The sequence below is a fragment of the Phyllobates terribilis genome, unplaced genomic scaffold (assembly GCF_046119375.1).
Source record: "Phyllobates terribilis strain yellow unplaced genomic scaffold, ASM4611937v1 Scaffold_5__5_contigs__length_657084704, whole genome shotgun sequence".
NCBI classification, from domain to species: Eukaryota; Metazoa; Chordata; class Amphibia; order Anura; family Dendrobatidae; genus Phyllobates; species Phyllobates terribilis.
This window is the reverse complement of record NW_027362765.1, coordinates 175,976,488-176,120,666: the sequence shown is the minus strand read 5'-3', so window position 1 is coordinate 176,120,666 and position 144,179 is coordinate 175,976,488. Positions and strand designations below refer to the sequence as shown.

The 144,179-nt window shown below is 44.2% G+C and overlaps 2 protein-coding genes across 3 annotated transcripts in view; both read right to left on the bottom strand.

Annotated features, from left to right (window-relative positions):
* The window catches only part of UBE2Z (ubiquitin conjugating enzyme E2 Z), a 19,070-nt gene extending 3,814 nt beyond the window's left edge, over positions 1–15,256 (bottom strand). Inside the window, exons 1-5 of the mRNA XM_073683526.1 lie at positions 14,961–15,256; positions 8,946–9,018; positions 3,506–3,693; positions 3,224–3,335; positions 3,030–3,142 (exon numbers count right to left, since the gene is read on the bottom strand). Coding sequence (XP_073539627.1) covers positions 3,030–3,142; positions 3,224–3,335; positions 3,506–3,693; positions 8,946–9,018; positions 14,961–15,151 — 677 coding nt within the window. The 5' untranslated portion in view covers positions 15,152–15,256. The remainder of the gene's footprint in view (positions 1–3,029; positions 3,143–3,223; positions 3,336–3,505; positions 3,694–8,945; positions 9,019–14,960) is intronic.
* A 15,974-nt stretch (positions 15,257–31,230) lies between these two features.
* CALCOCO2 (calcium binding and coiled-coil domain 2) lies at positions 31,231–131,359 on the bottom strand. Of its 2 annotated transcripts, none has more exons than XM_073683524.1 (18): positions 131,205–131,359; positions 130,893–131,109; positions 85,671–85,749; positions 84,530–84,666; positions 80,014–80,172; positions 77,984–78,069; positions 77,705–77,795; positions 74,788–74,852; positions 72,529–72,619; positions 71,306–71,401; positions 67,981–68,049; positions 52,980–53,087; positions 51,006–51,101; positions 48,437–48,532; positions 43,172–43,267; positions 38,896–39,001; positions 37,663–37,679; positions 31,231–35,335 (listed from the first exon to the last, which is right to left on the bottom strand). In XM_073683524.1, exons 2-18 carry the CDS (start codon positions 131,067–131,069, stop codon positions 35,228–35,230), a joined length of 1,677 nt encoding a protein of 558 aa, XP_073539625.1. In that variant the 5' UTR covers positions 131,070–131,109; positions 131,205–131,359; the 3' UTR covers positions 31,231–35,227. The 2 variants fall into 2 exon arrangements, with proteins under 2 accessions (XP_073539625.1, XP_073539626.1); XM_073683525.1 differs by having other exon boundaries at positions 52,980–53,078.
* Positions 131,360–144,179: the final 12,820 nt, after the last annotated feature.

Here is a 144,179-nt window from a genome sequence, read left to right as displayed (position 1 = left end):
GAGGCCAAATTTCATTTAGTTGCTATCATTTTTTTTTCCTCCCCTTCTTGCAAGAGCCATAAGCTTTTTTTTTATTTCTTCATTGACAGAGGTATGAGGGTTTATTTTTGTGAGAGGATTTGTAGTTATAAATGACACCATTCATTTTACCATTTACTGTACTGGAAAATCCAGATGCAGCTAATTAGTGAAAAAAAATGCCAATCTGCCATTGTTTTTATAGTGTTCATTGTGCAGTAAAAGTGATCTGGGAACACGATTTTCCAGGCATGTACAATATCGGCAATACCAAACTTATAGGGTATTATTTTTTCTGATTTTAAGAACTGAAAAAAAAATATATATATATTTTTTTAAATATATAAAATAACAAACGTTGTGTCGCCATTTTTGACACCGGTAATGTTTTTCATTTTTCCATCAATGGAGCAGAATGAGGGCTTGTTTTTTATTACCATTCTGGTAATATACGACGTTTTGACTGCTTTTTCGCATTTTTTAGCCCCTTTAGGATACTTAAACTTGCGATCAACTGATTGTTCTATATACAGCAATACTACTGTATTGCTGTATATACACTGTGTTCCAAATTATTATGCAAAAAGTGTTTAGGAGTGATAAGGTAAGAATTTGTTTGTCAGTTAAACTCATTGATTGTGATGTGTGTCAGGGCTCTTTATATCACTGTAAGCAATTGCAGACACCTGTGCTAATTAGTTAGGCAGGTGTGTCCAATGAAAGGCAAGACTACTTAAGAAGGCTGTCCCACATTATTAAGCAGCCTACATTTTCTGCCAAAATGGGAAAGAAAAAGGATGTGTCGGCTGCTGAGAAGCAACAAATTGTGGAGTGTTTAGGTCAAAGCATGACTACAATCAACATTGCCAAGACACTTCATCCTGATCATCGCACAATCAAGAAGTATGTAGCTGATTCACAGTACAAACGTGTGCGTGCTGACAAGGGAAAATTGAGGACTCTTTCCTACAGGCAATTACGTCAGGTTAAAAGAGCAGCGGCAAAAAAGCCTGGTCATAGCAGCAGACAAGTTTTTGAAGCTGCTGGTGCCTCCAACGTCCCCTGAACAACAAGATGCAGGGTCCTCCAGAGGTTTGCAGCTGTGCTTAAGCCATCCTGTCGACCTCCTCTATCCACTGCACACAAGCAGAAACGGCTCCAGTGGGCCAAACAATACATGAAGACTGACTTCAAAACGGTTTTGTTCACCGATGAGTGCCGTGCAACGCTTGATGGTCCAGATGGATGGAGTGGAGGATGGCTGGTTGATGGACACCCCATGCAAACACAGCTACGGCGCCAACAAGGAGGAGGTGGAGTAATGTTTTGGGCTGGAATCATGGGGAGAGAGATTGTCGGCCCCTTTAGGATCCCTGAAGGGGTAAAGATGAACTCCATAATGTATGTGGAGTTTCTCAAACAGCACTTCCTGCCATGGTTCAAGAAGAACCGTGCATTCCGTAGCAAGATCATTTTCATGCATGATAATGCCCCGTCTCATGCTGCACATAACACATCTGCATCTCTGGCTGCTATGGGCATAAAAGGGGACAAACTTATGGTGTGGCACCCATGCTCCCCTGACCTCAACCCCATTGAGAACCTCTGGAGCATCATCAAAAGGAGTGTCTATGATGGCGGGAGGCAGTTCACATCTAAGCAACAGCTCTGGGAGGGTATTCTGTCCTCATGCAAAACAATTGAAGCAGAAACCATCCAAAACCTGACAAATTTAATGGACGAGAGAGTTCAGAAGCTCCTTTCAAACAAGGGGTCCTATGTGCAAATGTAACATCACATAGAATAAAGTTTTGAGTTGAAAACTGTTTGATTTCAGTTTGTAATAACCTGCTAACGCTTATTTAAAAAATGACCATTTTTTTGTTCTTTATTAAAATGAAAAGGTTGAAAACTCTGCTGTGCATAATAATTTGGAACATGCATTTTGAGTGCAGTTTGAGTTTTTTATTTTTTAAAAAATATACTGTTATCATAGGCAATTTGTACAAAAACCTTTCAATTGTACTCTAATAGTTATTTGACTGGAAAATTACAATGACTGCAATTCATATAGGTAATTTGGGAAAATCTGAGAAAATATTATTTGCATAATAATTTGGTACACAGTGTAGACAAAATTAGTTTCGCCTCACAGGAGGACAAAGATGGCAGCCATGAGGGCCGCCCACAATCACGTCAAGGGGGGCAGATGAGAGCCGGTGCCATTTAAATGCCACCATCAGTGATTGACTGTGAGTGGAGCAATCTGCAGTCACTATATTTACAGGCAGGTGCCAGCTATGTAACACAGCCAGCATTTGCTAGGTATGATGTGGGCCCTGCTCCCAAGTCCACACCATACATAGGGACCCGACATAGGACATAGCATGTAGTATGCCAGGATGAGGCTAAATATTCCTGTACAGACAGGCCTTTACCATAGTCTTCCCAAGAGCAGTATCAAATTGATTCACTTAAATGGGAAAACTGGGTAGCAATGATTTTGGCTGCCAATTACACAGGTTCTCACCCAGGCTTTCACAGCATCAGATTTTGCTGGTTATGCAGGGATATGGAGAGAGATTATGTATCCTAGCTGAGCAACATTTTCCATTTACCAGTCTATGAAAAGTTCAAACGAAAACAAAGATATAAATTCCAGTATAATTATCAAACCGCTTAAAAAAAATATATCACATAAAATGAAAACTATGATATGCAATTCAAATCCCCAAAAACTACCATTCCACCCCCAATAGAAACAAATGTAAAGCGTACATGTTGTTTCAGGTAACATACTCCAAAAAGGAGCCACTAAAAATACATCTCATCCAGTAAAAACTCCCTAATACCGATCAACGATAAAATGAAAATCAAATCAGTTACACAAACACCACTTGATACACAACCTTTATTGCGTCTCCCTACACTAAGGTATTGCTGATAGCAGCAGTGAATGCATGTACTTTACACTGTAGTGTTATAGGCGTCACTGGAATACTATGACGCACCGTAAGGCCTCGGGACACTGGCACTTTCCCTCCAGCATTTCACATACTGCCACTCTTATGGTCTCATGACGAATGCACTCATTGTAGTTCTTGCTGTCTCCAGAGTGTCGTTCCTAAAGTTGAGCAGAAAGTAAACGTTACAAGCACAGACATTAGTCCTAGAGTTAAGAAACAGATCCAGGGGTTTGCAGTACCTGCTCAAATCCAGGCTCATTGTGATAAGGGTTTTCTGTCATTAGGGACTGGATAGAGATGAGCACTGAAGACAAGCTCTGAGCTGGACTCCACGCAGGTCCTGTCCAAGTACTGGCGGAAGAAAACTGCAGTATTGGTAAAGACATTTATCATAGGCTAATGATGGGCGATCGGTGAGACTTCTGCTTCTGGAGGCTCTACTTATTCACTACTAGACTTATGTACAACCCCTGGGAATCTGAGGAAAGCCACAGTACAGTTACTCACAAGCAGTTCCTTACCCAAGAATACTCAGACAGACTTTGCCGTTACGATAGAAATTGGGGTTAAACCTCACAGTATTGTTGCCAGTTGTCATCAGTTTAACTCTAGGGGGGTGAATGGGATAATCGGGGGGACAGCGGAACAAGAACAAGAAGAAGCCGCCTTCATAAGGTGTATCAAACGGACCTGTAATAAGTGCATGGATCTGCAAGACAAAAGGGTTTACACTATTACTGAGGATGAAGCAGAACTGTGATGGGACGTAAAGAAGACTAGGTCTATCCCCACCAGCAATCTAGTGACTATGGGGTGGCTCTGCTGGCCCCAAAGTCTGCTTTAGGGAAAAATACAAAGCTCATGATTGTAGCTTTTAACATTCAAATCCTTAACCCCTTCACATCCGGGCCATTTTCTGGCTTCGTTTTTGCCTCCCCATCTTTCAAGAGCCATAACTTTTTTATTTTTCGGTCAATATAGCAGTATGAAGGCTTGTTTCTTTGTGGGACGAGTTGTACTTTTGAATGACAATACTCATCCTACCACATAGTGTACTGGAAAATAGGAAAAGCATTCCAAGTGCGTTGAAATTGCAAAATAAGTGCAATTCCACAATTGTGTTTTACCGTATATTCCGGCGTATAAGACGACCTGGTGTATAAGACGACCCCCCTACTTTCCTGTTAAAATATCGAGTTTAGGATATATTCACCGTATAAGACTACCCCTTTTCCAACGCATACCAAACACCGGTAAAAATTAAAAAAAAAACAGATTTGAATTGAACATGGTCCTTTTTTAATTTAAATTCTTATGACATGCAGGTATATAGCAGGAAAACTGTCACTCAAACATATTAAAATAGGGGGGACCCCACGTCATCTTTTGGGGGGGTCCCCCATTCTAATAGCTAGTAAAGGCTAGGTATTCAGCTGGGGGCTGATATTAGTAGCCTGGGAAGCTCCGTGGGTATTACCCTCTTCCCAGACTTCAAACATCTGCCCCAGCCGTCTGCTTAACCTCCGCTAGAGACTATAATGATGGTGGATCCCACGCCAATTTTCTTTTTAAAAAATCCTTTATTTTAACACTAAATGACAATTGAGGGGTTAATAAAGATGCAGTCCCTAAATTATTAATTTTGTAATTAATTTTTCCCAAAAATGTTGACGTGGGGCTTCGCCATATTTTTGTGTCCAGCCAGGTACAGCAGGCAGGAACGGGCTGCACCCAACCACCAGCTGCCTATTTGTACCTGGCCGGACACAACAATATAGGGAAGCCCTTTTTTTTTTTTTTTTTTTTTTTTTTTTTAATTATTTCATGAAATAATTTAAAAAAAAAAATACGTGGGGCTTCGCCCTATTTTTGTGTCCAGCCAGGTACAACTAGGCAGCTGGGGGCTGGAATCCGCAGCGCAGGGAGGCCCAAGCTTTCTGGGCCCCCCCCGCTGCAAATTGCAGTCCGCAGCCACCCCGGAAAATGGCGCGTTCATAGAAGCGCCATCTTCTGGCGCTGTACCCAACTCATCCAGGGCCCTGGTGCGGTGGCTCACTGGGTAATAAAGGGGTTAGGGCCAGCTTGGCATTATCAGCTGGCCCTAAGCCCGAAATTCATGGGGTCACGCCAATATTAGACATGACCACCATGAATTTCTAGTAAAGTAATTAAAAAAAACACAACACCCAGAATAAAGTCCTTTAATTGAAATAAAGACACAATTTTTTAATGTTCTAAATTAAACCATACTTACCATCACACCCATTCCAGCTGAAGCCAACGATCTCCTGCAATAAAAGAAAAATAATAAAGCAACCTCATCCTTACCTCTCCATGGTTCCCACGACAGCTTCAGCTCTGCTACATTCACATGACAGGCTGCACCGCAGCAGAACGCTGCCGTTCAGCTTGCCATGCGGCAGACACTGAGAAGCGCAGGCATGCTTGTGCTCCTCAGTGTCTGACTGTGACGGCATCCAGATGAGCCGAGATCATGTCCAATGAACTCAGCTCACCTCATGCACGTCACTGACAGCGTGGGAAAATTCTCCTGCTCCCCGCATGCGCAGTAGAAGTTTCCCACGCTGTCAGTGACGGACGTCCAGGAGGTGAGCTGAGTTCATTGTCGGCTCATCTGGATGCCGTCACAGTCAGACACTGAGGAGCGCAAGCATGCCTGCGCTTCTCAGTGTCTGCGGGATGACACGCTGGATGGCGGCGTTCTGCTGCGGTCCAGCCTGTCATCTCGATGTAGCAGAGCTGGACCCGTCCTGGGAACCATGGAAAGGTAAGGATGAGGTTGCTTTATTATTTTATTTTTATTACAGGAGATCGTTGGCTTCAGCTGGAATGGGCGTGATGGTAAGTATGGTTTAATTTAGAACAATAAAGATTTGTGTCTTTATTTCAATTAAAGGACTTTATTCTGGGTGTTTGTGTTTTTTTTAACTTTGACTATGGGGTTAGTAATGGGGGTGTCTTATAGACGCCTCTCCATTACTAACCTGGGCTTGATGTCAGCTGGCATTATAAGCTGACATCAACCCCAGCCCTATTACCCCACTGCCACCACTACAGGGCAGTGGGAAGAGCGAGGCTAAGTGCCAGAATTGGCGCATCCTATGAATGCGCCATTTCTGGGGCGGCTGACGGCTGGTGTTTCTAGCCTGGGAGGGGGCCAATATTCATGGCTCCCTTCCTGGGCTATTAATATCAGCCTCCAGCTGTTTGCCTAGCCTTTGCTAGCTATTAAAATAGGGGGGACCCCACGTCATTTTTTTGGGATCCCCCATTTTAATAGCTAGTAAAGGCTAGGTATTCAGCTGGGGGCTGATATTAGTAGCCTGGGAAGCTCCGTGGGTATTACCCCCTTCCCAGGCTTCAAACATCTGCCCCAGCCGTCTGCTTAACCTCCGCTAGAGACTAAAATTAAGGGGAACCCCACGCCAATTTTTTTTTTAATAAATCCGTTATTTTAACACTAGATGACAAGTACAGTAACCAGCACTGTCCCTGTACTTCATATATATGTGACTGACATGTTTCTATCTATCTAATCTATGTGTGAAGCTCTATTCTGTCTGTTATAAATTGTCCGGTACAGATGCTGAATTGCCGGCCGGCTTTTTTAAAGAGATGGTGCATGAAAACACTAATATTTGTTTTAATAAATCCTTTACACTAAATGACAAGTACAGTAACCAACACTGTCACTGTACTTCTTATATATGTGACTGCCATGTTTCTATCTATCTAATCTATGTGTGAAGCTCTATTCTTTCTATTCTAAATTGTCGGGTGCCGGCTTATGCCGCTGCTGAATTGCCGGCTTTTTATATATTGTCACAGAAGCGATGCGAACTTCCCTGCTCCGGACACAGCGCAGCGCTTCTGTGACAAGTGAAAGCTGTCGGCACAGAAGCCCTGCGCTGTGTCCGGAGCTGGGAATACGCAGCGATGTGTCAGTTTCAGCAAAGAAGCGCTGACTGTCTGGACCTACCGCCGCCGTATTTTAACTCCCTCCACCTTATATTAACTCCGACATGGCAGGGATACGGCCACGGCAGCTTATTAACACCCCCAGAGTATCCCCGCATGTCAATTTCTGAAAGTTCAAAAGCATTACCGGCGTATAAGACGACCCCAGACTAGACAGAAGATTTTTCAGTCTTCAAAAGTCGTCTTATACGCCGGAATATACGGTAATTTTTTATATTTACCATGTTCACAATATGTAAAGCTGACCTGGCAGTAGGATTCCCCCAGGTCAGTTTGAGTTTGCAGATACCAAACATGTATAGTTTTGTTGTTTTTATTTTATTTAAGTGGTAAAAAAATAATTCGGAAATCTGTAAGAAAAATTTTTTTTTGCTTTTGTCTCCATGTTCCGGGACCCGTAATGTTTTAATTTTTCGGGACATGGGCTGTGTGAGGACTTATTTTTTTGTGCGCTGAGCTGACATTTTGACAGTACCTACCCCCAAATGGTATCCATGTTCCGATCGCCTCTTATTGAACTTGTGTTGTCTTTTTCAGATTTTTAAAAACTATTTTTCTTCACTTTTTACTGGGTTTAATAGTTCTATTAGGGGATTAGAAGCTGCGATCATCTGATCGCTTGTGCTACACATATCAGTGCTTGTACAGAGAAAAATCACGGTCTCCTATGAACACCAGTCAATGGCTGGCTTTCACAGGAAGATCGTAATGACAGTCAAGGGGGTCTTCAGCAGACCCTCGGCTGTCATGACAACCCATCAATGCCCCTGATCACGTCACGGGTGCGCCAATGGGAGTGTGGAACAACGCGCGCCCCTGTCGACACGTTAAATGCCACTGTCAGACATTGACAGTGGAATTTAACAGGTTAACAGTCGCGTCGGAGCGGCTGTTGGAGACAAATGATGACTGATTAATTCAGCTGTCAGGTGCGGGGAAAGATGCGGGCTCAGCGTGCGAGCCTGCATATGACGCAGATTTATGATATATGTCGTGGAGGGGTTAAAGGGATATTCCCATCTCGAAGATCCTATCCCAATATGTAGTAGATATAATATTAGTAAATACCTCCAATTAGAAATGTCCAGCCTAAAGAAAGGGAGGCCACACCCTTACCTGCAGTGAGTGCAGAAACCTGAAACTTAACCCCAAAAAATTAACTGGAGTATAAGTTGGTATGCATGCAAAATAGGAGCATGTTAACACTGGCCATTAAATAGACAAAACCTAAAATAGAAACAAAAAGGAACATATACCTCGCTTTAAGTAAAAGCAACAGTGCATATAAATAACATAGGGTACTTAATAAGCACAAATTAGAAATGCAGTATAATTCTTCTGATTCGCCATGTCACTTACCCCTTGTGCAGGGCAATGCAGTAGCTTAGGTATCCATGGTTACAACCACTAAGAGCCACTATATGAGTGGTCGTAACTATGGATACCAAAGCTACTGCAATTCCCTGCACATGGGGTAAGTGACACTACTAATCAAAGGAACCATACTACATGTCTAATTGGAGGTGTTTTCTAATATTATTACACCTACTACATATTGGGATAGGCTATTGGATATGGGAATACCCCTTTAAGTTTCCTCCAGAGAGAAACATCAACAGGTGCCTAAAAAACATTAGAAGATAGTGCTTACCTATCATCCTCTAATCTGTAGGCACCAGACTGTTGGTACCACCAGGGATTGGAAGGATAATAATGGCGCACAACTATTTCAGTGCCACATCTTTTGCACAGAGGGTCTCCTGGCCACCTGCTATGCATGGCATTACAACACAGCACTACTTCCTTCAATGGGACGGTACTGCAGTTCATTATACAGCGGGTGAACACATGAAGCCACAGAACAGACATCCCCAATACTGAAGCACAACACATGGAATGATTTATCATGAGCTGTAACCCATCTAGTTTGGAAATGACAAGCACAGAAGAGGTCATGTGTACCTTTGTCATGTCATGTGGATCTGGCACCACAAACATCCCTGGAGGAGGCTCTTTATAAATTGACATAATATCCCTAAAGGGAAATAGGAAGAAATATCAGACCACTGAATAACAAAATGCACAGACATTAAAAGGCTTTTTCTTTTTTTGCATAACCAAAGAGCTATATTTTATCCTTAAAGTGTTGTTCCCATTATTGCATCATCTTATCTTTCTAAATAATAGTTGATAACGTGGTGATCTGGTCTCTTGGACCCACACAGATCCTGAGAATAGTGCTCAGAAATGCTACATTGGAGAGGAACATCATTGTCTACAATAGTGCCTGAACATACTAGTCGGTGATCTCTGGTAGTCCTATAGACAAGTAACTGTAGGTACCAGAGGCGAGCATGTACAGCCATAGCTCCATTCGAATACAGCACTAGTGTCAGACAAGTTATCAGCTTTCTTCGGATTAGATTCTAATGTGAAATGATCAGAATAAGACTTTAACCGCCCCTTGGTTCTGCAGATAGATATGGCAAACTCTTCTTACAGAACGTGGGTCAGAGGCCAGCAATAGCAAGATAAAAGAAGGTCCCAGAGAGGATATCCCCACCTAAGAGACATTTGTGGGACCGGAGTGGATATGCTTTAAAGTGAGTGTCACCCAAACTGACAGTATAAACTAAGCACATAGCGTGCAGGGTAAACTGTCTCTATAAAAATGCACCTTTTATTTTTATTTTCTCCCTTTGTTCAGCCAAAACCGAGTTAATCAATCATGCTAATTAGAGCGCTTGGTGCCCGCTTGGAGTGGTTAGTAGGTCCAGTGCACCAATCCGAACACTGGTTTTGCATGACCCACCTCCATCGCTAGTGATTGGAGGGAGCACTGTCTCCAGTGAAAGCTCAGGCAAGGCAGTGCTGTCAATCACCAGTTATGGCGGTGGGGCACGCAAAACCAGTGGGCTGAACGGTGCAGTGAGCCTCTTGGCCATATAAGGGGGCACCTAGCACCTCAATTAACATTTCTGATTAAACGTCAGATTCAGTGACTAGAACACTAAGGCATGAATCACACGATAAATGAAAAAAATTAATAATCGCTCTAATATTGATCCAGAAAAGTAGGAAAAGTGACAGGCGCCGGGTAGTGACGACAATGCTCATGAGCGTCGCTGGCTCACGCTGCAGTCAACGAGACTCGGCGGCTATAATGAGCATTGTTGTCAGTATCCAGCACCTGTGAATAGTGGTCGCTATACTGCTAATCACAGTAGCCAAAGCCAGATTCGGGGAATGTGGACTACGTCAGAGCTTTGGGCGATCACTTTTGGTTATAAATTGGTGAACGATGGTCTGTCTCGTGTTTATTTCTGTGTTTTTATGTTTTTCAGGTATCCATTTCTGGACTACTTCCAATTCGTTGAATTACAGCGGACCTGCATGGGATATTTTTTTTTTTGCAATAAAATTGGAGAACGACAGATAGTGTGGAGGAAGCCTTTATTCCAATAAAGTTTCTGTGTTTTTATTTTCGATTACTGGGTTAGTAATGGGGGGGGGGGGTGTCTGATAGACTCCTCTCCATTACTAAATCCAGGGGTTGATGGCAGCTGCGATTTTTGACAAATCAAAGCAGTCAGCAACCGCAACTACAATTACCCCGATTGCAACCGCACCAGGGCAATAGGGAAGAGCCGGGCAAAGTGCCAGAATCATCTAACGGATGCGCCAATTCTGAGGTGGTTGTATTTTTACGCTGGGAAGGGCCCAATAACAAGGGACCTTCCCAGTCTGATAATATAAGCCCGCAGCAGTCTTTGCTGGTCATTAAAAATAAGGAGGACCCCATGTCATTTTTTTTAATTATTTACTTGGTTAAATAAGGCAATTTACCCTTTAGTGCCACATGAAAGGCATTAAAGGGTGCAAATTTATTATATGTAAGGGGCTTGTGACATAGATATATACATTTCCTGTAGATATTTTATCAATCATTTATCTATTCTAAGGGTTCGGGATGTGAATTTCCTGTACTTAGCTGATGAAATGTCAGGTTTCCTTTGAGAAGTGTGGGTAAAAATGGGCAGCATACGCATGGTCCGTGTGCCATCTGATTTTTTTCTTGCACCCATTGACTTGCATCGGCGAGTGCGATCCGCTTCTCGCATCCAGTCGCAGCATGCTACGATTTTTTTCCCTCAGTCCAATTAGAGCCGAGGAAACACTCGCAGATGAGCACTGCCTCATTTACTAACATTGGTCAGAGTGCAATGCGATGTTTTCTCGCACTGCACTCGTCCAATTTATACGCTCGTGTGAGCGAATCCTAAGGCTGAGTTCACACGATGCGTTTTTAATGCGTTTCTGCGGCGTTTTTGCAGCTGCGGAAACGCAGCGGAAAAGCATGGTAGAAGGGCAGCAATGTTCCCCAATTGAAATCCGCATGTGCTGAGCCCATGATGCAGATTTTTCTGCAGCGTAAACGCTGAGCTCAAAAATCCGCAGCATGTCAATTAAATTTGCGTAAACGCGGCGTTTTCGCCGCCATTGACTTGCATTACAACACGCCAATTCCACAAGACTGCATTTGTACTTGTGTTATTGGCGCGTTCTAATATGCGGATGGTACCCGAGTGTGGAGAAGATGAGACTCTACTCCACACCCAGGTACCATAAAAAAAGCTGTAAAAAAAAAATATATATATATACTTACCTTCTGTTGGCCCGCGCACCGCTCCTGCTTGGTTCCCAGCACTTTGCAGTGAGTTGAAGGACCTGCGCTGACGTCAGAGTCATGTGATGGGTCACGTGACGCTGACGTCGGCAGGTCTTTCAATTCAATGTTGCCGGCAAGGGAGAACGGAGTGTAAAGCAGGACACCGGGGGCCATCAGAGGGTAAAGTATACATTTATTTTTTATTTTTACCATTCTCTCGGGTCACACTATATAACTCCATGCTGTATGCATGGATTTATATAGTGTGACCTAGTTGTCACAAGCATTTTCCAAGTGATGCTAAAATCGCCTGGAAAGCGCTTGTCAATCCGCATGCGGAAACGCATGTGAATCCGCATGTATTCCGCAGGAAAAACGCATGTACAATCCGCATGCGTTTTTTCTGCCAGGGAGATGCAGAAATTATGCAGAAATTTTCTGCTTCATTTCTGCATCGTGTGCACATACCCTAAGAGTTAGATTTCTATATGGACTATTTCCCCTACAAGGCTATTTTCTTAGTTTATAGTGTCAGTTCAGGCTGGTAGTCTCCCTTTAAATGTAACCTGAAAGTGTAACTATTACAGCAGGGCAGAACATTTCCTGCAGTTTGCAGCAAACAGAAAAGTAACAAGAAAATAATGAAAACCACAATAACAAGTGGGAATAGGAGGGGAATTCAGCAACATGAAGTAACTGGTGTCGGAGCCTGGGAAAACACACAACATAACTTATCAATCTGAGTCACTTATTGAAGCAGCTCACAGAGGTTTTCAGGAAGGGGTCAACAGGTATAAAATAAACTTTTCATCCAGCTGTGATTTCATTTATACCAACACAGTACCACATTCGCTGTAGGCCAAAACCCACAATGACTTATAAAGTGGTCTGCCTGGGTTCTGTTGATTCAACAGGAAAAGTAGAGCAATATACATCGTCCATGTCCAATCTGACAGAGAGTGAATGCTGCCCTCGGCCTGTAGGACTGCAAGTCTCATCAGAGCAGCACGGCTCAGGTGACACGTGGGACTAGCTGGCAGTATATTGCGTGTGCACTATTATCACGTCATGCCAAAATGCACAGATTACATGAGGATTTGTTGAGAAAGCCCTGTACTATAACACCATGGTAATGCTTTATGGTAAGAAATCAGGTGACCGATACCCTTTAATCACAGAGGAAATGAAAGTTTCTCACTATTCTAAGTTACAGGTAGCTTCAGTTATAAAACAGAAAGCGAAAAAAACAAGAAACAGAAGTCATTGTATAAACCGAGCATCTTCGGCAGAGGCAACACCAAGATCCCACGATAAGTAGTTGGTATTTTCATGCACAAAAACACAGGTTCTTACAGATCCAGCAAAATGGATAGGATTTAATAAATATCACGCCCACTGTGCTGTTGTATGCTGCGGAAACTGAGCTGGGATGAGACTTTGGAATCTGTAACATCAATTTCTCCTGTGGTAAATATGGGTTTTATTTATGGATTTTCCCCATAAACTTGAATGAAATGGGGAATATCAGAAGATAAAAATAAGATGCATGTAATTCGCATATGACTTCATCAAAGCCAATTAACAGAAAGTATCCAAAAATAAAGAAGCTTTATATATAACATGACGTACCAAAGGAGACAAAAACCGCAGCTGAAAACCAGGGCTGTGGAGTCGGAGTCCATTTTGGTGGAGTTGGAGTTGGTATAAAATGGACAGACTCCAACTCCTAAGATATATAATAAATTGGGTACAGTAGTTCAATGCAGTTTGTGGGGAATATTTTTTCATAAGAATTTGGGAAAGTTATGAAATGTCCTATAAATGTCTGTCCTATCCCTGATCTAAGGGTCTAGACTTTTAGCTGAGATGAATCTGTGCGTTTATCACTTAATCATGGAAATTGAGGAGTCGGAGGTTTGGCTTACCGACTCCACAGCCCTGCTGAAAACACACGATTACAACACGTATAAAACGCACTCAAAACTGCAGTGAAACAACGAAAGTAACTTAAAGAAGTGGTCCACTACTTGGACAACTCCTTCTCATACCCCTCGCTTGGCCCCAATAAAGTAAAAAAAAAGCTTAATCACATCCTGTGCTGGCGACGTTCCTGCAGTGTCGGCACTCGCGGTCCTGGGGCTCCCGTGCGGTTGTTATGACACGTGAACCCTGCGCCCAATCAGTGCTCGCGTCACTGTCCCCGCCTCCCGTCGAATTGAGCATGAAGAGGAAGTCAGAGATCAGCTGCAGCCTGGACTTCCTCATGTTCAATTCGACAGGAGGTGGGGACAGTGACGCCAGAGCTGATTTGGCGCAGGGGTCACAACAACAGGAGCCCCAGGACCGCGAGTGCCGACACCGTGATAACAGAGCCGGCCAGGGTAGGCGATTATAAGCTTTTTTATTTTATCGGGGACAAACATTTAGATCAAGAAGGGGTTGTCCTAGTAGTGGATAACCCATTTAAAGAGATTGTCCACTACTTTAAACAGCCTATCCTTAAGATAGGTCATCAATGTCTGATCAGTGGGGGTGCGACACCCGGCACCTCCCGCCAATCAGCTGTTCCCGGTGTCTGGAACTGATCCGTTACAGAGTTGCACAGCACAGCTCTATCAACTCTATAGTGATGTGCAGCTCCGTAACTAAGCAGCTCTGGACGCCACAGACACTGGGAACAGCCGATTGGTGGAGGAGCATGTGTCGCTCCCCCTCTGATCAAACATTGATGACCTATCCTAAAAATAGGCATCAATGTTAAAGTAGTAGACACCTCTTTAACTTAACTACCAGGTGCAGAAACGCGGCAGAAGTTCTGCAACATCAAAACTAGCCAGATTCTCATGGTGGGAACATGGCCTTAGCGTCAGTCATATTACAGCAGCAAAAAGCCATAATTTGCCATGTCGTGGGGGGAAGGGAGGTGATGCATTTCAGCTTCTTTTTTTTTTTTTAAAAATATGGAAAATATCAAATCTATAAATCACCGGCCCCCAATCTGGATTAGCTGAGGGTGGAAGAAAAGTCTACATGTAATAATGCAGAAAGTGACGGATATCTGCACTATTAAATAATTCCAGTATGTTCAGCAGCAGACGCCCGCGGGTGACACCATGGGCACCAGCACTGGTGGCACTACCTCCATTAATGAGGAGAGCATGCAGTGATCAGCCGGTGACAGCAGTGGATGATGGGGGTGGTTGTACCAAGGAAGCCCCTTTAGTAGCTCTCATTGGTAACGTCATGTCCAGCCTATGCTCCGCCCACTGGGGGGCGCCACACACAGGCGGGGTCACCCGGTCTCTCACCGCTTAATCCGCAGCACACACTGCGCGGACGCCCTCTCGTTGTCCCAGTCAGCACTGGCTGTCGGGTCCCACACGGATGAAGTTGCCAGGTGCGAGGTCCCGGGGGGCTGCAGCCCGCTGAGATGGGGGACCAACCCTCCCCCAACCGCCCCCTGGAGAATTATCGCCTCAGCCGCCGGACTCTCCGCCATTCCTCTTCACTCTCGCTTCCGGGACTCCGGAGCAGCGAGATGACAGGACAGAGAGACTTTCACTGTCATAGAAACGCCGACCAGACAATCTATGTACTTCCGCCGGAAACTGCGCCATAGAGTCTGGAGGAAAGGGTAGAGCGGCCGCTGCGTGCTCGAGAAGGGCAGCTGGTGACTTCCGGCGGAACAAGCTGCGCTAGTGGGGCATTTATGTCGCTTCTGTACGGTAAGTGGCCATCTTGTTGGTTGCCTTTTTGTCAGTGATTCGTCCTTTTCCCTACATATTTGCTCGTCACAGAGGGAAACTTCATTCTCCTCTTTACTGTTTGTCAGTGGTTCTTCGCAGATATTAGATTGTGTTCACATCTGCATGGTAGAAAGGACCACATAGGGCCACAGTCCCTCAACCCGCATGGTGCCAGACTGCATAGTGCCGAGACCCCCACCGGGCCGCATAGTGCCAGACTGCATAGTTCCAAGACCCCCACTGGGCTGCATAGTGCCAGACTGCATAGTTCCAAGACCCCACCGGGCCGCATAGTGTCAAACTGCATAGTGCCAAGACTCCCACTGGGCCGCATAGTGCCAGACTGCATAGTGCCAAGACCCCCCCCCCCAGGCCGCATAGTGCCGGGCCGCATAGTGCCAAGACCCCCACCGGGCCGCATAGTGCCAAGACCCCCACCGGGCCGCATAGTGCCAAGACCCCCCACCGGGTCGCATAGTGCCAAGACCCCCCACCGGGTCGCATAGTGCCAAGACCCCCCACCGGGTCGCATAGTGCCAAGACCCCCCACCGGGTCGCATAGTGCCAAGACCCCCCACCGGGTCGCATAGTGCCAAGACCCCCACCGGGCCGCATAGTGCCAGACTGCATAGTGCCAAGACTCCCACTGGGCCGCATAGTGCCAAGACCTCACCAGGCCGCATAGTGCCAAGACCCCCACCGGGCCGCATAGTGCCAGACTGCATAGTGCCAAGACTCCCACTGGGCCGCATAGTGCCAAGACTCCCACTGGGCCGCATAGTGCCAAGACTCCCACTGGGCCGCATAGTGCCAAGACTCCCACTGGGCCGCATAGTGCCAAGACCCCCACCGGGCCGCATAGTGCCAGACTGCATAGTGCCGAGACTCCCACCGGGCCGCATAGTGCCAAGACCCCCACCGGGCCGCATAGTGCCAAGACCCCCACCGGGCCGCATAGTGCCAGACCGCATAGTGCCAAGACCTCACCAGGCCGCATAGTGCCAAGACCCCCACCGGGCCGCATAGTGCCAGACTGCATAGTGCCGAGACTCCCACCGGGCCGCATAGTGCCAAGACTCCCACCGGGCCGCATAGTGCCAAGACCCCCACCGGGCCGCATAGTGCCAGACTGCATAGTGCAAGACTCCCACTGGGCCGCATAGTTCCAAGACCCCACCGGGCTGCATAGTGCTAGGCCGCATAGTGCCAAGACACCCCCGGGCCGCATAGTGCCAGACTGCATAGTTCCAAGACCCCACCGGGCCGCATAGTGCCAGGCTGCATAGTGCCAAGACCCCACCGGGCCGCATAGTGCCAGGCTGCATAGTGCCAAGACGCCCACCGGGCCGCATAGTGCCAGACTGCATAGTGCCAAGACCCCCACCGGGCCGCATAGTGCCAGACTGCATAGTTCCAAGACCCCCACCGGGCCGCATAGTGCCAAGACCCCCACCGGGCCGCATATTGCCAGGCCGCATAGTGCCAAGACCCCCACCTGGCCGCATAGTGCAAGACTGCATAGTTCCAAGACCCCACCGGGCCACATAGTGCCAGACTGCATAGTGCCAAGACCCCCACCAGGCCGCATAGTGCCAAGACCCCACCAGGCCGCATAGTGCCAAGACCCCCACCGGGCTGCATAGTGCCAGGCCACATAGTGCCAAGACCCCCACCGGGCCGCATAGTGCCAGACTGCATAGTGCTAAGACCCCACCGGGCCATATAGTGCCAGACTGCATAGTGACAAGACTCCCACTGGGCCGCATAGTGCTAAGACCCCACCAGGCCGTATAGTGCCTGGCGGCATAGTGCCAAGACTCCCACTGGGCCGCATAGTGCCAAGACCCCCACCGGGCCACATAGTGCCAGACTGCATAGTGCTAAGACCCCACTGGGCTGCATAGTGCTAAGACCCCACCGGGCCTCATAGTACAAGACTGTATAGTGCTAAGACCCCACCGGGCCGCTTTTTTTTTTTTTTTTTTTTTTTTTTTTGGTTGAAGAAAGAAATTGTTTTGTGTCACTGGATTCTGAGACATAATTTTTTTCAGAGAGTTTGTTGTTTGCAGGATGACTTGTAGGTTTTATTTGTGACACTTATGCAACTTTTTAATCATTTTTTATTGCATTTTTGGAAGGCGGTGACTAAAACGTCATTAATATGAATAAAATGGCAGCATTTTTGAAGTGTGAGATGAATAATGTAATAATTTATTAGTTTGGACTTTTATGGATTCTGCAAAGCTAATTATGTGTTTTTGGGGTTTTATTTAGATTTTGTTTCATTTAGATTATATATATATATATATATATATATATATATATATATATATAATATATACAGTACAGACCAAAAGTTTGGACACACCTTCTCACTTAAAGATTTTTCTGTATTTTCATGACTATGAAAATTGTACATTTACACTGAAGGCATCAAAACTATGAATTAACACATGTGGAATTATATACTTGACAAAAAAGTGTGAAACAACTGAAAATATGTCTTTTATTCTAGGTTCTTCAAAGTAGCCACCTTTTGCTTTGATGACTGCTTTGCACACTCTTGGCATTCTCTTGATGAGCTTCAAGAGGTAGTCACCGGAAATGGTCTTCCAACAATCTTGAAGGAGTTCCCAGAGATGCTTAGCACTTGTTGGCCCTTTTGCCTTCACTCTGCGGTCCAGCTCACCCCAAACCATCTCAATTGGGGTGAGTTTGGGGTCATTGTCCTGTTGAAAAATAAATGATGGTCCAACTAAACGCAAACCGGATGGAATAGCATGCCGCTGCAAGATGTTGTGGTAGCAATGCTGGTTCAGTATGCCTTCAATTTTGAATAAATCCCCAACAGTGTCAGTAGCAAAGCACCCCCACACCATCACACCTCCTCCTCCATGCTTCTCGCTGGGAACCAGGCATGTAGAGTCCATCCGTTCACCTTTTCTGCGTCACACAAAGACACGGTGGTTGGAACCAAAGATCTCAAATTTGGACTCATCAGACCAAAGAACAGATTTCCACTGGTTTAATGTCCATTCCTTGTGTTCTTTAGCCCAAAAAAATCTCTTCTGCTTGTTGCCTGTCGTTAGCAGTGGTTTCCTAGCAGCTATTTTACCATGAAGGCCTGCTGCACAAAGTCTCCTCTTAACAGTTGTTGTAGAGATGTGTCTGCTGCTAGAACTCTGTGTGGCATTGACCTGGTCTCTAATCTGAGCTACTGTTAACCTGCGAGTTCTGAGGCTGGTGACTCGGATAAACTTATCCTCAGAAGCAGAGGTGACTCTTGGTCTTCCTTTCCTGGGGCGGTCCTCATGTGAGCCAGTTTCTTTGTAGCGTTTGATGGTTTTTACAACTGCACTTGGGGACACTTTCAAAGTTTGCACAATTTTTCGCACTGACTGACCTTCATTTCTTAAAGTAATGATGGCCACTCGTTTTTCTTTACTTAGCTGCTTTTTTCTTGCCATAATACAAATTCTAACAGTCTATTCAGTAGGACTATCAGCTGTGTATACACCTGGCTTCTGCACAACACAACTGATGGTCCCAACCCCATTTATAAGGCAAGAAATCCCACTTATTAAACCTGACAGGGCACAACTGTGAAGTGAAAACCATTTCCGGTGACTACCTCTTGAAGCTCATCAAGAGAATGCCAAGAGTGTGCAAAGCAGTCATCAAAGCAAAAGGTGGCTACTTTGAAGAACCTAGAATATAAGACATATTTTCAGCTGTTTCACACTTTTTTGTTAAGTATATAATTCCACATGTGTTGATTCATAGTTTTGATGCCTTCAGTGTGAATGTACAATTTTCATAGTCATGAAAATACAGAAAAATCTTTAAATGAGAAGGTGTGTCCAAACTTTTGGTCTGTATTGTGTATGTATATATATATATATATAATAATAATTTGTTAAATAAAAAAACATATATCCTGCCAGCGCTTAAGACATTATCATCGCTGTCCTCATTAAGCCTCACATTCTAAAGCCCCTATTGGTATGTCTTTGGATAAGAAAGGTCATTAATTAGAGATCAGTGGGGGTCCTACACCCAGCACACCCACCAGTTAGCTAAAACCTGCTTCGGCAGCAGCTATATCTAAGCGATGTACAGAGCGAAACCCCCCAGGTCCATACACTGTTTAGTGGTTACTGCCGAGTACTAAACATATGCCAGAGCAGTGGTTTTCCGCTCCTGCACTTTTCTTAGTACATGCCGATGCTCGAGCAGACAGTACATCAAAATGTTAGTCCTTAGAAAACCATTTAAACTGGTATATGTGGATTTTTTTTATACTCTTGAAAAAAGAATTAAATTGCTTTTATTTTTATTTTTTTTAGTCCCACTAAGGAATTTGAACCTGTGATTATGGTCCTGTCATTAGTCTCCTATTAGCCCCTAGAACGTATTACTCGTTAGAGTGCTGTGCTGATCAGCAGGGGTCCTGAATGTCAACAATCGGACATTTATAGCTTATACTTCCAATGGGCATCAATATTAGAGAACCCCTCGAAATTGCTATTTCTTCAGTTTCCAACCAATGGGAGCTGTATTTTGAAAATCTTACTTACCAATGTAAGCGGCAGTTGTAATATCCGTCTTTTCTAGTGATCCATCCTATATAATTTCCTCAAGTTAACATCAAGAAGATCAGTGTGCAGACCCCTTTCTGGATCTTCATCCTTCCACATTGTTGGTCACCTCAGCACAGCCTGGATGACGTCAGGACCATTCTGCAGAGAGAATGGCCAGCAATCCTTTGGAGGATCAGGAGTCCCAAGGCCAGAGCAAGGACCGTAGTGTGGACAGTGATAAACCCGATGAGCACGTGGACCATACGTATTCAGTGACCTGTAACATCATAGACAGTGATATCCCTTACTCCGCTCTGAGCCCAGATACCATCGTGCTTAGGAAGAAAATCCGACGTTTACATCGACTGGCACAAAGGCAGAAGCATAAGATTAAATGTATGAAACAACTGATTAAACAACTAAGGGCCTCCACTTAAAGGGCCATGCATGTACTGATTTGTAAGATATAAGTGTTCATGGAGGCAGAGAGTTTCTGAACTTCTGGCTTGTAATCCCATTGGAAAACATTACACTCAGCCTCTTCATATTCTCACTGGGTGTTTGCAGGGAATAACATTATAATAAACTACACGGTTTATTAAGATAAAATAGGGTCTGTGTCCCTTTAAATCTACCTTTCTAGTAGAAGACTGTGAATGACGATGTAGTTGTTTGATTTTTGTTTTACCTTTTTACATTTATCAATAAATATTAGACCTAAAGCTTGTAATTATTTACTTTTTGATCTTTGCTGACCCGAATCTCCATGAATATGAATGCTGCCATCAGCCTGTTGGGCTTACTTTACTGTCTGGGGGAGAGATTAATACACCAGCGCCAGACTTATCTCCTGTGAGGATCAAGAGTAAAGGTGCATTCACACTGCAAGATTATCATGAATGAGTTTTTCTAGGAACGCTATTTTCACGATAATCTTGCAGTCTAAACAGGTTCCCAATCACCTGATGAATGAGCTCTGGTTTATCGGGTGGAATGATCTTATGGTTCTGTTACAGATCGCTCAGTGTGCATTATAGTAACCGATAGGGAAATATCTACTGATTGGCGGTTGGTTAACGCTACCAAATCGGGTGATGTAAACCTAACTTCAGATCTGTTCATATTCAATATGTCCCCCAACATCTGCCTTCTTGGCTGCCATTACACAATTCATATTCTCCGTTTGCCTTTACAAACATTTGTGTAAGATAGTCTCGTTATAACGGCTCGATCACACTGCCCTATAACACAGCCATGTGCTACCCTATGTCTTATCAGATTGCTCTCGGACTTGTGGCATTCTATGGGTCAGTGCAGATCTGCGATTTTTCTCATGCTGATTCGGCATGCTTCGAGTGCATCCACAAATAGGATTACACTCAGCCATACAAGTCTATGGGTGCATGTGAAACATTGAACTGCACTCAGATGTCATCTGAGTCCAGTGCAATTACTGCAGACGCCGGCAATGGAGGAGATAGAGAAAATACTTTCTCCATCTCTTCCGCACCTGTTCTCTCATGCGAGAAGATCAGAGCACTGACACTCGACTGCCACTCGCAGCAGAGCTGGAGCCGAATGTCGTTTGTATAATCGGCCTGATTCCCTCACATGAGAGAATACACCCTCATGTGACCCCGGCCTAAGGAGCTCACTGAGTTTAAGCATGCAGCACCTCTGTACATGCGACTGTAGTTACGGTTCCATTGCACTCCTTCTGAAACGTACCCATCCGTGGCAATCTGTTGCTTTCTGATGAAAGTCGGAAATCTAGGACCGAAACGTCTAATGTATATTGCAATTGGATTGCTTAAATAAAATTGTCACAATTCTACTGCTCAACCCCTGGGTGCAGAGTTTTTCTCTTTATATTTACGGACTGGATCCATACTCTGGCACCACTACCCTTACAGAGTGATGTATCGTACTATAATTTAAGCATGGTACTCAGCCATAAAGCGGAAAACACGTACAGTTACAGAGCGGGGCCCCCAAGTGCTGAGGAACGTCTTGCATAAAAGTCACTAACGCTCTGCTGACTCCATAACTGGCCGAGCAGCTGCCTGACAGCCTTACATCACTAACCACAATGCCAGTCATTGGATGCAGTGGTGTAAAGCTGTCCCTGAACTCTGGAGCAATGGGAACTTGTTCTGTGGAGTGATGATTCGTCTGCCAGTCTGATGGACCAGTCTGGGTTTGGTGAATGTTACCTGCCTGACTGCATTGTGCCAGCCGTGAAGTTTGGTGGAGGAGGGATAATGCTGTGAGGTTGTTTTCAGGGGTTGTCCAAGGCCCCTTATTTCCAGTGAAGGGAAACTAATGATTTGGCATACCAAGACATTTTGGATAATTATAGCTTCCAATTTTGTGAAAACAGCTTAAGAAGGCCCTTTTCTGTTCTAGAATGACTGTGCCCCAATGCATAAAGACATGGGTTACCACTCAACATCTTGTAGAAAGACCAACTCCATATTAATGCCTACGGGTTTAGAATGGGATGTCATAAAAGCTCCTGTAGCTGTAATGTGGAGGGGGCCCAATTTTTTTTCTATATAGTGTATATATGACCAACTTAATTCGCTGTATCATAATTTCAAGGAATCTCTAAATTTGTGTAGGTGAAATGTATCTTTGTACTGTGTTAGCCAGTAGATAGAAAAAAAATCCCTTACAATTAGCTATTGTCATAACCTTTTCAGTTAGACATTAAAAAGGTATTGATCATTGAGGACTCTAAATATTTATTTTTAAAGCTGCATATACACGAGACAACCAGCAGGGGTCACACACATACAGAGGATTGCTCTTGCAGACCTCCACATCTGTGCGCTGATGAACTGTCACATGATGTTACAGCATTGGTGAAAGGATAATTGAAATGTCTTCTCTGAAAAAAGTGTAACTCTAGGAAAGCCTGATTAAGTCATGGCTCTCCGCCTTTCCAGAGGTCCTCCTGCTTTTTCTTTTCAGCACACTTCATTATTGGGTTCCAGAATTGCTCCAGAGTGGAGTTCTTACTGTATAGATGAATGCTTGCTTTATGTTTTTACCAGCAGAGCTCTTCCTGATCGTAAAATGAAAATGCTTGAACCTGTCAAACTAGAGTTATACCGGCGAGACCCCCTCAAAGTGTCAAACTGGGGGCTTAGAAGAAAACCCATCCTGCGGAGTCGCAAGATCCCTCTCAGCTAGTGAGCAGTTCTGGTTGTCACAGGGTTAAAATCAGTGTTTGTTCCGGAGAACTCCTTTAAATGATTCCCAGTGTTTGCTCATTTCTACCATTAAATAAGCTCACATCAATAAATGTCTTTTGTACGGGTAGCAAAATTGTCTAACCCTAAAATCTAACTTTTATTATGGCATCCTGCTGATGATAGTGTTTATTTTCACCTTTTAGCTGCCACTTGTGTCATCGCTATGGGCTATTCGACTATCTGTATACACAGAGAAAGTGATCGTTGTACATTAGTCATTTGCTGTTCGGAGCATATTTTCTAGTGGATAATTTCTTTAACCTATCTAGTGAATATGATGTGATTATCTATCTATGATTCTCTCATATACACTCTGGTTATATTCATTACCTTGTATAAGTGTGTTTATATCTGTGCCCTGTCTATTGGGTTATATGGCCAGGATCATATAAGGCACAGATTAACTCTTCGTGGCCATTTGCTGCTTGCAGTGCACCATCATATGATGGCAATATTCTAATTGGGTACTATATGCTGCCATGCACATTGCCACTTTCGCACTGCACTTTATCTAGTATTGTGTCGAGCACTTTGTCTTTTTGATTTTATGAATTATTAACAAAAATTAGATTTTTGGGTGTCATTTCTGTTAGACATCATTTCTAGCATTACAATAACTCACAGTGCAAAAACTGAAAAACGTTTCAGCTCTTTGGATATGCAGATTGTCTCCAGAGAAAAAGAGGACTTGAACTCTATAGCGCCACCTATTGGAAGCTGCAATCCTACAAGTCAATATCGACCCTTTAAGGAGCCTTGCAATATGACTTAGGATAAAAGCTAAAGCAGAATCTTTAATTACCCTGTGGAGAATGCAAGGCGTTTAAGTCTATGTTCACACATTGCGATTTTTTATTTTTTTTTTATGCAAATTTTCAGCTGCGTTTTACAGTACCCGCAAAGTCTATGAGATTCCAGAAATCTCATGCACACAGCTTGGTTTTTAGTTGATCAGTATTTTGTGCTTTGCATGTTTTTTTGCAGAATAGAGCATGTCACTTCTTTCAGCGTTTTTTCACCCATTGGAAGTAATGGGTGGAGAAAAAAAAGCTGAAAAAAAAAACGCACCAAAAATGCAGGTGTCAGGTTTTTCAGCGGTTTTTTTTTGTGCCAAAACCAGAATGAGATTTTTTTTTTTTCACTAAACTTTATGTGCATGCATAAAGAGACAAAAGGACAGTGAAAAAAAACGCACCAAAAAAAAGCAAGAAAAATCCTGAACAAACCTCCTGGCAAGAGATCAGGTTTTGCTGCAGAAAAAAATGCTGAAAAAGCGCAATGTGTGAACATAGCCTCATACTGGCGTGCCAGACCTGGCATGTCACTCTCCACAAGAAGAAACCTTACCTTTCAGATTCCAGTCTTAGCCTGTCACTTAGCCAAATCAGATCTACGTTGCACTGACGAGGGGCATTTTATAGACGGGTAACTTGGTTGATTCGTTCATAACATAAGTTGCCAAGGTATACAAAGATAACTATTTACATATTTGGAAGTACACAAGAAATGTTTCAGGAAAACAAGGGGGAAGGGAAAATCGGATGGTGATATTAAGACACCATATGCCCGCTATGACTATCCTGTAAGTTAGATACAATTAGATGAATGAGGATGATGAGTCGAGTTAGATTGAGAAGACTAATATACCGTATATTCCGGCGTATAAGACGACTTTTGAAGACTGAAAAATCTTCTGTCTAGTCTGGGGTCGTCTTGTACGCCGGTAATGCTTTTGAACTTTCAGAAATTGACATGCGGGGATACTCTGGGGGTGTTAATAAGCTGCCGTGGCCGTATCCCTGCCATGTCGGAGTTAATATAAGGTGGAGGGAGTTAAAATACGGCGGCGGTAGGTCCAGACAGTCAGCGCTTCTGTGCTGAAACGGACACATCGCTGCGTATTCCCAGCTCCGGACACAGCGCAGGACTTCTGTGCCGACAGCTTTCACTTGTCACAGAAGCGCTGCGCTGTGTCCGGAGCAGGGAAGTTCGCATCGCTTCTGTGACAATATATGAAAAGCCGGCAATTCAGCAGCGGCATAAGCCGGCAACCGACAATTTAGAATAGAAAGAATAGAGCATCACACATAGATTAGATAGATAGAAACATGTCAGTCACATATATATGAAGTACAGTGACAGTATTGCTTACTGTACTTGTCATTTAGTGTAAAGGATTTATTAAAACAAATATTAGTGTTTTCATGCACCGTCTCTTTAAAAAAGCCGGCCGGCAATTCAGCAGCGGTACCCGACAATTTAGAATAGAAAGAATAGAGCTTCACACATAGATTAGATAGATAGAAACATGTCAGTCACATATATATGAAGTACAGTGACAGTGCTGGTTACTGTACTTGTCATCTAGTGTTAAAATAACGGATTTATTTTAAAAAAAAATTGGCGTGGGGTTCCCCTTAATTTTAGTCTCTAGCGGAGGTTAAGCAGACGGCTGGGGCAGATGTTTGAAGCCTGGGAAGGGGGTAATACCCACGGAGCTTCCCAGGCTACTAATATCAGCCCCCAGCTGAATACCTAGCCTTTACTAGCTATTAAAATGGGGGATCCCAAAAAATGACGTGGGGTCCCCCCTATTTTAATAGCTAGCAAAGGCTAGGCAGACAGCTGGAGGCTGATATTAATAGCCCAGGAAGGGTGCCATGAATATTGGCCCCCTCCCAGGCTAGAAACACCAGCCGTCAGCCGCCCCAGAAATGGCGCATCCATAGGATGCGCCAATTCTGGCACTTAGCCTCGCTCTTCCCACTGCCCTGTAGCGGTGGCAGTGGGGTAATAGGGTTGGGGTTGATGTCAGCTTATAATGCCAGCTGACATCAAGCCCAGGTTAGTAATGGAGAGGCGTCTATAAGACGCCCCCATTACTAACCCCATAGTCAAAGTTAAAAGAAAACACAAACACCCAGAATAAAGTCCTTTAATTGAAATAAACACACAATTCTTTATTGTTCTAAATTAAACCATACTTACCATCACGCCCATTCCAGCTGAAGCCAACGATCTCCTGCAATAAAAGTAAAATAATAAAGCAACCTCATCCTTACCTCTCCATGGTTCCCAGGACGGGTCCAGCTCTGCTACATCGAGATGACAAGCGGGACCGCAGCAGAACGCTGCCGTCCAGCTTGCCATGCCGCAGAGACTGAGAAGCGCAGGCATGCTTGCGCTCCTCAGTGTCTCGCTGTGACGGCATCCAGATGAGCCGACAATGAACTCAGCTCACCTCCTGGACGTCCGTCATTGACAGCGTGGGAAACTTCTACTGCGCATGCGGTCAGCAGGAGAATTCTCCCACGCTGTCAGTGACGTGCATGAGGTGAGCTGAGTTCATTGGACATGATCTCGGCTCATCTGGATGCCGTCACAGTCAGACACTGAGGAGCACAAGCATGCCTGCGCTTCTCAGTGTCTGCGGCATGGCAAGCTGAACGGCAGCGTTCTGCTGCGGTGCAGCCTGTCATGTGAATGTAGCAGAGCTGGACCGGTCCTGGGAACCATGGAGAGGTAAGGATGAGGTTGCTTTATTATTTTACTTTTATTGCAGGAGATCGTTGGCTTCAGCTGGAATGGGCGTGACTGTAAGTATGGTTTAATTTAGAACATTAAAAAATTGTGTGTTTATTTCAATTAAAGGACTTTATTCTGGGTGTTGTGTTTTTTTTAAATACTTTACTAGAAATTCATGGTGGTCATGTCTAATATTGGCGTGACCCCATGAATTTCGGGCTTAGGGCCAGCTGATAATGCCAAGCTGGCCCTAACCCCTTTATTACCCAGTGAGCCACCGCACCAGGGCCCTGGATGAGTTGGGTACAGCGCCAGAAGATGGCGCTTCTATGAACGCGCCATTTTCTGGGGTGGCTGCGGACTGCAATTTGCAGCGGGGGGGGGGGCAGAAAGCTTGGGCCTCCCTGCGCTGCAGATTCCAGCCCCCAGCTGCCTAGTTGTACCTGGCTGGACACAAAAATAGGGCGAAGCCCCACGTCTTTTTTTTTTTAATTATTTCATGAAATAATTAAAAAAAAAAAGGGCTTCCCTATATTGTTGTGTCCGGCCAGGTACAAATAGGCAGCTGGTGGTTGGGGGCAGCCCGTTCCTGCCTGCTGTACCTGGCTGGACACAAAAATATGGCGAAGCCCACGTCAACATTTTTGGGAAAAATTAATTACAAAATTAATAATAATTTAGGGACTGCATCTTTATTAACCCCTCAATTGTCATTTAGTGTTAAAATAAAGGATTTTTTAAAAAGAAAATTGGCGTGGGATCCCCCATCATTATAGTCTCTAGCGGAGGTTAAGCAGACGGCTGGGGCAGATGTTTGAAGTCTGGGAAGGGGGTAATACCCACGGAGCTTCCCAGGCTACTAATATCAGCCCCCAGCTGAATACCTAGCCTTTACTAGCTATTAGAATGGGGGACCCCCCCAAAAAATGACGTGGGGTCCCCCCTATTTTAATATGTTTATGAGTGACAGTTTTCCTGCTATATACCTGCATGTCATAAGAATTTAAATTAAAAAAGGACCATGTTCAATTCAAATCTGTTTTTTTTTTAATTTTTACCGGTGTTTGGTATGCGTTGGAAAAGGGGTAGTCTTATACGGTGAATATATCCTAAACTCTATATTTTAACAGGAAAGTAGGGGGGTCGTCTTATACACCAGGTCGTCTTATACGCCGGAATATACGGTAGTCTTAAACAACGCTAAGGTCTCTACGGTGAATGTTTTGGAATCATAATAGAGTTCCAATCCTCACATTTTCTGAAGTACCTTTTTAAAAGATTGTTTCTAATGGCGTATGTATATTCATACGTGTTGTGGCATGCTAATTTTTCTATAGTTTTTTCCACAGTTGGGGGAAGAGGGTCTTTCCAAAGGGCGGCAATATTGCTTTTTGCTGTAAGGAGTATATGAGTGATGATAGGTCTATATCTGCATGGGAGGGTTTCAAGGCCCAAAAGGAGGAGCACCAGTTCTGGTGAAAGATGTATGTTTAAACCTGTGATATTGTTAATTAAGTATTCAATTCCAGACCAGTATGATTTGAGAGCTTTACAGCTCCAAAAGATGTGAGTCAGTCTGCCAGTAGCATTACAATTCCTCCAGCAAAGGGGGCAGTTAGTGTTCTAAATTTTATGAAGTTTAAGCGGAGTAAAATACCAGCGTGTGTAGATATTGTAGTGGGTTTCTACAAGGGAATGTCAGTATAGATAGATTTGAAGACTTTGTGCAGAAGATCGGTCGTAATTTCTATACTTAATTCTTTTTTCCATGCTTCTATATTTGTTGTATGTGGAAAGTGAGTGTCTTGGTTGAAGTTCTGATATATGTGACCAGTTTTCCAGAAAAGGGGAGTTTGTGGGTATTTGAACATCTGAGCTAGATTTTGAGGGAGAAAAGTTTAGGTTGTGAGAGTTGAGGATGTTTTGAATCTTCTTCCATGTCTTTTCTTCTAGAATGTTGAGTTTGAATTTATCTCTAAGAGATTGAAAAGGTATGAGTTGTTTCTTGTCATCCATTATATCTGAGATAAATTTAATGCCTAACGTCTTCCATGAATCTAGTTTGATTCTTGAGGATAACAGTTCAAGAATATCTACACCTATCCAGGTTGGAGAAACCATGGGGTAGCTTTTGTGAGATAGTTTTAGTAGTAATCTCCAAGAGAGAATTGCAGATTTAACTGTGATTTCTTCTGGAAGTCTTAGTTTTGTCGCATAAGTAGGAGAGGGTGATTAGGCTAAGTCTGCCACTGGGTTTCAAAGGTTCTTCTAAGGCTATCCAGGTCGGCTTTTCTTTTTCTGCCCACCAGTTCTGGCTAAGTTTGACTAAGGTAGCGTGGTAGTAGGCAGTTAAGTTGGGCAAGGCGAGTCCACCTCTTTTTTTTGTTCTTTTCTAGGACAGAGCTAGCTACCCTAGGTTTCTTTTTAGCCCAGGTAAAGGTGACCAGCTGTGTAGAGAGAAATGGGTTAAGTGCTTAGGTGTGATATGAAGCTTCATGTATTAGATATATGGAGATCCTTAAGAGTTTTTAATCCCGCTGCTGTCTCGTCAATTGTAATCATCTTTTGTTTAAAGGAGAAGATGACATTAGTGGTTGGTCGTCCCCATCTGTACGGAATTTTTCTCTCTTGGAGGATATCAGTGATCGGTTTCAGTGCCTCGCGTCTAGTCATAGTCTCTTTTGATATGTCTGTGAAGACTTTAATTTTCTCGAATGGAGAGGGCAATGTTTTATTGATCCTTAAGAAGTTGGTGATCTGGTCCCTCGTCTGATAAAATGAAAATTTTACTATGACCTCTCTAGGGATATCATTGGGTAGATGGGATGGCTTGGGTAGTCTATGTGCTCTTTCTAATGAATATTGGATATCCGATAAGGTGGGAATTGTTGTTTTAATCAGGTCTTTCATGAAGGACATGAGTTTGGGGTTTATGACCTTTTCCGGAATTCCTCTAAATTTGAGGTTGTTGCGGCGGTCTCGATCCTCTCTATCCGCTAGTTTATCTTTCAGAAACTTTATTTCTTCTCTCATCTGGTCTTGTCCTTTTTTGAATTCTTTACTTTCCTTCTTCAGGTCAAGTACTGCTCTCTCGTTGTTTTCTGTTCTGGAGACAACTGTCGCTAGTGAGTATCTCATGTCATCAAACTGTTCTGTGAGGTCTTCCTTTAGAGACTGTTTTATAAGCAGAGAAGAGTTTGTGAAAAAAAGTCTCTATCCATAGGTTGACCCACGTTGAAGCTCAGTAAAGGGTCGTCTTCAGAGTTATCCTTTCTTGATCTTCGTCGAACTGGACTTTTGAATTTAGTGTCATCTTCAGAGTCAGTATCGTCTGGAAGACTGTAATTTAGGTGAGGTTTGGTCTGTATTTCTCTTTCTTTACGTTTAGTGATGAGTTGTGAATTTTTGTATCAGCCTATATAATATGTAGTGTCATGACTTGATATGCTGGGAAATGCCGACAAGGAAGGCGGAAGTCCAGCCCAAAGGTCACATCATTAGCGTTATGGACCAATTAAGCTATTGAGCTTCAAAAAAAGATGAAGAAATGAATTGTATATGTAGACAACAAAAATCAACACACCAGTATTAATATATACTTATATTTATTAAGCTATATAATTACATTATTAAGTAGAATACAACAATATAAATATAATGTAGAATCATTATTTCCACATATTCGCAGTGGATCTGTATCTAGTCTAAAATAACCAGCTGGACATTATTATTGAATGTCAGTCACACTGGAGCATCTTTTCTACATTCCGGGAAAGGAGAAATGTGCATGAGGCCTTAGAAAGTATGTTGAAGACAAGGTCTTAAAGAGGACCTGTCAGCACTATTGATGTTTGTTTTAGTAAATACTTGTATTCCTTAGGAAATGCGCTGTTCCTCTGTTATTCCTCCTGAAAATGTATAACAAAAATCTGGTGTTGGCATTCTGCTTATCTAAGGGATGTGTCCCTATTCAGTGCAGCACGGTCAGCACTGATTGGCCTTTGCCAATGTGTACAGGGACACACCCCCAACTGGTAACACCTACTTGCCTATTTAAAGCAGTGCTGGAGTGGTGCTACTACACTAAGTTCCCTGTCCCCACACCACTCAACCCCTGGTCTTATACCTACCAGTTTTTCCTGGCGCAGCTCCAGTCTCACACCGCCATCTTGTGACAGCTCTGATTTCCGGTCAATCAGAGCTAACAGTCACAAGCTCTCAATGTAAGTCTATGAGAGCTTCGTTCTGGCTCTCAGACTTACATTGAGTTGTGACTTCCAGATTGCGCTAGCAAATTCTGGAGCGATCCGGCATGTAAAAAAACTGCTGGAGACTGTCAGGAGCAGCACCGCGAACAGATGAAGAGCGCGGCTGGTGAGTATGAGACCGGGAGCAGGGAACTTAGGTTGGTAGCAGCACTGCAATAAAGAAAACACTGGAGTGATGCTTTAATCATAGATTTCTGGGAGGAATAACACAGGAAGAGAATAATGAAGCATTATCAGAAAAGGTGCTCCAGAATACTTATTTTATAGGAAATACAAAAATTTACTAAGGCTAGGGCTACTATGTCGCAACACAAGTTACACAGCCAAAGATTGCAGTATGCTGTTCCTATTGCAGGGGTGGGCAACTTTCAGCCCTCGGGCCATTTGCAGCTCACAATTACTTTTTCTCTGACCCCCTGGCACATTCCTGGGGACCAAAGTGCTCAGGCCGGCAGGTGCTTCTTGCTGGCCCTTTAAACCCTTCTTGCACTATGAGCATGCGCATGCACTACAGAACGCTGCGACATGTACAATGTAGGATTACGTCCTGACGCTGACCAGAATGTACTCTGCGGATGGAGATAGTGCACAATGCACTCCTGTTGCACAGATGAAGACAGCAGTAGCAGCCCCTGTGACTTATATGCTGCAGCCTCCAGCTCCAAGGTCTCCTGTGTGATGTATATGCATCAGTGTCACCTACAGGTGCATCTCACTAAATTGGAATATCACCAAAAGGTTAATTTATTTCAGTTCTTCATTACAAAAAGTGAAACTCAGATCACTCTGTTTGTAATGACTCTATATAATATATTTCAAGTGTTTATTTCTGTTAATGTTGATGATGGCTTACAGCCAGTGAAAACACAAAAGTCATTATCTCAGTAAATTAAAATAATTAATAAAAAAACACCCACACAGGCTTCCTAAGCATTTAAAAAGGTCCCTTAGTCTGTTTCAGTAGGCTCCACAATCATGCGGAAGTTCCTAGAGTTCCAATTTTCATTTGGAAATCAAAGTCCCAGAGACTGGAGGAAGAGTGGAGAGGCACACAATCCAAGCTGCTTGAGGTCTAGTGTGAAGTTTCCACAATCAGTGATGGTTTGGGGAGCCATGTCATCTGCTGGTGTAATTCCACTGTATTTTATCAAGACCAAAGTCAGCGCTGCAGTCTACCAGGAAATTTTAGAGCACTTCATGCTTCCCTCTGCCGACAAGCTTTTTGGAGATGGAAATTTCATTCTCCAGCAGGACTTGGCACCTGTCCACACTGCCAAAAGTACCAATACCTGGTTTAAAAACAACAGTATCACTGTGCTTGATTGGCCAGAAAACTCACCTGACCATAACCCCATAGAGAATCTATGGGGTATTGTGAAGAGGAAGATGAGAGACACCAGACCCAACAATGTGGACGAGCTGAAGGCGGCTATCAAAGCAACCTGGGCTTCCATAACACCTCAGCAGTGCCACAGGCTGATCACCTCCATGCCACGCCGCATTGATGCAGTAATTGATGCAAAAGGAGCACCGACCAAGTATTAAGTGCATTTACTGAACATACATTTCAGTAGGTCAACATTTCGGATTTTAAAAACATTTTTCAAGCTGTTGTTATAAAGTATTCTAATTTACTGAGATAATGACTTTTGTGTTTTCATTGGCTGTAAGCCATAATCATCAACATTAACAGAAATAAACACTTGAAATAGATCACGCTGTTTGTAATGGCTCTATATAATATATGAGCTTCACTTTTTGTATTGAAGAACTGAAATTAACTTTTTGATGATATTCTAATTTAGTGAGATGCACCTGTATATGACGTATAGGCTTCAACCCCAGTGTTTACTTTGTGATGTCTATGCTCCTGCCCCAATGTCTCCTATGTGAGGTATATTCGATAGTCTTGGCGTCTCCTATGTTTTGTATAAAGCAGTCTCCCATTGCTTAAGTTCTACAAAAGTAATATGAGCATTGATGAATTGCTCCAACGTGCAGAGACCTGCAGTGTACTATATATATATCTGGGTTCTGAACAACTAACTGTTGCAAATTCTTTACAAAGCTTATCACAAAGAGTTCGCTGGGCTCCAGACTGACACAAACCTGGAAAAGCAGTTGCGAATAGCATCATCATCATCAGTACCACCTAACATTACAGCCGCACCAAAGAGAAGCAGTGCCAGCCATCACATTAGGGATGAGTTAACTAATTGTTGGATCAAAGATAGCAGAGTAATTTTCAAATTGATATTTTTGTGCTGCTCTTGAATGATGGTGCAAATAACCGAATGGCCCTTGGCAGGAAGAAAAAAAAAATCTTCCTCACACCTGGTATATAGCAACATGATATAAGTGATAAGCTAGTTAGTGCAATAGTGATACGCAAATCACAAAGAAATTAAATCAATGCTTGCATGCTTTATTACCATAAAGACGTGTTCAGTGACTACAGGGAGTCTGGTGGTCTGAAAATGGCCTCCTGTCTCATTAATGGCTGTTATTCTGCCTGTTCAGATTGAGTATGGTGTATAAGAACACCACAAGCTCACTCATGTCAGTACAAGGAAAGATTTACCTTAGAGAACTATAGAATATATAAACTGTAAGCAACTAAAAACAATAGTCCCGCGCACGTAGCGAGCCAAGGTAGCCAAAGAAAACAGTCTGGTGATCCCCTTTAAAGTGTTGTCCCCTTTCAGAAAACATTGGGCTTTAAAGAGTAACTAAACTCTGTGATTTTTCATGTTTAGCAGGTATTTGCATTGCTCCAGATCAGTCCTGAGACCCCCACAAGCGTGCAGCACAGCAGATAGGAGTGCACACACTGAGCGGGGTACAGACTCAATAGAAAGCATAGACTATGAAGCCAATGCTTTGTATTGAATCCAAACTTTGGAGTCTGTGCACGCTCAGACAGGAGCTGTGTGCTCCTGTCTGCTGAGCTGGGCATTTCTCTTGGGGTTCATTGTATAATCGGCAAAATTCTCAGGACTTTGACCCCTCCCCCACTGATCAGTAGGCAATTTAGGCGTCTGCTAAATATGAAAAATCACCAAGAAAGTTTATCTACTCTTTAAGCTGTGGTAGTTCTAATAAGAAAAATAGATTACTTATTCGCACCAGGTCCAGTCCTGGCTCTCCACCACTGCTCCAGCCTCTGTTTGTCCGCAGCGCTGACATTGTCGACAGCTCTGCAGCCAATCACAGAGCTCAGCACAGCAGCGTTGGCTGTATAGACGACACAGGCTGCTGATCTCACTGATTGGCTGCAGTGCTGTCGACGTAACGAGGCAGAGAGCTAATGCTGCACCAGATGAGGAAAAGAAATGCCTTTTTTGTTTTTTTTTCATACCTACCGCAGCTTATAACACAGTTTTTCTGCATGGGGACAGCTTCATTAAGGAAAACTTTGCAGAAAATATATAGGCCTCACAACTTTGTGTCCTGTGAACTAGCTAACTGACAAGCTATTAGGACTTTGTAAGCATGTGCAGAAATTAATGTTTTGCATACAAACTGTTACATCACGCAGAGGTTAAAACAGAAGGGTGGAAACTTCCTTTAATTAACATGTCATGATGCAGCCACTGACTAGCTGCAGCGGTCATACACCGGCAAGTCCAGAAGAAAAGAAACCTGTGGGGAATCCATCCAACTGGACAGATGAGCTCTGGTGAATCCATGGGAAAGGTTTGTGCAGTTATTTTTTTTTAATATAATATTTGGGCCATACAGAAATTAAAAGAAAAGGGGGGAAAAAGGCGCACCATTTCTGCAACAAAATCCTCAGCAGTATTTACAACTGAGGAGGATTTTTCTGTGTATTTTCCACAGTCACCGGTGGAAGGACATGTGTGTACATAATCTTACCATAAAACACAGCAGGTTTGCAATGCGTATTTTGGCTGCACTGATTTTAAAGGTAAACCTTCATGTGAGACAACCGTCAGCTTCCTGTGATACAGCCAAAGAAAAAAAACTGTACTATACTTCATACAGGAGTAAATATTACAAGCTTTTAAAGGTGAACATGAGTGAGGACACATATGTATAGAAAGGATAACCTCACATCTTGCAGATTTCATTTTCCATTTTTTTTTTTTTTTACCTAAAATCAGAATACTTCTATAATTAAACCTACTCTATCGATAAGTGCACAGCCAGAGAGGAGTATGATTATGGTCTGGCTCCACCTAATCAAAGTGACAGAGTACATGATCTTGTAATATTTGAGGACTTGAAAACGTTTGATCACACAGAGGACATTTCGTTTGCTGTCCTCTTCTAGAGCTCGCTCCATGCTGTCAATGAGAAGACATGATGTGTTAGTGAAATATACCATCTACCACATTCCTGTGCAGAAGAGGCGATTGTGCACCCATGGCGTTAATTACAACTGGCAATTTTGTAAATGAATCAACATTTAAGAAACGAATCCCATGTGGATATTATTTTAACCACTTATGGCATGGATTTATTTTTTGTAATTGTGTCAGAAGATCGTACGATTTGCAAGCCAAAATGATCTAATTTCAGAATGTATGCAAAATGCATGCCAACATTTTTTGATCCCTTTCGTCCTACAGTATACATCAGTGCAGCCCTTTCATATGGAATAACACAGTAGATACAGACTATGTTGTTCCATACAGAGGTTTCCAGAAAACATACATGACTGTGGGCAACATACGTCTCACGAATGCCACTACATAGTCAGTCGAAGGGGCATCCGGGGTAGATATTGGAAATAATTAACAACATTTTCACTGTGCCTTGCAAACGTACATGCCAAAAATGCCCAAGCATTGGCTTAGCTGTGTCAGAATAGTTTGAAAGCAATTGTATAATACATTTTCATTGTGTGAATTATGGAAAAATCAGTGAGACTACTTAAGAATGCATAATGCACTGAGAACAGCACGATATAGACAGAGACCCCATTTTCCATCAATGTGGCACTGGGCTGCTTTCTGTAGTTTTGATATAATCTGCTGATAAAATGGTGATTCTAACTAGAGTACTAGAAATCCTGCTGCCAGATAGTTCAACCCTGCCCTCACCACTGATTGGCAGCCTTCTGTGTAAACTGTGCATAGGCAGAAAGCTGCCAATCAGTGGTGTGGGCGGGGTTATACACAGCTCAGCATTTAGAGAACTGCTAGATCTGTAGCTGAGAAAACAGTGATTTTATCAAACCACCCAGTAAAGTATGTGATACATTGATGGAATCAGGATCTCTGTCCCTACATCATGTCACTGTCAGATTGGGTAGCAAAATCCTGGTGACCAAATCCTCTTTAAGGGTAATTCCCATGTTATAAAGTGATGGCACATCAGGATACTAATTGTTTATCGCCTTATGAAATGGGGATAGCCAGTTATATGTCACCAGGTTTATGCTGTCACAGCTGAAAGCAGCGTAAAGTAGAAGTAGAGACCCTGATTTCTGTGGTGTTATTCACTAGGCTTCTTGCTGTAGTTTTCATCAAACAATATTTTATCTGCTGCAGCTCTGCTAGTCCTCTCAGTGATGAGCTTCTACTAGATGGTGCTCCATATTCATGAGCTCCAGCTATCCTGGCTTCCAAAATGGATTGTCAGCTTTAGGTCTATAGACCATGTAACAACAGCCAAGAGAAGCTCACCGGCACCAGTACAAATGACAAACCTTTAAAATCGATTATCACCATTTTCGGATTACTTAGCCCTTAGGCAATCTGTGGAGGGTGACGCTGAATGCAGAAGAATAGTGCATCAAATCCAGCAGGAAAGAAGAAAACAGCACTCACTGCAAGATGCCAGTATAGAATCCTTTAATCTGGAATAGACATACACAGATGCAGCGGCTGGCTAGGTGGTGCGGGGGTGAGAAGTGGACGTCGGCCGTTTCGCACACTGACCACGCTTCCACAGGTCCAATCTATATGTCGATTCTGGAGTAAAGGATTCAATACTGGCATCTTGCGGTAAGTACTGTTTTCTTCTTTCCTTCTGGATTTGATGCACTATAGACAGTATAAGCATAAAGCTGTCAATCAATGATGTGTGTAACATTAGACAGAACTCATGATTAAGAAGTCTTGCAAATAAAATGGCATTACAAAAACTATGGCACTGAGCCCAATAAGTGATCCAACCATACAATAAGGGTCTCTGTCACCATTTTATTCTGTCCTCAGATCGAGAAGCATAAACCTGCTAAATCTATTATGTTAATGCAAATCTGTTATTTACATGCTGCTGGTGCTTCCCTTTAAAGAGAGTCTGTTAGACCAAGCTAACAGTATAAACTAAGAGTATTCTTCTAGGGGATATAGGCGCTATAAAAACTTGGACTTTTAGAGATCTAATTGCTGCTTCCATTCTGCAGAAACAGAGGTTTAATCAAACATGCTAATTAGGGTGTTTGGCGCACCCTTGGTGTGGCTAAGTGCACTGCTCTGCCACTGGTTTGCATGTCTCTGCCTCCCTCAGTGATGGACAGCACTGGCTTGCCTGAGCCTTCTCTGCCTCCTACAAGGCTATGTGCTTAGTTTATACTGTAAGTTTGGGGTGACAGGATCGCATTTATGATTTTCTGTGAAATGTCTAAAAGCAGCATTAGGGTAAAAATAATTTCTGCACTCACCTCACTAGGCAAGGTTTCTGAGAAATAGAACATAAAAAAGATCAATGACAGATTTTATAATATCACATTTCGTTAACTAAGTGATCTGTTATCAAACTCTGAAGAGAGCTTGGGAGGAGAACATTTACAATAGATATTTCCAATTTTACAATGTTGTAACAAGGCAATGGTGGGGTCCCTATAAGCCCTACTCGTCTAACTATGGCCTAGCCACAGTAGACAGGAGGAACATCTTCAATTGATTTTTCAGAACAAAAAGTTACACAAAGATCAAAAAAGTGTCACAAAGATAGATTTACTACAATCAAAACAATCTTATAGAATCCAATTAAGAAAAAAATTAAGGAAAAAAGTAAAAAACAAAAATTAGAACGCAAGAATTAAATAAGACCTGTCACTTGCCATAAATATGTAATTTTTACCTGGTGTAAATGCTGCTGTTCCCCTGAATGAATGGATTTTTCTTTTGTTCCTCTGCCTCTCCGTTCCTGAGATATGACCCCTATTATCCATGTATAAGTCTACTAGCCTCTGGATCCAAGTGGTAGTGGTAATCAACTGTTCTCTGTGGATGTTTCCTTGGGGGCCACGCCCAGTTGACTAAAAAGACTGGACTTACATATTGCTGTATCTTAGGAATAGTGAAGCACAGGAACAAAACAAAAACCCTAGATTCAGGTAAACAGTGGCATTTATACCAGGTTCTCTTTTAAATACATATTTATATCAAGTGACAGGTCCCCTATAGGCGTGAGCTTTGGCACCATAGCTAAAAGGCTCATTGTAGTATATCCTCATGAATGATGTAGTTAAAACATTATAATGGCAGTACACACATCAGAGAGCTGCAGGTAAACTTAAGGGGTTATCCAGTCTAGAATGACAAGTCTTTATTCACTGTGTGTAACTGCAGACTTGTGAACCAGAGCATGTGCCGGTAACGGCAGTCATGTATGAGATATGCATACTCTTGGGCAGGGACCGATTACTGGGCGCAGCCTCTCTCCTTTATAAGTGTATTCAGTGAGGCCGCACCCACTAGTCAGGCTCTGCCTGGGAGTATGTATATCTCATACATGACTGCTGTTCCCGGCATATCCTCGCTCTGCATAGTGCGTATGCTGGGAGGATTCACAAGTCTGCAGTTACACAGAGAATGAATCACACTTGTCATTCTAGACCAGACAACCACTTTTAAATATAAAATCATCTGGAAAGGCAGAAATTGGATACCTTCATATGGATTCCCAAACATCAAGTCTCGGTCCAGAGTCATGGAAGAGGTAGGTGCTCTGCCTAACAAGTGACTGTGGAGTTCATCCATTGCATTACGATCTTTCTAGAAATGAATATACATGTGATTTAAAAGCGCGTACATGTTAGGCCTATGAAATTTTTACTAGAATGATAACCTTACAATACAAGCAAAATTATATATGCAGCCTCTCAAAATATATATTATATATACAGTGGGGGAAATAAGTATTTGATAAACTGCCGATTTGTCAAGTTTTCCCACTTAAGAATGGAGAGGTCTGTAATTTTTATTGTAGGTATACTTCATCTTGAGAGACAGAATCTAAAAAGAAAAAAGATCACATTGTATGATTTTTAATAATTAAATTGCATTGTATTGCATGAAATAAGTATTAGATACCATATTTTAAAAAATTAACTCTTTCAAGTTCTGCAAATCATAATGCTTTAGCGTTAGCAAGATGAGCCTCCTGAGTATGTTGGATAAGTCTTCGTGATCCCTTACCTGTGGAGATGGACCTAAAGGCTATGTGCCCACGTAGCAGATTTGATGCAGAGCGTTTTTGCCTCTCTCTGGCAGAAAAAAACGCATGCAGATTTACATGCGTTTTTTCTGCCAGAGAGAAGCGTTTTTTTCAGCGTTTTTACATGCGTTTTTTCAAGCAGCTTTCCAAGCGATTTTGAGCATCACTTGGAAAAGTGCTTGACAAGTTGGTCACACTATATAAATCCATGCAACCGGCATGGATTTATATAGTGTGACCAAGTAATAGTTAAAAAAAAAAGAATAAGAATGGTAAAAAAAAAAGTTTATACTCCCCTTCCGGTGTCCTCCCGGTGTTTTGTCCACGCCGTCCGGTCTCTTGCACTGCTCGCGGTGGTGTGAAGGACCTGCGGTGACGTCATTGAGTCATGTGATGGGTCACATGACTCAGTGACGTCATGGCAGGTCCTTCACAACAGCGCGAGCAGTGCAAGAGACTGGACGGCGTGGACAAAACACCGGGAGGACACCGGAAGGGGAGTATAAACTTTATTTTTTATTTTAAATTCTTTTTTTTTACAGATTCTATGGTACCCAGGTCTGGATGAGAGTCTCTTCTCCTCCAGACCTGGGTACCATCCGCAAATTAGAACGCGCCAATTACGCAAGTACAGATGCAGTCTTGCGGAATTGGCGCGTTCTAATGCAAGTCAATGGCGGCGATTACGCTGCGTGTCCACAAAATTAATGGACATGCTGCGTATTTTTGAGCGCAGCATAAACACTGCGGAAAAATCCGCAGCATGGGCATTGAAAGTGCGGAATTGCATTGGAGACCATGGGGGAAGGTTTACCAAGCGTTTCCCAAGCGTTTATGCTGCAGAAATTCCGCAGCATAAACGCTTGGAAAACGCATCGTGGGCACACAGCCAAAATGTTCCCGAAAGCGAATGAAGAGCGGCCGGATTGCTTTCTTGATGTAATAAAAGCTGCAAGGATAGAAAATAATGTAAACCACGTAGCGGATTCTGCAGGAGATAAAATCATGGACTTGGTGAGTAATATCCCCTATTTGCAAGAATTGAGAGGCAAGATGGAAATTACAGAATGAACAATTACCGCATTTATGATTACCAATTGGCTGCAGAGCCATATAATGGAATCTAAGAATTTACTGATTTGTCTATCCATCGGCCATATTTAAAACTGAAAATAAATCTTTTGATCCCTTGCTTTTTGTCTTTTGATTACCTTGTAATAGGGCTCTTGATAGTGAATTCATTCTCTCAAAGATCTATTTAAAAGAGGCTCTGGGTAATCCCTTAGAAGAAGCCTAATTTTTGGAGGTCAGATGCTTGTTCTACAGTATGAAATGGCTATTTTTGTTTTTTATTCTTCTGAGCCTGCGAAACTGACTGTATGGGAGCGATCTTCGTATACGTGGGGGATGGGCACTGTCATGTGAAAGGGAGTTGATGGAAGAGTGTTTTCTGTATGTGTCCGTTACCAATGAACCTTCGCAGACCTGGATTTTGACATCCAAAAATTCTAGTTTTGATCCCCCAAAATTGGAGAGGAACTTCATATTCATTGTGTTTGGTTCAAATATGATACAAATTCACTAAATTGGTCCTGGGTACCAGCCCACACAATGAATATGTCGTCCACATCTGAGGAAAAGTCTGATATACTTCATGAATGGATTATTAGTGGAGTACACATAGTGGTCTTCAAAAACAGCCAAAAATAAATTTGCAAAAGTACACGCTACCAGGGTCCCCATCACTGTACCGGGACTTTACAAATCTCATCTGTCCAGGAATTTAAAGGCATTAGGTTTCAAGACAAAGTTCAAAACCCCATTCAGAATCCTGGACTGTGAAGGTTCATTGGTAACGTGCGCATACAGAAAACATATCTTGGAAAGAGACAGTGACATAGCTGTGGTGGCATATAAACCTTCAGTTTCATGCAGGAGAAACACCAGTCTCAAAAGACATTTTGGTTTATAAATCGATTAAAAATGGAATCTAAGAATTGGCTAAGTAGTTTCAAGCCTGTTGGCAATTATAAATGCGGTAATTGTGCATTCTGTAATTTACATCTTGCCTCTCAATTCTTGCAAATAGGGAATATCACTCACCAAGTCCATGATTTTATCTCCTGCAGAATCCGCTATGTGGTTTACATTATTTTCTGTTCTTGCAGCTTTTATTATATCGGGAAGACAATCCGGCCGCTCTTCGTTCGCTTTTGGGAACATTTTAGGTCCATCTCCACAGGTAAGGGATCACGAAGACTTATCCAACATATTCGTGAGGCTCATCTAGGTAACCCAGGCATTACACTTTGGGCGACTTGAGAGAGTTAAAGTTACCAGCCCAAGGAGGTGATCTCCACAAACTTCTCTTGAGAAGATATGCCAGGTGGATCATGCGCACACGGGCACAGGGCCCCACAGGTTTTAATGTTAAATTTGACATGACAGGTTTTTTTATAATCCATGCTGAGTGTGTTTTTAATAAGTATATGATGACACTGAGGGATTTTTTGGGTTAATCTTTTTTGACTCTTTCATGAGAAGTGGGGGTGATTGTTGTAATGCACTGACATAACCTTGAGGCAGGATCCACGATTTAAGTTGGATTCTCATCATTTCCCCTCACTCCAGGACTCGAAGCACAGGAGGCGCAAAACCTGCCGTCGTCCACCATGTGTCCACATAATTCTCCTGCTTCCATGTTTTAATCAATACACAATAAAAAAAACTTTTAAAAGGATGAGTGCAATCTTCTCTTTACTGGCAGTACTCATCCTTCTTCCTCCATACACAGTGAGTGGAGTTGATACCAAAAAGATCTATTTTGGTCTCATCTGACCACATGAACGTCTCCCATGCCTCCTCCAGGTAGTCATTAGCAAACTTCAAAAGGGTTTGGATATGTCTTGTTGTGAGCAGAAGGACCTTGCGTGCCCTGCAGGATTTTAATCCATGACGGCATAGCATGTTAACTAACAGTAACGTTTGAGACGGTGGTCCCAGCTCTCTTCAAGTCATTGATCAGGTCCTCCCATGTAGTTCTGGGCTGATTCCTGACCTTTCTCAGAATCATCCTTACCCTCCGAGGCGAGATCTTGCATGGAGCCCCAGACCGAGGAAGATTGACAGTCATCTTGTGTTTCTTCCATTTACTAATAATTGTGCCAACAGTTGTTGCCTTCACACTAAGCTGCTTGTCTATTGTCCTGAAACCTATCTCTGCCTTGTGCAGGTCTACAATTTTGTCCCCGGTGTCCTTACACAGCTCTTTGGTCTTGGCCATGGTGGTGAGGTTGGAGTGTGATTGAGTGTGTGGACAGGTGTCGAGTTCAAACAGCTGCAATTAATACAGATAATGAGTGCAGAGCAGAAGGGCTTCTTAAAGAAAAACTAACAAGTCTGCGAGAGCCAGAAATATTTCTGGTTGGTGATCAAATACTTATTTCATGCAATAAAATTCAATTTAATTATTTAAAAATCATAAAATGTGATTTTCTGTTTTTTATTTTTAGATTCTGTCTCACAGGTGGAGTGTACCTATAATAAAAGTTACAGACCTCTCCATTCTTTGTAGCTGGGAAAACGTGCAAAATTGGTAGTGTATCAAATACAGTGGGGAAAATAACTATATACATACAAGAGAGGTGCAGGATGATGAAATAAACAAGATGACATGGAATAAAATATCAGAATCCTCTGCACAAGCTCTGCTTCTATAGCTGTAATACCTTCTGTGTTTCCTTCAAGTTCTGCATTTCTTCTTCGTGGACTTCTACAGTAGTTCTTAATACAACAATTTCTTGCCCCTGTTGTCTACACAAGTCCTGCATACAACAAGAAGGACAAGTATTGTTACGGAGCTCTATGATGTACACCACCACCATTTCTGAGACAACGTAAACCTAAATGATTCAGCTGACACATTTATTACAAGTTCCATACTGATCTTGGTCACTATCGCGATTAGGCAAAGATGTCAAACTCATTTTCACCAAGGACCACATCAGAGTTATGGTTGGCCTTCGAAGGGCCACTTGAAATTGTAAATCCTTGTGCAGATGTCTGTGCAACACATTATGGGAATGGATTGTAATGCATGGACTGGCCATGGTCTATAAGAGGGCTGTCCCTGGGTAGTAGCATTAAGAGAGCTCTGTCTGCTCTGATTCAAAGATGGAACCATACAAATGGGCTGGCTAAGTTCTCAGCCTTTACCTTTTGGGCTGGCTGGGATAACCGTTTGAGCAGGCTAGCTGGGTTCACTGAAAGATGGCCCCTGTTCCTTGTGCTGGCACTGCCCCCTCTACTAATCCCTGGCTGCATCCGCTCAGATTCCAAGATCGCATCATCTCCGTGCCAGCTCACCCCCTCTGCTAAGCACTGACGGTGTCGAAGTAGAAGGCAGCCAGTACTTAGTTTAGGGAATGGCACCAGCCCAGGGGATGTGTGCCATCTTCTATTTTGAGCTCCAGTGCACACTTCAACACTGCTCCAACGGGCTCTCCACCTTCCCCATACGAATATCTGGTTGGAGCAGCGTTGAAGAGTGTCCTAACCTTGGGGGCCACTTAGAATGACATGACTGGCCAGATTCAGCCCGTGGGGCTTGAGTTTGACACCTGTGATATAAGGCCTCATTCAGACTGTAACATACCTGGCGGCGTCCTTGCATGGTGGTCCATCTCCCACTGTGCAAGAGCGCGCACTTGATCTCCAGTCCAGAATGTCTCTCTGGCTTCCCTCCATGCTGTCTGTTTGTGTCTGTTTCTGCTGCTTAAGGGCGGCGCCCGATCACTTCCTGCTTTTTGTACCTGCTGTGGGCACACCCCTTGTGCGTCCTCAGCCTATTGCTGTCTGTCACCTGGTATATAGCTCAGCTGCTCCAATCAATCCCTGCCTGAGCATAGTGTTTCATTCAGTGTGTGCTTGCACTCTGAAGGTGCCAGGTCCCGTTCTGTGTTCTCTTGTCTGCCTATCCTGGAGGCTGTATTTCCAGGCCTGTCTGAACACGCTCCTAGCCTGTTCCTCCCGCCTTCTAGGGGCTGATTACCTAGACCCGCTCCTGTATCTTGTCTGTCCTGTCTGAACACGCTCCTAGCCTGTTCCTCCCGCCTTCTAGGGGCCGATTACCTAGACCAGCTCCTGTATCTTGTCTGTCCTGTCTGAACACGCTCCTTGCCTGTTCGTCCCGCCTCTCTGGGGGCAGTATTCCCAGACCCGCTCCTGTATCCCGCTGCAGTGTCGGTCTCCTCCGTACACTCAGTTCCAGTCTGAACTCTCTCCTATCCTTTACCTGTTTTGCCTCTGTCCGTTCCCTTCCTTTTTCTGCAGAGTCTGAACTCATACCTAACTCCTGCTTGTTGTCTCTGTACTCCCGTTTGTGAGTTTGTGGTCCACTCGCTACTTCACTGCAAGTACCCTGTGGGTATCTGGCTCTGCCTTTCCCTTCCTGTCTGTTCCGTGTGAACTGAGCCCTGTCCCCCCTGCTCTGGCTCCTTTGCTCACCGCTCCGGCGGTTCTAGCCTGCTCTGGCTCCTTTGCTCACCGCTCCGGCGGTTCTAGCCTGCTCTGACTCCTTTGCTCACCGCTCCGGCGGTTCTAGCCTGCTCTGACTCCTTTGCTCACCGCTCCGGCGGTTCTAGCCTGCTCTGGCTCCTTTGCTCGCTGCTCCGGCAGCCTTGCTCCGCTCTGACCCTTTTGCTCACTGCTCCGGCAGCCTTGCTCCGCTCTGACCCTTTTGCTCACTGCTCCGGCAGCCTTGCTCCGCTCACTGCTCCGGCAGTCTCGCTCCGCTCTTATCCTTTTGCTCACTGCTCCGGCAGTCTTGCTCCACTCTTGCTCACCGCTCCAGGCGGCCTCGTCCTGCTTTACTCTTGCTCACTGCTCCGGCAGTCTCGCTCAGCTCTGACCCTTTGCTCACCGCTCCTGGCGGCCTTGTCCTGCTCTACTCTTGCTCACCGCTCCAGGCTGCCTCGTCCTGCCCTGCTCTCGCTCACCTCTCTGGGCGGCCTCACTCTGCTGTGTTTGTCCGCCACATCTGTGGTTCTGTTCCTGAGTCCCAATGTGTACTGGGTCCTATCCCGCCAGTGTCCCTACCTGCTAGTGCCTCCCTGTCTGCACTCTAGCTGTGCTTGCCTGTACCCCTCTGCCTGTATTGTTCCTGAGTCCCAGTGTGTACTGGGTCCTATCCCGCCTGTGTTCCTACCTGCTAGTGCCTCCCTGTCTGCACTCTAGCTGTGCTTGCCTGTACCCCCCTGCCTGCATACCCGCCTGCCTGCATCCCAGTCGAGCCAGCCTATACCCACCAGTCTGTGTGCCAGCCTACCAGTCTGTTCCTGTATTCCCCTGTGTGGGTCAACAGCCGTGTCCAGGGTCTGTCCTGGAGTAGCACCTGGTCCCTCTGCTCTGTTCCTCCTTGGTGCACTGGCGTCGTATGCCGTCGTGCGACCCTGGTCGGATCGGGCAAATACCTAGTTACGCCCCTCCAGGCATTCACTCTCCGGCACGGTCCAGTGGAATCACTACAATCACACGCACACGCCGCTCAGCCCGGGCGTGTGCATTACACAGACATCTGTGTTGCACATGTTATCGGTTTTTTTTCAATGATTCAACATGTATCCATTATAATCTATGGTGCTAATCACATGTCCATAATGTTTCTTCGCAGACCGTGTCTCCTACCAAAACCCAGGGAGACATGTCCTTTTTTTTTCCTGGCAGCACAGAAGAAGAGGGCTAATACATGTCTATGGGTCCGTGAAAAACACGTATAGTGCACCATTAGCATCCATGTGCTATAAGTATTTAACATTGTTGCAAAGGAGCTTTATAAGGATGGATAAAAAAATAAAATAAATTAGACACTGATGACACACTGATCCAAAACACTGATAAAAAATGGACACACAGATGACACAAGGTACCATTTTTTCATGTGCATGTCTAAACACACGTGAATAAAGCCTTACAGTGCCAGTTGTAAACATTGAAGTGGCATCTAAATTGCACAACATAGTTATACATTAGTGTCATTTTATGTAGAGAAGCCTTTCCCCAAAAAGAAGAAAACAGGTTCTCTAGTGCCCCCTTTTGAAAGCTGCCTCCCTGTAAACGAGTGTCTGACCCTGACAACTGGGAACAAATTTGGATTTTCCCTTAGATTTGGCAAGGGGAGGTATTCAATGACCCTTGATGTGGTCTTCTGCTCCTAAGGAATGGGGAAACATTTGTTGGAGGCCCTTCTTCCCATGGAGATTACACTTTTTTTTTTATGCGGCACACTACAGTCATGGCCAAAAGTTTTGAGAATGACACCAAAATTATATTTTCACATGATCTGCTGGCCTCTGGTTTTTATTAGTGTTTGTCTGATGTTTATATCACATACAGAAATATAATTGCAATTATATTATGAGTACCAATAGGTTATATTGACAGTTAGAATGAGTTAATGCAGCAAGTCAATATTTGCAGTGTTGCCCCTTCTTCTTCAAGACCTCTGTAATTCTCCCTGGCATGCTCTCAATCAACTTTTGGACCAAATCCTGACTGATAGCAGTCCATTCTTGCATAATCAATGCTTGCATTTTGCCAGAATTTGTTCGTTTTTGTTTGTCCACCCGTCTCTTGATGATTGACCACAAGTTCTCAATGGGATTAAGATCAGGGAAGTTTCCAGGCCATGGACCCAAAATCTCTGTTTTGTTCCATGAGCCATTTAGTTATCACCTTTGCTTTATGGCAAGGTGCTCCATCATGCTGGAAAAGGCATTGTTGGGCGCCAAACTGCTCTTTGACGGTTGGGAGAAGTTGCTCTTGGAGGACATTCTGGTACCATTCTTTATTCATGGCTGTGTTTTTAGGCAAGACTGTGAGTGAGCCGATTCCCTTGGGTAAGAAGCAACCCCACACATGAATGGTTTCAGGATGCTTTACAGTTGGCATGAGACAAGACTGGTGGTAGCGCTCACCTCTTCTTCTCCGAATAAGCTGTTTTCCAGATGTCCCAAACAATCGAAAAGGGGATTCATCAGAGAAAATGACTTTGCCCCAGTCCTCAGCAGTCCACTCCCTGTACCTTTTGCAGAATATCAGTCGGTCCCTGATGTTTTTTCTGGAGAGAAGTGGCTTCTTTGCTGCCCTCCTTGAAACCAGCCCTTGCTCAAAGAGTCTCCGCCTCACAGTGCGTGCAGAAGCACTCACACCAGCCTGCTGCCATTCCTGAGCAAGCTCGGCACTGCTGGTAGTCCGATCCCGCAGCTGAAACAGTTTTAAGATACGGTCCTGGCGCTTGCTGGTCTTTCTTGGGCGCCCTGGAGCCTTTTTGACAACAATGGAAGCTCTCTCCTTGAAGTTCTTTATGATGCGATAGATTGTTGATTGAGGTGCAATCTTTCTAGCTGCGATACTCTTCCCTGTTAGGCCATTTTTATGCAGTGCAATGATGGCTGCACGTGTTTCTTTAGAGATAACCATGGTTAACTGAAGAGAAACAATGATACCAAGAACCAGCCTCCTTTTAAAGTGTCCAGTGATGTCATTCTTACTTAATCATGACTGATTGATCGCCAGCCCTGTCCTCATCAACACCCACACCTGTGTTAATGGATCAATCACTAAAACGATGTTAGCTGCTCCTTTTAAGGCAGGACTGCAATGATGTTGAAATGTGTTTTGGGGGTTAAAGTTCACTTTCTGGGCAAATATTGACTTTGCAAGTACAGTAATTGCTGTTAAGCTGATCACTCTTTGACATTCAGGAGTATATGCAAATTGCCATTACAAAAAATGAAGCAGTAAACTTTGGAAAAATTACTATTTGTTTCATTCTCAATACTTTTGGCCATGACTGTACATATTTTTTTCCTGCACTTGGATGAATGAAGAGAGCCTGACCTCGGGCTTTCCAAAATAAAATATTTAGTATATTTTCCACACCATTCCTAGCCTTCTGATATGTAGACGGATGTGAACCCCATACAAACATTCACCTGCTGCTCGGCCAGTTGCAGTTCCAAGCCCAGAACCTTATCTTCAGCACACGTAAGTTGTGCTCTCAGTTCATGCTCTGTTTTTTCGGCTTGCATCTGTCCCCGAAGAAATCATGAAATTAAAAATCATTAAGTAAACATTCATGTCAAGTCACATCCATATTTGCTGCTGCACTTGACTCATTAACATTGGCTGACAGATAAACCTATACCTGGACTGAATATACCCCATCAGCTGCATGGCGGCCATCAAACCAGGGATGGATAAATAGCAGTTACTGCCGATTTTTGGTTGTTTTCTGTTGAGGTCTATAAAATGTAAGCACTAAAATATTGGTTCTTGCAATAGATTATTCAGCTTGCAGATTCTTCAATACCTGTTCTCAAACAGCAGAGGTCCTCTCTCTGTATAGTCCTCCAGTGTGATCATTTTTGACACAGAAGAGAGATTCTTGTTCTGCATGATTTCTAATTATTCACCCTTGCTTTAAAACATCTGATCCTCTCACTTCTGTTACAAAGGGACAATAGTTTAGGCTGCCACAAAATGGTTCTCGGTGTGCTCCTGTTTTGACTTCCTCCTCCATGTAATGCATACAGCAAATTCTATTTTCTCCTTAAACTAAAGCTTCTAGTAGTAGTAAAAACCTTTGTAAAATGGTAAGTTTATTGGACTGTGCCACAATTTCTCACAAATTTTGTATGAAGCCCCTTGCCGTCTATAATCAGAACTAGCCTGGAACCATAACATGGTGACTTACCTTAAGTCTAATGGATCAATTAACGAGCTTCAATCAGCTATATACGAGTTACACAGGCTAACGAAAACTGAACAATCATTATTATGATCATGTTGTTGACTGCACATTCCCTATTTATATCAGGCAATGTGCTGCCGATAACAGTGATTTTTATGCCATCAAAAAAGCGTATTCATTGGGTGATTGCTGCCATGTTTACACCGTGTCAATCTGGTAACTCGCACACCTTCTCAGCGCCTTTCTACTTACTGTGTTCACCGCTCTGCTCCTTCCCGTGTGAGGCTGTCTCACTGAATTGTCTCTTGCATCACTCCCAGCACTGCTGCATCTTCCTGCTGTCTCCACCTGGCTATAGGGAGGCGTGGCCAGACTCCGCAGGAATTTAACCTGCTGTGTCCTGCAGAGTTTTCCTTCCCTGGCCCATCCCCTGCCAGCAGGGGATACATTAGGCTGCTACTCCCATCACACCTTGCCTGAAATTAGGTTCCTAGTTAGTGTGTCTGTCAAGGTGCATTATAGTGTTGTCCCTCCTGTTACTGACCCAGCTTGTTTCCTCGTTCTGTCTAATCTCTCCGCTCTTCACCCAGTCTTCATATATTGAACCTATGCTGCCCACCCCGACCTCGGATTGTCTGACCACGTCTCTATAGTCATCCTCTGTTCCTCAATTTTGTGCCTCTGACCTGTAGGTCAACTTCTGCAGGGCTGGACAATGCCCTGTAGTGGTATCTGGTGGCTATCCTAAGGTCCCAGGCCTATTCTCACCATCAGAGACTATAGTGAAGACCAGGTAGTCACCTAGTTACACCCCTCCAGGGCAAGCCCAGCCAGTGGTGCAGTGGGTCCACAACCACCGCCGTCACACACGGGCAGATAATTGAGAGTGAGCATTCTTACAAAAGCTCGTTCAATGATTACCGGCTCATCTAAATGTGTCATTACTGAAAACAGTAATGAGTCATTGCTGATCATGGTTATGAATAAAAACAAGCAAGTTTGAGATATACTGACATTTAAACCCAAGCAACTGTTCATAAGATCTACTGAGGAACAGATGAGTAATATAATCAGCTGTGATTTTTTTTTTCCTCTCTCTCACGGTACTCATGGACATTCATAAAACTTGGTCAAACCTGCCGATTTTAGTGAAAACTCTGATGCCAACTGTCGAAGAAGAAACAGTAATTTGCCATGTTGAATTTCTGCACGCCTGATCTTTTGTTCCCACAGGAGATAAGTCGCTATTCACATTTCCATTTGCACATTTCGTTTGTCTCGTCTATTTAGAGGAGCAGAGAAATGGAATTCTCGTGCAAAAAGGATCCAATGCATAATTGATGTGAACGAAAGCTGAGCGAACCTATTGGTTATTATGTTGTCCCCTTGAGTTCTGTTTTAGAAAGTGATACAAAACTTAAGTAAAAGTTCTGCGTACTGCTTTTTTTCTCCATTTTTAAAACTGAAACAAAACACAACCTAGACGGACACCATAATGATAGCTTATGCAATGGATCCTTTTTGCACAAGATTTCCATTTGTCTGTTCAGCTAAATGGAAATGTGACCGTAGCCTAACAGTCATTTAATGTCTATATCACCTTAAAGCAATGATGCATGAGCCCTTGGGATCTCCAACAGTTTACCTAGTGACCAATTTACCGATACTAAAAATAGAGATAAAGTCAAGCCACATTGAATCCAAAAAAATATTTAGCTAGAGTAATGTTCGATATTATGTCTCTTCTCTTCCAATTATGTTTCATCATTCATTTAAAGCTTTGTAATCAACCAACCTACAAATGAAATTACCTTGCTCGCATCTTTCATTTCTTTCACCTCACCCTCCAATTTAGCAATAGTTGTTTGTAAGGTTTCTATTTGTTTCCCTTTAGTTCCATTTTCACCCTGAAGAAATAAATAAATGGAAAAAAATAAAATAAAAAATGCGTTCATTATTACTTGTCAATCAGTAGTATAAGTGTGCGACGTAGCATCCTCTGCACACACTGCCGCCATTGCTCGCCAGAATGTACAAGACATACTGCCCAGACAAGGAGCACACGGCAGAAACGTATGCCGAACACGTCTGCTGGGCTTTCCTATACAGTGACCCATAATCAGATGCATTCCTTCCAGACGGAGGCCAAACAGTCACAATGTTGGCCTCTATCTGATGAATAGAGGCCTATGGCAATGTTAACGTCTACACCAGGAAAGCGTTCGGCAGACTGCACACACACAGAGAACGATTCTCTTAGTCTGTCTGCTGTTTACAATCTTTTTTTTCTTTAGAAGGGACCCCCAAAAATAAACTGATCAATGTTTCTCCCACTGCTGGATGTTCAGTTCACTTGCTGCATCAGTACATAGGAAATAAAGCATTTCATAGAGCCCATTCAGGGGCAGACATACCATTGGTGCTACTGCACACTGACCCAAGATATAAGGGGGCTCACTGCCACCTCCAAAGCAGGTGGGATTGTGCGTTATGATGAGCTATTGGACTGAAAATGGCCCATATATTGTTCTTGCACAGGGGCCCATACATTGTTCTTGCACAGGGGCCCATACATTGTTCTTGCACAGGGGCCCATACATTGTTCTTGCACAGGGGCCCATACATTGTTCTTGCACAGGGGCCTTCCTTTGTCTGTATCCACTTTCCCATTTATACCTCTGCATAGATGGGTCATGTTCTCTTCAGAAAAAAAATTCACAGCCAGCGTGAATCAGACATTATTATTGCCAGGTATGTTTTACGCTGAAACACAGCAGCGTTTCAACATACTTTTAGAAGCTGGCAAAAGACGATGCATACTGATGATTAGTCCAAAAGTCCCCGGTGGCTTTTGCCCACTCTGGACTTCTGGTCTGATTGTCTCCCCTTATATGCACAAATGGGTTAAGGCCATAGAGTAAGAGCTGCAGCGTATCAGAGTAACAACATTTACAATGTGTCAGTGCCCGAGTCATACTGTCTGTAGTTCTAGCAGCATGAATCAATTGTCAGGTTCACTTTAAAAGGGATGTTCAAAGGTAAAGTAATTTTCATTTTCAATTCCTATCTATTTGATGCCATAATATAAACCATTATGTAATATGCTTTCATTAAAAATTCCTTACTGTTCCCTCACTACACTAACTGCTATTCTATTTTTTCCCCTAATTCCTTTTTTGACGACACTTCGTTTGAGAATCCCAGTGCATGCCAAGATACGCAAAGAAACGTCACATCATCAGGGGGCAAGTGCCTGCGCATTGTGCGCTTTGTTGCCGGCTCAGATCAGCAGTAACAAGCCAGCAACAGAGCGGTGTCAGCATATCAGATGGCGGGGGCAGCGGCAGTGACCTCTGCCCCCTGATGATGCTTCCTTTCAGTATCCCAGCATGCACTAGGATTCTCAGACAAAGCAACATTAATAAGGAAGTGGGGAAAAAAAAATATATAGAAAAGCCGTTATACAGTGTAGTTGGAGGAAGGATAGGGGATTTTTAATGCACATATATTAGAAAATAGTTTAGATTATAGCATCAAATAAAATAGACAGGGAATTAGGATGAAAATAACTTTAGACCACTCTTAAGTCTCTAAGAAAGGACCCCCCCTTCTGGTATTTAAAAAGGAGACTGAATCCCTACCTCAGAACTTTTTTTTTACCACTCAGCGCTTCTGCGTTTCACATCATACATAGACTCTGCTAAGGTTGTTTCATCTGTGCCGCTTCAAGAGGTTGAATGAAAAATACTGACTGACGACAATTTATTTCTTTGATGTCACATTACCTCCAGAAAGTCCACCTGCTTGCTCAATCCAGCCACTGTATCTTCTGCAGATCGAAGCTCTTCATTCTTCTGATCCAAAGTACGCTCTAGACCCAAAGCCTTATTGAACTGATAACAGATGAAAGGAGGTTATTTAAAAAAAAAAAAAAAAAAAAAAAACACACACACACACACACACACACACACACACACACACACACCACCCACCTCTGACATGTCCTGCATTACAATGAACGCTGAGTGGGTCATTTCCAACTATACGAGAGGGATGTAATCTGATGGCATCACCAATGGTTTTGAGACCTACACTTACATATGTATATACTGTAACCAGTGTGACAGTGTTACTGGTTTTATATGTGAGGGGAGGTATGTGTCACTCAGGATGCTCTCCTGTGTGAACTAAGACCTACTTTATTTTTCTGCCAGCGTGTTATATGCTGGTAGATTTACTCTGTTAAAGGGTGTGCGGTTTTATGGGAATGGCAAAGAGGGCGGGACGCCATTCCCCCTACCTCCCCTCAGGGTGTGGCTGAGCAATGAGTAAAAGCTCAGTCCCTTTTTTTTTTTCCTCTGGAGTGTGGTCTGGAGAGGGAAGTCTCCAGACAGTATTGTGGAAGCTGCAGAGCTTTTCACATGGACTTTAGCAGTGCAGTTTATGCTACCGAGAGCGGGCGGAACCCGCTCATCTATGGACTGAGTTATATTTTCTTTTGTTTTTTTTCGTTTAACCCAGAGGGGTCAATGTTTGTTTTTCCTGTGAAACCTGCATGAGTTTATGGCTGATAATAAACCAGCAGAGAGGAAACCTGAGAACGTGTGTCCTGAGTCTGCCTCCAGGAGAGCCGAGCGAGTCGACTTGCCACAGTTGGTGTGAGAGTGCGTGCAGGATTCCAGGAACACGTGTACCTGCTACAAAGACAGCCAGCCAGAGAAGTCCAGCAGCATGGAGGAGCTCGTTAAGCACCTGGTCCAGGCCCAGCAGAGCATGCAGCAGCAACACCTGCAGGCCCAGCAGAGCATGCGGCAGCAGCACCAGGAGAGTATGCTGCAGGCCCAGCGGAGCATGCAGCAGCAGCACCAGGAGACAACCAAACTGTTGCTTCAGCAGATCCAGTTGCAGCAAAAGTCACAGCAGCAGCACCAGCAGGAGGCGCAACAGCAGATACAGCTTTTGGCGGACGCCATCCAGAGCAGGGCAGCCGCCCCACCCCCAGGGCCGACTGATGATTCTCACGTCAGGAAGGCGGTAAGGCGGGCCATGCAGAAGATGACCCCTGGGGATGATGTAGAAGCATTTCTGACTGTTTTTGAGAAGGTGGCTGATCGTGAGAGACTTCCTCCAGCACAGTGGGCAGAGGTTCTGGCGCCATATTTATCAGGTGAACCCCAGAAGGCGTATTTTGACTTGGCGCTGAAAGATGCTAAGGAATATGCCAAACTGAAGACAGAGATCTTAGCACGTCTAGGAGTAAATATGGCGGTAAGAGCCCAGCGAGTTCATCACTGGGCGTATGCTAGCAACAAACCCCCTCGCTCGCAGATGTTTGACCTCCTGCATCTTGTTCAGAACTGGCTACAACCGGAGTCCTCCACTCCGGCCCAGATGGTTGAGCAGGTGGTGATTGACATGTTCATGCATTCCCTTCCCAAGCCAGTACAGACCTGGGTTGCCCAGGGTGATCCCCAGAACGCAGATGACTTCATCGGCCTGGTAGAGAGGTACCAGGTAGTCGAGAGATCTCTTGGGAAACCGGATGCAGTCACTTCTCTCTACTGGGATACCCAAAAGGGGACGGGTTCACCACGGAAGGGGTCTAGAGCCACCACTGGGGGACGTCCCACTCCTACTAAAGGTGCCTTTAGAACAGTTGGTAAAGATATAGTTTGCTGGCGGTGTCACAACCCTCAACATGTAGCCGCCAGGTGTCAAATATCCCCTGAGCCCATGGACTGCAGCCTAGGCAGACGGGTCTCCTATTATACCTATCCAGCCAGTAGCGTGGACTGTCAACCCGGCGAGGGGCCGCAGGCGTGTGCAGTGTCCATCAATGGAGTAAAAGTGCTTGGGCCTCGGTAGATGTAAAAATTCTAGCTAAGATCCTGGCTACCAGATTGGGGGCGGTTATTACGCACCTGATTGCAGAGGACCAGACTGGATTTATACCAGCCAAGTCAACGGCAATTAATTTGCGTCGGCTTTTCCTTAACCTACAAATGCAGCCACACAGTGTGGGTGGTAGGGCAGTGCTATCGCTTGATGCCGCTAAGGCTTTTGATAGTGTCGAGTGGGAGTACTTATGGGCTGTTTTGAGAAAGATGGGATTTGGTGCTGAATTTCGAGCCTGGGTGCAACTTCTATATAGCAATCCGGTAGCTCGGATTAGAATTAATGGCAATCTTTCTGGCAACATTGAAATGGGCAGAGGCACGCGTCAAGGCTGCCCGTTGTCCCCCCTACTATTCGCCCTGGCTGTGGAGCCGTTGGCTGTTAAGCTTCGTTCCAGCAGCGAAATACAGGGGTTCTGCTACAAAACACTGGAGGAGCGGGTGGCCTTATATGCCGACGACCTTCTGTTGTTTCTGGGTGACACGGAGCAATCTCTGATGGCGGCTATGAATCTAATAACGGAGTTTGGAGATTATTCTGGCTTGCGGATGAATTGGGACAAATCAGTCCTTATGCCGGTTGATGGTTTGTCTCAGAATACGAAGGTAGGGAGTACCAGCTTGAAGGTTGTGCGGGAATTCAAATATCTCGGAGTTAGAGTGACCGCATCTATCGGAGATTATATTCCTTTAAATTTACTTGAACTGCTTGCCAGGTTTCAACAAAAGGCCAATACTTGGAGTAAACTTCCCTTATCAGTGGTAGGTCAAACTAATCTAATTAAAATGGTGTTAATGCCCCAATTATTATATATCCTTCATAATTCACCTGTTTGGATCCCCATGAGAGTATTTTATAAGTTTCAGGCATTGTTTCGGGAGCTGATCTGGAAAAAAGGGGTGGCCAGAATTAGTTTGAATACACTTCAAAGGCCCAAAGATCAGGGGGGACTAGCCGCACCTAATCCATGGATATACTTTCTGGCCTCTCAGACTCAACAGCTTGGGTTGGTTCAGGGGAACCTGGATAAACTGATACGCCTACTTTCACACAATCTGCCGATTATCTCCTTTTTAGAAACATGAATCTCGGGGTGGGATGCTAGGCGACACCTCCCGACCCTAACACTTATGGGGAAAACGTGGCAGAAAATCAAACTGTTGTTGGGAATGAAAGACTTTACCCAGTTTACTCCGTTGTGGCATAATGCGGGCCTTCCAGAGATCCATAAATTGAAAGGATTCGGAATATGGGAAAAATTGGGAATAACTAATGTGGCACAAATATTAGAGGGGGAAATACTTAAATCGTTCCAACAGATAAAAGACGAATATTGTGTCCCACAAACCAGTTTCTACTTTTATCTCCAATTGAGGCACGCATGATTTGTACAGCCACGACATATGCAGAGTAAAATCCAACATCATATACGGTTTAATACGCTACTATGCCATAGAGGTAGGAAGGGAATGATATCCAGAATTTACGGGATACTTATGCAGCAATTTCAGTGGGACAGACCCTTAAATGTCAAGGAGAGGTGGGAATGTGACATTGGTACTATATCCTCAGAGGAGTGGGAAGATGTGGTGGAGAGTGTTCCGACATTATCTACATGTGAAGCACATAGACTTTCACAGTTGTATTTATTACATAGAGTATATAGAACCCCCAAATTTCTACAGCGCATTGGGGTAAGGAATGACAGTATGTGTCCGAAATGTGGAGAGGAAGGAGCAGATCTTATGCATATTGTAATGCACACGCCCGGGCTGAGCGGCGTGTGCGTGTGATTCCACTGGACCGTGCCGGAGAGTGAATGCCTGGAGGGGCGTAACTAGGTATTCACCCGATCCGACCAGGGTCGCACGACGGCATACGATGCCAGTGCACCAAGGAGGAACCGAGCAGAGGGACCAGGTGCTACTCCAGGACAGACCCCGGACACGGCTGTTGACCCACACAGGGGAATACAGGAACAGACTGGTTAGGCTGGCACACAGACTGGTGGGAATAGGCAGGCACGACTGGTATGCAGGCAGGTGGGTATGCAGGCAGGGGGGTACAGGCAAGCACGGCTAGAGTGCAGACAGGAAGGCACTAGCAGGTAGGAACACAGGAGGGATAGGACCCAGTACACACTGGGACTCAGAAACAGAACCACAGATGTGGCGGACAAACACAGCAGAGTGAGGCCGCCCAGAGAGGTGAGCGAGAGCAGGGCAGGACGAGACCGCCTGGAGCGGTGAGCAAGAGCAGAGCAGGACGAGACCGCCTGGAGCGGTGAGCAAGAGCAGAGCAGGACGAGACCGCCTGGAGCGGTGAGCAAGAGCAGAGCAGGACGAGACCGCCTGGAGCGGTGAGCAAGAGCAGAGCAGGACGAGACCGCCTGGAGCGGTGAGCAAGAGCAGAGCAGGACGAGACCGCCTGGAGCGGTGAGCAAGAGCAGAGCAGGACGAGACCGCCTGGAGCGGTGAGCAAGAGCAGAGCAGGACGAGACCGCCTGGAGCGGTGAGCAAGAGCAGAGCAGGACGAGACCGCCTGGAGCGGTGAGCAAGAGCAGAGCAGGACGAGACCGCCTGGAGCGGTGAGCAAGAGCAGAGCAGGACGAGACCGCCAGGAGCGGTGAGCAAGAGCAGAGCAGGACGAGACAGGGCTCTGTTCACACGGAACAGACAGGAAGGGAAAGGCAGAGCCAGATACCCACAGGGTACTTGCAGTGAAGTAGCGAGTGGACCACAAACTCACAAACGGGAGTACAGAGACAACAAGCAGGAGTTAGGTACGAGTTCAGACTCTGCAGAAAAAGGAAAGGAAGGGACATAGAGGCAAAACAGGTAAAGGATAGGAGAGAGTTCAGACTGGAACTGAGTGTACGGAAGAGACCGACACTGCAGCGGGATACAGGAGCGGGTCTGGGAATACGGCCCCCAGAGAGGCGGGACGAACAGGCAAGGAGCGTGTTCAGACAGGACAGACAAGATACAGGAGTGGGTCTAGGTAATCGGCCCCTAGAAGGCGGGAGGAACAGGCTAGGAGCGTGTTCAGACAGGACAGACAAGATACAGGAGCGGGTCTAGGTAATCGGCCCCTAGAAGGCGGGAGGAACAGGCAAGGAGCGTGTTCAGACAGGACAGACAAGATACAGGAGTGGGTCTAGGTAATCGGCCCCTAGAAGGCGGGAGGAACAGGCTAGGAGCGTGTTCAGACAGGCCTGGAAATACAGCCTCCAGGATAGGCAGACAAGAGAAACACAGAACGGGACCTGGCACCTTCAGAGTGCAAGCACACACTGAATGAAGCACAATGCTCAGGCAGGGATTGATTGGAGCAGCTGGGTTATATACCAGGTGACAGACAGCAATAGGCTGAGGACGCACAAGGGGTGTGACCCACAGCAGGTACAAAAAGCAGGAAGTGATCGGGCGCCGCCCTTAAGCAGCAGAAACAGACACAAACAGACAGCATGGAGGGAAGCCAGAGAGACATTCTGGACTGGAGATCAAGTGCGTGCTCTTGCACAGTGGGAGATGGACCACCATGCAAGGGCGCCGCCAGGTATGTTACAGTACTCCCCCCCCTTACGCCCCCTCTTCTTTAGGCCTGCCAGAATCTTCCGCAGGGAATTCGAGGGCCAATCCTTCACTTCAAGGAGATCACTCCCACTGTCCACAGGAAAAACTGGTCTCATCTGGTTAGCTAGGATGCTACCTCCTATCCAGCCATCCTCAGCAACAGACGAAACGGGTGGAGTACCAGGAACAGCACACAAGGAAGTCTCTCTCCACATATTTTCAGGTGGCACCCCAGAGGGTACAGGAGACAACTGGAAGTCCTCCACCGGGTTGGAGGGGAGCAGAGACTTGGGGGTAAACTCTGCTTCGAGGTACATCTTGTCAAGCTCACAGGAAGAAATAGATGGGTTATCAGGTACAGGATGAGGAAAAATCACTGTCTCTTTGTTATCTGGTGGTACCCCGGAGGATTCAGGAAACAACTGGAGGTCCTCCGCCGGGTCAGAAGAGTGCAGAGGCTCGGAGAAAACATCTGCTTCAGAGTACACTAGGTCGGACTCACTGGACGAAGCAGGCGAGGTATCGGGTACTGAGTATAGGAAAGTCTTTGTCCATTCACCACCAGGTGGCACCCCGGAGGGTTCTGGAGACAACTGGAGGTCCTCCGCCCGGTCGGAGGGGTGTAGAGACTCGGGAGTAACCTCTGCTTCGGAGTACACTAGGTTGGACTTACTGGACGAAGCGAGCGAGGTATCAGGTACAGAGTATAGGAGAGTCTCTGTCCTTTCGCTACCAGGTAGCACCCCGAAGGGTTCTGGAGACAACTGGAGGTCCTCCGTCTGGTCAGAGGGGTGTAGAGACTCATGGGTAACCTCTGCTTCAGAGTACACTAGGTTGGACTCACTGGACGAAGCGAGCGAGGTATCAGGTACAGAGTATAGGAGAGTCTCTGTCCTTTCGCTACCAGGTAGCACCCCGAAGGGTTCTGGAGACAACTGGAGGTCCTCCGTCTGGTCAGAGGGGTGTAGAGACTCATGGGTAACCTCTGCTTCAGAGTACACTAGGTTGGACTCACTGGACGAAGCGAGCGAGGTATCAGGTACAGAGTATAGGAGAGTCTCTGTCCTTTCGCTACCAGGTAGCACCCCGAAGGGTTCCGGAGACAACTGGAGGTCCTCCGCCTGGTCGGAGGGGTGTAGAGACTCGGGGGTAACTACCACTTTGGGGTACCCATTGTCAGGCTCACAGGACGGAGCAGACAAAGTATCGAGTACCAGGTGTAGAGAAGTCTCTCTCTATTTGTCATCGAGTGGTATCCCGGAGGATTCAGGAGGCAACCGGGGGTCCTCCGCCAGGTAGTAGAGGTGCACAGACTCTGAGGTAATCACAGCTTCGGAGCATCCTTGGACATGCACACCGGTTAAAGTGGGTGAAGCATCTGATGCCGGGTGCAGGAAGTTCTCCTGTGTGGAGTCTGGATGGGCAGTAGTCTCTTCGGGCAGGAGAACTGGTGCACTACCCACGCACATTACCCGTTGGGGCTTCTCCGGGATACAGGGAGATGAAGCTTCAGTAGGGACTTCAAGGTTGGGGTCAGGAGGTCTCAGGGAGGACAGACCCTGGCGTGACGGCTTGCCTCTACGTCTAGCACGTCTGGACTGCCTCTTGAGGTTGGGAGAAGTATTCCGGAGAGCGTAGTCACCCTGTGAGGATTCTGGGTGGGCAGTAGTCTCATTGGGCTGGAGGACTATTGCGCTACCCACACACATTACCCATCGGGGCTGCTCCGGGATATTGGGAAGTGAAGCTTCAGCAGGAGCCTCCGGGTTAGGATCATCGAAGACCATTAGAAAGGCCACCATGAAGGCCATTATGTCCAGGACGATAGGATCCTGTGTTTCCCATAGGGGGTTGATCCATTCCAAGGCATCACCCGCTAGGTTAGACATAATGAATGCCACCTTAACCCGATCGGTGGGAAAACATAGAGGGTAGAACTTGAAGTGTAGCATGCATTGCTCCACAAATGCACGACTTTGTCTTGGATCCCCATAGTAACGTGGCGGATCCGCAGGAACGAGAGCAGATAGATCCATCTGGACGGGTGCGTAATTAGCCAGGAACTCAGCTAGAGAAAAAAAAAATTGTATTTATTTATTTTTAATGCATGTATTCGCTGGAAAACGTCTCAGAGAGCGAAGGCCGTGGGGCTCAACGGGAACCATGGCCTGAGCATGCTGTAATGCACACGCCCGGGCTGAGCGGCGTGTGCGTGTGATTCCACTGGACCGTGCCGGAGAGTGAATGCCTGGAGGGGCGTAACTAGGTATTCACCCTATCCGACCAGGGTCGCACGACGGCATACGACGCCAGTGCACCAAGGAGGAACCGAGCAGAGGGACCAGGTGCTACTCCAGGACAGACCCCGGACACGGCTGTTGACCCACACAGGGGAATACAGGAACAGACTGGTTAGGCTGGCACACAGACTGGTGGGAATAGGCAGGCACGACTGGTATGCAGGCAGGGGGGTACAGGCAAGCACGGCTAGAGTGCAGACAGGAAGGCACTAGCAGGTAGGAACACAGGCGGGATAGGACCCAGTACACACTGGGACTCAGGAACAGAACCACAGATGTGGCGGACAAACACAGCAGAGTGAGGCCGCCCAGAGAGGTGAGCGAGAGCAGGGCAGGACGAGACCGCCCGGAGCGGTGAGCAAGAGCAGAGCAGGACGAGGCCGCCCGGAGCGGTGAGCAAGAGCAGAGCAGGACGAGGCCGCCCGGAGCGGTGAGCAAGAGCAGAGCAGGACGAGGCCGCCTGGAGCGGTGAGCAAGAGCAGAGCAGGACGAGGCCGCCCGGAGCGGTGAGCAAGAGCAGAGCAGGACGAGGCCGCCTGGAGCGGTGAGCAAGAGCAGAGCAGGACGAGGCCGCCTGGAGCGGTGAGCAAGAGCAGAGCAGGACGAGGCCGCCTGGAGCGGTGAGCAAGAGCAGAGCAGGACGAGGCCGCCTGGAGCGGTGAGCAAGAGCAGAGCAGGACGAGACCGCCTGGAGCGGTGAGCAAGAGCAGAGCAGGACGAGACCGCCTGGAGCGGTGAGCAAGAGCAGAGCAGGACGAGACCGCCTGGAGCGGTGAGCAAGAGCAGAGCAGGACGAGACCGCCAGGAGCGGTGAGCAAGAGCAGAGCAGGACGAGACCGCCAGGAGCGGTGAGCAAGAGCAGAGCAGGACGAGACCGCCTGGAGCGGTGAGCAAGAGCAGAGCAGGACGAGACCGCCTGGAGCGGTGAGCAAGAGCAGAGCAGGACGAGACCGCCTGGAGCGGTGAGCAAGAGCAGAGCAGGACGAGACAGGGCTCTGTTCACACGGAACAGACAGGAAGGGAAAGGCAGAGCCAGATACCCACAGGGTACTTGCAGTGAAGTAGCGAGTGGACCACAAACTCACAAACGGGAGTACAGAGACAACAAGCAGGAGTTAGGTACGAGTTCAGACTCTGCAGAAAAAGGAAAGGAACGGACATAGAGGCAAAACAGGTAAAGGATAGGAGAGAGTTCAGACTGGAACTGAGTGTACGGAAGAGACCGACACTGCAGTGGGATACAGGAGCGGGTCTGGGAATACGGCCCCCAGAGAGGCGGGACGAACAGGCAAGGAGCGTGTTCAGACAGGACAGACAAGATACAGGAGCGGGTCTAGGTAATCGGCCCCTAGAAGGCGGGAGGAACAGGCTAGGAGCGTGTTCAGACAGGACAGACAAGATACAGGAGCGGGTCTAGGTAATCGGCCCCTAGAAGGCGGGAGGAACAGGCTAGGAGCGTGTTCAGACAGGCCTGGAAATACAGCCTCCAGGATAGGCAGACAAGAGAAACACAGAACGGGACCTGGCACCTTCAGAGTGCAAGCACACACTGAATGAAACACAATGCTCAGGCAGGGATTGATTGGAGCAGCTGGGTTATATACCAGGTGACAGACAGCAATAGGCTGAGGACGCACAAGGGGTGTGACCCACAGCAGGTACAAAAAGCAGGAAGTGATCGGGCGCCGCCCTTAAGCAGCAGAAACAGACACAAACAGACAGCATGGAGGGAAGCCAGAGAGACATTCTGGACTGGAGATCAAGTGCGCGCTCTTGCACAGTGGGAGATGGACCACCATGCAAGGGCGCCGCCAGGTATGTTACACATATGATGTGGATGTCTAGGAGGGTCGCTGTATTTTGGAATGAGTGTGTGCAATATATTAATATTGTGTTTGAGTGTAATTTACCTCTACATCCTAAAGTATGTGTATTAGGCCATGTGGAAATAATTGGATGTGAAGAGGATGAAATAATAGCCATTAAGAGGACTCTATACCAGGTCAGAAAGCTTATAGCCGCACATTGGCTGGATCCCTCCCCTCTCAGGTTCCAAGAATTCCTGGATAGAATGCGTCTTTTATTAAGATTAGAAGAAGGAGTGTACAAAAAACGGAAGGCTATACGTAAATTTGACAAAATCTGGGGTAAATGGAGCATGTTTCATGGTCATTATGTCATGTCTAATTTAAATATCACTTGAGATTGAAATGTTGTGGTCTCCCATATTCTGTATAACTAATTGCTGATTGTCGGATGCTATGCTATATATCCTTGGATCAATTTATCAATGCCTTAACGGTCAAATAAGCTATATGATAGTACACGGTCTGTAATAACAAAATTTGCTCATGTCATATGGTTCTTGGGGTTGTAATGGGTGGGGGGGGGAGAGGGGAATGGGTGGGTTTTGAGAGGTACTACCAGTTTGGTGATGTCTCACTGTTGTTTATTTGTAATGTTGAAAAATATTTTAAGAAAAAATATCTGATTTAAAAAAAAAAAAAGTGCTTGGGCTGTTGGACTCCAGGAGTCTGGTGACCTTGATCAGAGCATCCCTTCCCCATCAGTTGATCCCTTCCAAAACCCTGGGCGTTCGGTGCATCCATGGTGACGCCAAGGACTATCCTGTGGCCACAGTAACAGTGGGGACAGACTGTGGTGCCCAGTCCCATGAAGTCGGGGTAGTAAAGGACCTGATACATCCCGTCATATTGGGCCGCGATTTTTCCTTATTCTGGGACTTGTGGGGGAAGGGAACTGGACTAAGTAGTATGGGGAAAAGCCAGGTCCTTGAAGAAGAACCCCCGACAAAGTCTCAGATGGAGGAGTTCCCACTGTGCGTCCTTGTCGGGGATGAGGGTGAGACGGTGACCGAGGAGGCCGACCTCCCTGCGTTAGATATGTCCAAAGAGAACTTTGGGACTGCTCAAGTTCGAGACCTGACCTTAAAAGGGGCGTTTGACCAGGTTACTGTATGTAATGGGGTTGCCCAAGAGCCGGGGGCCGACACCAGATTCCCCCACTTTGCAGTGCAGGGCGAGTTGCTATATCGGGTGGCCAAACTGAGGGGCGGTGAGATAGTGGAACAGCTGTTAGTGCCGGGGCCATACAGACGGCGGGTGCTAGATATGGCCCATTCACATGTCCTGGGGGGACACCTAGGGGTCGAGAAAACTCAGGAGAGGATATTGAGAAGGTTTTATTGGCCAGGGTGTTATCGGGAAGTTCAAAACTATTGTAGGTCCTGCCCCACCTGCCAAATAACCGCTCCCTCCTCCCACTTCCGTAGCCCCTTAGTTCCACTACCTGTGATAGAGGTTCCCTTTGAGAGGATTGCCATGGACCTCGTAGGCCCCTTAGTTAAATCAGCTCGGGGCCACAAATATATCCTGGTCATCATGGACTATGCGACTCGGTATCCGGAAGCGGTTCCCCTAAGGAACATGTCCAGTAAAAGTATAGCCCGAGAGCTGGTCCATATTTTTGCTCGAACAGGTCTACCAAAAGAGATTCTGACAGACCAAGAAACCCCCTTCATGAGCAAGGTGATGAAGGAGCTTTGCAGAGTCCTTCAGATAACTCAGCTTCGGACCTCAGTTTATCATCCACAGACGGACGGCCTAGTGGAACGCTTCAACAAGACCTTAAAGGCGATGCTCAAGAAGGTTGTTGAAAAGAATGGGCGAGACTGGGACTACCTGCTCCCATTCCTGCTTTTCTCGGTCAGAGAAGTTCCTCAAGCCTCCACTGGATTCTCTCCATTTGAGCTCCTATATGGGCAGCATCCAAGAGGTCTCCTAGACATCGCCAAGGAAACTTGGGAGGCTGAAGTCACACCACACCGGAGTATCATCGAACATGTCGCCCAGTTACAGGAGAGAATGTCAAAGGTGATGCCCATCGTGAAGGAACACCTCCTCCAGGCGCAGGAAGCCCAGGCAAGGGTCTATAACCGGTCGGCGAGACGAAGACAGTTCCAGCCCGGGGACCGTGTTTTGGTGCTGATCCCTACCATCGAGAGCAAGTTCCTCGCCAAGTGGCAAGGGCCATACGAGGTGGTGGAGAAAGTCAGCGAGGTTAATTATAAAGTCCACCAGCCTGGCCGAAGAAAGCCGCATCAAATATATCATGTAAATTTGCTCAAGCCGTGGCGGGACCGTGAACCTGTGGAAACTCCTTGCCTGGGAGCCGCACCAGAAGGCAAGGTGGAGGAGGTCACTATTGCAGAGACTCTATCATCGGCCCAGAAGCAACAGTGTCGTGAATTGCTACAGCAGAATCGGGAGCTGTTCTCAGAGTTGCCGGGGCATACTCAAGTGGTAGAGCATGATGTGCTGACAGAGCCGCACGTACGAGTGAATCTGAAGCCGTATCGGATTCCGGAAGCACACCGGGAGGTGATCTCGACCGAGGTGAAGAGGATGTTAGACCTCGGAGTAATAGAGGAGTCAAAGAGTGGGTGGTCGAGCCCAATCGTCCTCGTGCCGAAACCCAATGGAGAGTGGAGGTTTTGTAATGACTACCGCCGGCTGAATGAGGTATCCAAGTGTGATGCGTACCCGATGCCCCGCGTCGACGAACTCATCGAGAGGCTTGAACCGGCGAGGTACATCACCACTCTCGACCTGACGAAGGGCTACTGGCAGATCCCCATGTCCCAGATGGCTAAGGAGAAGACGGCTTTCTCAACACCTGATGGGTGTTTTCAATACACGCGGATGCCGTTCGGACTACAGGGGGCCCCAGCCACTTTCCAGAGGGCTATGGATCGGATCCTAGCCCCACATAAGAAGTATGCCGCAGCCTACCTCGACGATATTGTGGTCTTTAGCCCAGACTGGGCTAGTCACCTACCTAAACTACAGGCCGTTCTGGACGCGCTAAGGAAGGCAGGATTTACCATAAATCCAAGAAAGTGTGCCATCGGGAAGGAGGAGGCCAAGTACCTGGGCTATGTTGTTGGGAGAGGTGAAATAAAGCCGCAAATCAAGAAAGTGGAGGCAATTCAAACCTGCCCGCCACCACTCTCGAAGAAGCAGGTGAGAGCATTCCTAGGAATGGTAGGATACTACCGGCGGTTTATCCCGAATTTCGCCATGATTGCCGCGGCACTAACGGATCTTCTGAAAGGCACCAAATCAACCATGGTGAAATGGACGGAAGAAACGGAGACCGCGTTTCAACAGTTGAAGCTAACATTGTGCAAGCAGCCGGTCCTGGTCGCGCCAGACTTCAAGAAAGAATTTGTGGTCCAGACGGACGCTTCAGAGGTTGGTCTAGGGGCTGTACTCTCCCAAGAGATAAATGGGGAAGAACATCCCATTCTCTATCTAAGCCGAAAGCTGTCCTCCTGCGAGAAGAACTACGCCATAGTAGAGAAAGAGTGTTTAGCCATAAAATGGGCCGTGGATACACTGAAATATTACCTACTAGGCCGGAAGTTTAGATTAGTATCAGACCATGCCCCATTGAGATGGTTGAGGGAGAAGAGGGGTAAAAATGCCAGGGTAACTAGATGGTTCCTAGGACTTCAAGAGTTTAACTTTCACGTGGAGCATAGGCCCGGGAAGTTACATGGGAATGCAGATGCCCTCTCTAGGATTCCCTGCCTGGTATCAGAAGGTGCCCAAACCCCCGGCTTTGGGCAGAGGGGGGGGAATATGTGACAGTGTCACTGCTTTTACATGTGAGGGGAGGTATGTGTCACTCAGGATGCTCTCCTGTGTGAACTAAGACCTACTTTATTTTTCTGCCAGCATGTTATATGCTGGTAGATTTACTCTGTTAAAGGGTGTGCGGTTTTATGGGAATGGCAAAGAGGGCGGGACGCCATTCCCCCTACCTCCCCTCAGGGTGTGGCTGAGCAATGAGTAAAAGCTCAGTCCCTTTTTTTTTTTTCCTCTGGAGTGTGGTCTGGAGAGGGAAGTCTCCAGACAGTATTGTGGAAGCTGCAGAGCTTTTCACATGGACTTTAGCAGTGCAGTTTATGCTACCGAGAGCGGGCGGAACCCGCTCATCTATGGACTGAGTTATACTTTGTTTTTGTTTTTTTTTCGTTTAACCCAGAGGGGTCAATGTTTGTTTTTCCTGTGAAACCTGCATGAGTTTATGGCTGATAATAAACCAGCAGAGAGGAAACCTGAGAACGTGTGTCCTGAGTCTGCCTCCAGGAGAGCCGAGCGAGTCGACTTGCCACACCAGTTAATGTTAGATTCTTGTTAAAGGGAATCTGTCAGCAGGTTTTTGCTACCACACCTGATAGCAGCATAATAAGAGCCTGATTCCAGTGATGTGTCACTTAATGAGCAGCTTGTTGTAGTTTTTTTTTTATTTTTTTTTTTATTTTTTTTTATAGAATTAGTCTTATCTGCTGCAGATCTCCCAATTCTCTGAATGCTGAGCTCTGTATAACCCCGCCAACACCACTGATTGGCAGCTTTCTGTGTGCACTGCATAGGCGGAAAACTCAGTGGTGGAAGCGAGTTTATACAGAGCTCATGAATATGGAGGACTACATGGCCGCAGATTTACTAGCCCTCTAGTAATAAAATCACTGATTTATCAGTAGTAGATTGTCAAAACTGCAGCAGGCAGCTCAGGATGTGACACATCACTGTAATCAGTGTCTCTATATCATGCTGCTCTCCGACTAGGTAGCAAAAACCTGCTGACAGATTCTCTATAATAGGCATGGCCAATCTGCTTATTGATCCTTTTATTGTATACATTTTATGTATGTTTTGTTTTCTTTTTCCTTGAATAAAATTCAAATTTATCCAAAGTTTGCATCTCCTGGATGAAATTTTTTTTTTTCTATAAGGTTGTGTGAACCTACCCTGATAGTGAGTGTGTGAGTGTATCAGACACAACATTTCTATCATCTCTCATTTACTTCTATATCATAGATCATCACAGAGTAAAGTGGCGACAGACATTTAGCTAATCTGCGGTAGTGACATCGGGACTTCTCAGGGTGACTATGTACCATGTGCAGCGCTCAGACACATCTTTACCTCTTGATGCAGTGAATGCTTTAGATTCTCGCTCACGCTCTTCTCTTTTTCCAGTGTACATGTCTGCAACTTGTAGAAGAAAATCAGTGTTAGCGCTGCTGGGACTTATCTTAAGACTTTAAAATGGCATTCTTCTTAACAGGAAAGTAATACAAGAAGTCTGTGATAGAGATTTAGAAAATGTCTTTGCAACATTTAGAAAAGAATAAGGACTTGTTCACACATTGCACACAAAAAAAACACTGCAAATACTCAGTTTAGGGCATGTTCACAGGTGACATTTTGTGCAGCATTTTACAGTACCATAAAAATCAATGACATTTATGAAATCTCATGCACATGTTGCTTTTTTTATCTTCATTAAAATGAATGGGTTGAAAAGGCAAATAAAAATACAATAAAAACTTGCGTATTATAAATATACCTTAACAGTACCAGCAAAAATAATGAGATTTTGGAAATCTCACGTACATGTTTTTTCCCCCTTGTGTATTTTAACCAATGTGTTTTTTTTCTCAAGTCTGCAGTTCAAAAATAGCAAGTGAACACTCATGTAAAAACACAACAAAAATGTGCATGTTGTACAGTTTCCTGCAGAGAAATCCACTACAAACACTCAGTGTCTGCACATACCAAAGGTTTTACATTCTCCATTCTACCACCCATGGTTTATGCAGCTTTATAGTCTATGTAGACAATCATCCCTTTTTCAGACCAGCAGAAAAAAAAACACTTTAATATCAGCACCTGCGGCATGAAGTCATCAGGGTGGTGCTGTAGCTTGGTACAGTCTTGGAGTCATGGCTCTTATGATTCCCCTTCCTTTTTCATTAACAACCTTTGGACACCAGCACTAGCTGTGCCAAAATACCGCACATGCTCTGTTGATCTGCTTCCACTAGTACACACCGAGCACGTGCAGTGATCAAGTTGTTGCTAGTAGAAGAAAAACAGAGCATGTGCAGGTAGTGCTGACATGAAACACTGAAGGGTGCCGTTTCAGATTGAAAGGGGTGTGAGTCATGAAGTTGGTGTTTGGTGTTGGCCCCCATGTACACCGTTTACATATCTTCTGCACTGCCATAATAGAAAAATAAACTGCTAGACTGAAACGGACATTTGTTATAAGCTGTGTACAGGTGTTACAGTGTCATGATCTAGGTTTAGTAACTAAACTCTGATTACAGGTGATCTTTAAAGAGAATATTTTGGAAAGATGGCTCTGTTAGGTTTCCACTCAAAAATGGCTTTACTAAAATCAAATGCACAACCAGAATGTAGACGTTTTGCATTTTGTTAATATACTTGATACTGTAGTTGATGTACTTTTTCTAATAGCTATTGTGTGCATTAAATAAGGAAAAATAGATTCAATACAAAGTGTTTCAGGCACTTTTCAGAAGTTTGTGGGAACGGTCAACATCAACCCCAAACCTTAGCTCAGAAAGCTGTACAGCCGTAAATGAAGATTCAGAATTTCCTCTTTAAATGGTCACGTTCCTTTCAACAAACGTATGTGTCAATAGTACCAGAGAAGAAGGAACTTTGTAATAGGAATGTTATCAGAGAAATATGCTTTTTTCTCCACTTAGAGCAGGGTTCCCCAACTCCAGTCCTCAAGGCCCACCAATAGATCATGTTTTCAGGATTTCCTTCCTATTACACAGGTGATGGAATTATTGCCTGTGCAGGTGATGCAATTATCACCTGTGTAATACTAAGGAAATCCTGAAAACATGACCTGTTGGTGGGCCTTGAGGACTGGAGTTGGGGAACCCTGACTTAGAGGACACTTCTTCCCCTCCCCCTGAACTCACCATATCTAGTCATCTAGTCTGAAAAACAGCTCAAATCCATCTTGGTTAAAGCAAGGACAGTCAGCACAGTTAGGTGTCAGGTTACAGCTCCTATAATATTCTATCAAGAGGGGTAGGGAGTAGGAATGAGGAGCAAGCACTCAGCACAGTGAAAAACCCGACAGAGAGCCCAGTTGTAGCAAAATTCATTTAATTTTAGCTTAATATTGCTATGTAAAATGTCAACCATGCTACTATGTAATGTCCACCATGTGGCTTCTGACTGGGCCATGTTCACACTAGGCATTTCAGCGGGGTTTTTATGCAAATTTTCAGCTGCGTTTTACAGTACCAGCAAAGTCTATGAGATTTCAGAAATCTCATGCACACACATTGGTTTTTGTGTCATCAGTATTTTGTGCTTTGCTTGGTCTTTTGCACAATAGAGCATGTCACTTCTTTTAGCATTTTTTTCTACGATTTTAACCTATTGAAAATAATGTGTAGTGAAAAAATGCTTAGCGTGAACATAGCCATCAGGTTTTGTTGCGTTTTTAATGAAAAAAGCAAGTACAGCAGTATGTGAAACTCATTTATTTTTGCGATTTTACCATCTTGAGATGGCAGTTTGGATTAGGACCGATTAAATTAGTGAGGTATAAATGTAAACATTGACTGAGCTACATGTGAGATTGAACAATACCTGTGGCAACTCAATGGCAGACCATAGTATGAAAATAAATAAACAGTGACCTACAAACTCAATGCACTGCCAGTGTCTTAGGTAAACTATTCACCTCCCCCACTGTTATGTTTGAAATCCTGGTTAATATGGTTTCACATATGTCTTGCATTGGTGAACTGTGTTCATGCTTCTGTGGTGGAAGCAAAGCTGAACTTTGGGATCCTCAAAAACGCAGCAAAAATGCACCAAAACCTGCGTTTTTGACGCAGCTTCTTTCCTGCCAAATCAGGTTTTTCTGCAGAAAAACACATGCCTAGTATGAACATACCCTTACATAGAAAGAAGAGCAGGAATCCATCATATCTGTATTCTGTGCATGGAAGACATCATAGCAGCTTGTCTATACATACTAAGTAATAATGGCCAAAAATAATGTTATTACGTATCTACACACATGGCAGCTTATTCTTAAACGATACATATTAAAGTTCTACTGGCTCATGAAATGCTGCACTAACACTATTTTTTCAGCATTTGTGTAATAATTCCTTTGTGGTTCATTTGCTTGTACTATACAATCATTTGTTTCTCACACCTTCTAGTAAAATAAACTCTCTTTATACACAGCTTCTAATCTGAACAAGCAGAGCTGCAGTGTAAAGTATGGAATAAGGTTATGCAGCTGCTAGAGCATATCAAGAAATAGGATGATCTTTTCCACACTGGAGCTAAGGTGCAGCCACTTATCGTAGCTGTGGACTAATGAAGCAGAAGTAAAAAGCAACCCCCAATAAAAAAAATAAATTGTATGTCCATATGGTATAGCTGATAGTATAATGCTTACTTCAAGTTTTTCTTTCAGTTTAACATTCTCCTCTTTCCACTGATTAACAGTACAAGTCATGTTCTCCACCAACTTCTGCTTGGCCATGCCTTCACTCTGAAAGGTGAACGAAGAATAAAGATAATCATCATCATCGCAGAACATGGGCAATATCTCTAGTTATGTATGGATCTATCCTTAAAGGGGTTGTCTGGTAAAAACAAGTCATCACCGATCCATAGGACATGTGATAACATATTGATTGGTACATACTTAAAGGGAATCTGCCACCGTAATTCATGCTGGCCAAACCACGGGAAACATGAATCAGAACCTGGCATCAAGAGCACAGCCATGAATGAAACTCTGTGGCATGTCACAGTAAACATAGGTCTAAGGGGTGACGTTTCTCCTTGTGGAGAGTGACAAACCGACTCTGGCATGCCAAGGTAAGGAAGCTTACCTTGGCATGCCAGAGTCACAATCAACCCTTTAACGAGTCGTGCAATAGGACTTAGGATAATAGCCAAATCAGAATCTCAATTTGCAGACACAGTGTTTCGGGCTGTTGGCCCTCCTCAGTGCAAAGTATGAGAACTGATTTGTCTAGGTGAGTGGCTCTGGACTGAGGTCAAAGGGGTAATGTTTCTCCTTGTGGATAGTGACATACCGGCTAGGTGAGAGGCCAAATCAGTTCTCATACTTTGCACTGACGAGGGCCAATAGCCCGAAACAACGTATCTGCAAATTGAGATTCTGATTTGGCTTTTATCCTAAGTCATATTGCACGACTCGTTAAAGGGTCAATTGTGACTTGTAGGATCGCTGCTACCAATAGGTGGCGCCAGAGTTGAAATCCTCTCTCTCTCTAAAGAGGCAATTTGCAGAGTAAACATAGTTTGAAGATCTCTCCACATTGCTCTAGTCAATTCACAGGTCTTTCCCATGTGTGTATATCAGGAGAGACTTGTCGATCATCTAGAGCGGCACTGGGAGAAAACATGCAACTTTGGATTCTGCTTCAGCTTTTTTCACCATATCAGAATGCTGCAGACTACACTATTGGTTTCAACTTCAAAGACAGATACGGCTGGAGGAAAATTAAAAAAAAAGAAACTCTATTGGTAGCAAGTTTGAATCTTTTTTTTTTTTTCATTTTTTGAAGGGGGAGAGAGAATCAGGAGGAAACCCTAATGGAGAACATGTGGCCAAAACGTGATGTGTACCCAGCCTACATCCTATACCTGTAAGTGATGCTTTTCAGCCTCTGTTTTTTCTAGAGTTTGTTTTAACTCTTCCCTTTCTGCAAGAAACTTTTTCTCTTTTTCTTCACACCTATAGAGGATAAGATAGAATAATAATTATGCCATGTGGTGCATTTAGAGGTGACAGTTTCGGCCAGTCAATGCACCATTAACAAGAGCTGATCGACTATACATTAGGTCTTTAGCCGATCATTTTACACATGCTGACGAACAATGATGGGGACAGAACGATCACTAATACGGATGTTCAGCCCCCCATACAGTATCATGTTATTGACGGCACATCCTCTGTATATAAGCATCAATGTGCTGCCAATAAAAATGTTTCTTGCTTGTTCATCTGATGATTGCCGGTGTCTTTAAAGAGACAATTATCAGGAACGAGCGTTCATACAACACATTTATTGATTACTCTGCTATATGAACCTTTACAGACAGGTATACACAGGAAATAGTAATGATAGTAATCTAACATGAATACATGCAGTGATAAGTTTTTAATGTTGAAGGTAGACATGTCCACTGAGTCCAACCTATATTCTAAAACGTTGAGCCAGGGGAAGGCAAAAAATCCCATAAGGCAGATGTGAATTGTGCCATATTAGAGGAAATATTCCTTCCCGCTCCACATACAGCAATCAGATTAGTTCCTTGGATCAATGTCCCATCACAGAATCTAGTGCTCATAACCTGTAATATATTTTTCAAGAAAGGCATCCAGGTCCTCTTTGAGGAGGTCAATACTGATAGTATTTGAACAGAGTCAGATATATGGATTATACAGAGGTTGTACATGAGCCCTGGTGGCTAGGGCAGGAGCGGAGGCCACTCTACCACCTAAAAAGTCAGCATTATAAAATATACCAGTATTATTATATGGTACACGAGGAATAGGGGCATTGTTTGCCTTCCCCAATGGGACAGTACTATGAATCAGATGATATGCCTTTATTAGATTTATTTTTTTAATTGCTAGGTCAATTTGTTTTTGCCACCTAATCTTTATAAACTTTATATTTGATATATGGAGATCAAATATTAATATGTCCACAAAGGTTACAAAATCGTGTTCCATGAATATCAAGATGAAAGTTTTGCCATGGTGATACCTGGGTGGCACCATAGGCAGATTATAATGAGGGCAATCTGGGCTATGGCCCGGGGCTCCGGGGGGTCCATGGCCAGATTGCCCTCATTATAATATGTGCGGCGCCAATGCAGCACACACCGGCAGACAGAGGCGGTGGGGTCCCCCGGACCGCTCCCCCAGCAGCTGCGCAGTGCCCCTGCTTCTTCTTCGGCCGGGCCAGCACTGCACCTGTTAACTTCCCTGTGTGCTTGTGCTGGCCCGGCCGCGTCACAGCTAGGAGACACGGCCCTGTGCGTGGCCGTGTCTGCTAGTGTGACATCATGCAGTGTGCGCCCTGCAATGCTGCACCGGAGAGGAGCTGGAGGATGGGAGCCGAGCCGGGGGATGGTGAGTGACGTGAGTGTAAGTGTGTGTGCAGATAGCATTGTGTGATGTCTGTTTATATGTATTTTTGTGTTTCAAATGTGTTTATGTATATGTCTGTATATGTTTGTGTGTGCATGCAGCCTCCTCCCGCTGTATCTGGGGGGGGCGCCGTGCAGCCCCCCGCTGTGTATAGATGGCGCCGTGCGGCCCCCCGCTGTGTATAGATGGCGCCGTGCGGCCCCCCGCTGTGTATAGATGGCGCCGTGTGGCCTCCCGCTGTGTATAGATGGCGCCGTGCGGCCTCCCGCTGTGTATAGATGGCTACGTGCGGCCTCCCGCTGTGTATAGATGGCTATGTGCGGCATCCCGCTGTGTATAGGAGGATTGTGGCAGCTCATATTGTATGTAGGGTCTCATACTGTATATAGGGGATGTCAGCATACTTAATTGTGCTCAATATGAAGTCATACAATTAATGTAAAAAATGATTAGAATATATTAATATTGTGCCAAATTAATTTCACGTGAACTATCACATGATCTATCAAAGGGGATTATGTGACATGTCACATGATACATCAGGTGTGGGGGTGTGGGGCCAACAGCTTCTAAACTGCCCGGGGCCCTTGCTACTCTTAATCCACCCCTGGCTGGCACAATAACCATGAAATGTCTTTAGCTATTAAAGATATTATTATACCAAGCTCAGAAATAATATGAAGACAGTCACCGCTGGCAAATGTGAGAAATGATAGAAAACCTCATATTCCGCATATACATACAGCTTCAGCTCGGACTCTAGCTTTAGTTTTTCCTCTTCAGCGATCTTTATGTCGATTTGCAGATTCTGGAAATATAAGAAATTTATGAGCACTTACTGTGGGCTACACACAATGTTTTTTCTTGTATTAGATGGGTTTAACATTTATATATTCAAAAGGAAACAAAACACTACAAAGAGTATTCGTTGTGCAGTTATAGATTTTTCTTATAGCTTTTCAAGATCTCCGCTTGTTGCCAGTAATTTAAGAGCTTCACCATTTACTTCCAGAGGATCAAAATCTATCCTGGTCCTTGTGAGGCTCAAACAGGAGGAGGGATCATTAGGATGGATGCTCTGATTACTGTAACTTAAAGGGGCAGTCCTAGCTCAGACATTTACTGATGTACTCACTGATGCTTTGAATGGAGTTCCCAAAATAGTTCAGTGCATATATCCTGTGGATATGCCAGAAGCATCAGAAATGAGAATAACCATTAGGATAGGCCATCAATATCAGACTAGAGGATGTCCAACTCCCAGCACCACTGCTGATTGAAGTGGTCGCGGCGCTGCAATGAGTAACACATCTCATTCATTGCCTACCAAGCATAGCTCCAAACATCCTGCAGTGACAGATACTGTTCCTTACTACAAATCAGTGAATGGCACGGAGCTGCAATACCAGGCGTAGCCACTATGTGATGTACCAAGGTGTCACTGGCAATCACTGACAGAGGAGGAGTGCGTGTTACATCACATGATCAGCAGTGGTCCCAGGAGTCAAACACGCACTAATGTGACATCGATTAGTTAATCGAAGTAAAACCTCTCCAACTAGTCATTGCACCTAAAAGGAACATCATGTTACATAGTCATATAGGTTGAGAAAAGACACAAGTCTATCAAGTTCAATCTTTTTACCATTACTTATAACCACAATGCCATTTGTGCGGAAAAAAAAAAAAACACAGCTTTTTTTTGTTAAATGCTGTTATAGTGTCTGCCATTACTACCTCTTGCAGTAGGGCCTTCCACAGTCTGATTAACATCCGTCAGAGGCGACAGGCCCAAAATGGCCCACTCTGGCAGACTTGTCAGAGGCCACTTAGTCTAGCACATACTGGAGGAACCCTGGCCTGAACCCTTTAACCCCTGTACGGGGATCTGGTCGTATAATGGGGTCCACTAAATTGCTTCCACGGATGAGCTGCTCTCCAGAGGAGTGAACCAGGGCAAGCGGATGGTCTGGTAGCTGGGTCAAAACCAAGAGGGCAAAGAAGGTACAAAATATTCAGGCAGGAGAAACACCAATAAACAAGTCGAGGTCAAAACAGGAAACACATATACTAGACAGGCACAGAGCCCACAGCCCTTAACCAGAGGAGCCCAACACTATGTCTGGTAGTTACCAACAATATGCTGGGAGCTTAAGTAGGGTGTGGTGTTTTCCAATAGCATGCAGCAGAGACCTGATTACTTCAGTTGGACAGCACACACACATACTGCCAGACTGGACAGTACTGCAGGTCCCAGCCACCCTAATCTGCCCAGTTACTTGTTACCAGAATACCCAAGTCCTTCCAACTCCAAGTCCTCAAGATGTAATGATTTTAAAGTGAGATATAAGAGTTTCCTTTTAATAACAGCAAACCTATCATGGAGTTTTTTATAGAATGAAACTCAAACTGACAATATAAACTAAGCACATAGCTGTATAGGGGATATAGTCCCTATTGAAATTTTCTTGATACATTAACATTTTTCTTCTATTTACAGCTTGTTGCCTTGGAGACTGACCACCACTGCTTGACAGCAAAACATGGGTTTGCAAGCTCTTTTCTATTTTGCTTGTAACTACTGTGGTGAAGCTGGCCAGGATTGCTGGAGCCCGCTGTTGTCTCCTAATCCCAGCCAGCTTCAGCACACTGGTAACAAGAGAGACAGCAGCGGTGGTCGATTTTCTACGCAACAAGCTATAAACAAAAGAAAAGTCTTAGGGCCCGATTCATCAAGACTGGCGTTGTTCACGGTGGCTAGACGCTCGCTAATAATGAAGAGGTGCACACCTCATGAATGTGGAGCGTCTGTTGAGTTGTGTGCGCCATGTCCGAAACTATTTCAGCCCATTTTGTCAGAGCTGGGAGGAACTGGCATGAAAATGCCAAAAGTAGCAAAATGTTGGTGCCAAAATTTTGCAACTTTTCAAAGTTTTTACGCCAGAATTCTGGCTTGAAAGCTCTGATTCATTTGGCCCAAAAAATCTGAAGAACAGCTGCCAATTATAATAAGCAGTAAATTGCAACAGTGCTTCTTTTAACAAGCACTATCTGACAATATCCATCTAAGTAAATAGGAAATAACCCTTTAAACCAAAACATGGCAAAGAGTGGCAGAGAGTGAGTTGATTCTGTCACCATTAGGGCTCGTTCACACGACCGTATTTTTGGTCCAAGTGCTTGTAGACAGTATTTGTACCAATGTTATTCAATGGGACATTTTTTTTTCACTGACCAATTCAGGGTGCGAAAAAAATTGCAACACTCACTAGTTTCTTCTGTAAATCTGATGAGACTGATCCATTCAAGTCTATGGATTCGTAAAAAAAAAAATTGGATGCCATACATGGCCACTCATAGCATCCGATTATTACAGATACAGTTTCCTATGTTACAGACTTGCATTGTCCAGTAAATGAATAACAGCTGCTGTAAAAAAAAAAAAACTGAATGACTACGGACTGCACACGGATGACCAGTGAGAAAAAAAAAGTTCATCCCACTTTTCTGCATGAAACTCTGAACATTTTTTTTTATTTATAAGCTTTTGTGAACCTAGCCTTAGGGTAACTGCTGCCCGTCAGAAGTAGATCACGGGAAATTGCAATTTAATTATTATGTAAATGGGAAATAGTTTAGATGTTTGTTCTTTGCTCCAACCTCAGAGTGCTTCTTTTCTTCCTTAATTTTATCCATTGTTTTCTCCATCTCCTTAAATTCTGAGAGCAATTTCTCCTCTTGACTCCTTTGCCTGCAAAGATGTATAAGATTGTACATTGGGTTTGCACATCCATGTCATATAATGTGTTATATCACACAATGTAGCATATCCTTGTAACCATTACCAGAGACCAGCTGTGTATATCTGTATTGCCATTCATTTGTTTGCTAGCTATGCACATCTATACATTTAATATGTGACAATCAGTGTACACTTACATCTGCAATTCAATGTTCACTGACTGAATGGTTTTGTTCATAGTGTCAATTTCATCTTCATGATTCTTGGCATGGGTTGTCAGCTCCTTTAATATATAAAGCAATAATTAATGATTTTCTCCTACTTCACAAGACACTATAATATTGTGTATCATTTTCTTAGAAAAATGTGCGTTTCTGAATTACAATATTTTGAAAAACAATCACCCACATCCCTTAGTAAGTCTTCAGAATATGCATATAAAACTTGTATGTAAATGATCAATCTACTTAATTGTCTAATAAAAAAATATACGACATATATTTTTTGCAGTATATTTAGGCTTTATATTTATCTGCAATACATGTTTACTCATTTGAATAATTAGCATCTCCTCCGTTGGTATTATATGGATTTTAATATTTTTTGTATTCATTATTGAGTACACTTTGTTAAATCTACTAAAAAATGTTATATGTCACATAAGACATTTAGGCAAAGTTCACACTTGGTATATTTGGTGCAGATTTACAGTAAATTTGCAGCATACTGAAGTTCAAGGAAGTATATGAGATTTCAGCAAACCTCATCTGTACACTACGGATATTTTCTGTACGTAAATTGACCTGCGGTGCAGATTTTTTAAATCCACAGCATGTCAATTCTTTTTGCGGATTTAACATAGATTTCACCTTTTGCAACAGAAAGTCTGAAATCTTTACCATATCCACAACAAAGAATCCACATGTAATATATGTGAATTTTGCAGCAATAAAGTTGCAGATACACTGTGGCAAAATATACACCAAATATACAAAGTGTGGACATAGTCTTTGAAAGAACAAGGAAGGAACAAACTCAATATGTATTGGATTACAGGTCAAAGTCTACGAACAATGGAATCCAGTTACATAAACTATTCTCAGTTTCCATTTCTTGTTATACCGCCCAACCCCAGTTACACAATAAAGATTACATTTGTTCAGCAAATGGAAGACATGGCACATCTGTAAAGTACATAGACTATTGTTTACAATAAGAACTGTGTAATGCTTAATTTTACCTGTGGAGGTGCTACAGGGAGACAAACCCTTGCTTTTAGGTTATTTCACAGAAAACTGCTGAATGTTAGCAATCCCAGCAGCAGAACACTACATGATGACATTATGGTTAGGGGGAGCACTCAGGGGCGAATTTAGGTTCTCTGGCACCCAGGACATAAATTCAGTTTGGCACCCCCTCCTATACACAACTGCGTTTTGAGCAGCCATCATATACAATTTATAGTCATGTGCTAACTAGCTGCTCTTCCTAATTCTGTCAATGTCTAGTGAAATACTACAGCCTCTGCTTCATTGAGAAAAGCAGGAAGAGAAGGTAGTTGGCACATGACTAAGTATGAAAATCACATATGAGTGGTCATGTAATGGCCGCTGGAACCAGCAAGCAGAGCAGAATCTTGATCGTGAGTATGTTAAACACTATTAGGATTTGGCATGCTACAGTGCTAAATTTTATAATTAATGCTTCTAACAAAATACAAATGTAGTAGCCCCTAACTTGTCAGAGGGTACAGTACTTTATTAATGTTTCACAAGTTATGGGTTGTTACATGTGTACAGCAATACATCCAATAACAGCACAGGAATATATCACCAGAACCACTATCAGCATGGAAATACATCACCAGAACCACCAGCAGTACAGGAATATATCATCAGAATCACCATTAGCACAGGAATACATCACCAGAGCCACCATCAGTACAGGAACACATTACTAGAACCAAGAGCAGTACATAAATACATCAACAGAATCATTGCCCATACAATGCCACCATGTGGTAGACACCTTGGACTGCTGCATCAAGCAAAGCCTGATGACGTCACCCTGGTGGCTGTGCCCGGGGCAAATGCCTGCACCCCCTAGATACGCCACTTTAATCACTTTATATGAAATGGTTTATCCAGAGCTGACGACTCCTTTATTTACACTTCACATAAATATGTAAAGTGTAAATAAAGTGTAAATTTACGCACTAGTATGTTACCATATTTTCTTTTTCCAGCCTCTCTATTTTCTCTGTAGCACTGAGTAAATCATCCTGGAGATTCTGGATCTTCCCAGCCTGGGTCCGGGTTTCAGCTTCCAGAGAGGATACTTGTCCTTGCAGAACTGCATTCTCCTTTGTCAGTTTCTCCACTATGTTCTACAAAAAAAACATTGCAAACTAATTTTAGGGTTGCATTTCTAGTGTACATCATAACCTATTGATGCAAAAATTACAATTTGGATAAAAGTTGAATCTTAAAAGAAACAATCCTATGGCCACATTCACCTAATAGGAAGTGGCAATTGTGATGCTGTGTGCTTTCTCTGGCTTTTACAGTAATATTTTCCAACAACCTGTGAAAATTCATTCTGATCAGGCTGTAGCTACGTGTCAACATTTGACTGAAATTACAGTGACACATTGCAACATTGGATCTACTGTTTTCCTATGGTTCCACACTACGACCTGCCATATACAAATATATTTGTTTCCAAATGTATTGGATACTTTGTTGCTGGTGGCAAATCGCACGTGACACACTTGCCATTCACTTCAATGCAAGTCGCACATGACATGCAACTTATCTGTTTTATTTACAGCAAAAGCAGAGCTCCAAAATAGTCGCGTGACCACAAATCGCAGACAAGTTGCACAAATGTTTGTCACACAACTTCAGAAAATTGCTATGGCGTGACATATGTTGCTATATAGACCTATCCTTATAGGCAGACCTGGGCAAAGTGCAGCCCACGGGCGACATCCAGCCCTCTGGCTGTTCCAGTCCGGCCTGCAGACCGAGACAGCCGAAGGGCTGAAGCAGTGGCCCACGGACCGCACCGTGCCCGCCACCCTGCTGTCACCGCCGCCTGACCATGTCTCTCCATCTGGACGCCGTCATCGCGTCAGTGCATCAGAGACAGGAGCCAGAGGCACAGCATCGGGGGAACGGGAGTGAGGTGAATTTTTTTTTTTTTTTTTTCAATGTGTTTGGGATGTTTGACAGGACATGGGGAGGCTATAGGGGTCTATTGCAGGACATGGGGAGGCTATAGGGGTCTTTTGCAGGACATGGGGAGGCTATAGTGTTACATGCTAGGTTCAGATAGGGGCGAGACAGGTTACATGAATTCTTTGGAATCCTGGGGGAACTGTTACTCAGGGCGACCATAAACCATGTGCTGCTGCTTCTCTCAGGCACACAGGGGTATTGACCCTCAGGCACAGACACGTAGGTTATTTCACTTGTTGTCCAGATACACTTGACAAGAGTCCTAGTAAACAGTAGAACAGTAGCATTTAATAGGAAGCCGCACAGCCAGTGCAAGTTAAGTCTTATGAGCAACAGGCTCCAGTGACAAACAGTACAGTTTCCTTAGCAGCACAGCAGTTCACAGTCTTCCCAGTAGTACAAGATAGCACAGTTCTAATGCAAAGGCACATTAATGAACCAGCATTCTTTACAGCACAGTGAGATGGAGGAGGGGGGGGGGGTTGCTGAGGAAGATGATCCCTGTGACACCATTTCTTCCAGTCCTTATCTTTCTGCCTGACAATACTTTGCACTGCTAGTTCAGGAACTCTACCTGACCTGTGCTTAGCTTCACTCCTGACTTGAATCCTTTTCACTTGCAGGGGCGCTTCTGTGAGATACAGAACACACACACCACCTTTCTCTTTGTCTCCAGACAGACAGTAAACAACTTCCCCACAATCCCCCTGGAGCTCTGCTAAAACACTCCCTTTCTCCTGTGACTGTGTTAACCCCTCTAGTTGCTGGATGCTTCTGGAACACAACACTTCCTTTCTCATGTGCTTGTGTTACTCCTAATAGTTGCTGAATGCTTTGAAACCAACAGCACTATTGCTGCATGTCACAATAGGGGTCTATTGCAGGCTATGGGGGTCTATTGCAGGACATGGGGAGGCTATAGGGGTCTATTGCAGGACATGGGGAGGCTATAGGGGTCTATTGCAGGACATGGGGAGGCTATAGGGGTCTATTGCAGGACATGGGGAGGCTATAGGGGTCTACTGCAGGACATGGGGAGGCTATAGGGGTCTATTGCAGGACATGGGGAGGCTATAGGGGTCTATTGCAGGACATGGGGAGGCTATAGGGGTCTATTGCAGGACATGGGGAGGCTATAGGGGTCTATTGCAGGACATGGGGAGGCTATAGGGGTCTATTGCAGGACATGGGGAGGCTATAGGGGTCTATTGCAGGACATGGGGAGGCTATAGGGGTCTATTGCAGGACATGGGGAGGCTATAGGGGTCTGTTGCAGGACATGGGGAGGCTATAGGGGTCTGTTGCAGGACATGGGGAGGCTCTGAGGTCTATTGCAGGACATGGGGAGGCTGTGGGGGTCAGTTGCAGGACATGGGGAGGTTCTGGGGTCTGTTGCAGGACATGGGGAGGCTATGGGGGTGTGGGGTGTCCTGCTGGATGTGGGGAGGCTTTAGGGGTCTGTTGCAGGACATGGGGAGGCTCTGAGGTCTATTACAGGACATGGAGAGGCTCTGGGGTCTGGGGGTCAGTTGCAGGACACGGGGAGGCTCTGGGGGTCTATTGCAGGACATGGGGAGGCTCTTGGGGTCAGTTGCAGGACATGGGGAGGCTATGGGGCTCTGTTGCAGGACATGCGGAGGCTATGGGGGTGTCATGCTGGACATAGGGAGGCTGCGTGGGGCTCTCATGTTGGACATGGGGAGACTTTGGGGCTCATACAGTATATAGAAGGGGCTGTATTCGGGTTCAAACGGTATATCTGGGGATGTCAGCATACTTACTTCTGCTCAATATTAAGTCATGCAATAATATTAATATAATTAATATAATTATAATATATTGATATTAATATGGAGCAGAATTAATTTCAGCCTATTGGTTCGGCCCTCCACAACTCTCACAGTCTCTCATGTGGCCACTCAGGAAAATTAATTGCCCACCCCTGCTTATAGGGATTTATTTAAGCCTACAACAGAGTACCAACAAAAGCCTTGTAGCAATGTTTCGGCCAAAGCCCTCTTTCAAGCAGATAGACTCCATAATGGTCATATGGTGGAACCTGAAACAGCTCTCTCCTTGTGAATATAAAGTGTTACAACTTTTCTCTTGGAGCTTAATCTAAAACTTACAGTGAATATAAAAAGTCTACACACCTCTTAAAATTCCAGGTTTTTATCATGTAAAAAAAAAAAATCACACCAAGAAGAATCATTTCAGAACTATTTCCACATTCAATGTTACACATAATTTGTACAAATCCATTGAGAAACAAACTGAAATAATTTTGGAGAAGGAAAATAAAAATAACAAAACCAAAATAATGTGGTTGAATATGTATGAACACCCTCTCATAATTGGGGATGTGGTTGTGTTCAGAATTAGCCAATCACATTTACACTCATGTTAAATATTAGTCAGTGCAAAGCTGCCATCATTTACAGTGATTCTGATTAACCCTATATAAAATGTAGGTGTTCTAGTAGGATTTTCCTGATATTTTCTTAGTTGCACTTTACAGAAAAAGAACTTTTAGCCATAATTCCAAAAGGTATATTTGACACAAAGTCAACACTGCGCATCACCAAGAGAACACTATACCACAGTGAAGCATGGTGGAGGCAGCATTATGCTTTAGGGTTGTTGTTTTATTGACAGCTGAAACTGGGACTTTAGTAAAGGTGGAGGGAATTATTAACAGTTCCAAATATCAGTCAATTTTGCATCAAAACCTACAGGCCTAAGCTAAAAAGCTGAAGACCAACAAAAGAATGGCTTCACAAGACGAAGATCAAAGCTTAGGAATGGCCCAGCCAGAGCCCAGATCTGAATCCAATTGAAAATTTGTTGGTTGACCTGAAGAGAGCACTGTGCACAGGAAATCTGACAGGGTTTGGTGCTACTGCCAGTAAGAGTGGGCAAAGATTGCCAATTCTAGATGTGCCATACTTATAGACTCCCACCCCCCAAAAAAAAAAAATTATGCTGTCAGGAGCCATCCAATCAGCAACTATCAGCAAATTTCCTTTAGTTCAGAGCACACAATCTGGTAGCCAGTCAGTAGTCAATAAAAAAGGTTCAGTGTCAAACTGGCTTTAATAAAAATAAAATAAAAGCCTAGTTATTCTTATAGTGGGTCAGGCTCTGTCACAATTATAAGCCCCAAAAGGTCCAACAGAAGACAATCTAGTTTGTAGTGGAATTTGGATCCAATCACAGCCAATAAGGTTTATTCTTGAGGAGTTACCTTTCAACAAATTTATGTCATTGCATTGGGTAATGCAATGAAAGGACTCCAATGCCCCTTCATTTACCTGATAGGGGTCCTGTGGGTTGTACCCTATGGATCATATAGTCTATTCCAATGATATTATGGCAAATGCCTTTAGGGAACATAAAAGTATAATTTTCCATAAATGAACATTGTAAAATTTAACTTTTATCCAGATTTCCTGAATTTTAACGGTTTCTAAAACAATAGTTGAGAAAGTACAGGCAATATCAGACCTCTGGTGTCACCATCAGGATATCTTCGTCTTCAGAGTTGTAACTGAACTGGAAAGGAATACTGACTCCTCGCACTTCTCCATTGTGGTCCACGTAGCAGAACTGGTAGTAGTCATCATCGCTGGGTAGATAGTATGCTGGAAAACGATAAGCCATGTTACTCCTGGCGCTAAATAAGAGGAAAGGCAGGCTGATATAGTCCCTCAGCCAAAGCTTTATTTTTCTAAAATCAATATTTTTAATGTTTTGGGTTGAAGTGATGCTGATATTCCTAAAATACAATCCACTGTCCCCTTAATATAATGATAGTCTAAAGGTCCAGCACTCCTGGTGCTATATTCTGTCATAGGTGACTTCTCTGGGAGATGATGTGATCAGCAATCCGAAATCAGAGATGCCCTTTTGACCATGTATTTAATAATGCAGTATTATGTGGATATAGTGTGTACGATGTTATACCCATACTTTATATCATCTTAATAAATCAGTGATATTTCCAACAAAGTCCTTCTATCTTTACGTCTACCCATACCTTCTATCTATCTTCTATCAACCCATATGTTATATCATGGTTTTCTGGACACAGACAGATCAGGAACAGAACTCATTTGCAGAAAACATTAGAGGGAACCTGTCATGTAAAATAACACTATTACCCTGCAGATATGGAGTTAATCTGCAGGTTAATACTGCTCTGACACTGTGCGGCGCCCCCATAGAGAGCCCTGCTGCCGGGAGGAAATTAACTTTATTCCCCCAGCAGCCTCACTTTTTGACTCATAGGGTGGCACAGACACAGCTTCAGTCACCGCTCTGTGCATATAGAGTGGCGGCTGTATCCGCACCCCTGGCACTGACTGATGGCTAATGATGGCTGTCAGTCAGTGCCAATGCCGCTTTTACAGCCACCGCTCTCTATGCACAGAGCGGTGACTGAAGCTGTGTCGATGCCACCCCTATGACTCGAAAAGCAAGGCTGCTTGGGGAATAAAGTTAATTTCCTCCTGGCAGCAGGGCTCTCAGTGCAGGCGCCACACGGTGTCAGAACACTATTAACCTGCAGATTAACTCCATATCTGCAGGGTAATAGTGTTATTTTACAAGACAGGTTCCCTCTAATAACCTCATACACAACTCTGACCTTTGAACAGAACTGTGTTGTCCACGTTGCTCCGGGCTGAAATCCAGGTGTAATAATCTCTAGTAGTTTTCCAACCGACCTTCAGAATAGAAGAAACACAAATCAGACCTTGCACGATAAAACTGGAATAACAGGAGGTTCAGAGGTCAATTACAAAATGTTTATTGTGTATTCACTTACTGTACATACTATTTGGAATTTCATTTAAAGGGAATCTGTCACTACTAAAGAGAAGCGTACCCAAACCTAGAAGTTTGGGGTTCGTACCGGATATTTAGTGTCCAGTGCTAAGCGCCGAACACGGACAAGAGCTGTGAGGATTCTCCGAATGCGGGAGGTCATATGACCGCAAGTATGTGATATGTATACTACAGGCCACATTCCAATTAGATGGATGCGGCCTCACTCCATGCAAGTGTATTGAGCAAGGCCAGAAACAGTCTAGTTGGAATGTGGCCGGGATTATGCGTATCACATACTTGCAGTACCCAACATTTAGGAGATCTGTTCTCCTGTACAACTGTTGTATAAAAAGGATTGCAATGCAGCTCATGGGAGGAAATGCTAGACCTAGTGTATATTTGACTGCTGCAGTGTTGTCAAACCGGGAGCTTTCCACCTGCTGCGAAACCAAAACTCACAGTACGTCAGGAGAGCCGCAGGGCTGCAGCATCGCAACAGCTGGAAAGCCCCAGGCTACTGTCATCCACACATCTTAATAAATCAATGACAGTGATATTTCCAGCAAAGTCCTTTAGTGTTCAGGTGCTTTGCTTCAGTTCTAATACAAGGTTCGGATGTGCTATAATTTACAAGAGCAGATAATTCCTTACTGTAAATAATCGTTCATGCGAACATAAAAACGATCGATCGTGATGAGAGTGCGGTGCGTCAGCATGAACTGGTTGGTCGATAGCCGATATATGTGAATTTTTTTAAATAGGCGACAAAACTGACAATAGGGAACAGATGAAGATGTGTAAGCATCTTACAATTAGGAGACAATGGCCCCATAAACAATTAAATACATACAAAAGCACAAACACCACACCTGCAGGTTAATAGCGCTATTTTACATGACAGGTTCCCTTTAAAACCAAGCTTTTTAAATATTCGGGAGTGTGCCATGAAAAAAAACTGATATTTTTTAATTTTCCCTATGAATCTTAATAATTATTAAAATGTAAAGTTTTATACCGCAGCATTCTCTCTTTATCGCCATCTTTCAAATGAGATGAGATATATACAGTATATATCCTTAGCAACTAGTGTGTCATTTTTTTTTGGTAGGCAACTGGCTGCAGCAGAAGTCTCCCCCCTTTGCCCTTTCTGCAGTAGGACAAAAGATCTGGCCCATAGGCTAAGTCGCACCCTTCAGTCACTGCATAACTGAAAATGGAATAAAATAAGTGGAAAACTTGTGTTTTTGCAGGATTCGAAAAACATCAGTTGCTTTTAGGATCTGAAATAAAATTTTGCAGACTGACAGGGGGTGACATTATGTCCTCTGTAGTTTTATCATATATTACAATGTTTAATATTCCTCCTAAGGCTAGGGTCACACGACAGTATTTTCTCTCATCCGAGAGAATTGGGAGGATTATGCTACTCACGCTGATCAGAGTGTGATCCGATTCTCTCGGATGAGAAGATGGAAAAAAAATGTCTACATCTTCTCCATTGTGTCAATGTGCGCCGGAAATCGGACTGCACTCAGATGTTATCCAAGTGCAGTCCGATTTTTTTTTTCTTTTGACGGACCCATTGACTTGCATGGCCAAGTGCGATACGATTTCCAGATGCAAATCAGGCATGCTGTGATTATTTTCCTCTGACAAGACACTGTCAGAGGAAAAATAATCGGACATGTGCACGGCCCCATAAAATAAGACCGGTCTGAGTGCAATCTGATGTTTTGCCGGATCGCACTCAGACTGAAAGTACAGTCGTCTTCATTAGCCCTAACAGTGTAGCTGAGCTCCCATATTGCTCTGGAAAGATTAGCTCTTTCAGATCAGAACAGTATATGGTGTAAAAACTATGAATCCAGAGCAAAAATCTCTAGAGTTAGCTCTGTGCAGACATTATACTAGCCAGGAATTCTCAGAAGCTTGTAGAATTATTATGGCAGTCCTGGAGCTGGAGATGATCATATTAATATATCCTAAAAGGGAACATATGTCCCCAAACACTTAACCTGCAAATATATGGTTGATCTGCAGGTTAATAATGTTTCACTGCTGTCCGGCCGCCTTACTGACAGCGCGACTACCAGGAGAAAATGAACTTTGGGAGTCGCCAGCTCCCAGTTCATGGAGCAGCTTCAGTCACCACTCAGACACTGGTAATCATACCCTGGCACTTTTGTCATGGGATGCAATACGCAGACAAGGGCAAGGCAGATGTAACCAATTTAACTTTATTTTTCCAATGTGGGTGTAGGGAGTCGTGGTTTTAGCAGAAAAGAAATAATATGAAAACAGTATTTACAGTATACAATATTCAATGTTATTATCAAGCACACTATAACTCTTATAGCAAGTTCTCCATGCTATCTGACTAGCATTCACAATCATAAGGGTGTCAATACAATCTTCCTCTTAATTAGGAGCGGTTCTTCCCGCTAGGCTGCAAGTCAGTCTGACTGTTAAGCAAAGCTCTCTGGGCCTCTTACACCGGCCGGTCCCTGTCCCGTCTGCTGCACTACCCCAGACTGAACTCTGTACCATATGTTAGTGCTGTAAATGACTGCCCAGCTTAATCGCGCCTCTCCATCACCGCAGTGGGCGTCTACAGTCATGGCCAAAAGTATTGAGAATGAGACAAATAGTAATTTTTCCAAAGTTTACTGCTTCATTTTTTGTAATGGCAATTTGCATATACTCCTGAATGTCAAAGAGTGATCAGCTTAACAGCAATTACTGTACTTGCAAAGTCAATATTTGCCCAGAAAGTGAACTTTAACCCCCAAAACACATTTCAACATCATTGCAGTCCTGCCTTAAAAGGAGCAGCTAACATCGTTTTAGTGATTGATCCATTAACACAGGTGTGGGTGTTGATGAGGACAGGGCTGGCGATCAGTCAGTCATGATTAAGTAAGAATGACATCACTGGACACTTTAAAAGGAGGCTGGTTCTTGGTATCATTGTTTCTCTTCAGTTAACCATGGTTATCTCTAAAGAAACACGTGCAGCCATCATTGCACTGCACAAAAATGGCCTAACAGGGAAGAGTATCGCAGCTACAAAGATTGCACCTCAGTCAACAATCTATCGCATCATCAAGAACTTCAAGGAGAGAGCTTCCATTGTTGTCAAAAAGGCTCCAGGGCGCCCAAGAAAGACCAGCAAGCGCCAGGACCGTATCTTAAAACTGTTTCAGCTGCGGGATCGGACTACCAGCAGTGCCGAGCTTGCTCAGGAATGGCAGCAGGCTGGTGTGAGTGCTTCTGCACGCACTGTGAGGCGGAGACTCTTTGAGCAAGGGCTGGTTTCAAGGAGGGCAGCAAAGAAGCCACTTCTCTCCAGAAAAAACATCAGGGACCGACTGATATTCTGCAAAAGGTACAGGGAGTGGACTGCTGAGGACTGGGGCAAAGTCATTTTCTCTGATGAATCCCCTTTTCGATTGTTTGGGACATCTGGAAAACAGCTTATTCGGAGAAGAAGAGGTGAGCGCTACCACCAGTCTTGTCTCATGCCAACTGTAGAGCTTCCTGAAACCATTCATGTGTGGGGTTGCTTCTCAGCCAAGGGAATCGGCTCACTCACAGTCTTGCCTAAAAACACAGCCATGAATAAAGAATGGTACCAGAATGTCCTCCAAGAGCAACTTCTCCCAACCGTCCAAGAGCAGTTTGGCGCCCAACAATGCCTTTTCCAGCATGATGGAGCACCTTGCCATAAAGCAAAGGTGATAACTAAATGGCTCATGGAACAAAACATAGAGATTTTGGGTCCATGGCCTGGAAACTCCCCAGATCTTAATCCCATTGAGAACTTGTGGTCAATCATCAAGAGACGGGTGGACAAACAAAAACCAACAAATTCTGGCAAAATGCAAGCATTGATTATGCAAGAATGGACTGCTATCAGTCAGGATTTGGTCCAAAAGTTGATTGAGAGCATGCCAGGGAGAATTACAGAGGTCTTGAAGAAGAAGGGGCAACACTGCAAATATTGACTTGCTGCATTAACTCATTCTAACTGTCAATATAACCTATTGGTACTCATAATATGATTGCAATTATATTTCTGTATGTGATATAAACATCAGACAAACACTAATAAAAACCAGAGGCCAGCAGATCATGTGAAAATATAATTTTGGTGTCATTCTCAAAAACTTTTGGCCATGACTGCACGTCCGGATTGGAGTCTGCACTCGGTCTTCGGTGCTTGACGTGTGACAGCCGTGCCGGGCAAGGACGCATAAGGGCTAGGCTTCAGGTCTTGACTGTCATTGTCTGGGTCCTGCTCAATGGCGTGTGATGCCCCCCGGGGCCATACTGGTGAGTCGGCCGCAACGCCTCTCTCTGCACACGTCCTTCTGGTCTCATTTATTAGCGCCAAACTGACTCCTGCCTTGTCACTCCGGACTTTTATACCAGAGAGCTGCGTCACAGATGTCACCTGACCCGGTGCTTCCTTTGGACCCATCCTTCCCACAACACTTTCTTTCTTCTGGTTCTGCAGGGTTCCGTTCGATTAGCAGGTGACAGTCTCCAATTATAAACAGTGCACACTGCTGGGGAATCTCATCTTCCTTTTCTACACTCTTACACTTTCGCAGCTCGCTCTGCATCGCATATGTGCAAAGCGAGCTGTCAAAGTGCCAGGGCGTGCTTACAGCTGCAATGGCACGACTGACACTGCTACGTTACACGTCTATGACAGAAAGCTCATTTTCTTCTGGAAGCTGTGCTTTCAGTAAGGCAGCCGGACACCATTGAAATGCTATTAACCTGGAAGTTAACCCTATATCTGCAGGATAATAGCATTTGAAAATATGACGTGTTATACATCTCCTCATTGTGCTTCCTACATGCACTATTGCAAAGCAGGAGATATATCAACCATATGATAATTATCCTGCTCCGCACTGGTCCCAATTCACATGAGCATACAAATATGTTCCAGCTCTACCCCGGTGTCGATATCAAAAATCATTATATGACCTTAGTAAAATATAAATGAGAAGGCTATCAGTCTATTCTACCAGTTTGATCATTACTAGTTTCCTATAGGGATTTTACATATTAAAAGGGTTTTTTCAGAATTTCAAGCAATTTGGCCAAGTACAGAAAGTTATCAAATAAAGAATTTATTATGATATACTATCACTGCAGGGTCAGAGGAGCCATCGCTTGAAAATGGTGTTTAAAATAGTAATATACAGGGTGGTCCAAAAGTAAGTGGACAGAAAGTGTAATAAGGTTATGAAGGGGGAGATTTATCAAACATGGTGTAAAGTGATTATGTGGAGTGATGAAGCTTCTTTCAAATTATCCGGCCATATTAATGTCGGGGTAAAAGAGAATATATATATTTGTAACTTTTATACTTTTGTAACTTTTATACGCTTTTTTTGCTAATGTACTAACCACCATTTTGTGTCATATAACAATAAGCTTTCCTTGCTATATATTACTCAAATCGAAACTTAAACTAAGACAGTTCCAGTGTTGCCAAGACTTATTTCAGAGAAACGAAACAAGATTATAAGCTGACGGCTGCAATATCTGCCCAGAGACTGAGATAAGGAGATGTGGACCAATCAGGAGTGGCCAGACACTGGACTTTCATGGCTTACCCCGCTCCGGACAACCTCTTTCCCCTCCCATTATGTAGTGTATTTAGGTTTGTGTATGTAGGAATAAACACAGAACATTGCTGAGAACGTTGTCTGTAGTAGTCCTTTGAGCGTGCTCTGAGTTTGAACCAGCTTGTTGTCTGACTCATTCTTTGAATGGTTGACCCATGCTCATAGCCTTAATTTGGAGTGACTGGAGGACGAGTGGAATGTCATCACGACCCTCACAAATGGCGCTCAACGTGCGGCGTGGCTAGCGGTACGCCGCCCTCCCGGACCCATATCACTGATTTCCCTGGTGGTGACCGCGGTGGCTGAATTTGAGGCCTGATCAACCTCCATCGAACACGGTAAGTTGAGATGTATTTTATATGTCTCACTTGCCTGTGTGTCAGCCGCAGCGGTTCCTGTTGGGTTGTCAGGTTGGATCTGGGTGGGTGATCGGTCGAGTGGTGAGACCTCAGGCGTCCCGCACCACGTCCTGAACCAGCAAGTGTTAAAACGAGTGACGTCGCATGCCTGCGCGTGCTCGTGTGCACACCACCTCCTCCTCCCCCGGTCACTGTACTTTTCTTAGATAGCTGCCTCCCGTAACTGATAGTCGAGGTTTCAAAGCATTCCTGAATTGTAGTGTAAGGGAGAAAGAATCTGACGAATTGAGGTGTACTCTTCGTCTTATACAGAGAAACCTCATAAGGAGGTGTTGTGCTGTCAGAATCTGTGACGAATTGAGGAGTGCTCTTCGTCTAACACAGAGACTGCTGTAAAGTCAAGGTTAGGAAACAGTGTATTGAGGTGTCTCTACACTGTCGGGTGGTGCTGTGGTAGGAAAGGAGATAGATTGAGGTGTCTCTCTATCTCATCAGTGTATTGAGGTGTCTCTACACTGTCGGGTGGTGCCGTGGTAGGAAAGGAGATAGATTGAGGTGTCTCTCTATCTCATCAGTGTATTGAGGTGTCTCTACACTGTCGGGTGGTGCCGTGGTAGGAAAGGAGTTAGATTGAGGTGTCTCTCTATCTCATCAGTGTATTGAGGTGTGCTCTACACTGAGGAGTGGCGACCTGTGGACTGCACCAGTGATCTGAGTCGCGACAGATCATTGCATTCTATAAGAAAATGTTGCGTATATTCAAATTTGAAAGATCTCGTAAGTTGCGGAATGCTGCTGTGGGAGTTAAGCCAATTAGTGGAGTTACGGGAAGGCAAGAAGGCAAGAAGAATGTTAGGATTTTGTATAACATGATAAGCTTATCCAGTACAGGCAGGCTTTAGTTTTCAGTGTAGAAAGAATGTGTTACACAGAGAAAGGGAAAGTTGAGTGATTTAGGACTTCTGCACCAGGCTCAAGCACATTTTAGAGTAGCGAGTGATTTGAAGTCTGAAGGCTGGAAAGAAGTAGATAGTGTGGGGGGGGATAGAGAATGCCGAGCCTTTGTTCGGATACATGAAAGCTGCAGATTGTGATTTGTTATGTGCCCCCAAAATGGCCGTTGCACCTTTGATGCCTGTCACTACACCGAGCCCTCAGCCACCGCCCTATAATGGTGCCAACAACAAATCACCGGAGGGGTGGACGTGTCGGGTGTGTGGAGAGCAAAACCCACCCTGGGCGGAGTTCTGCTGTGTCTCTGGGGCGGGCCGCCCATGGCACGATGCCCAGCCTGCCTCCAAGAACAATCCCACTCCACCTCCTCCCTCCAACGGCCATCTTACTACACCTTTCCCTGCCCCCAAGAACAATCCCACTTCCACTCTAACTCCTCCCTCCCACGGCCATCTTGCTACACCTCTTACTTGTTGTGGGAGGCCCGGAAAGCCCCAATCCGGCCTATATCCACTACTAGATCCGTCCGGTGCATATTACCAGCCACCAGCACAGGTGGAAAAGCCCGCAGTCCCAGAGCACCCATCTGAAACTAATGTGACACCCTCTGCTCCAGTCCACGATGCTGAGACGCTTCCCCTGTTTCCTATGGGAGTCACTCACAACCCTGGGGATATCCTCCTCAACTACCCAGAATTTCAGGCCAGACTGCTCTCCCTCCGCCAACATACTGTTACTCAAGACGATACGGAGCCAGATGAGGGATGGGCTCAAGATACTCCAGCCCCCCCCTCCTTTACCCCATACGTCTCCTATGGCATCCTCCACCCCACATCCATTACCCGTACTCCGGCCCTTGCTCCAAGCAACTGCTGAAAGAACACCACCCCCCAGCCTCTCAGAAGTTTGGGACCCCTGCCGCTCCCGTAATCTAGTAGACCCATCAGGACGCCCTGTCACTCTGTCAATAGGCTATGGTGACATCCTTACACATCGGGTGGGGGCCATAGTCAACCCTGCAAACACCTGTATGAGCCATGTTGGAGGATTGGCTCGCAAAATTTCCCTTGTTGCTGGTTCTACTCTGGCTGCAGAATGCCAGGCTCACTTAGCCGAAAACGGAGAGCTTTCAGAAGGCCATGGATTCCACAAAAGCAGGATCTCTTAGTACGTATGAATCCGGCCTAGAATACATGAAACAGTTAAAAGCCTGGGCTCAGGATCGCTTGTCAGATCAAGCTGGGTCTGTATAAGATGTTCAACAAGACCCTGATGAATCTGTGGAAAGATATGCTGCAAGACTCAGCATGCATTTTGAGGATCTCGGATACAGTCCTCACGTCAAGACGCAGGCCGCCCTGTTGGTTCAGGCCCTAGTAGATGGCCTACAAGACGCTCTCAGAGATGAAGTCCTGAGAGTACGGCCCGAGATTCGTTCTTCTTCTTTCAACGACGCGGTGGACATCGTTAAAGCTTTCCAAAAATCAATGCTAAAAATGGAAAAGGATACTAAGCCAAAGAAGAAAACCGCTCCTGCCATGGTATATCAAGCTCAAGAAAGCTTCCCACCCCCTGGCAACCAACATGGAATCAAGTGGGTAATGGTTAAAGGCACAGGTGATGATACTCCTCCCACATATAGAAAACAAGACAGAAGAGATGACAAGGGACCATCTAGAAACAGAAGACAATCTCGTGATTCTGAAGGACGAATGTTGTGTTGGAAGTGTGGTAGCCTTGACCACATCCTCAGAGACTGTCCAACCCGCAGACAGTACCATGACCGGTCGTTCCGTGACGGTCCATACAACCATGGACCTTCCCGTGAACCATCTCATCCACGCCAATGACGGCTCGGTCAACCAGTGTCCACTTTCCCGGCTACGCATCTCACGGCCGCCTGTGGGACTGTCACTTTACAGGTGGACCATCAACCACTGGAGTTCCTGGTGGACACTGGGGCGGCCACATCTGTCATTTCCTCTGCACAGCTCCCTCCTTCTGTATCCCTATCACCGGATACCCTCACCTGTGTTGGGGTGGAAGGCCAACATACTTCCTCTCCACTCACAGTCCCTGTGTCTGCAGGACCGTTCACCGGAGTACTCACAAGATTCTTGGTCTCTGAAACTTGCCCTGTCAACCTGTTGGGAGCCGATCTCTTAGAGCGGATGAAGGCAACAATTACCTTCGGAAACCATGGTATGGAGCTTCTTTTGCGGGACCCTCATTCCGAACAAGGGACTGAAAACCGCTGTGTTCTTAAAGCCTTCCCTCTCATGATGATGACCATACAACCTCACACTCTTCTTGATACCTCACAGTTCCCTCACTCTCTGTGGTCCAGTGGGCCAGAGGACGTCGGCCTCCTGCAGGTTCCCCCGGTCCGAGTACACCTCAAGCCTGGACACAGGTACCCACGGTTGCCACAATACCCCCTCAAGGCTGCACAAGAACAAAGCTTGGGTACCCAAATCGCTTCCCTCCTGGAATCAGGAGTCCTTGTCAGATTTGTATCTCCATGCAATACACCCCTCTTTCCTGTAAAAAAAAAGAAAACCGCTCCGGGAGAGCCTCCAAGATACCAGTTGGTTCAGGATCTCAGAGCCGTCAATGCAGCTACCATTTTAGAAACTCCAGTGGTACCCAACCCAAACACCCTCTTGTCTCAGGTGCCTCCAACGGCCACCTTGTTTACGGTGTTAGATCTGGCCAACGCCTTCTTCAGTATACCCTTACATGAAGATTCGTGGTTTCTTTCTGCCTTCACCTTTCAAGGAGCACAGCTTACATGGACCAGGACTCCGCAAAGAGCCCAGAACTCTCCTAACCAATTCACTCATTCTATGAAGTCTATTCTGGAGCCATGGGTTCAAGAGAACCCTCAGGTCACCCTTCTACAGTATGTGGATAATCTTTTACTCTGTGGCACTGAAGAAAATTTGCCAGAGATGTCAGCATCCCTTCTCTGGTTTCTTCACTCAGCTAACTGTAAAGTTTCGAAAGGCGAAGTCCAATGGTGTCTGCCCAAGGTCATTTTCCTCGGACATTGTATATCACAAGGTGCTAGACATCTGACTGAAGAAAGAAAACAAGCCATCATGGATATCACCTTCCCAACCACCTACTCCGCTATGCAGACTTTCCTTGGCCTCATCACTTACTGCAGGCAATGGATCCCTGATGCCTCAAAGCTCATGCAACCTCTGTACGACTGTCTCAAGAATGAAGGCTCAGTTTGGCTTCATGCTGAAGATCCACGTGTTTCTCATCAACACAGACTATGTTTTGACCGCCTTAAACAGGCTGTTGTCTCTGCCCCGGCCTTGGGCTTACCAGACTATACTCAGCCATTTCACCTTTTTGTCTCGGAATCGGAAGGTCATGCCTCTGGAGTTCTAGCACAACGCTATGATCTTAAGTATCGGCCTTTGGGCTACTACTCAGCCCGCCTGGACCCTGTCGCCCGAACTGCCCCCACGTGCCTTAAGGCGGTCCACGCTGCTCACATCCTCCTTGACAAGTCAGCTGATATCGTCCTTGGACATGATCTAGTTATACAGGCCGGCCATGATCTCTCAGCTGTTCTGCAACAAACATCTCCGAAACATCTCACCAACCAAAGACACATGCGGCTGCAGTGTTCCCTATTGTTGCCCTCCAATATAACATTTACCAGATGTCTGACTATCAATCCTGCCACTTTGCTTCCACCTTCTAGGGGGGAAGGTGAAGAGGGTGAAGGTCCATTGGTGGAACCTCATGATTGTATAAAAATTTTGCAGGAAGAGACTTCTGCTCCAGAGAATATGGTGGCACATCCGCTCGCAGACCCTCAAGGGAAGTTCCACACGGGATATGCTGTCACAACGGACCTAACAGTCCTCAAGGCTGAAGCTCTACCACCATACATGTCTGCACAAGAAGCTGAACTTGTGGCTCTCACAGAGGCCTGCCACCTGGCAGCAGGAACAAAGGCGAATATATATATATATATACCGATTCCAGGTATGGACATGGAATTTGCAATGATTCTGGACTCTTGTGGAAGTCTAGAGGATTCATCACAGCTGCAGGTACACCAGTGAAACATGTCTCATGGATTAAGGCCCTAATGAAGGCCCTGGAACTACCCATTCAGGTTGCTGTTATCAAGGTCAAGGCTCATGGAAGACTAGAATCCAGAGAAGCCAGGGGCAACCACCTAGCTGACCAAGCAGCCAAGACTGCAGCAGTGGAGAATGTGTCATCAAAGTGGCAGGAAAAGGAAGAAGAGATGGGGGAAACCCTGCAAACCGTAGCTGTGGCGCTCACTAGAGCAAGAGCCAAAGAACAGCCGGCGGAAGACCATACAAGTCCAGCGGAGACACGAGTGAAATCCAGGGGGGTCAGGATGCCTGAAGAAAAATTGTGTGAGGAACAAAGGAAGACCCCCCACTGAAGAAGTCAAGCGATGGAAAGCGGCAGGAGCCGTGCTGGCAAGTCGCAAAGATTCAAAGGTCAACTCGACTCTTTACCAAGTGGATGGGAAGCCTTGCTTGCCTAGACGCATGTACTCAGCTGTGGCAGCATGGGCTCACGGGCCTACACACAGAGGAAAGAATCAAGCTTTGGCATGTATCAAGAAACTGTACTTTGCACCCGGAATCTCTTCCACTGTGACTGCATACTCAAAATCCTGCTCTGTCTGCGCTACCTGCAACCCAACGTGTACGGCACGGGTCCCTCTCCAACACCTGGCTAAACCAGACTACCCTTGGCAGAGAATACAAGTCGACCATATCCAAATGCCTAAAGCAGGAAAATAGGAGTACGTTTTGGTAGCCGTGGATATGTTCTCAGCCTGGCCCGAGGCCTACCCGGTTGCCAACATGACTGCTAAAGTCACAGCCAAGAAACTGATCACCGAAATTGCCTGCAGATTTGGAGTTCCCCAAGTCATAGAATCGGATCAAGGACCAGCTTTCACAGCAAATATCTACGAAGAACTCTGGAACATGTTGGGCCTCCACACTCCATACCATCCTGCCAGTTCAGGCAAAGTGGAGAGAATGAATTCCACACTCAAGACCCAGCTCTTGAAAATGACCCAAGATCATCCCCTCCCCTGGCCCGACCTACTCCCTATAGTATTGTATCATATCACACACACTCCTCAGGCCAAACATGGGCTGACTCCCTATAAAATTTTGTTTGGGACCCCACCCAAGATAGGAGAGATTAGGCCCCAAGAGTTGTCTGAAACACATGATAGAATGGTAAAATTTGTGATTGCCTTGTCTAGAGAATTGACCAACACCCGCTCTCCAGTATCTGCTTCTCTCCCAGAATCTACAGGTGATGCAGTACATGATTTCATCCCAGGCGATCTAGTGTATGTGAAGAAGTTTGTCCGGAAAGACTGCCTCCAGCCACGGTTCGAGGGACCGTACACTGTGCTTCTCACCACCCCGACGGCTCTGAAGCTTGAGGGCAAGAGCACCTGGATTCACGCCTCCCACTGCAAGAGAGACAGAACGAGTCTATAAAAGATGACTACCTTCTTCTATATCCTTTCCATATGCTTACTGTCTGTCCCAGGGTGGACAGCTACCACACAGGGGTAGATACCTCCTTCTTCTCAGGTTGGTTGGGAGGGCTCAAGGGATTCCTCCAACAAGTTTGTCTAGTAATGGGAGGTCTACTAGTATTGGGCCTGGTGGTCCTGTGCTGCATAGTCCCCTTATACAGGAAAAATATAACCAATGCTGTCCCAACCTCCGGGACCTTTCTGAATCAAGAGAAGATATGGAGAAATACACTCCTTTGAACAAGTCTGACCAGCCCCCCCATGACAAAGTTCAATTGAGAGATTTAGTTTAGGGACAGTTGGGAGAACTCCATGTGTCATTTAGGGTAGGGCTCAATTGTTCGGGGGCGTCCCATAAGGGGGCAGCTTCTAAGATGATTGGGTGAAGAAATCCACCTCCCCTCTCCCCACACATGGACAGTCTCAAAGGCCCCGAAGCAAGGGAAAGCTTAGTGTTTAGGGGGGAATGTCGGGGTAAAAGAGAATATATATATTTGTAACTTTTATACTTTTGTAACTTTTATACGCTTTTTTTGCTAATGTACTAACCACCATTTTGTGTCATATAACAATAAGCTTTCCTTGCTATATATTACTCAAATCGAAACTTAAACTAAGACAGTTCCAGTGTTGCAAAGACTTATTTCAGAGAAACGAAACAAGATTATAAGCTGACGGCTGCAATATCTGCCCAGAGACTGAGATAAGGAGATGTGGACCAATCAGGAGTGGCCAGACACTGGACTTTCATGGCTTACCCCGCCCCGGACAACCCCTATCCCCTCCCCATTATGTAGTGTATTTAGGTTTGTGTATGTAGGAATAAACACAGAACATTGCTGAGAACGTTGTCTGTAGTAGTCTTTTGAGCGTGCTCTGAGTTTGAACCAGCTTGTTGCCTGACTCATTCTTTGAATGGTTGACCCATGCTCATAGCCTTAATTTGGAGTGACTGGAGGACGAGTGGAATGTCATCACGACCCTCACATTAACAGACATAATTGTATTTACTGGTATAAGGAGAACATGCACTTAACATTAGAGCAACAACTAAATGAGCCTGGTGTCAATGTTTGGGGTGGTATTTCAAGTTTTGGTGTTTTAGGACCAATATTTTTTGATGTAACAGTCACAGGAGATAAGTATCTCGAAATTCTAATGAATCAAGTTGTTCCCCAGTTACAGCAACAGCCTAATTCAAATGACCTTTATTTCCAACAAGATGGGGCCCCCTCCACATTATTCAAGAGTAGTCCGTGAGTATCTTGATGAAACATTTCCTAATAAATGGATTGGCCGAAGAGGCCCACTTGATTGGCCGGCACGTTCACCAGACTTGACCCCAATGGATTTTTTCTTTTGGGGACTACTCAAGGACAAAGTTTATAGTCGAAAACCAAAAAGTGTCAGTGATTTGAAAAATTACATAAGAGATGCATTTCAAGAAGTTAATACCTAAAGAGACTTGTGCAAAAAAGTTTCTGTCCACCTACGTTTGGACCACCCTGTATATAATGTAACATCCCTGGCGGCGTGCTGGCATGGCTTACCACCTCCCACCATGCAAGACCGCCATCTTACCTTCAGTCCAGGCTGCACACTTTGCTCCAGTACCTGCTGTGTCTCTTGTCTGATTGCTTAGGGCGGCGGCGCGGTTACTGCCGGATTCTTATAGTTACTGTGTGCACAGTCCTAATGCCTCCCCAGCCTATTGCTGTGAGTCACTGGATACTTAAACCCCCTCCACCCAGTAGGAGGTGCCTGAGCAACACTTTCATTCAGTGTGTTCTGTGCAACTGAATTGCCAGGTCCTGTCCTGTATCTTGTCTGTTTCCGCCCCTGGGGGCTGTATACCCAGGCCTGTTGCCTGTATCTGTGACTTCTAGTCTGTCTCCACCACCCTGGGGGCTGAGTTCCCAGGCTCGTTCTTGTATCTTGTTCCTGGTTCAGTTCCTGTCTGAACTGAGTCCTAGCCCGTTACCTGTTTCTCTCTATGTCCGAACCTTCCCTTTTCCTGCAGTGTCTGAACCTGCACCTAACTCCAACTCGCTGTCTCTGAACTTCTGTTTGTGAGTTTTGTGTACACTCGCTACTTCATTGTAAGTACCTTGTGTGTATCTGGTTCTGCTTGTTCACCGCACCTGCAGTTTTGCTCTGCTCTGCTTGTTCACCGCACCTACGGTTTCGCTCTGCTCTGCTTGTTCACCGCACCGGCGGTTTCGCTCTGCTCTGCTTGTCTACCGCACCTGCGGGTTTTGCTCTGCTCTGCTTGTCTACCGCACCTGCGGGTTTTGCTCTGCTTGTCTACCGCACCTGCGGGTTTTGCTCTGCTCTGCTTGTGTACCCCATCTGCGGGTTTTGCTCTGCTTGTCTACCACACCTGCGGGTTTTGCTCTGCTCTGCTTGTCTACCGCACCTGCGGGTTTTGCTCTGCTCTGCTTGCTTACCGCACCTGCGGTTTTTACTCTGCTCTGCTTGTCTACCGCACCTGCGGGTTTTGCTCTGATCTGCTTGTCTACTGCACCTGCGGGTTTTGCTCTGCTCTGCTTGTCTACCGCACCTGCGGGTTTTGCTCTGCTCGTCTACCGCACCTGCGGCTCCGTTCCTGTATCCCAGTCTGTACTGGTCCCTATCCTGCCTGCGTTCCTACCTGCCAGTACCCGCCTGTCTGCAAGCCAGCCGTGCCTGCCAGTGCCTACCTGTCTGCATGCCAGCCGTGCCTGCCAGTGCCCACCTGTCTGCATACCAGCCGTGCCTGCCAATACCCACCTGTCTGCATACCAGCCGTGCCTGCCAGTACCCACCTGTCTACATGCCAGTCTAACCTGCCTGTTCCTGCATTCCCCGGTGTGGGTGAACAGTTGTGACTGGGGTCTGACCTGGAGTAGCACCTGGTCCCTCTGCTCGGTTCCTCCCTGGTTCACGGAGTCGACTGAGCCGCCGTGCGACCTTGGTCAGACCGGGTTGATACTTAGTCACGCCCCTCCAGGCACTCCTCGGTTCATGTCCAGTGGGATCACTAATCATGCTCACGCCAGTCAGTCCGGGCGTGTGCGTAACATATAACTTACTGATTTACATTTGACAAAGGTGCCTTGATCTGAAGATATCAGACTGAGGTCCAATAGCGGGTCGTGTTCGACATATATATAGTTTCCTGTGTCGGCATGTGACCTGTGCGGTGTAGAACAGGGCTTGTTGATTGTTTCATTTCTATAGCTGAGCTATCCCCCTTTTCTGTTTATGAATCTGCCAAAAAGGGGGCTCGTATATCGACTGAAAACAAGCCAGTCAACCAGCCCCCTTCACACGCAACACTGGTTACTGAGGTGGACTTCTGTGTTGATCCTATGCAAGAAGTAGAGATGTCACAACGCATGACTGACCTGACATCATCAGATCAGTGCACAGGTAAGTGAAGTATACACTACGGCCCCGGCTAATCAAAATGTTTACGTCAGGATTCTGGCATGAATTGCCTTGAATAGTCACAATTGTTTTTGTGCATCGCAGAGTTGCACAAAAAAATTGCAACTTTTGGTGTTTTCACATCAGTTTCATCCAAAATAGGCAGAGCTTGGGGCGGCATGGGGCGTGACGGGACTCTAATTCATGACGAGCTGTGGCTTATTTTAGAACAGAAATCTTACTTCAATCCCTAACTGGATTAAGATTTGTGGAAAGGCACAACAGAGGTGCACCCCACCTTTCAGACACACCGGATTCATTAAGAGGCGGTCGCCTCTTAATGAATCCGGTGTGTCTGAAAGGTGGGGTGCACCTCTGTTGTGCCTTTCTCAAACACTCCCCCTCATCAAGACCACCGTGAACATCGCCGGTCTTTGTGAATCGGGGCCTAATTGTGCAAAAGTATTAAGACAGACCTTTTAATCATTAAATTTAAATTTTTCATTTAGTCCCTGTGAAGAATATTCAAGGTAATCCCATGTCTATCATTGTGCCCTGTTTGGCGAGGGATTATAGAGGTCTACATATGCAAAACTGAAACCAGACACTTCTGCAGCTAAAGAAGAAGGGAGGGGGGCTGAGGGTCAGTGAGTGACAAAACCCCCACACTCAGCTGTGGTGCTGCCAATGGAAGACCCCCTGTGGACTTTCAAGCCATGCGGCTTCCTTTGTGTCCGATATTATAATTCAACATCGAGTTATGGGAATACGATAGCGATATCACAGTGATACACAAATTCAATTTTTGGAAACACACGAACCGGATGAATGTCACCCTGGCTTTCAGCACAGTCCAGCACGTAGGGAAAGAGATACACGGCATAGTATGCGGGAGCCCGTAGGGTATCCATGCATAGCAGGGGCCCGGCTGGATCCAATGACACCAGAACTGGCTCCCTAGGACCGTAAATTAAGGAGGTATAGCCCATTTTAGTTTTTAGAGTTTGTAGCTGAGAGAGACCAGGGGTGGAGATTTAAGTCCAAACAGGGGGCTGTAAGGGGAGTGACCCAGAGAGGTTAAGAGCCCCATCAGCCCTGGCTCCATTGTCTTTTTCCTTGGGAGGTCGTGACGTCACGTCGTGTGGGAGAAGTCCTGCAACAAAGAGAGAGGGCCCCACAAGCCTCCCATGTGGCAGCCCTTACCCCGAAAGCCAGATCATCTATCTGACTGGTAACTGACTCTTAATAACTGCTTTATATGTGTTGTACCCCTACTATTGTGTTTGCAACTCTGACCATTGTGTATGTATAACCTTTATGTATATAGTGTATTGTCTAGTGTGCCCCTAAGGCGATTAAATATATAATTTAACCTTGGGCTTCTCTTATGTTGATCCACGAACTCTCACGTCCATGGTTTGGTCTGATAAACACGCTGCCGGGCTGGTTTCTAGCCTGATATAAGTTCGTTATATCTAACAGAAACTGGTGGCAGCATACCCAGGCAGACAAGGTTCTGCTCCACTGAAGCTAGTGAAGGAGCCTCTCAGCCTGTCAGGGGTGTGAGCGAATGTGGTGCCATGTCAGTGACTGAGTCGAAGGTAAAATCTTGGCAACTTTATTACATTTACATTAAAATCAGGTCACAACTGGGGCTCCTATGATTGCAGCTATCAGGGATACTAAGGGTGTGGTAATTACTGATTCAAAGGCTATAATGGAAGAATTTTTTCAGTTTTACAGACAATTATACGCTTCCAAACTGACTTAGATGCAAAGGGACATAGATCTATATTTTCATGATATGCAAATACCATGTCTGACAGATGGCCAGAGAGAGCAACTAGATGCACCAATTGCGCTGGAGGAGATGCAGGAAGCTTTAAAAGATTTTCAAAATAACAAAGCGCCTGGTACTGATGGGATCCCCGCGGAAATTTATAAGGAGGCTGGAGGGGTTTTGCTTCCCAGGTTACTGGAAGTGTTTAAGGGGGCGAGGGGGGGGGCTTTGCCGACTTCAATGAGGGAGGCTAGCATAGTTCTTTTGCCAAAACCTGGAAAGGATGCATTAAACCCTGAATTATATAGGCCAATATCCTTACTCTCGGTAGATGTAAAAATTTTAGCTAAGGTCTGGGCTACCAGACTGGTGGCGGTTATCACACATTTGGTTGCAGAAGACCAGACTGGGTTTATACCGGCCAAGTCGACGGCAATTAACTTGCGTCGGCTTTTTCTTAATCTGCAAATGCAGTCACAAAATGCGGGTGGTAGGGCAGTGCTATCACTTGATGCCGCTAAGGCTTTTGATAGTGTCGAATGGGAGTATTTATGGGCTGTTTTGAGAAAGATGGGGTTTGGTACTGGATTTCGGGCCTGGCTGCGGCTTCTATATTACAATCCGGTAGCTCGGATTCGAATTAATGGCAATCTTTCTGGTAGCATTGAAATAGGCAGAGGCACGCGTCAGGGCTGCCTGTTGCCTCCCTTACTGTTCGCCCTGGCTATGGAGCCGTTGGCTGCTATAAAACACTGGAGGAGCGGGTGGCCCTATACGCTGACGACCTTCTGTTGTTTTGGGCGACACGGAGCAATCTCTGACGACGGCTATGAATTTAATAAGGGAGTTTGAAGATCATTCTGGCCTACGGATTAATTGGGATAAATCAGTTCTTATGCCGGTGGATAGTTTGTCTCTGAATACTAAGGCAGGGAATACTTGTTTGAAGATTGTGCTAGAATTTAAATATCTTGGAGTTAGAGTGACCACATCTATCGGAGATTACATTCCTTTAAACTTACTTGAACTGCTTACCAGATTTCAACAAAAGGCCAATACTTGGAGCAAACTCCCCCTATCAGTAGTAGGTCGAACTAACTTAATTAAAATGGTTTTAATGCCCCAATTATTATATATCCTTCATAATTCACCGGTCTGGATCCCCATGAGAATATTTTATAAATTTCAAGCACTATTTCGGGAATTGATCTGGAAAAAATGGGTGGCCAGAATCAGCTTGGATACGCTTCAAAGTCCCAAAGATCAGGGGGGACTAGCCGCACCTAATCCATGGATATATTTTCTAGCCTCTCAGACTCAACAACGCTGGTTAATCCAGGGGAACCTAGGTAAACTGATACAGTACAGACCAAAAGTTTGGACACACCTTCTCATTTAAAGATTTTTCTGTATTTTCATGACTATGAAAATTGTACATTCACACTGAAGGCATCAAAACTATGAATTAACACATGTGGAATTATATACTTAACAAAAAAGTGTGAAACAACAGAAAATATGTCTTATATTCTAGGTTCTTCAAAGTAGCCACCTTTTGCTATGATGACTGCTTTGCACACTCTTGGAATTCTCTTGATGAGCTTCAAGAGGTAGTCACCGGAAATGGTTTTCACTTCACAGGTGTGCCCTGTCAGGTTTAATAAGTGGGATTTCTTGCCTTATAAATGGGGTTGGGACCATCAGTTGTGTTGTGCAGAAGTCAGGTGGATACACAGCTGATAGTCCTACTGTATAGACTGTTAGAATTTGTATTATGGCAAGAAAAAAGCAGCTAAGTAAAGAAAAAGAAGTGGCCATCATTACTTTAAGAAATGAAGGTCAGTCAGTGCAAAAAATTGGCAAAAATTTGAAAGTGTCCCCAAGTGCAGTTGCAAAAACCATCAAGCGCTACAAAGAAACTGGCACACATGAGGACCGCCCCAGGAAAGGAAGACCAAAAGTCACCTCTGCTTCTGAGGATAAGTTTATCCGAGTCACCAGCCTCAGAAATCGCAGGTTAACAGCAGCTCAGATTAGAGACCAGGTCAATGCCACACAGAGTTCTTGCAGCAGGCACGTCTCTTCAACAACTCTTAAGAGGAGACTTTGTGCAGCTGGCCATCATGGTAAAATAGCTGCTAGGAAACCTCTGCTAAGGACAGGCAACAAGCAGAAGAGACTTGTTTGGGCTAAAGAACACAAGGAATGGACATTAGACCAGTGGAAATCTGTGCTTTGGTCTGCTAAGTTCAAATTTGAGATCTTTGGTTCCAACCACCATGTCTTTGTGCGACGCAGAAAAGGTGAACGGATGGACTCTACATGCCTGGTTCCCACCATGAAGCATGGAGGAGGAGGTGTGATGGTGTGGGGGTGCTTTGCTGGTGACACTATCGGGGATTTATTCAAAATTGAAGGCATACTGAACCATCATGGCTACCACAGCATCTTGCAGCGGCATGCTATTCCATCTGGTTTGTGTTTAGTTGGACCATTATTTATTTTTCAACAGGATAATAATGATCCCAAACAAACCTCCAGGCTGTGTAAGGGCTATTTGACCAAGAAGGAGAGTGATGGGGTGCTACGCCAGATGACCTGGCCTCCACAGTCACCAGACCTGAACCCAATCGAGATGGTTTGGGGTGAGCTGGACCGCAGAGTGAAGGCAAAAGGGCCAACAAGTGCTAAGCATCTCTGGGAACTCCTTCAAGATTGTTGGAAGACCATTTCCGGTGACTACCTCTTGAAGCTCATCAAGAGAATGCCAAGAGTGTGCAAAGCAGTCATCAAAGCAAAAGGTGGCTTCTTTGAAGAACCTAGAATATAAGACATATTTTCAGTTGTTTCACACTTTTTTGTGTGTTAATTCATAGTTTTGATGCCTTCAGTGTGAATGTACAATTTTCATAGTCATGAAAATACAGAAAAATCTTCAAATGAGAAGGTGTGTCCAAACTTTTGGTCTGTACTGTACGTCTACTCACACACAATTTGCCAATTACCTCCTTTCTAGAAACGAGAATCTCGGGGTGGGATGCTAGGCGGCATCCTCCGACCCTAGCATTTATGGGGAAAACGTGGCAGAAAATCAAACTGTTGTTGGGAATAGAAGGTTTTACCCCGTTTACCCTGTTGTGGCATAATGCGGACCTTCCAGAGATCCAGAAATTGAAAGGATTCGGAATATGGGAAAAATTGGGAATAACTAATGTGGCGCAAATATTAGAGGGGGAAATATTTAAATCGTTCCAACAGCTGAAAGAAGAATACTGTATTCCACAAACTAGTTTCTACTTTTATCTCCAAATGAGGCATGCATGGTTTGTACAGCCGCGACATATGCAGAGTAAAATTAAACATCATCTACTGTTTAACATATTATTATGCCATAGGGGTTGGAAAGGGATTGATTTCCAGAATCTACGGGATACTTATGCAGCAATTTCAGTGGGACAGACCCTTAAATGTTAAGGAGAGGTGGGAACGTGACATTGGTACTATAACCTCGGAAGAATGGAAAGATGTGGTGGGGAGCGTTCCGATACTATCTACATGTGAGGTACATAGACTCTCACAGTTGTACTTATTACATAGGGTATATAGAACTCCCAAATTTCTACAGCGCATTGGGGCAAGGAATGACAGTGTGTGTCCAAAATGTGGAGAGGAAGGAGCAGATCTTATGCATATGATGTGGATGTGTAGGAGGGTCGCGGTATTCTGGAATGAGTGTGTGCAGTACATTAATAATGTGTTTGAGTGTAATCTACCCTTATATCATAAAGTGTGTGTGTTGGGCCATGTAGAAATAATAGGATGTGAAGAGGATGAAATAATAGCTGTTAAGAGGACTCTATACCAGGTCAGAAAGCTTATAGCCGCACATAAGCTGGATCCCTCCCCTCTCAGGTTCCAGGAATTCTTGGATAGAATGCGTCTTTTATTAAGATTAGAAGAGGGAGTGTACAAAAAGCGGAAGGCTATACGTAAATTTGATAAAATTTGGGGTAAATGGAGCATGTTTCATGGTTACCATATTATGTCCATTTTAAATATCAATTGAGTTTGAAATGTTGTGGTCTCTCAGGTTCTACTTAACTAATCACTGACTATCAGATATTATGCTCTGTATCCATGGATCAAATTATCAATGCTTTAACAGTTAGATAAGCTATATGATAATATGCGGTCTGTAATAAAATTTGTCTCTGCCATATGGTTTTTGGGGGTGTAATTGGCGGGGGGAAGGGGTACGGGTGGGTTTTGAAGGGCATTGCCAGTTGGGTGATGCCTCAATGTTGTTTATGTGTAATGTTAAAAAAGTATTTTAATAAAAAGTATCTGATTCAAAAAAAAAAAATCAGGTCACAAACAGGACAGTGCTCTAGTGTTGACACGTTTCGACTTTAGCAGTCTTAATCCTCACATGTCCCTTGAATGTTGCTTCCTCATTTAAAACCATTAACACCCCCCCCCTGCAGTGACATCAGTAGAATTAATTATATGCAAACACACGTGTAGTGGATCAACAAATTCAAATATCAAAACATATTCAAAATTTAAAATATTGTTTCACATACGAAAGATAAGAATGAAATAAAGGCAAAAAAGAAAAAAAAATTATAAACATTTTTACATTACATTTTTTCTCTCTTTCCTTTCCATATAGCAATTGTTATTTTTGCAATTTTCAGTTCAATTTGTCCTGAATCATATATTGTTCAGAAAAACCACAGAGTGTGAACGGATACAGATCATTTCACCATAGAGGATGGCATTCAAAAGGTGTCTGAGATGACAGCTATCCACTTTTAAATGTTATATTACCTATACAAAGTTTTCCATAAATAGTGACATGAATTTTATACTATATAGTATCCCTAAAAAAAAATTAAAAAAGCTTTCCCTTTTATCCTTTATTTTTTTCTTTTACCTTAATATACATAAGATCATTCCAATAGTCAAGTCCCAAAGGTGACCTAGAATTTAATTTCATTATCGATAATGCATCCTTTTTTTAATAAGATTTTTTTTCCAGTCCCCTCCTTGTATGGGTTTATTAATAGTGATGAGCGAGCATGCTCGCCACTATTTGTTACTTGCCCGAGCATCACAGTACTCGAGATGCTCGCTACTCGACGAGTATTTTTTGAATGTTCGGGCGGGAGCTCGAGTCCCCGCCCCGCATGTTTGGCGCATATTAGGCAGCCAATTAAAATGCAGGCGTGACAGTCACTGTAATCCTGTAGCCATGTTGCTTGTGGCATTACAGTGATTGGCTGGCCATATAGCGTCATCGGGTCTATATAAGACCCAGGAACCTATGCTCATCACAGTCTACCGGTCAAAGAGGCAAAGTAGAGAGACGGCTGAGCGAGGGAGAGAATTGGTTGTTATTTAAAACAGGGATTCCACACCATTATTATTAATCTTCACTAACAGTCCTTGTAAGGGCTCATTCTGAAGAAAATATTAATCCTGCTGATAGGACTAGTTAGGCAGAGTTTGTGGAGAGCTAGTATAGTACAGAATAGGGTCCATTGCACGTTCTTTCTGCTGCTGGAACTCCTATCAATAGCCCTAGATATCAGGGCTGATAGTATTCTTTTTGCTCTTAATCCTGCTAATTTTGGTGAAAAGAAATATAATACACCATTTTACTGCTCCATTTGCTTGTTAGCAGCATACAGCCAGATTTGGTTGATTTTAATAGCATTGCTGTATTGTGGAAGCAGAGAAACTTGTCCATCATCTCAGTTGATCAAATATTGCCGCAGTATTAATCCTGAATTATTTTTTTTTGCAAACTGCAAAAGATTATACTTCATTTAAAGTCTGCGTCTTGTGTGTCCAAAATATATTCACACTTGTTCACTGACCAATAGCATCGGTATACCGTCACTTGGCAAAAGAATTGGTCATCAGACGTGATCATATACTGCGGTATTAATTTTGCCATTTTTTTGCAAGCTGCAAAAGATTATACTCCATTTAAAATGGCTGAGGCGCATGGTAAGGGACGGGGAAGTGGACGTGATGCTGATGGCACAAGTAGAGGCTGAGGCCGAGGGCAAGATGAAACTGTGCCTGCTGAGGTAGCACAACAAACACCCACATCATGTGAACCTACCTTCCTGTCCCACTTTCTAGGGGGCCGTGGAACACTACTCTTAAAGCCAGACCAGTATGAAAAGGTTATTGGCTGGATAGCAGATAATGCTTCCAGTCACTTTGCCACCACCACCACCCTGTCTTCCACACAGTCCAGTCTCCGTAGCCGTGAGTCTGGACCGCATATTCCTCACCCTGATCCTCCTTCCTCCCATCATGCAGAGCGCCCGGAGACAAGTGATCCCACATTTGGACACTCCGAAGAGCTGTTTACATTTCCAATTATAGATTCTGGCCTCTCGCTCGGTCCACTTCAACCGGGGCAACAGGAGAACGCATGTAGCGATGCTCAAATATTTGAGCAGCCACGGTCACACAAAGGTGACGGTGGGAAAGTGCAATTACTGTCGCAAGAGGTGGATGATGATGAGACACAATTGCCAGCAAGTCAAGAGGAGGCCCAGGGTGCGTGCGTTTAAGACAAGGTGGTGGACGATGAAGTCACTGACCCAACCTGGCAAGGTTACATGCATAGCGAGGACAGCAAAACAGAGGGGGAGGGAGGCGTAGCACCACAACAGGCAGGAAGAAGCAGTGGGGTGGCCACAGATACAAGACGGGCAACTGTTCCCCAAAACACCAATACAAGGGAAGTTGCCAGTCCAAATGCTAGGTCTTCCAGAGTCTGGTTCTTTTTTAGAGACTGTCCAGGTAACCCAAAAAAAGCCATTTGCAACATCTGCCATGCCAGCATCAGCAGGGGCAGCAAAACTACCAACCAGACCACCACCAGCATGCTCAGGCACATGACCGTAAAGCACCCGACTAGTTGGGCCGAACGCCAGGGTCCAGAAACGTTGTCTGCAGGTGACACCACTGCCGCTTCCACTGTTGTACGTGCACCCCAAGCCCCAGTCCATGATGCAGGCGAAGATGCCTCCCACCCTGCACTCGTCATTGCACACTTGCAACCATTACCATCAGCAACCACGTCCTTGTCCCAGCGCAGCGTTCAGTTGTCCCTACCCCAGTCCTTGGAACGCAAGAGCAAATACGCAGCCACCCACACACAGGCCACAATACTAAACTGCCACATTTCTCGACTGCTTGCTCTGTAAAAGACATACTGATATTCATGCTATGGCAACTCCATTTTGTCTGCTTTCTTCAAAATCATGTTATTATACTCTTTGCATAACATACATTCTTTCCTCTTGATTCACATGCAACTTTCCCACACTAACCTTTTCTCTCAGGAACATTCTATGAGACACCCTGCTCCTGTTATCTAGCTAGTCTGAGCCGGGATGTATAACATTGTAACTTTCCATCGTACACCGAACGAACGATAATATGACCATATGTGTGTTTCCGTAATAATTGTACTAACATTGGTTCAAGCTTGTAGTATGGGTGTAGGTGATTGGCTATTGATAAACTCAAAACAATATAAAATGCTAAGTAGAAATAAACGGGGTTAGAGATTCTCGAATCCCCCCATACAGAGCTTTGCCTCCGTCTGGTTTTCTATTGGATTGCGCAATCAACCTTGTAAAATAATTTGACACTCACTTGGTCAACCGTGAAGGGTCATTACTGCCCTCCCTCAACAGCACTAGAAATGTTGCCTTTTAGGCTTGTGGAGATGGAAGCTTTCAGAAACCTCATGGCGGCGGTTGTCCCTCGGTACTCTGTCCCCAGCTGCCATTATTTCTCCTGGTGTGCCATCCCCGCCTTGCACAACCAAGTGTCCCAGAACATTACCCGTGCCCTCACCAACAGTGTCACTGGGAAGGTGTCACGCCTGGTGTGAGTGCAACAGAGAGGAAACGGAACGGGAGCCCAGACACTAGGGAAAGGGGGAAGAGATGACCTCCTAATCTGGACTAGCGTCACCTTGTCTCCCCCTAACGTCCCTATACAGCATCCGCAGCTGTCGGCGATCACGTGCCTGCCCTACTATCCCTCGCGTGAGGCTATAGCTGGGGATGGAAGGCGATGAGCACTAGTCAACCTCCGCTAGCACTCTAGAGACAAAAGGGGAAGACAACACAGGGGAATAACAACTTAGCTTTTAGAAGAACTCCAGGGCACACTGCCTCAAGACTCCAGAAAACACGTGATGCTGCTTCAGCCAAGTTTGAAGTAGAAATGAGTTTAACCGGCGATGCCCACCTAGACACACCAGGTATATATACAGTACAGACCAAAAGTTTGGACAGACCTTCTCATTTAAAGATTTTTCTGCATTTTCATGACTATGAAAATTGTACATTCACACTGAAGGCATCAAAACTATGAATTAACACATGTGGAATTATATACTTAACAAAACAGTGTGAAACAACTGAAAATATGTCTTATATTCTAGGTTCTTCAAAGTAACCATCTTTTGCTTTGATGACTGCTTTGCACACTCTTGGCATTCTCTTGATGAGCTTCAAGAGGTAGTCACCGGAAATGGTCTTCCAACAATCTTGAAGGAGTTCCCAGAGATGCTTAGCACTTGTTGGCCCTTTTGCCTTCACTCTGCGGTCCAGCTCACCCCAAACCATCTTGATTGGGTTCAGGTCTGGTGACTGGGGAGGCCAGGTCATCTGGCTTAGCACCCCATCACTCTCATTCTTGGTCAAATAGCCATTACACAGCCTGGAGGTGTGCTTGGGATCATTGTCCTGTTGAAAAATAAATGATGGTCCAACTAAACGCAAACTGGATGGAATAGCATGCCGCTGCAAGATGCTGTGGTAGCCATGCTGGTTCAGTATGCCTTCAATTTTGAATAAATCCCCAACAGTGTCACCAGCAAAGCACCCCCACACCATCACACCTCCTCCTCCATGCTTCACGGTGGGAACCAGGCATGTAGAGTCCATCTGTTCACCTTTTCTCCGTCGTACAAAGACACGGTGGTTGGAACCAAAGATCACAAATTTGGACTCATCAGACCAAAGCACAGATTTCCACTGGTCTAATGTCCATTCCTTGTGTTCTTTAGCCCAAACAAGTCTCTTCTGCTTCTTGCCTGTCCTTAGCAGTGGTTTCCTAGCAGCTATTTTACCATGAAAGCCTGCTGCACAAAGTCTCCTCTTAACAATTGCTGACGAGATGTGTCTGCTGCTAGAACTCTGTGTGGCATTGACCTGGTCTCTAATCTGAGCTGCTGTTAACCTGCGATTTCTGAGGCTGGTGACTTGGATAAACTTATCCTCAGAAGCAGAGGTGACTCTTGGTCTTCCTTTCCTGGGGCGGTCCTCATGTGAGCCAGTTTCTTTGTAGTGCTTGATGATTTTTGCAACTGCACTTGGGGACACTTTCAAAGTTTTCCCAATTTTTTCGGACTGACTTACCTCCATTTCTTAAAGTAATGATGGCCTCTCGTTTTTATTTACTTAGAATTTGTATTATGGCAAGAAAAAAGCAGCTAACAGTCTATTCAGTAGGACTATCAGCTGTGTATCCTCCTGACTTCTGCACAACACAACTGATGGTCCCAACCCCATTTATAAGGCAAGAAATCCCACTTACTAAACCTGACGGGGCACACCTGTGAAGTGAAAACCATTTCCGGTGACTACCTCTTGAAGCTCATCAAGAGAATGCCAAGAGTGTGCAAAGCAGTCATCAAAGCAAAAGGTGGTTACTTTGAAGAACCTAGAATATAAGACATATTTTCAGTAGTTTCACACTTTTTTGTTAAGTATATAATTCCACATGTGTTAATTCATAGTTTTGATGCCTTCAGTGTGAATGTACAATTTTCATAGTCATGAAAATACATAAAAATCTTTAAATGAGAAGGTGTGTGCAAACTTTTGGTCTGTACTGTACACCCAGACTAAAGGGAGGTAGTCGCTGGGTCCTAAACACAACCTCCTATCTAGGCAGCTGTCTGCATTGCCAAACGTGGAGATCTCCTGCAAACCACTGCAGGAATACTGTCTGTCACCTCTGACACATCCGTGACAGAAGGTCCACCTAAGCACGAACACGTGGACAAGTGTTTGTGACTAGGGATGGTACATTTCACTGATGGCACACTGGGTTAATATTGTGGAAGCCGGGGACCCAGTCAGACCCTGGGACGGAGCACGTCCTCCCGAGGCCGAGGATTGTGGGTCCTGGGTCAATCAGGGTTGCCCCCATACTCTACAGCTCCTGCACCTAGTCCTTCTCCTCCTCATCAGCCTTCATCTCTGAAATAACCACGTCAGTCGCAAGCTGGAAGCACTGCTTAGGCCAAGCGGCAACAGGCTCTGCTGAAGCTTTTCTGCTTAGGCGACAAACCACACACCACTGCAGAGTTGTTAAAAGCTGTAACAGAATAGGCAGATCTGTGGCTCTCACCGCTGAACCTACAGCCAGGCATGGTCGTGTGTGACAATGGCCAGAACCTCTAAAGCTTGGCAACCTCGCACACGTACCATGCCTGGCCCATGTGCTCAACCTAGTGGTTCAGCGGTTTCTCAAAACCTACCCAGATGTGCCCGAGCTGCTTGTGAAAGTACGCCGCGTGTGTGCCCATTTCAGAAAGACCGCAACAGCTTCCGCCGCCCTGACAGTGCTTCAGCAGCATTTGCAGCTTCCAGCTCACCGACTGGTGTGTGATGTCACCATGTGTTGGAACTCAACATTGTATATATTGGGAAGAATTTGTGAGAAGCAGAGGGCAGTTGTTGAGTACCAGCTTCAACATGCCCATCGGCATTCAGGTCAGCCTCCACACATATGAGCTGATGAGTGAGCATGAATGTCCGACATCTGTGCCGTCCTCCAAAACTTTGAGGACTTGACAAAGATGGTGAGTGGCGATGACGCCTTAATCAGCATCACAATCCCACTTCTCTGTCTACTGAAAGGCTCGCTGCTCACAATTAAAAAGAGGAGGCATTGCAGGCGGAGCACAATGAGATGGAGCAAGGAGCTATACAGGGTGATGCTACACAGCCCGGCCTCTTCTCATCTCAACGCGGATTGAGTGATAATGTAGAGGAGGAGCAGGAGGAAGAGGAACAGGAGCTGGTTTCCTGCGCTACAGACAGTACTACCCACACCACATTCATATTGTCTGTTCAGAGTGGATGGCCTGAAGAGGGGAATTAGGAGGACCAGGAGGAGGAGAATATGGACAGTTGTCCTCTTGGTGGGGACAGGGAAGTCTTGGCTTTTGGCAGTCTGGCACACATGACTGAGCTTATGTTTCGCTGCCTTTCCCGTGACCCTTGCGTTGTATGCATTTTGGGCAACTGTAATTACTGGATGGTCACACTTCTAGACCCAAGCTACAAGGAGAACTTTCTATCTTTCCTTCCCATGACGGACAGGTCTAAAAATGTTGCAGTACCAGCTGGCCCTTGTTGAAGAATTATTTAAAAAATTCCCAGCTGACAACACTGACGGCAGAAGTCACAGCTCCTTGGACAACCAAGGAGTACAGGCAAGGGAGGCACAAACCATATGCAGCAGAGGCAGGGGGAACACTGTCAAAGGTCTGGGACAGTTTTCTCAGACCCTCACAGCGCCCAGGCCTTGATGCGCGGTGTACCCTGACAAGAAGGGAAAAGTTTTGGAAGATGCTGAAGGAGTACCTTTCTGACTGTACCAGCGTCCTCCGTGATTCCTCTGTGCCTTACAACTATTGGGTATCCAAGCTGGATACGTGGCATGAACTGTCTCTCTACGCCTTGGGGGTCCTGGTCTGCCCTGCCGTTAGCGTTTCGTCAGAGTGGGTGTTTAGTGCCGCCGGGGGTAGTATAACTGATAGGCACATCTGCCTGTCAACTGAAAATGCTGACAGGCTGACTGTTATAAAAAAAAACAAGGGCTGGATTGGCCAGACTTCTCAACACCACCGGATGATAGCAGCAGAACATCAAAAAAAAAAAAAAACAGAGCCCAAAGTGTGGAGGAGCATTTTTATTTTTGGTCATTTATTTTGCCCTCTATTACCCTGGAAAGAATGTTTCTTAACATTCTTTCCAGGAAAATCCATTTTAGCTTTGTTTTTGTATATTTTATTGTCAGTTAGTCATAGTGGCGTAATACTCTGACAACATTGTTCACAGCAGTGACCTGGGATTCAGAGATGCTTCCAGGGGTCTTCTCCATGCTGTTCCCATGTCATTTCAACACTGTTTCCATCGATTTGACCAATTTTTAGGCCCCCTCCAGACCTCTGGGGGTCGACGGCAGAAAAATGATCGGATTTCTCATTGACTTACATTGGGCTCGTTACTCTGGTTGAGCACCCGAGCATTAAGATTTCCTCGACCCAAGAAACAAGTACCTAAGCATTTTAGTGCTCGCTGATCACTATTTATTAACTCTGGCACATCTGAAAAAAGTGAAAGCCTCCAAACTTCCTACATGCAATTCAGAAAAATGTTTGGCAGCTCCCGAAGTGTTAACAGTTTTCTTCTTTTTAATGTCAGCAATATGTTCCGCAATCCTTGTTTTTAACTTTCTGGTGGTGCATCCTATATACATTAAGTCACACTGTGGGCATACTATCGCATACACATGTGTGCTATCACAATTAATAAATTGAGTTTTTATTTTTGATAGAAAACGTTTTAGCAGGAGTACGTTTATTTTCATAAAGACTGGGAGAAATAAAATATCCCAAAGCCTTGTCCCTTTTTGCAATAAAACCGCAGCCATGTCCAAGAATCCTAGCTAAAATCTCTTGAGCACTGGCAGGTATTTTTTGATGATTTGTTTAATGCAGAACTTGACTGGCCTGCACAAAAGCACTGACCTCATTCCCATCTAACACCTTTGGAATTGTGACATCTCCAGTTATCAAACATATCCACAGACATCCTCTAAAATCTTGTAAAAAGCCTTCCCAGAAGAATGATAGCTGCTATAGTTGCAAACAGGGGTCCAACTGCATATTAATGCCTATGGATTTAAAATGTGGTGCAATAAAGACACTTTTAGGCCACAGCCCCACTATCAGTATTTGGTCAGTATTCTGTCAGTATTTTTTCTCAGGAGTGGAAGCCAAAACCAGGTGAAGAACAATCAGAGAAAAGTAATAGAAACAAGTCACCAATTCTGCATTTATCACCCACTCCTGGTTTTGGCTCCCACTCCTGAGAAAAAAAAATACTGACCGAACAGTGATAGTGGGGCCGTGGCCTTATAGGTGAAATCTGTAGGTGTTCCAATACTAATATAAACACATTTAAAGATTTTTTTGAGCTTGACTACTCATTTCATTGATCTTTTTGAGTATTTCTTTTTTTTGTTTATTTTTATACTTCGTAATTCAGGCATTAACCCCTTTACCCCCGAAGGTGGTTTGCACGTTAATGACCAGGCCAATTTTTACAATTCTGCCCACTGTCACTTTATGAGGTAATTACTCTGGAACGCTTCAACGGATCCCCCTGATTCTGAGATTGTTTTTTCGTGACATTGTACTTCATGACAGTGGTAAAATTTCTTCGCTATGACTTGCGTTTAATTGTGGAAAAAAATCGGAAATTTGTTGAAAATTTAGAAAATTTCGCAATTTTCAAATTTTTAATTTTCAAGCCCTTAAATCAGAAAGATATGTCACACAAAATAGTTAATAAATAACATTTCCCACATGTCTACATTATATCAGCACAATTTTGGAACCAAATTTTTTTTTGTTAGGAAGTTGTAAGGGGTAAAAGTTGACCAGCGATTTCTCATTTGTCCAATAAAATTTACAAAACCATTTTTTTTTTTTTAGGGACCACATCACATTTGAAATAACTTTGAGGGGCCTTTATGACAGAATGTACCCAAAATTGACGCCATTCTAAAAACTGCACCCTCCAAGGTGCTCAAAACCACATTCAAGAAGTTTATTAACCCTTCAGGTGCTTCACATGAGTTTTTGGAATGTGGAAGAAAACAATAAACAATTAACTTTTTTCACAAAAATGTTACTTTAGACCCCAATTTTTTTATTTTTGCAAGGGTAACAGGAAAAAATGGTCTCTAAATTTGTTGTGCAATTTCTCCTGAGCACGCCAATTCCCCATACCCCATATGTGGGGGGAAAACCACTGTTTGGGCGCACGGCAGGGCTCGGAAGGGAAGGAACGCCATTTGACTTTTTGAATGTAAAATTTGCTTGAATAATTAGCGGACTCCATGTCACGTTTGGGGAGCCCCTGATGTGCCTAAACAGTGCAAAACTCCCCACAAGTGACACCATTTTGGAAACTAGACCCCTCAGGGAACTTATCTAGATGTGTGGTGAGCACCCTGAACCCCCAGGTGCTTCACAGAAATTTATAATATGGAGCCGTGAAAATAAAAAAAAAAAATCACAAAAATTATCTTTTAGCCCCAAATTTTTTATTTTCACAAGGGTAAGAGGAGAAAGTGAACCCCAAAAACTGTTGTGAAATTTCTCCTGAGTACGCCAATACCCCATATGTGGAGAAAATACACTGTTTGGGCGCATGGCAGGGTTCAGAAGGGAAGGAGCACTGTGTGACCTTTTGAACGCAAAATTGTCTAGAATCGAGAGCGGACGCCATGTAATGTTTGGAGAGCCCCTGATGCGCCTAAACAGTGGAAACCCCCCACAAGTGACACCATTTTGGAAATTAGACCCCTCGAGTATTTTATCAAGGGGTATAGTGAACATTTTGAACCCAGAGGTACGACACAGAATTTGATAACATTAGGTCATCATATTGAATAAGTTGTCATTATTCTTGAGCGCAGGTGCTCACTACTAGCGTTTGCATCGGGTACTCGGGTATGCCGTATCATGTGTATGTGTACCATGTATCGCAGGTGCTCAAGTGACATGCTCGAGTCCCCGCCCCACATGTTTCATGGTTGTTAGACACCCAAAAAAAAAAACATAGGGGGATCTCTCGTGCATAGTAGGCAATTCCCGCAAGTTTTTTTTGGCCGCAAAGCATATGGGGTGGAGACTCGAGCATGTCACTCGAGCACCCGATGCAAACTCAAGTAGTGAGCACTTGCGCTCAACACTAGTCGCCATATCGTCATCATTTTTTTTTCTTTACTTTTGAAAAAATCCCAACCCTAGCACAACCCTAACCCTAGCACAACCCTAACCCTAGAGTTTATTTTTTATGCCTTTCCTCGTGCGGTATAAGTGATTAGACGACTTTATTCTTCGGGTCGGTGCGATTACAGCGATACCAGATTCATATTGTGTTTTTATGATTGACAGCTGTCACACACTAAAAGATGCTCTTTTTGCCTAGCCATATTTTGAGAGCTATAATTTTTTCATATTTCAGTCATATGACAGCTTGTTTTTTGCGGGACAAGTTGACGTTTTTATTGGTACCATTTTCGGGCATGTGACATTTTTTGATTGCTTTCTATTTCGATTTTTGGGAAGCAGAATAAACAAAAACCAACAATTCAGGAATTGTTTTTTTAATGCCGTTCCGCGTGTGGTAAAATTGATAAGGGAACTTTATTCTTCGGGTCAGTACGTTTACAGCAGTACCACATTTATATTGTTTATGTTTTGGTGCTTTTACACAATAAAAACTATTTTATAGAAAAAATAATTTTTTTGTATCACTTTATTCTGAGAGCTATAACTTTTTTATTTTTCAGCTGATGGAGCTGTATGGCAGCCTGTTTTTTCGCGGGACAAGATGACGTTTTCAGCCATACCATTTATATTTACATTCATCTTTTTGATCGTGTTTTATTCCATTTTTTGTTTGGCGGTATGATGATAAAGCATCATTTTTTGCTTCGTTTTTTTATTTACTTTTTACCGTGTTCACTAACGGGGTTAACTAGTGGGATAGTTTTATAGGTCAGGTAGTTCCAGACACGGCGATACCAAATATGTGTACTTTTATTGGATGGTTTGTTTTCTTCATAATAATATTTATGGGTACAGTATATATTTTCTTTTTTTTGGATTATTTTTTTCATTTTTTTTATATTGTTACAATTTTTTTTTTAGTTTTTTTTTTTCACTTTCATACTTTTTTTTTTACTTTTACACTTTGTCCCACTATGGGACTTTCATTTTTTGCAGGCTGATCACTTGCATAGCATAGAGATGCGTAAGCATCTCTATGCTATGCTGTGGGTCAGCACTGCACACTCAGAAGTTACTTTGATCGTGCACTGCGCATGATCAAAGTAACTTCCTGATGCCTGGTGACCCGGATGTCATCATGATGACATCGGGTCACCATGACAACTACCGGGACCCAGCACAGACAGCGCGGGACGCCTGAGAGGAGGTAAGTAAGCCACGCTTACCTCCCCTTGCTCCTGGAATGGTGCGATCGACTTCGATCACAGAATTTCGAGGGTTAATGTGCCGGGAGCGGTGCTTGACCGCTCCTGGCACATAGCACCGGGTGTCAGCTGTGAGAATCAGCTGAGACCCGGCGGCGATAGCCCCGCACCCCTTGTGTGCAGGCACGATTGCAGTGCGCGTAATACGTACCTGGTCCAATAAGCCCAGGTCAGTATGACGTACTATTAGGGTATGTGCACACGATGCAGAAATGAAGCAGAAAATTTCTGCATCATTTCTGCATCTCCCTGGCAGAAAAAACGCATGCAGATTGTGCATACGTTTTTCCTGCAGAATACATGCGGATCCACATGCAGATTCACATGCGTTTCCGCATGCAGATTGACAAGCGCTTTCCAGGCGATGTTAGCATCACCTGGAAAGTGCTTGATAACTAGGTCACACTGTATAAATCCATGCAAACAGCATGGATTTATACAGTGTGAACCGAGAGAGAGTGTATATACTTACCTCCGATGGCCCGCGCTGTCCTGCTCACTCCGTTCTCCCGGCTGCCGGCAACTTTGAATTGAAAGACCTGCCGACGTCAGCGTCACGTGACCCGTCACATGACTCTGACGTCACCGCAGGTCCTACAACTCACTGCAAGTGCCGGGAACCAAGCGGGAGCGCAGCGCGGGCCGACAGATGGTAAGAATACATTTATTTTTTATTTTATTCTTCTTTTTACAGCTTTTTCAATGGTACCTGGGTGTGGATGAGACTCTCCTCTCCTCCACACCCGGGTACCATCCGCACATTAGAACGCACCAATTACGCAAGTACAAATGCTGTCTTGCGGAATTGGCGCGTTCTAATGCAAGTCAATGGCGGCGAAATCGCCGCGTTTCCGCAAAATTAATTGACATGCTGCGGATTTTTGACCGCAGCGTTAACGCTGCGGAAAAATCCGCATCATGGGCACAGCACATGCGGATTTCCATTGGGGAACATTGCTGCCCTTCTACCATGCGTTTTTCATGCGTTTCCGCGGCGTTTACGCAACTGCAAAAACGCCGCGGAAACGCATGAAATACGCATCGTGTGAACACAGCCTTAATGAGCATGTCAGAAAAGGGTTAATAAAAAAAAAGTGATTAGCTTGGTACTCTATTAGTTAATGGGTTCATAGGAGACAATGTCCTCAAAATCCTTGCTGCATGGAGCATATAGCAGGGCCAGCTTCATATTCTCAAATATACATGTAGATAAAAGTAGATATAGTCCAGCACTTGGAATAAAAAGCAGTTTCCTTTTTTTATTAATCCAAAATACGCACGCGATGGTTTCACTTTGAAAGGTTAAAAACAAAACAGATTTCAAGTAGAGAAGCCACTCATGGCGTATGACATGAGTAAGAGTGGTTTCTACACTAGAAATGCGTTAGATTCACTTTTTGATCATGTTTATTTTGGATTTATAATGAAGGAAATTACTTTTTATCCTGAGCACTGTTCTATAACTACAAATTCAGGCATAGGGGGCTTCTATTATCTGACATTTTAGGTGGTTATGCCTGTCTCTGATTGCATGCTACCAGGTAAGACAGAAGCAGTAGACTGATCTGATTTCATAGCGGGTGATATTCTGCCATTTTAGTTATATTACTATACATATTTTTATTCATGAGTTTTTGCAATGAAAGTATTTTGTATCTACTATTTTACTGATGGAAAGGGTAAAATTAAATAACAATTTTCATTTCTCCTTAAATATTTAAATGGCCGTTTACATGGGAATCATCCTCTAAATCAGCTACTCAGTGACTATTGATAGCAGAGGAGCAGCCAACCTGCGCCTCCGGGCAGAGGATATAAAAATACTGTTGTTATTGACAGATATGTCTGGCGTCTGGTTTTCTCCGTCATCGCAGCTGACTACATTTTAAGCCAGAGGGGGATCAGCCCATGTGAGACCAGATTAGTTACATTCTATTCTTATAAACTGTTTTTTTGCATCTAGATTTTAACCCCTTGTACACGTTCAGTATTTGATCAGTATTTTATCTCAGTATTCGTAAGCCAAAACCAGGAGTGGAACAAAGGAAAAGTATAATAGAAACACGTCACCACTTCTGTATTTCTCACCCACTCCTGGTTTTTGCTTACAAATACTGATGTTAATATTGACCAAATACTGAAAGGGCGCGGATTTGCCCCGGACTAGCTTTCAGTGACCAGAGTGAAACTTGCAGTGAGGCCCTATTTAAATCACCGCAGAAAAGTCATGGGCTATGTGCTAATTTTGACGAAGAATTCATTCCTGCCAAATTCCCAGTGGAATATTACACTTGTGAATTTCCTCTTGCAATGGAATGTCAAGCAGCATAAACATTGCTTTTAAAAGTTTGTCATCTGCAATGTTTAGGCTTCATATATTCCAGTTTTGTGTATGCATCAGTGAATAAATACAGAAAATATACAATCACACTACAGAAGTTTTAATTTATACTGGCACACTGGTACAGTAAGTTATACCATACATATTAGATACTGTTAATGAATCTGATAATAGCACAAAGCTCCACCCAAGCAAAAATAAAAAGTCATAATTGATAATGGCAAAAATGTTTTGCGGTCCAAGTACATGTGGCTCATACACATACAGTGATGTGAAAAAGTGTTTGCCCCTTCCTGATTTCTTATTCTCTTGCATGTTTGTCACACTTAAATGCTTCAGATCACAAAACAAATGTAAATATTAGACAAAGATAACACAAGTAAACACAAAATGCAGTTTTTAAATGCAGGTCTTTATTATTAAGAGAAAAAGAAATCCAAACCTACAGGGCCCTGTGTGAAAAAATAATTGCCCCCTAAACCTAATAACTGGTTGGGCCACCCTTAGCAGAAACAATTGCAATCAAGCATTTGCGATAACTGGCCATGAATCTTTTACAAAGTTCTGGAGGAATTTTGGCCCACTCATCTTTGCAAAATTGCTGCAATTCAGCCACACTGGAGGGTTTCCGAGCATAAACCACCTTTTTAAAAGGTCATGCCAATGCATCTCAATCGGATTAAGGTCAGGATTTTGACTAGGCCACTCCAAAGTCTTAATTTTGTTTTTCTTAAGCCATTCAGAGGTGGACTTGCTGGTGTGTTTTCAATCATTGTCCTGTTGCATAACCCAAGTGCGCTTCAGTTTCAGGTCACGAATAGATGGCCGGACATTCCCCTTCAGGATTTTTTGGTAGACAGCAGAATTCATGGTTCCATTTACCATAGGAAGTCTTCCAGGTCCTAAAGCAGCAAAACAGCCCCAGACCATCAAACTACCACCACCATATTTTACTGTTGGTGTGATGTTCCTTTTCTGAAATGCTGTGTTACTTCTACGCCAGATGTAATGGGACATACACCTTCCAAAAAGTTCAAACGTTTGTCTCATCAGTCCACAGAGTATTCTGCCAAAAGTCTTGGCGATCATCAAGAGGTTTTCTGGCAAAACTGAGACTAGCCTTTGTTTTTTGCTCAGCAATGGTTTTAGTATTGGAACTCTGCCATGCATGCCATTTTTGCCCAGTCTCTTTCTTAGGTGGAGTCATGAACACTGACCTTAACTGAGGCAAGTGAGACCTGAAGTTCTTTGGATGTTGTTGTGGAGTCTTAGGTGACCTCTTGGATGAGTCGACGCTACGCTCTTGGGGTAATTTCAGTCGGCTGGCCACTTCTGGGAAGGTTCACCACTGTTCTATGTTTTCGCCATTTGTGAATGATGGCTCTCACTGTGGTTCGCTGAAGTCTCAAAGCTTTAGAAATGGCTTTATAACCTTTTTCCATACTGATAGATCTCAATTACTTTGTTTCTCATTTGTTCCTGAGTTTCTTTGGAATGCAGCATGATGTCTAGTTTTTGAGGATCTTTTGGTCTACTTCTCTTTGTCAGGCATGTCTTATTTAAGTGATTTATTGATTGAGAACATGTGTGCAGTAATCAGGCCTATGTGTTGGTAGGGAAATTGAACTCAGCTTCCCAAAGATGTGATAAACCACAGATAAAACATAAATTAGGGGGGGAGGGGGCAATCACTTTTTCACACAGGGCCCTGTAGGTTTGGATTTCTTTTTCCCCTTAATAATAAAGACCTTCATTTAAAAACTGCATTTTTTTATTTACTTGTGTGATCTTTGTCAAATATTTATATTTGTTTTGTGATCTGAAGCATTTAAGTGTGACAAACATGCAAAAGAATAAGAAATCAGGAAGGAGGCAAACACTTTTTCACACCACTGTATATGTGGTTATCCAGTTCAGGTCAGGAGACTGCAATTGTGTCCTTACAATTGCTCATTTTGCCCTTCTACCCAGGTAATTCTTCTGTTTTCCATTAGGTCTTTGACATCACGTGATTAAAAACTGACTAGCTGAATCCTTCTGAGCGCTATGAAGAAACAGGAGGTAAACTTTCCCTATACGAGTCATAATCACTGCAAAAGTCAGGGAAAGGATGGGGCAGCTGGTTCAGGAGTTGGAAAGGAATGACTTTTGCAGGGACAAGACACTTCCTGTTTCTACATAGACCAGAGAAAAGAGAAGAATTTACTGGGTAGAAAGGCAAAAATGAGCAATTGTAAGTACACAGTGCTATATAATATGATGACTGCAATATATTAAAAGTATAAAAACTTTGATGGGAGTGCTTCTTTAAATTTTGAAACAAAAAGGTAAAACATGCACTTCATCAAATTAGAGCACCTATTGGCATTGTCCTGTATTTTAGTTGTCGATTTACGATGTAAAATTTGCAAATACTGAAACGTAAATCCACAAAGTGACTTATGTTGTTACGGTCTATTACTACCAAAAAGGTTATTCATAGTCATTTTATTACAATTGTTTCCAGAACAAGAACTTTTCACCATATTTCACTACATTGTCTTCATATTTACTAAGCTTTAGCTTTATGCTTCAAAGAAATACAGCTAAGGATTGTGAAATATGAAACCATTTGTTGAGACTTTGGACTGCTTATGTATCCAATTGGTTTCCTTAGGAACTGATCAGGTTTTTATTTAGCTCTGCATGAATATTTTTTGAGAAGTGCATATATCTGTTTACATACACTAATCAAGAAATTAATGCTTAAATCACAAAATTTTCACAATTGTCACTCTTTATGGATGTAAATTATGTAATTTGTTGAGAAAAAAAAAAAGACATAACAGTCAGTGGAAACTAAAATTATCAACTTATCGAGGGCTGGATTCCAAATCAATTTACTGAAAAAGAACATCAAATAATAAAGAAAAAAAAACACAGGAAAAAAAAGCGGAAAAAAAAAGCAGCTACACTTACCAATATTGGGTCACAATACTAATGCACTGCAGGATTTAGAAAGCCCCAATGATAAGAAGATGTTGATAGCGCATGCGCAAAATACTGTTGAAAGAACGACTCGCACACCTACCAATCATGGGGGTGGGGTTGCCAAGTATTCTAAATGCACACAGATAAAGCATGTATAGGGCACCAGTCATACATACATGTAGTGCACTATGCCGGCTTACAGCCTAGTGGTCACATCCATTCTATTACATTATGCTGCCTCCTGCAGTGCATTAGTATTGTGACCAGGTATTGGTAATTGTGCCTGCTTTTTTCTGTGATAAATTCCAAAATCATCTCAAAAATCAAAGCAAAAAATTTTAAATCACAAGCAAATCCAATTTTCATGAATTTCGTCTCACCGACTCATTAGTGTGTATGGCACCCACTCCTGACAACAACATCTGGGCATGCACCTTATAAGACAAAAAATGGTGTCCTGGGGAATCTACTCCTCCCAGATCTGGATCAGGACATCGTTGCGCTCCTGGACAGTCTGTGGCACTACTTCTTGGCGTTAGATGCACTGATAGATAATGTCTTAGAGGTTAGCAATTGGATTCAAGTCTACAGAACATGAGGACCATCAATGCCTTCATCATCGAGGAACTACTAACATACTCTGGTCACATGAGTCCCGGCATTGTCCTGCACCAAGAAGAAACCAGGGACCATTGCACCAGCGTCAGGTCCCAGTGTACTTCTGATGACTTCATCCTGGTACCTAACTGCATTCAGGGTATTCTTGGTTATCGTGTGTGACCCTCCAAGGCTATGATGCCCAAGATCATCAATATTTTCCTGCAAATTTGGCCTGGATGATGCTAATAGCAGTTTAACATTCACCACAGCATCGCCAGACTCTTCACATAGAGCATGCAACAGATGTGCTCTATGTGAACCTGCTGTCGTCTGAAGACAACGGAGCGACATTGGCGGACTGCCAATTCTGGTGTTCACTGGCAAATGCCAATCTAGCTGTACAGTGCTGGACTGTGAGAGCAGGTTCTTTACTACACAATGTCAGGCCCTTGTTCCATCTTCATAGAGCCCGTTTCTGACAGTTTAGTCAGAAACATACACACTAGTAGCATGCTGGAGGTAATTTTGTAGGGGTCTGATTATGTAAGGAAGAATAGGGGTAGCACTAAGGAGCAGATACCGGTTCTGCTGCTCAGCTAATGCCCTCCTATGGGTCTGTCCAGCCCACCTCATGTAACTGCCCGAGTCCTGGTATCTGTTTAATGCTCTTGAGACTGAGCAAAGGGAGATACAGAAAACCTTAAAACGACATCAGGTATGGATTTTCCTTTCTAGAGGAGATAAATTGGTTGCACATACCACCTTATGCTACTAGTTGTGATAAGGGCACTAGTAAAAACAGGAAACTAGAGAAGAATCAGTCAGGTGGGTTAAGTATCGTATTTATCTGTAACCACCACCAGTAAAACCATTCCCTTTTTGTGGGTTGTTTTGCTTTTGCCTCTCCAGGGCTCCTGTTCTCCCTTGCACATGCACCAAAGTGGGTGAAATTATTATTATTAATTCACAATCGCTTCTGCTTCCTAACTGACCAGATTGATGTCCCTGACTGACCTCTAGTCCCCTCAGTCTCCTCCTCGTGGAGGCAAGTATCAGGGGCAAAAGGGGGAATCAGTCACTGTGGGAGTAGTATTATCTTAGCCAGGTTTAGGAAAAGCATGGTGCTAGCTAGTGGATGGACTTCTGTGATTCCAATGTGCCACGTAAGAAAAGATTAAAAGCAGGTTATAAATTGGGGAGGTTTGACACCATTTGGTGAAGTGTGCAGTTTGAGAATAAAGTGCTAGACCGGGGTGCAGTTAAGATGAACCATTTTGATTTGTAAAGTACCAGACACCATGACAGAAACCAAACTGATTTCATTGGGTCCATCAGGCGCTGTTAGCATCCACCATGCAGGGGATCTGGCATCTCTGTTATTTCTGTATTTTTGGTGCTATAACAAAAAAGAAATACGGAGCTAAGAAATGCAGGTGTGAACTATTCCACCTGACGTATCAACTTGGAAAGGGGCACACTTTTTACTGTATCTTCTGAATGTAAACTTGCAAAAATGCAACTAAAATTAAAGGACACGGAAAAAGCATTTACCAGAAAATGACTGCCCACTAGAGCTGGAAAATCCAGTTTTAATCACACATTGTTCAACTTGTTGAAATTCTGCTGTTCAAAAGCCATCTCCAAGGCCAGAACATAATTAATCAGACTGTGGTAAGGCTGACAAAAGCTCAGGAAGATATTCAGAAGCAGGACTTAATGCTGCACACTCAATGGAAGAGAACAGACCATGCACAGTTTATAGAATCAGGACACAGAAATAAGGAGGTTTAAAATGGAGCAATCAAAGAGTGAGACGTCTGTGCTGGATCAAAGTTGGATAAGGAGCCTGGGTAAAGAGGGACCTCTCTCAGTATCAGTGTCACAGCATCATAAAGTGTGTGAGTCACTTACACAGGCCACACAAGATCACTGTCAGTAGGTCCCATTAATTGAGTTATCACCCATCTACGGAATAGCAGAGGTGACATCATGCAGCACATCCTATGTCTCTCTGTCAATGAGATGTGGGGGTGGCACTGGGTGGGAAAAAGAGAAACAAAACCAAGGACTGCAGGTGCACGGATATACCTTGTGTGCCTAATTTAAATATCTACAAAACACAAAATTTGGTCCAACGGAGTAACAGATGGTTATGAAATAGATATCACTGGATACAATTCACTCTGCCCTAGTCTGCGGTTTACTGGGGAAAATCCTACTGACAGATTCTCTTTAAAGGGAATCTGTCAGTAGGATCAACCCACTTAAGCTGTCTATATGGGCATGCAGGTAATAGGAAGTTGAATAAAATGATACCTTGATATCTACGATCCAATGTCTTATTCCAGTGAAATCCACATTTTTCTTATATGTAAATGAGCTGTTAAGATCTATGGGCTGGACATAGATCTCACTGAGAATTTGCCTCCAGAGCGGATTATAAATTAAAGGGGGAGTTACTAGTGCGAGACATGTAGATCAGGATAGCAGACTAGTCAGTCATACATCAGCACATTGGTGCGGGCCAGAGAGGAGGGCGGTGGAAACAACATCAAACCTCCACATAACTCATGTAAGTACTTTCATTTTCTTAGTAATCCATCTTTACGTAAATGTCCTCTATACTATACCTTATTGGCAATTATTAAATCCACATACAGAAAGATGGCATACACACACCTAGTCTAAGTGACAATACATGCTTGATTGCTACCACTCTGCCATGCTTCATTGAGGCTCTATACAGCAACAGTGTTCTACACAGACATTTATTGGTAGCTTTACTTAAGCTTATAGGTATAATTACTTGCACTTGTCACTTTATATCTCCATTTAATCATTGATCTACAAAATGTGATTGTCTATGTATTTATCATTTATTAGTCCTATTGCCAAAACTTTATTGTTGATATTTTTCATATCAGATGTTCATATATTTTTTTCTATGTATTGTACATTTTGGAGTGTACATACATAAATTATTATAGATTCCCACATCTTCTTAGCAGCACTAGATTTTTTATTTTTAGGAATTTATTGTATTTTACTATTTAATATTAAAGATTGAATATGGTTTAAATATACTCTGGGTTTGGGCTTCCTCTCTTGCCCGCACCAATGTGCTGATGTTGTCTATTGAGTTTATGATCTAAAATAAGTATAATTGTTCCATACCATAAGGGTACTTTTTTGTGTTTGTCAGTCATACATGCCTCACATTGGTAACACCCCCTTTAATTTAAAATAAGCTCTAGAGGGAGATTCTCTTAAATGTTAGTTTCAGACCACCCTTTTAAGATCTATTTTAATCTTCGCCTAGTGAGGGAATGATAGAGACTTTTTAATTACAGTATATTAGAAAAGAGATTGGATTATGACATTAAATATACAGATATTTAGGATTAAAATAAAAATTAGTTTTGGACTAACCCTTTAACAGTTAATTTACATATTAAGAAAATTTTGGATTACATTGGATCGCAGATATCAAGGTATGATTTCATTCATCTTTCTATGACCTACATGGCTTAGGAGGGTTGATCTTACTGAAAAATGCCCTTTAAGCATTGCCTAATGTTTCTTGCAGCTACTTATCTACTTTCCCATATGGTAATTAAAGGGAATCTGTCACCAGAAATAATGCTATTAAACTGCAGATATGGGGTTAATCTGCAGGTTAATAGTGTTATTATGCTGCCCGGCGCCTGCACGGAGCCGACTGCAGCAGGAAGAAAATTAACTTTATTCTCCCAGCCAGCATTCGGTTTCAGTCACCGCTCTGAGTATACAGAGCAGCGGCTGTAACCGCCCCCCCTCCACCCCCCCGGCACTGACTGACAGTTGAGCCTCAATGCAGAGCCAGTGTCAGTCAGGATTGGGGGCGCGGTTACAGTCACTACTCTGTATACTCAGAGTAGTGACTGAACCGGCGCCACCCCCATGACTGAAACCGAATGCTGGCGGGGAGAATAAAGTTCATTTTCTCCCCGCTGCAGTGGGCTGCATGCAGGCGCCGGGCAGCATAATAACGCTATAAACCTGCAGATTAACTCCATATCTGCAGGTTAATATCGTTATTTCTGGGGACAGGTTCCTTTTAAAGACGTACTCACAGAAACATTTATTAAAAAAAAAAATGTTTGTGGATGTGCATGTAGTGTAGAATAGTGTGTATGTGTTAATCTACTTACCTATCGCAGCCTTCTCCAATATCCAGCACCGTTCTCCTTCTCTTCTCAGTGACATCACTGCTGTGCAGACTCTCCGGCTCATTTCATGCTCTATGCGAGAGTCGGAAGTTTCTTTTACAGTGTAATATGGAGCCTCAGTCTGACACTCCATAGACTTACATTGCAAAAGCCTCAATCATGTCAGCTATGGAAAAATGCAAGAGCGCAATAGGGTCTTATCCAATAAATAAATGTTACATAAAAGTATTAAAAACTGCTCACCTAGTAGGGTTGTGTGGAACACAACACCTATAAAGCCTGGACTCCAAATGCTTTTTGCTTCCTAAGGATATGTCAGAGATAGGTGCTGGGAAAGGAAGTTGTTTCTGCGCTCTCTGGGGTCACGACAAACCATTAGTATGGATAAAATTGTAGGCTTCATGTATGGTTGTCCTGAGGAAGGAGTCGGTGGACTCTGAAACGCGTAGACAATAAACCTACATTTTTATCCATACTAATGGTTTGTCGTGACCCCAGAGAGCGCAGAAACAACTTCCTTTCCCAGCACCTATCTCTGCCAATCATGTCAGAGCCCAGTGTGACCCAGAGAGTCTGCAGAGCGGTGACGTCACTGAGAAGAGGCGAACAACGGCGCTGGATCCCAGAGAGGCGGCGGGAGGTGAGTATATTATCACATGCACACTACACTACATACACAGATTTATTAAAAGATTTACATACATCCTTACTATGAAACCACAAATTGTTTTTTCCTAGGGTTCACGCCATGATTTTTACAATTACCAATAGAATGAGATACATTCAGACTTACCTTAAAGATCCCAATCCAATCTTTAGGGCTGAAGTTAAAGTTTCCTTCCTTATGGAAACTGCACTGCAAGTCAGTTTTCGGAGGGTAGAATTTCTGCACACTGAAGATAACCTGTGAAAAGCTGTTACCTACAGGGGGATTTATAGAAGTGGGTGGTTTCTCGGTTTCACAATCCATGATCAGCTGAACCACGAGGCATGGAATCTGTCACTAGGCCCTATGTCAGAGGAAAAAAGACAAATGGTGGATATAGACAAGTTGTAGTGGTTTATGTACAGATAGTCCTCATACACATCTACAGACAGAGCTTACCAGTGGCGTCAACTCAATAGCTGTTCATACAAAAGAGTCGAGAAATCAGCAGAGAAGCAGGATGAGGTTCAGGACTGCGAGTCTGAAATGAAAGTGAAAGATGTTACAGCTTCTGCAGAATCCCCCACACTTGTTTATTCTGCTTGGCCTAACCCTGTACACTCCTCTCCTGACGCAGAGCATTGGTTACTTGCCTATTAAAGCTACCTAGGTGCATTTACGCTGTCTGATTTCAGGCTGTTAAATGATTGACAATTGATAATGCACAAGTCGCTTGCCGCTCACTTACTGTTTTCCTTAGACCAATGCATACCTCCCAACTTTTGAAGAACAGAAAGAGCGACAGAAAATGTGTCGCGCACAGTGGCAAATTTTGGTCATACCCCTGGCCACACCCCGCTCCACGGCTATTTACCATTTACCATTTCTTTCTACCCTGGCAGGAGGAGTTGTCAGGGGGGCAGTGGTAGTGAGGGAAATTCAGCAGACACCCGAGACTGCAAGTCATAGACCCAAATCTGGGACTGCCATTGTATCCAATGCATCTAAAACACTGCTATTCCTGATCGTAGGCACATAGCCTTTTAAGAACAAAAAAAATATATATGTATTTTTTTCTTCACCTCAGTATACAGGAACCATAAAGATACATTGTTATATACACAATGCATGTCTATGGACATGTAACCTGCTTCTGGTTCATTGCTTGCCTCAGAGGTCAAGATTACTAAATTCTCCTATCTACATCATAGTGGGCTGTAGCTGATTGGTAGAGCACCAGCCTGTGAGCACAGAACTACGAGTTCAAGTCCCAGGGAGACCCAATCACAGGAGGGAGCAGAAATGAATATATAATTTATGCACTGAGCAGAGAGCAGCCCCGAGGAGGAGTAGCTAGGATTGATGAAAAGGTCAGAGAGGTGCATATAGAAGCTGGGACAAAAGTTGTCATGTGATGGGACGCAGGACTGCCCCTCTGAATCCAGGACAGTTGGAAGCTATGTCAATGAACGAACAATGATGGGGGCAGAACTAGCTCTAATACCATAATTTTGTCTCAAAACAAGGGATAACAATGATTTTTATATCGGTCTAAACTATTCAATCACACGACAAACAAATATTTTGGTCGTTCATCGGGTGATCGCCAGCAAGCTTACACGGACGGATAATCAGGAACAGGCGTCTCTACAAATGCTCATTCGCAAATTATCTACTCAGATAGATGTATGATCTCTGATTCATTTTCGCCTGGACTACAAATCTCTACTAATCAATCAATCAATTAGTAGGATAGCATGCCCCTTTAAAAAGGTTTGTCCAGGCTTGGGACAAAATTCTGCAATCCCGCTATGTAACTGCATACAACCAAATCTGTGACCGTGTGTGGTGCGAGGAAGCAGACATGTGATATGCATACCTACAGTCACGTGGCGATTACACGTACACAAGAAGATGTACGTAAATATACATGAAGAATCATAGCACCTCAGACCAGACCAATCTCTGACTAAGGCAGGGGTCAGACGAGCTTATGAAAAATAGTCTGATTTTCATCCAAAAAAATAAAACAGTTTTGATCTGTATTATCAACCGTGTGGCATCAGTGTATCCTTTTCTATGTCCATGTGACATCTGTGTGGCATCTGAATTTACATATCAATGTTTTAAAATGTACAATCCATAAAAATCTGGATGTTTCATGTGGGATCCAATTTATTCGCACATACAGACTAGAATGAGCAAGTCTCAAAGACTCGGAAGAGAATAGTGCTATTTTTTTTTTCCACACAGACAATCGGAGTATGTATAAAAGAAAACAGTTATATAAACAGCTCTATTTAATAACATTGGTCTGTGTGCCATCCGATTTTTACTTGGACAGCACAAGTCTGTATTACACACCTGTCAAGGTGGAGAAGATGGCGTAACAACCTTCTGAAGACCCCTGTTTTAGTGTGCATAAATGGTGTTTTATTACATGTTTTATCCTCCTGGTGGCACAAGTTCCTGTTAGTTAGGGATGACATGGTTAACTGTAGGGCTAGCCCATAGTTGGAGGAGTAATAGGGATTGATGTGAGAGTTCCTGGTTTTAGAGTTAGTTGGGAGAGAGCTGAAGAGTAAGAAATGACACCCTCAGAAGTTAGAAACTAATTATAACTGGGGAAGTGAGAGAGCTGACACTTCAACCTCCACTGAAGTAGGGGCCTCCTGCAGTGACATGTAATTATTACAGGATATCTGCTCAGGGAGCCATACATCAAAGCTGGGATTTGTTTATTCAGAGGCGGAGACGTACATGGGCTTCCTCTGTTCAAAAGATTTTTCTGAGACACTTTGGAGTCAGCAATGAATTTTGGGGTCTGCATCTGTCCTTTATTTATGGAAGATATATTTTTGGTGTCAGCCTGCCTACCAACAGCGGGCAAAGCCAAAAAACAGAAATGCGCATGCGCTGGCACACGTCTTTTCAATTCACGTATCGGAAGGATTTTGCAGCCATTGCTGCGCGCATGCAGTTGGGCAAAGCATACTGCGCAGGTGCAAGACATGATTTGTCTGTGATGAGGATGATGCAGGAGGCTTCATCAACGTCAAGGACGGAAAGAAGCAGCTGGGTGAGGAGAGCAGAGTCCGAAGCCACTCCCATCCGACCGGACAGACTGATTAAAATACAACAGGAGAGAAATTAAAAAGGATTTTCGGGGGTATCCAGAGGGAGTCAGGGTGTAAAATAAGGATTTGGGGAAAGCAGTGCAGACGCTGAATAAGTTGATATTATAAGCTATGTGACAAATTTGGTGACAGGTTCCCTTTATATATAATACATATAAACTTTTGAGCACAACTGTGTGTGTGTGTGTGTATAATTATATACACACACACACACACACAAACATATATTACATACACACACACTTGTGCTCAAAAGTTTACATACCCTGGCAGAATTTCTCCTTTCTTGGCCTTGTTTCAGTGAATATAAATGATAACAAAAAAACTTTCTCCACTCATGGTTATTGGTTGGGTGAAGCCATTTATTGTCAAACTACTATGTTTTCTCTTTTTAAATCTTAATGACAACCAAAAACATCCAAATGACCCTGATCAAAAGTTCACATACCCCAGTTCTTAATACCGTGTATTGCCCCCTCTAACATCAATGACAGCTTGAAGTCTTTTGTGGTAGTTGTGGATGAGGTTCCGTGGGCTCCTTCTATTAAAGGGGTTGTCCGGTCCAAACCGACAACTCTGCAGTCTCTCTATTTACTGCAGACCTATGAAACCCCCCCAGAGCATACACTGTGCTCTGTGGTGATTCACTGATTTCAGACACGGAAAAGGAGGGTATGTATGAGTTTTACATACCCCCATCCAGTGGGCACAGCCAAGCTCTGCATGCACTTGTATGGAGCAAGGCCACGCCCTCTAGTCGGCCATGCCCACTATACAGGGCGCAGCTCGGCTCAATACAAGTGTAGGGAACGTGGCCACGCCCACTGGTCGGGAGTATGTACAACTCATACATCCCCTCCGTTCTTGGGTCTGAAACCGGCAAATCCCTGCAGCACACAGAGTGAACAATGCATGCGACTACTTTCTCCATACAGAAGGCGTCTTGAAGCTGTAATCACCAACAAAGGCTTTTCTACGAAATATTAATTCAATTTCAGTAAGTGTGTTCAATACTTTTTCCCTGTATCATTTCTCATTATTACACACGACTTAATTTATGGACTTCTATGGTTTGATTTCTTTGCCTGTGTGGATTGGATGGGTTGTTACCGACATCTAATGACAATTTCATGTCAATAGCATCTTGAAAATATATTTGCCGTATTTTTCGGACTATAAGACGCACTTTTCTTCTCCAAAATTTTGGAGGTAAGTGGGGTCTGCGTCTTATAGTCAAAATGTACTATACTTATTACTGTGGCTGTGGATGAGGGGGGGGGGGGAGCATCAGCAGCAGAAAAGCGGAGCACAGGAGGCAGGAGCTGCCTGCTGCAGCCAACACTGTGCCCACTGCTAAAGAAAATGAATATCCACTGCTCCCCTCTCCCATGGGCATGTTGAGCACTGAATATTCATTCTCCTCAATAGTGTGTACAGTGTCAGCTGCATCCGCCAGCTTCCTGAAGTGTCTCGGCTATCATGTGCACCCGCTATTAAAGAGCATGAATATTCACTACTTCCCACTCCCATGGGCATAGGGAAGTAGTGAATATTCATGCTCTTTAATAGCGGGCACACGTGATCGCCCGGTGCTGCAGGAAGCCAATGGCTACAGCTGACACTGTGCGTGCGATTAAGAAGATTAATATTCAATACTCCCCACACCCATAGTCCCGGCTTGGAGAGCAGTGACTATTCCGGCAGCTCATCACAGCGTGTGCGGGCGCATGGCAGTGATGTCAAGTGCTGCTCACACAGTGCGATCAGCTGCAGGATGCAGCGCTGGAGCAGAGGAAAGGAAGGCAAGTAGAATAGTTACATTTTTTGTGTAGCATCATGGGGTTGGGGGTGCATACCAGGATGGGAATGATGGGTGCCATGTATACCAGGATGGGGGACCATGTATACCAGGATCGGGATGGGGACCACATAACAGGAAGGGGGGGGCCATGTATACCAGGATGGGGGATATTAGTACAGAATTGAGGGACATTACCCATATAGCAGCAGACCCCCTCCCCCATAACAGTGCATCATGACCACATTTTTTGCTTCAATTTTTTTTTCTATATTTTCCTCCTCTAAAACCTAGGTGCGTCTTATAGTCCGAAAAATACGGTTCTTAAAAATTGGTGACGAGTTCAATACTTATTTCACCCAGTGTATAATCTCTCCCCAGTTGGACGAGTTACATTCCTGAAGCTGGAAGGTCCCCATGGGAAGCTTGCTATTGGAGTGACACTGCAGATGTAGAAATGCGGAAGGCAGAGTGCGAGCTAGAGAGAGTTAGCACCCAAGATAGGAGGGTCGTGGAAGGTTGAGGACAGCCTCCATCTACAGTAACTGGACAGTTGAACTGCTATTTTTGTTTTGTTGCGCCCTTTCCTGCTGGATTAAAGGTGCTTAAGCGGCTGGAGGGTTCCTAGAATCTCACCTATGGACAGAGCTGTATCCTGCACTGTTGTTGCACTTCATGGGCTGTTACTCTGTTTTCGGGTCCTTACCTAGAAGAACCGGACCAAATCTATGGACTGTTAGCAAGTTAAAGGACTGTGTTTGTTTCTGTCCTGGGGTCCTTACCAAGAAGGACCGGATCAACTCAAAAAGGACTGTTGTGAGTACGTTCCAGATTCTCCCAAGTTCAAGAATGCATTAGATTGTGTTTTATAGTGTGGTTACGCTTGGTGTATCAAAGGTCCTGAATGGCAGAGGATGGCCATTGTTAAAGGAGGGGGGTGTAAAGGAGTGGAAAAGCTGTCAACACCCTCCCTTATGTAACGCAAATATGAGCTCCCTGGAAAGTTATAGTTTTGAAAGCTATAATAACCTGAGAGCTCCCTATAGAGTAATATGTCCCTTAAGTGCCTTCTTAACAATTAATATATTATACCCTGAGTGCCTATGACCAGTAATAATGCCCCGTGAGTATTCTCTGAATAATTAATAATGTCCAAGTGCCCCCATAGAGTAATGTCCTCTGAGTACAGTACATATAGTATTGAAGGGGTTATCCATTACTTGGACATCCCCTTCTTTCCCCTTGTAAAATGAAAAGGGAAAGAAGTGACCGGTCTTCAAACAATGTCCTATGAGGAAAGGTTAGAGGATTTGGGACTGTTTAGCTTGTAAAAGAGAAGACTAAGGGGAGACTTAATAGACATCTACAAATATCGGAAGGGATGTCACACTGTGGTGGGATCAGCTTTATTCTCATTTGCACAAAGAAAGGCTTGAAGCAAATGGGATGAAACTGAATGGGAGAAGATACAGATTAGATATTAGAGAAAAAATTTTTGACAGTGAAGGTGATCAATGAATGGAATAGGCTGCCACGAGAGTTTTCCTTCAAAGGAAGTTTTCAAACAGAGGCCGGACAGACATCTGTCTGAGATGGTTTGGTGAATCCTGCACTGAGAGGGGGGTTGAACACGATGACCCTGGTGGTCCCTTCCAACTCTAACATTCTATGAAAAATACCATATATTTACCTCCTTTATCAGCACTATTCCTGCAAGTGTCTCTACCTGGTCTCCCAGGGTTCGTATTACGTTGTTATGCCACGTGAGCCCTCCAGTTGATCAGTGGCCACTATTGGGCTGCTGTGCTCTCACTAGCTTTGGATGAACCTTGGACGTCCGGGGAAAATGTGAGAGCTGCAGCCCATTAGCAGCTGAAGATTGGTTGCTGGGCTCATGTGGCATAACAATGTCAAGTACACTCCAGAAGACCCGGTGGAGACATTGCAGGAATGGTGTCAATATGGGAGGTAAATATAGAGTATTTTTTTTACAAGGGGAAATATTGTATTGAAGTAGATGTCCGAGTAGTGGACAACCCGTTTAAATACCTCACATACATTAATAATGCCCCCTGAGTCCTCCACAAATAGTAATTATGCCCCACGGTACCCCCTACAAACAAGTAATAGTGCCCCAGGGTGATGCTAAAAAAAAATACAGTGGGGAAAAAAAGTATTTAGTCAGGAACAAATTGTGCAAGTTCTCCCACTTAAAAAGATGAGAGAGGCCTGTAATTGACATCATAGGTAGACCTCAACTATGAGAGACAAAATGAGAAAACAAATCCTGAAAATCACATTGTCTGATTTGGAAAGAATTTTTTTTCAAATTTTGGTGGAAAATAAGTAAGTTTTTGGTCACCTACAAACAAGCAAGATTTCTGGCTTTCACAGACCTGTAACTTCTTCTTTAAGAGGCTCCTCTGTCCTCCACTCATTACCTGTAGTACTGGCACCTGTTTGAACTTGTTATCAGTATAAAAGACACCTGACCGCAACTTAAAACAGTCACACTCCAAACTCCTCTATGGTGAAGACCAAAGAGCTGTCGAAGGACACCAGAAACAAAATTATAGCCCTGCACCAGGCTGGGAAGACTGGATCTGCAATAGGCAAACAGCTTGGTGTGAAGAACCTCGTTCAAGCTCTTCGTCCCTCATGTATCTCTCAGTTTAATGGCTTGCTCTTCACTCAGAGTGAGCAGGTCTTCCCTCTATTAACGTTCTGAGCAGGTCACTCAATCATATCATGTGCTTTACCACACTCACAATCTCAATCTTTTTGCGCCAAACATCTGTACTTTTATAGATGTGCTTCTAACCTTACCCAACAATACTGATTGACACCTACTTCTTCTGTAAACTGGCATCCAGAAATCCCTGTTCCTGGTGTCAACTACTTTGACAGGATATGGAGGCTCTGAAAAACACAGTAGTCCACCTACCAATGTTGTGGTGTAGCATCTCGGAACCATGATGCTCATTGTCATGTCAGTCTAGTGTTAGAATCTGTTTCTTTGGGACCATCCGCCATTTTGTTGTGGTTTTCTGGCTGTTGGTCTTTTTCCCCTGGTGTTGGTTTTGACTAAGGTCAGGTGATTGTATCACCCTTTATTACCCAGGACCTGCCTCGTAGTCCTTGCCGGACAACAGTGTTAATCCGCGAGAGTTCTGGCTAGGAGGTTTGGTAGTAGTACTTTCTGTGTTTAGTTTTGTACAGTTCTTGGATCCTCTAGTTCTTCCTGCTGAGATTCCGGTATTCCCTTTTTCGTTTCTGCAGCTTCCTCTAGTTACCTGCTAGGAGGTCACCTGTTTGTTTTTTTCCCAGTCCTTAGTTCTTTCAGGGTCTCCTTTCCCTCTTCCTTTAGGTCTTCTTTTGAGTTTAGTCTAGGAAACGTCGGTGAGTCAATTCGCTAGGAATAGGTTGCCCACTCCACCGTAGGGCTTCAGTCTAGTCCTAGTGCAGAGACAGCTTTTCCCTTTCCTGCCCTAGTGTCGAGTAGCAGTTTCGTAACATCTAGAGCTCTTAGCCTCTTTGCTCTGAGCCTCCTTCTGTAAATTGGCATTCAGGAAACTTATAGCAGCTGAAAAGGAGATTAATAAGACAACTTTTCACATATCACTTTAAAAGAACACTTGCTTAAAAAGCAAAAATAAAACCATACACCTAAAAGTTTTCCAAACAGGAATCGCGAATAACCATCTAGGACCTCTCAATGTGCTGCACTAGTTAGTAATTTGTGGCCGTAGTCAACATCTAATGCAAGTGTTCATAATGGAGATTAGGCACAAGCTTTTAGTCATGATTTCAATATATTGCAGTGACATACTGTACAATGATCAATAGCTTACAGACAAACACAATATAGTAATAGCTTTGAATCACAATATGGTGTAGTATTGTGTTTATGGTATGATAGTGCAGTAAAAATAGAGATAAAAAAGGTTCTCATAAATGTCTAGTGTACATAGGAAACGGTTTAGATCTAACCCAGCCCTCATCATACATCATGGTTGCAGGGAAAAGGTGCCATAATGTATATTTAATCCCTAATAATGATGCATTAATTTCAGCTTTTGCAGAATGAAGGCAGAGATTAGAACTCTAAAGGGGCTATATCCTCTATACGACTAGGTGCTTAGTTTGTTCTTTTACTTTGGGCTAACTCACTCCCTTTAAGGCTATGTTCACACTTTCAGCATTTGGTCAGTATTTTTCATCAGTATTTGTAAGCCAAAATCAGGAGTGGGTGAAAAATACAGAATTGGTGACTCGTTTCTATTATACTTTTCCTCTGATTGTTCCTCACCTGGTTTTGGCTTACAAATACGGAGGTAAAATACTGACCAAATACTGAACTTATGAATGTGGCCTAAAGGTTCTATACTGAATTATAGGATGAATACCTCCAATAGTAGCATTAGAGTTCCTTTCCACTTCTCCCCTGAAGAGAATATTTGCATATATAAAAATTTCCAGAGGAGTATTGCATGATTTACAGTATAAGTCTACTTATGACAACTTGGCACTCTCTGCAAGTAGAAACGTTCCCCCTTACACTCCCTGTCACAGCCTCTCCAAACCAGTTCTCCTGCTTTTCACTGAGGAGTGGCAAACACCCTGAAACACCTGTCTACAAATGGAGTTTTTGTTTCATTTCTTACACAAAGTCATGAGAGCAAGGTCCTTTAAGTGGTCAATTATAAGAGGCTGCATATGCTTAATTTATGCTATCAGTTTGGACTTACAGACTCCCTTTAAAGAGCCTTGCCACATGACTTAGGATAAGAAGCCAAAGCATAAACTCTATTTGCAGACATATTTCATGTGGAGATGCCCTTGAAAGGATCATTATTCACTTAGGATTGCTATATCCAGTTTGTTTTGCTAAAATCTGAATCCTCCTGTATAGCAATATCCCCTGAATCCCCCATTCAGTAATAATGTCCCCTGAGTTTCCCCCATGTACAGTAATAATGTCCCCCTGTAAAGCTCCCCTTACATTGTATAATGCCCCCACACTGTAATGGCATACTTAAAAGCCCCCACTCTTTATAATGGCCCCCTTAGTAGCCCCCACTCTGTATGATGGCCCCCAGAGTGTATGATTGCCCCATTAGCAGCCCCCATGCTGTTGATGGGTCCCCTTAGCAGTCCTCATGCTGTTGATGGGCCCCCTTAGCAGCACCCACGCTGTATGATGGCCGCCACACAATATTAAAATAAAAAAATATCATATACTCCTCCCATCCAAATTTTTATCCTCTTAATATATTGTAATCATATTATATAGCACGGTGTCCTTATAATTGCTCATTTTGCCTTTCTACCCAGCTAATTCTTCTGTTTTCTATTAGGTCTATGACATCATGTGATTAAAAGCTGACTAGATGAATCCTTCTAAGCGCCATGTAGAAACAGGAGGGATAAGAAATTTCCTATTTCTACATAGAGCAGAGAAAAGAAGAATATCTGGGTAGAAAGGCAAAATGAGCAATTGTAAGTACACAGTGCTATATAATGATGACTGCAATATATTAAGAGGATAAAAACTTTGATGGGAGGAGGAGTGCTTCTTTAACCTCAGAGTCAAAAAGCAAGGCGCGGACAGACCTAGGCGGTGATGTCCTCACAACGGGGTACACACAGGAAGTCAGAGTCCCAACGCTCTGCCCTTGACCTGCTGTTCTGCAGGCCTGAGTAAAGTGACCTGTGGCCAACAGAACAGAGTGCGGTAGTGCAGGAAGACTGTCTCCCTTCTTTACTGCAAAATTTAACTGTGCTCGCAGATATTATTTACAATAGCAGTTGCTCCAGTTTGGTTCCTCAGAGTCAGGGTCCCGGGGTGACCACCCTCTCTGCCCCAACAACTCCCAGTAGCTACCGTCCTGCGGCAGGGATGGAGTTTTATGAGGTATTATATTAAGTTCCCACAATGAGTTTTTGGTGATTTTCTTGACTCTGCGTAATTGTGCAGCATATTTTAATTCCAGCAAAGTAGAAGGGATTTCTAGAAATCTCATGCCCACTGTTTTTTTGTTTTTGTTTTTTAACCCCTTTACCCCCGAAGGCAGTTTGTACATTAATGACCAGGCCAATTTTTACAATTCTGACCAATGTCACTTTATGAGGTAATAACTGGAACGTGTCAACAGATCCCACTGATTGTGAGATTGTTTTTCATGACATGTTGTACTTCATGATGGTGGTAAAATTTATTTGATATCACTGTCATTACTTTGTGGAAAAAAACAAATATGGTGGTGCAGTTTTAGAATGGTGTCACTTTTTGGTATTTTCTGTCATATAGACCCCTCAAAGTGACTTCAAATGTGATGTAATGTCCCTTAAAAAATAAAAAATAAAATTGTTGGAAAAATGAGAAATCGCCGCTGGTCAACTTTTAACCCTTATAACTAATGAACAAAAAAAAATGTGGCTCCAAAACTGTGGAAAATTTATTTGATATCACGGTCGTTACTTTGTGGAAAAAAACTAATTTGGTGAAAATTTCGCAATGTTCAAACTTTGAATTTTTATGCCCTTAAATCAGAGCGATATGTCACACAAAATAGTTAATAAATAAAATTTCCCACATGTCTACTTTACACCAGCACAATTTTGGAACCACATTTTTTTTTTGTTCATTAGTTATAAGGGTTAAAAGTTGACCAGCGGCGATTTCTCATTTTTCCAACAATTTTTTTTTTTTTTTTTTTTTAAGGGACATCACATCACATTTGAAGTCACTTTGAGGGGTCTATATGACAGAAAATACCAAAAAGTGACACCATTCTAAAACTGCACCCCTCAAGTTACTCAAACCACATTCAAGAAGTTTATTAACCCTTCAGGTGCTTCACAGCAATTAATGGAATGTGAAAGGAAAAAAAAATGAACATTTAACTTTTTTTTTTTTTCACAAAAATTTTACTTTAGACGCAATTTTTTTATTTTCGCAAGGGTAACAGGTAAAAATGGACCCTAAAATTTGTTCTGCAATTTCTCCCGAGTAAGCTGATACCCCATATGTGGAGTAAAACCACTGTTTGGGCGCACTGTATGGTTTGGAAGGGAAGGAGCGCCATTTGACTTTTTGAATGTAACATTTGCTTGAATAATTAGCAGACGCCATGTCGCATTTGGGGAGCACCTGACGTGCCTAAACAGTGGAAACCCCAGGTGCTTCACTGAAGTTTATAACATGGAGCCGTAAAAATAAAAAATCAAATTTTCCCCACAAAATAAAAATTTAGCCCCATTTTTTTTTTATTTTCAAAGGAGTAACAGGAGAAAATGGACCCCAAAATTTGTTGTGGAATTTCTCCTGAGCATGCCGATTCCCCATATGTGGGGCAAAACTACTTTTGAGGCACAGTGCACAGCTCAGAACGGAAGAAGCGCCATATTGGAGTTCATATTTTGCTGGGCTGGTTTGACGGAGCCATATCACATTAGCAGAGCCCCTAATGTGCCAGAACAGCAGAAGCCCCCATAACAGACCCCATTTTACAAACTACACTGACAATGAATTAATCTAGGGGTGCATCATTGGGTGGTGAACAAAGAATAATTACATTTTTACCACCAAAGTTTTGTTTCAGCCCCAGATTTTATAATTTTCACACTGGCAAATTGATAAAAATGACACCAAAATTTATCCCCCAATTTCTGCTGAATGTAGAAATACCCCATATGTGGCTGTGCAGTAATGCTTAGCCACTCGACGAGACTTGGGAGGGAACGAGAGCCATTTGCCTCCTGGAGCGCAGATTTTCCTAGAATAGTATGCAGACTCCATATACAGAGATCCTAAGTGCTAGAAGAGCAGAATTCCCCCTCAAGTGACCCCATTTTGGAAATTATACCCCTTTGGGAATTTATCTACAGGTGTGGTGAGGATTTTAACTACATGGGTGTTTTCCAGAAAGAAGCAGCAGTGGATGTTGCTGAGTGGAAATTGCAAACTGCCATTGTAGTGACCAGTACGTTATGCCCAGCTTGCGCTTCTGGAGACATGCACCCGTAAATTAGACGGGCTCTCATCGCTACAGAAATGCCAAACATGTGGATGCTAACTGCAGTTTAGATACACCATGGGGCTCAAAAGAAGTGAGCATTTGTATTTGGGAGCACAGAATGTGCTGAATTTCTTTTGGGGGGCAAGGGCCATTTCGCTTTTCCAGAGCCTTTGTGCTACTAGTAAGGGGGAAGCCCCATATATTTCTGTTAAAAGATGACGGACCTGAGTGGGGACTTGCTTTTTTTGTGGATTGAGTCAAAGCTTTTATTATGTTATGTAAAATGTTCCTATTTATCCTGTGCTCTACGCTGATCACTGATATTGGGGTTTCCATGTAAATCTGACGCAATTCAGATGAACCCCCGAGGGATCCATTCACTATAATGAGGCAGCAGAGTTACTCTGGACTCAGTCTGGCCTCTGTTTAGCATTTTTTTCAGAGGTTCACAAAACTGTGGGCACTTTTATGCAAGCCT

Excerpts from the sequence above, each read along its gene's own strand:
- CALCOCO2 (XM_073683524.1), bottom strand. The coding sequence starts at position 131,069 with ATGGATTGTGAAACCGAGAAACCACCCACTTCTATAAATCCCCCTGTA. Across the intron at positions 84,667-85,670 it reads CAACACAGTTCTGTTCAAAG|CATACTATCTACCCAGCGAT; the intron begins GTCAGAGTTGTG and ends ATCGTTTTCCAG. Across the intron at positions 80,173-84,529 it reads TCCTGATGGTGACACCAGAG|AACATAGTGGAGAAACTGAC; the intron begins GTCTGATATTGC and ends TTTTTTTTGTAG.